This window comes from Astatotilapia calliptera, chromosome 7, assembly GCF_900246225.1.
Source record: "Astatotilapia calliptera chromosome 7, fAstCal1.2, whole genome shotgun sequence".
Classification (NCBI taxonomy): domain Eukaryota; kingdom Metazoa; phylum Chordata; class Actinopteri; order Cichliformes; family Cichlidae; genus Astatotilapia; species Astatotilapia calliptera.
Genome location: NC_039308.1, coordinates 56898115 through 57042293, shown reverse-complemented (window position 1 = coordinate 57042293; position 144179 = coordinate 56898115). Strand labels below are relative to the sequence as shown.

General features: G+C 39.2%; 1 long non-coding RNA gene across 1 annotated transcript; it reads left to right on the top strand.

Moving 5' to 3' along the window:
• The first annotated feature begins 58035 nt into the window (after positions 1 to 58035).
• On the top strand, positions 58036 to 122882 carry LOC113026831 (uncharacterized). The gene is made up of 4 exons (XR_003272958.1): positions 58036 to 58093; positions 59226 to 59306; positions 77636 to 77729; positions 122613 to 122882. It is a non-coding gene; the product is annotated as an uncharacterized LOC113026831 (long non-coding RNA).
• The last annotated feature ends 21297 nt before the right edge of the window (positions 122883 to 144179 follow it).

The window sequence follows — 144179 nt, the reverse complement described above, 5'->3', positions numbered from 1 at the left end:
GCGACTGTAGTAAAGTCCACATAGTGCACACAGGAATCTTCCTGCCGTCACATGCTTGCATTCCTATTGTTGTCTCCATAAGAATTCCCTTGTTCAATCCACTAACACTTATAAATTTTTCCATATAGATGGCTAATGATCTTCCTATTGACTCCATTGTGTTGGGCTCCAAAGATCACTACTTGAACAACACTTTATGAATAAGCAAGCGTGATTTCTGTGTTTCTCTGCTGCGGGTTGGTCTTCTGTTCTTCATACAAACATCTCATGTTGTTGAATATTTTGCAGTTATTATTCCAAAAAAGAAATGTTTTGCTAGTAAGGGACTAAAATGAGAAATTATTCAAGCAATGTCACCGGTGGATGATGAACACCATCAGCTAGCACTGACCGCCTGAAAGACTTCTACTTTAATTGGATTGCAAGGCTTCCCCAGGCTGATGGACATGTTTGTCTCTCAGGACCACTGAGCGTCTGCCTCCACTGGATGGGCCCCAGTAAATAATCTCTCTCCCCTAAATGCTTACCGTTAATTGTGTTTTTTTTCCCTCCTTCTTGTTGAGATGCGCTGGTGTGGGGGCGTGGGGTTGGGGAATAATTAAGACAATGCCTTTGCGCTTCACTTTGGAGGCAGGGATCCCACTAGAGCAGAGGCAGGTGCCTCTTACTGGAAGAGACTCGCTGACAAGACCTGCCAATCAAGCCTGTGGAGCTCTCAATTTCTTGAGCTCTTAGGTACTCTATTCCCTTTAGTCCGTTTATTCCAAACACCGTTTTAAAATGCTGGGGATTAAGCAGGTAGCAAACAGGCCCAGTCTGTCAGAGGGAATCAGTGTTCCCCAGCCCACGTGAACATTGTCTTCCTCAGCCCATCTACAGCTGCACTCACAAAGAAATGGTTTTTTGTCTTAGAGTTGATTAGACGTCTCATATTTTTAAGGGAAAACTGTTATAGCAGAATTCAAATCTTTGGCGAGAAAGTTTTGAGCCTTCATAAACCCAATTGGAAATAAACGATGTCTTTTGTTTTCAGAGGTTTTATCCATTAACAGAGAACGCCAAACTGAGTCAGTTCTTCGTAAATGCTCAACGATGCTTCTGAACTTTCTCTGCGCTTCTTGCAGCTGAGCATTTGCATGGAGAGTAGTACAAACAGTCTTGAGGAACACAGAAGGAGACTACTTTTTGTTATTCTTATACCTGACCCGGAGGGCATTGTCAAACTGTGCAGAACCGTGTGGACACAGCATATAGTATAATAACATAATCAAGGCAAAAATGTAATGGTACTGAAAAAATGGTGTATCTCTTTAAACTTGCTCCTCATCTAGTAGACAGGCTGGAGAGAGGTGCCAGCAGCTATTCATGATGAACGGGAAAGCAGGTCATGGAGTCACGGCCACTAAGAGCCGCTGTGCTATAGAGTGCCAGTGACAGGCTTGTACAAGGCCAGGGCCTCATCTGGCTGCAATTCCAAAATTTAGACAGTGAATATGGTTTTTTTGTGGATACAGCTTTACACACACACACGCACAAAAACAAAGAAAGAACCCTATCTCTGTCACATAACCACATGCAGTTGATTAGAAATAAAAGAAACAAAACCTCACCGAATTTAAAATCACTTTCTACAAACTGTATGTTTGTCTCATTCTCATTTAACTTTTTTTTTTTCCAGTTCATTTTTATTTTTGGAAAATGGGTAGCTGCGCACTTTGCTCAAAATGTGATCTGGAAGTTAAGCAAATGGGAGAATGGTTCTGAAATCCCTGGCAACGATAGCCACTCGTCACACAGGCAGGAAATGGACAGCCACTTTGGAGAAATTCAATTCGGTTGTCGGACACTGTGAAAAAAATTGAATCATGCAGACATTTGAGGTGATTTAATGGTGTTAACATGCGCACAGTGGAACTCCACTGCTTGCACTGCACAGGCTGTGGATTATTGAGTTCGGTGTAAAATCAGTCACTTCTCCAGAGTCCATTTGACTAGGAGAAATGGATGGACATTAGCAGGAATTCTGAAAGCGGCTCATTTTTTTGAATAAACTGGTGATGGATCTCTCTTCAGGCACAGTTTTAACAGCTGCTTGAGATTGACTGGATCACACTTCTGCGTTGTCTTCATTCAAATGTATTCAAGTTACATTCAGATTTTTTTTAAGTTACCACTTAATCTCTGATATTTCACAAAAATGGTCAAAAAAGATCCCAATATTCTGAAGATCTGCTGTGTTCTGTATTTAAATATTGTAGATATTTCTATAGTGCATACTACATATTTTCTACCTGCTATGCAGGAATATGGACCCAAAAACAATCCATGATGTCATCTGGGACTTTCATGTTGTTTATGTATGTAATGCATTTTCTGCTGCCATGCTCTGCATTAACAGTTGTTATGTATCCTTGCTAGAAAAATTATGGCCCAAGGCTTCTTGGCTTAAAATGCAGATGATAAATTTTCCTCTAATCAGTACAGCACTTCCCCTGCCACTCTGCTTACCTTGGGTTAAGCAGGACCAAAGCCCTGCTTTCCAGTGAATGGAAATATTTGTTGGCTGGTTTTAAAACACTATTGTCTCCTATAGTAATGCGTCAGGCAGATGGCCCGTAAGGGGCTGCTAGCAGGATTTTTTTCCTGCTGTGCTCTATCTTCATTGTCCAGCCAAAGTTTTGTCAAAACTAGAAAATTATGCAAGACAGTTCAATGAAATATGCTTATTTTCCTGTTGTATAGTAATGCATACAATATGGTTCAAGAATTAGAGCTGGTCTTCCACTAACCAGAAGATTCTGATTGGATCTTGAGCTCTTCCAGTCCACATGTATCCTCGGGGAACATACCAAACCCCTAAAACTGTCCTCATGTGTGTCACTGGTGTGTCTTTGATAGTGAAATTCCTCCAGGAATGTGCGGGTAAACATGACATATAGTGGTTGATAAGACTAGAAAAATGTTACATGTGGTTTAATTGTCATATATATTTCATATCCACTGTTTATATTTGAATAACACACTTGGTACACTGGTGGGAACTGTAAAGAAAATAGAGGTCTCTCTATAGATCCAGTTTAGAAATTAAAAGACTTCCCATCACTGGCAGCTGAGTGATACTTAATAAAGATATTTTAAATATAAATAGTTTCTATTTTTAATACTAAAATCTTCTTCTGCTTTTCGCAAGGAGAACTCGCAAACATAGTCCCTCTTTGATCTCATAATCCTGTTTGGGCAACATATTTCTCTTTCATTTTGAATGTCACTGGGACCTCCAGAGTCTCAACAGTGTGCAACCAGATAGTTTGACATGGCGTTTTACTTTGTGCACTTCAGTAAAGAAATATTATTAAACAACAAATGAATTAATTCTTTGCAGTCCCCGCTGGTTATTGTCAGGTTAAGTTTGTCAGGTGTTTGACATGAAGTGTTTTGTCCTCCTCACCAGAGGAGATACGAACAATGTCCATTTCTAAAGACTTCCTCATTAGCTGCGGAGAGCGTGGGAGTGCTGGTATCTGGAAACAAGCTTTAGCTGACTTTTTTCAGACTACAACAACATCCTTCTCCCTATGCTCCATGCACATGTCCTCTCACTCCGTGCATTATAACCCTGATGAGCTGACCACATCCTTGGAACACTTCACAAGATAAATAATTGAACTCTCAATAGCCCTTGATGGACAAAAATTGCTCCTCCAGCTGCCACTTCTTCTTTTGCTTTGTTCTCGAGAGCAACAACAACAAATGGGCCTCTGCAGAATCCCACACTAAGAAAACACATTTCACAATGATAACACATAAGAGCTGGGGTTGCATTACTCTCCTGCTCTGATGATTTGTGCCATTAGAGGTAGTCTATGTGTTGTACAAATAGTAATAAAGAAGCCTTCAAAAGAGATATGTGATCTTAAAAGAGTGTTTTATGCTGGCAGATGACTGATGTCACTATCATCAGTTATCTGTTACCACCTAACTTGTCTTTTCAGCAATCAAGAGAGGAGCCAGACAAAGGTTTCAGAGGCAGAGAGGAGTCCCTCGAACAATAGGTGGCAGTGTGCTACCACAGAAGGCAGCTACAGTATCCTCAAGTTGTTTGAATCCAGTCTTGGCAGAGGAAGGCTTGAGGCTGTTCTGTGGATTTAATTAGACAGAAACAGATACTCACATGTTCATTTCTCAGCTGCCTCCCATCCATTTCTTTACAGTCTGTTGGGGAAAAACGCTTTATGGTCCAATTGTAACTTTAACTGTGAGCACAGAAAGAACCACACATTCATAGTGAAAAGCCAAGTGTTAAGACCTTGTTTCACACTTCCTAGAGGCACCCATTACAGCAGGTAGAGCTGTCAGAATCACAGGCCAACTGTTAAAATACACAAAAGAGAGGGCAAAGACTTTGGACAAAGAAAGTACATTTTTTCCAAAAAGTCTTGAGGTATCCTCCTGAATGAAGATCACACCCATGCACCCCAAACAAAGACCTCTTAGGCAAGTTTGTAGCATGACTTTAAAACACAGATTTAAAAAAATTAAGTAATATTTGATCTTACCTGTATTATTTCAAATTATAGGATAATGTTGTGATTATTAAACACTTTGCTGAAATAAAAAACAACAACAAAAAAACCAATGTCTACATTTTAATTTGATCTGACAGTTGGCTATGCTAACATAATGCATGGTAACATATGTGACAAACGCAAGCAAAGGAACAAAGCATGCCAAGAAAAGATTAGAGTATAATTGAATGAGAAGGAAAATGTGGCTGTGTTAGCCACAGTGGGGGTACGAGGAGATGGAAGAACAACATTTAGGCTATTGGTAGTTGAGAAAGTGGCGTGGCCTACCACTAACCTTCACATCTATATTAAAAGCAAGGTGTCACTGCATGCAAATTAGACGTAGCCGGGTAAAGCACTGTTAATGAACCCAGCCATTGAACTCCATACAGCAGGCTTGTCGTTAGATAGGTGCACCATAAATAGTCCATTTGGCCGAGAGCCAGAGGGAGAAGCTAAGGCAGAGTTACTAGCAGTAGGATAGGGCCTTTATTGTGTTATGACAGACAGAGGGGACGATCAGACAGGATAGAGATATGGGCTTTCCTTTCCAGATTAATTAAAGAAAGGATCAATTAACAGTGATGAAAACCATGGCAGCATACTGACTAGCTGATAGGCCAATCAAGCCTTGAAATGCAGAGTAGTTGGCATGTTTTATCTCTCCAAACTTAATTGCAATTTTCCAGGGGGAATGACGTGATCAAAATGGAGGGGTGAAATTAGCTCCACATGAATAAAGTATTTATTTGATGCATTTGTTCTGTGATTTCAGGACTAAGTATGTATTGTGTTCGTATAGGGCACAGGAGTTTCTCTTTCCACAATTTATTCTTCCCCTGCCTGCTCACCTTTATCATGGTAATTGTGAACATGAGTCCAACCTTAACATTAGCTTTTGCTGAGTAGGAAAATGCCTTGGCTAAGGGCTATTTGTCCCACATTGCCCAATCATGCCAGATGCATGTGGTTATACAATATGGAGCATTCATGAATCCATTTGCATATCAGGAGATGAATTTCATGCACCCATCACTACTGCAGATTCGAGGCAATAATGACTTTACAGGAGATGAAAGGAACCAAAATTCGTTGGCTCACTGGTGGGAGCGAAATGATTGCACTATGTGCAAAGAGTTAAAGAGGATGCATACATGAAGATAAAGAGGACTTCTGCTAGGGGCAGTTTGACCACATAAAATGTAGTTTACAGCTAGTGTCATCGTCTATCCCAACAAGTCCAAGGTTTATCAAATTCACACTTAAAAAAGGAACTTAGACAGTTAAAATGCCTTAAAACCAAGCTCCACCGCACCGTTAAAAGCAGTATATTAACCCAACAAAATCAAATTCTACTGGTGGTCTTTAGAATGTTACCATTTGATTGTTTTTAATAATTTATCCAGTTATTATAACAATATTAGCTAAGATTAAACACATACACATTGCTCATTACCTTGGGAACACAGCCCACCAAAAGCTCATTTCCTGTTGAGGAAGACTGCCTAACCCCGATTGACCCTCAGATATTCCCATTACCATGGGCCAATGTTTAAGGGAATCTTATTGAGCTACCTCAGCTGGAATACCCACAACTGATTTATGAGCAGAAGACTACTCTGCTTTTAATGATTATCTGTTTATTCTGCCCTCCTCACAAATCAGAATCAGAAACAAGGAATTATTATTCAAATGTGCCTAAAAAAGGAGCATGGGAGAGAGAGAGGGGGAAATCAAAGCAATCACACCATTTGAATCTTCTTCTTGATGAGGAAAATTGGATTTAAAAATAAAGATGAGCAAAGATAATTTTTTGAAATTCTCCTAAGAATGGTGATTTTGCTAATGGGTTTATTTTCAAGTTAGTTTCTCAGCTGGTGACATTTCTAAAATCTGCTTATGTGCTAGCAGCAAGTGAAAAAAAAAGACAACATGCTTGACTCCTTATACAATCTGTAACTAATTAATCTGATCCCTGTCAGTCTTTAAACAACACCCCGATGGAATATATGCAGTCCACCTGTTCCTGTGATACTTTTTCTTATTAGCTCCAAGCTGTAGATTCAATAACCTCTCGCTTTTTTTTCCTGGAGGTTTATGACCATTATGCACAACAAGAATTCTGAGATCTGTGCCGGTAACAGTGCTAGATGGAGGAGATGCTTAAGTGAGTCTGTCATGGTAATTATGGTGGATAGTTGAGGACTATCAGGTCCTTAGCTCTCTCACTGCCAGTCTGATCTATCCTGAACATAAAGAGTCTCCAGTGTGCCTGGGGGGAAATTGAAAAGATGCACTTATCTACCTAATGGCAATAGCTGAGGCAAATCAAATGCATTGTATGGCAAGGAATAACTATGCGAGGCATGAGTGTATTAGCGTGTGCTCTGCGGCCGTGTTTCGCTTCATGTTTGATTATCCATCAGGCTGTGTCTAAATGTGAATACTATTGCAACCAGCTGACTGGGTATTGCCACAGAATTGTCATTCATTTTATAATTTTCTAACTGACAATCCAGGCAGTGTTTGACAGGAAGAGAGTCTGGAAGCAGCAGTCAACATCTCGCAGCACCCATATGAAACAGCAATGCCTGTTTTCTTCTTATTTCTGCATGTCGGGCGACAGCTTTCAGAGCAGCATGATGCCACTGAAACACTGAAAATTAACTTAGCTTGACTGTTGTGGGGAAGGGGGATTCTGGGATTTTGCATTCAAGCTTTAGATGATCAAAAAATGTTTACCTCCATGCTAGTACTGTATGTAGTTAAGAGATGGGTTTTTTTCACTCGTGGTAATGGTTTCGTAGCACATTATCTCAAGTATATAAGTTACTAAAATGAGACAGTGAGACTCTATGAAACCAGAGTAAGCCAGTAAATCTAATGTGTTTGTGCACGGACATCAATGGTGATGCAGAGCCGTTTTACAGTCATTTATCTGAAAATGGCAACATAATGTAATAACATTTGGGAAGCAACTGTTTTGATTGGGATGGGACACCATGCCGAGCTGCAGTTACATGCTGAAAACACAATATTAGTGTCCATCATTTGAGGTAACTAACAGGGTTTCAGTTTCAGGGTTTTTGGGAAATCAAATTAGTCTGCCAGACATCCAATTTGCGTTTTGGTTAAGTCAGATGTAGCCGCTGCTTAATATGCTGGAGGCCACAAGACAAGAGAAGAGTGGCTCATTTGCGTTACGCAACTCAAAAATGTGTAGCTCTTGCTGTGAAATGGAAACTTTTATTTTGCTAAGAAAAGAAATGACCTATGCTTGATGTACCAAAGACCTTGTAATCAAAAGGTTCAAACGCACACAGCAAGCGGCTCAGCTTCCTTTCTGTGAATAAATACATTTCCATTAAAAAGGCTCATTAAAATAATTGTTGGTCAATAAACGAGCAAGAGTAGATGTTAGCCTCCAAACATACAGCAGGATTGTCAAGCGTCTATGGTGAGCACACAGTTCTTCCACAGCTAAATCATATCAGATGGACTATTGACAGCATCCTGTCAATAGCTGAGCCCTTGGAGGGTTAGCTATTTGCACATTGACTGATTGACTGTTTCTTAATAGACACATAATTGGTGACAAAGACCTTCCAATGAAGTGTCATTTGCCAGAGCATTTGTGATAATTCACAGCCTGTCCCATTTTCTGTTGGACACAGTCCCAAAGTAGGGACTGTGATGAGTAACATGAACAACTAGACAGTGTCACACTGACAAGAGAAAATTATAATAAAATATCTGAAGCATGGAAATAGATGAGAAATATCTGAGCAGCAAACATGACAGACTTAAGACAAACAACCCGCTTGCTGGTATAGAATCCATAGATGGAAAGTGGAAAACGCAATATGGCATTTTGAAGCTTTGACCTGATATGGTATTATTCACTGACAGTAATATTACATGCTATTTCCTTTCATTCCAGTCTGTGGACAATGTTGATGGATAGTAATTTTCACATGGCACTTTTGTTTACCTTATTTATCTGCTCCCCTGTCAGCCACAGCCTTCATTGGGGAACCAGAGCACTTATAGATGGCTGTGGGGTTTGCACTGTAGTGCAGACATTTAAAAAAGAAGATTTAAATAAAAAAAAAATAAAAAAAAAGAACAGAAGAAGAAGAAATGCTTCTCCTGATCCTGCAGCATTTCATGAAGGCATTGCTTTTCAAACCAGCTGCTTGGAGGATTTTTAACATCTATTAATGCAGAATTACTCCAATTACAAGCCTTCTTTGCGCCAAGGCCCCCATCCACTGCTTGTGTTAGATAGTGCACACCTCTGGGAGCCAATCACAGCCTTCACAGCCACTGGCAGCAGATGTAAGCAATTTACTTCTGATTTCTTCATATTCAGTGTGAGACGAGCTCCTGGTGACCCACGACCCTGGAGCCTGCAGGATTCTAACCCTATCAAATTAAAGCTCTCTGCTCACTTATTCCCTAGCGCTCCTCTGGTGCTAAGCAGCCATCTCGCTGCATAGCAACGCCGGTCGGGCGTGCTCACTCATACGCCCTGCCTCATCAGCTGCTATTAGGGAAAATATACAGTGCTCTAATTGGATGAGATTCAGCTAAGGAAGTGCAGTTAAAGGTCATTTTCCACCGTGTGCCTCCTGCTCTTCAGAATAATTTCTGTGTCCTCCGTCTTTGTGAGCTGTTAAACAATAGGGCCAAAGTTACAATCCTTTCTCTCTTTTCCTGACAGAGTGCCACAGGCCGTGATGAGCAGCAAGTCCTATGAATCATGTAAACAACATGGCCAGACAGCGACTGACGGGAGCTATGTCAACTGCACATATCCTTTACTGCCTCCCTTCAAAGTGTCCTGGTGCCCATGTCGTAACCTCGTCGTTAGCCAATTGCAGAAATTTGCAAAGGTTGGCAAAGACTACCTATGATTATAATTAGCATACACCTTCTGTTATTTCTCTTCATCTTATCAGGTTCAAAAGCTACTTCGGTATGTTTGTGTTTAATATTTTATAAAAAAATGGCAAAAAGGTGAACAAACATTTGCAGTGTTGTTGCTCAGCTAATACGATTCTTTGAAATGTGAAAGAAATAGGTCTGCATAGTCATACGTGATGTGTTTCCTGTAGACAGAAGCACAGTCGCCAACACAGGCTAAAAAAAGTCACTCGACATTAACAGCGGTTAAACTGCCAAATAATATTTGAGGCAATTTCTAGTTTATGTACAGAAAATAGTTGTTATCTGGACCCTGTAATTACTGTACTTGCATCAGAACTGGTAATGAACAATATCTCAGCATTAGCACATCGAAAGGAATTTCTTCTTAACAATCAGTTTAAAATCATCTTCAAGTTTGGATTTTATGCTTAAAGTTAGTGTTACTTACTAGTAGACAGAGCCTAGAAGGATTTCTGAAGCCACTATAACCAGCTCTGTAATGGTGACCTCTGCTACTTTGTTTAAATGCACATCAACATTTGATGCTATGCACTATAAATCCCTCATAAGATCCACAAGCCTCTTAAGTCACGGGCCACTTCATAAATAAATGATATTCTCTACTGAGGGGCTTGTGGCTCCCGTCTTGTTCAGTTCACCGGCTTGTGATGCAATAATGATGAACACAGACCTCCAGCTCTTTCACTTAGCGCTCTAATTTATAGGGGGACAAACATGAGGATCAGCATGCAGAATCAATGTTTGAGCATTAAAGTGAGCATAAGCCATTAAAGAGAGCATAAACACAATTGCTTAAAAATATAAAAAAAGTGTGATTTTCAGTGCCATTTAGAAGCATGTACTACTATTTCTTTTAGATTAACAGTCGATAGTGCTTGATATGTAGATATTTATATATAAAATATTGAGTTGTTTTCTCCCACATGGTCATAAGATTGATGTAAACTAAGAACTCTTTCAGTAATATAACAATGTGGGTGTAATATGTTATATTTAATCGAAAACATTTATTTTGTTGCACAACTGATAACCCATACCTTAATGTGTACGCTTTTCTTTTACCACTGCTCTACATAAAATGTGCAAAAATGTGTTGTTTTTAGTCTCTCCCCAGTGTCTGATTTGGCCTGTGCTGCAGCCTGGTTAGCTCCTTCCAAGTAAATGCTGTAGTTTTGTGTGAACTCACAGTAGTAGGTGATTTTAGAGGCTCCCTGTCTGCCAATTTTACAGCTGGAAGGGCAAAGGCCTTTTGAGCGCCACTGGAAAACTGAGAGACATTCACCGAATGAGAGGGCTGGGCCCTGAGTCCCACAGCTTCTTCCACCTTTTGTCCTGCCTGAAAGGCCTCACTGCCTGAAACGCATCACTTGACGCCCAGTGTTTGCTGTTGGGAAACCTGATTAAAGGGGGGTGAGACATACACACACACAGCCTAAGCCTATCAATGACTCTCACAGCCCCCCAAGTTACTGTATTTGTCCTTGCAGCTTGGGTGCTCAGAGTGAATGCTGCTGTCCATTGATCTTTGTCTGATAAAGCCGCTGGCGTGGTGTGCATGGTGCCTTAAGGGTTTCATTCCACTCAGGCGAGTCCATTTCAGCGAGCTGTGGTTGAGCTAATGTGGGACATGCTGCGCCAGTCACGGCCTTTGGGATTTGGCCTAAGTGCTGTACGTTGTGATGCTTTGCTCTGAAATTCTTAAGCATAGGCAGCCTTGAAAGTATTTTACACTTCTTTAACAATCCCATGGAATTTCTCTCAGTCTTCTAGGTGAGTGAAAAAGGAGCTAAAAATCGATATGAGATTGATTAGAAGATTCTGTTTTATTATTTAAAAAAAAAATAGCCTTACAAAAAGGAAAATAATTTTTTTTAGACACTCCAACGTATTATGTAGCATTAAAGAGTATATTCCATCCACAGAGTGTCTCTTTAAAAGAAAGCTGTATATCTGCTGAGCAAACACTTCTGTCCAGGACATCTGACAGATGCTCTTTGAGTTCTATTGGCTTAGATCCTGGTGCCTGTCACCTTTCACATCTCAATGGGCCCAGAGGTGACCTCTCTGTTCCCTTGGAGCTCCATACGTTATTGGTCCTAACACAATCAAATGCACGTTCAGCATTTGGGGGTCGAAGTGATGGCAGCCACTAAGGTGCCCTTATGCACAGAGAGGGCCAACTCATATGACCTCTAGCACCTGAACCATGACCCTCATTTATAAGCAGGTGGCCTCTGCAACAACTACATTTACACGGGGTCAGCTAAGATCCATGTACAGCAAACAGCTCTAAAAAGAGGACAGATCTTAATCGTATAGTGTTTCCTGAGAGCGCAGACGTGGCTATACATCTGCGGCGTAAGAGAAGAGGGTCACAACTGGGCCTGCAAGTGAAGAGGAATCAACAGCTACATCCTTAAGACAGGACACAAAACATTTTACACCATGCATGTGGACACATACCTGAAGTCAGTTATGAAGAGAGTATAGTTTAAAGCTTGGGTTATAAAACGCCACAGTTAATAAAAGCTAAGCACTAATTGTTGTAATGTCAGCAGCATTTAGACGAACGAACTGAAGGGGAACCAACCACACACCAGCGCAGTTTTATATCACCTAACACGGTTTCTCAATGCAGATTCAACCTTGATAAAAGCACCCGCATGCTGTGTGATGAAATCGTATTTTAATAATGCTGTACGTGCAAAAAAATATGTAAACATGCTTTGTCGTTAATAAGCGTTAACCATGTTTCAGCCATGAACCATAACCTCCTTTCTTTTACATACAGCAATGCCTGAAATGTGATGGCACAGAGACGCTCATTGTTTCTCACTGACCAGCCTTGGCATACAGCTGTGGTGAAACAGTACCCTTATTGCTGAGACATCTCAACAAAAGTAAAAAGAAAAAAGAAAAAAAAAAAAAGGGGGGGGGGGGGGGGTCCTTTTGCTTTGACCTTCTGGCAGCTCTAATAGGCATAAATAGAAATGTCATAATGCACCGTTTTATGGTTAATCAAATTCCAAAAGAACAGAGAATCAGGGAGCAGCTTTAGAGTTGACAGATGTAACTGGACATTGTTCATTCACCTAACACTGAGTGATTAGCAGTGAAGCTTTTTTTTTAAATGTATTTTTGTCACATTTATTAAAATCTCCAGCTGGCATTTATTAAGACTAGTCTGAAGTATTAAAGCCACACCTCGTGGTTTCTTAAGTAAGATTTTATTTCTGCTTTGGTAAAATAAATGTCTGAATAGAGAAGGAATTTCATTTGATTCACATTCTGCTTAATACTTCACACCCAGAAAGATTCACCTGTCATCTGCTACTCTGCTCATAACACATTTATATAGAGACGGACAAAAGGGAGGAAAAGAAAAGAGGAGGATATGGAGCGAGAGAGAGGGGAAATAAATTGAGAGAGCGACGGAGAGAGGGAGAGAAAGGGAGGTCATAGTGACCGTGTGATGGTCGCTGACACGGGAGTTCAGACTGCGGTCAAGGGAAGCAGTTGAAGATGTAGCAGACACACAGGCAAGGCTCTGTGTGCAGGTGCCCCCTCGCTGCCCCGTTCGCTTTCATCCCCCATCCACTCCCACATTGCCCCGCCAGCCCCGCCTGCTATCCACCAATCAGGGCACAGGGGGGCGGCGGCACAGTGGGGACACATCAAAGCGTTCTCTCGGTGAGAGGCTCAGGGCTGATGCTGGCACAACACAGAGGAGCACAGAAGAAAGCAGGGACGGCCAGTTAGAAAAAAGGAGTCCAAATGGAATGGAAAAAAGGAGTCCAACCAGAACAAAACATTTCATTCTCTTCACAAACCAGCATTATGCCAGCCATGCATCCAAAAACCCAGACACATTTTTCTCACTGCCTTGAGCCAATGGCCCCCTTGAGTATGTGAACAAGGGGGATAATTTAATTAAGAAAATCCAATCTTCCAGTTTGAGGGAACAAAGTTAGATTTGAATGAAAGCAATATGTTCCCTCCTTTCTTTTTTCAAATTAAAATTTCATAGCTGAAATCAAAGCGTTGCTGAGGTGCCCCCCATCTCTATTGAGTGTATGTTTTTAGAACAGATGTGATGATGAGAAAAACTGCTAGTTTTTCTGTGTCCTCAAATCTAATTAAAAAAAAAATATTTACAACATTTTGCTTCTCCGAAATAGAATGCAATGGTCTGTAGGTGAATAAAATACCAAAAAAAGAATTTTCAGCCCTAGAAAGAAAGAATGCAAGGTCATCCCTTGGATAAAATGGATAAACAGCAGCTATGAATAAAAATTAATAGATATATCCAGTCTCCGATCTTGTCATTAAACTGTGAATTTTATAGGATGCTCAAACTCATACCAAGATATAATAATGTCCTCTCTCTGATGTATGACCCTTCATGTTCGCTCAAAACTTATAATGACTTTCTTTGTGAAAGCCCTCAGAAAGAGGAGAGCTTTCTAAATGAGAAGCACCCCCTACAATAATGCTGAGCAGCCCGCACAAACTATGAGCCTCATAATACGAGTGTGTCAAGTCCCCAAGTGAGTATGATGCACAATCCAGCAAGCTTTTGCATATGTTAAGAAGGATAATAGGCTCCTATGGGAGAAGAGGCTGAGGCCCAAAAGTGAGTATGACTATAAAAGTGCTGTGAAGAGGATGCACACTACATGGTAAAGTGTAGAAGGAGCCACGATGAACAAACACCACTTTGAATTATGAACTACATTCAGGATTTAAAGCGGCTCTTGTATACACGATAATAACAGTTTAAAGGTTCGGCGTTACCTTCCCTAAGGCGGTGTCAATAATTTGAACAAAATGACACTCAAAATACAAAGAAAGGGAAAACGAGAAAAAAGGATTCTGATACCCTTGCTCAAAAGGAGATCTTTTGATTTACTAAATGCACTCTTTACTCATCTTTTCCCCAATGGAAGCCGAACATGAAGCGCAACATTAAGATCAATACTTAACAAAAACAACAACAACAAAACAACACCCTTGTGACTTTGTTGGATCAAGCTGCAAGGAAGCACGGCTGCTGTTACCATCCCCACATCACTCACGTTTTTAGGCCTGTCAATAAGACGAGCGATGCCTCAAATTCCAAATGTTTGAATTCAACCTTTCTCAGGGGGAAAAAAACCCAAACAAAAAACCCCCAACACATTTAAAACATTAGGTCATTGGATGTGTTACAGCACCTTGATGACTGGAGGCGCTGGATGAAGACAGTGCTTTCATCATCTCTTGCCCTGGGAAGAAACTATAATGCTCTATTGACTGATGGCAACCCCTTGTTGATCATTACAGAAGAGAGGACATACAGGTGTGGAAACATGAAGTCTTATTGATGGAAATATCAAAGCCATAGACAGGCGTCGTTGACCCTTTCATGATGTCAACACTCAGCTCTTGCTGCTGGGCACTGTTTAAGTCATAATATAGACATGCATCTCAACATAATGAAAACTTATTGATGCCCTGTGCTGCTGCAGCGATGTAACTGACTGACTGCACAGAGCTATTATTTGTACTATTCAGGTCGTTTGACATGTGTCAATGCATCAGAATGAAAGGAAGGTTTTATCTGACTGGTGTCAATCACTTTAAAGCACACTGCACACAGTTTGAAGACAGCAGTGGTGCCGAAGCCCGAACAATGAAAAATGTGGCAGTTGTGACAAATCTCAGGATTTATCACTGAACAATAAAACAGAGCTGCTCAGCAGGAAATGGGACACATTGAACACATGTTCCATGGTGTGTGCAATCTCATGTAAAGACCCAGCTGACATTCTGGCAGCATCCTCCTTTCTGTTTTCACTTGCCGTTCTCTGCTCCTGTGCCAGCTTATCCTGTGTGTGGTCTTTGCTGTGACTTGGCACTGTACCGTCGCGGCTCAGATTACCACATTCACATTCATTTCATTCAACGCTGTAGCTTTTTTGTGTGTGTATGTGTGTGTGTGTATGTGTGTGTGGAGAGAGGGCAAATGCAGAGCCACGGACACACAGGCAAGGTCAGATCTGAAAATGCAGTTTAGTAAAGTGAGAGGTATCACTGTGGTGCGGTGGCCACATGGCTCACCGGCATGTATTTGGGATGACCTTCCCATTGTTCATGAGCGGGACTGCCCTGCCCCTGGTCCGGGTTGGGTCTGTGCCCGCAGCCAACCTCATCATACACTCAGCTTCTACCTATCCATCTTCCCTCATTGTGCACAGAGGTGACAGCTGGCATTCAGCTGTTTATAAAAGGCCTTTAAAAAACATGCAGGGACTCCGTACTCGGCTACATTAAAGTAATTAGCTGCCAAGCTAGTAGAAAGCACCCCCCACCAAGTGCCAGCAAGACTGCGGATTGAAGTCGGCATCCTGTTTGACACATCTGGGCAAGGGAGAGTAATGAAAACAGCTGCTTCTGCCCATATGGCATCCAAAGGCTGGCAGCGTGGCGGTGTGCTATGCCAACCTTAGGCAAATTATCCATCATTAATCCCGAGATCTGACCAGCATACGAGTTGCTGCTAATCAAAACATCTGGGGATGGTGGCAGAAGAAGGGGGGGAGGCTTCACTTGAAAGGGGTATATTTTTGTGTGTGGAGTCATTGTAACAAGAGACTATCCATCCATCTATCTACGAAAGCCTGTTGTTTTATAAAATCCTTGCTCTACAAACATTCACCTAGAGAAATCAATTCCCGGCTACTCTTTGATTAGCTGCAAATTGCCCTCACATTTGTTTCTGCGTTTGTCTATTGTGTGTCCTTTCCGTTCATAGGCTGGCCTGTTCAAAACCAGGCTTCAAATTCCCTCAGAAAGTCAGTGACATTAAAATGTCCTTTGATGTGCCTTCCCCAAGCAGGGAGCACTAACAGTAATAGTGATTCTGTCACTTAATGCTTTTCCGGGGATCAATAGCTCTTAAATGCTAAAGTGGGACAATTAAAAATAAATAGGAGGTTGCTCTAGTCTAAATCAGATTATACATTGCTGCCCCTAGCAGGTCCTCAAAAGCACAGTATGCCTCCTCAGCGAGTCATCTGCACAGCACCCTGGTTTGTGACTGATGCATATGTAAGTGAGGATGAATTGGAAAGACACAGCTCATTTTTGTTTTCTTATCCTAACAGACACCCTCTCAGTCAATTAACAAAAGGAATTAGAGAAGAAAATGACTCATAAAAATGCAATACTATGCACATACCTTAGGCTGAATGAACACTACAGAAAAAAAAACATGAACAAAAAGCAATTAATTGGCAAATGACAAAGAATAACATGGCTGAGATTATATTGGCTTTTGAGGATCCGTCAGCCCGAGCCATTGCAGTGAGGTTGCAGGTTGGCTTCATCTCCCTTGTGGTTGCTTCCGTAATGTCAACTCTGGCAGTAATACAGCTGTAACTGGAAGCAGAATGTGATGAGAACCCGCTCTTGACAGACATGACCAAACCCAACACAATTAGCTAGCGACAGCAGGTGCTGCCTAACTCCGTTGAGTTAACATGTCTCAGGTTTCCTTGTAATGGCCACAAAGTGATCCTAACTTTCAATTAACACATCCCCAGCCTCCACCGCCATGGCCAGCCAGTCATTTCCACATCCCCGCCATTAGCTGCGTGGGAAGCACTGCTTTGGCACAGGCGAGCTCTGTGCATACTGACTGTGAACAGTTTTCACAAAGACGCTCATGTGCACACACCCCCACCACACACACACATGCCACTCCACTCTTTAGAGTTTTAAACAAACACCATTCTTCAGAGTTTTGCACCACAGATTTGGAGCAGAAGCTAAAGCTTTAGGAGGCTGAGTATCAGTCTCTGTCCAACACAAAGGGGAAGTACTGATGTTACCACTCCAGACTAAATCAGGATAAATGGCCGGGTCCTCCAAGGAGAAGACAAGGCAGGGGCGGCACTGCTGAGTGCACAAACACACATAGTGCAGACACCTTCCCCTGCACGGGAAGAGGTTGATCTTCACTCAATAGTGCACCATCCATCACTTCACGTGACTCCACAACAAAGGCTTAAAAACCACATAGCTGTCATGGAAGCACCTCTGTGACACAGTGCCAGGGGAATTAAATGGCACAAATGATTACTCGGGTAAGGACCGGGTTGCTGTCGAACAACAGTATTGTCTTTAACTTGCTCTTTGCTCTCCATCAGTGCAGAAAGAATAAGCGTTCAGCTCTGTCATTTCAGTCTATTGACCTCTAACAGGCTGTACCTGAAACAACAGACTAGAGGTGAGGGGTTTAAGCATAACCTCCAAACCAGCATGTACATGCAGCCTGATGAGTGACATCGCTCTATAAAGTGTCATTTGCCATGTCACTCAAAAGATACACCATCCATATGGATGGGTAAACATCTTTTCTAGGTCACACATGCTCCATCTATGGTTTGGGACAAGAGTTTACTTTTCAAGATGGAAATCTTTTTTGCATAGAAATGATGTTTTACTGCAATTAAATATATGAAGCATTTAAGTTATCAGTATAAGACCTGAAACGTACATCCTTTTTCGGAGGAAATTAATGAAGTTTTATTAAATTACTATGCATAAAAGCATTTCATCACCAAGTAAAGCATTTGCTATACAACAGTTGATTTCTTGTACGTGGTGCCGTGAGCCTCTTCTGATCTCAGAGGTACAGTACCCAGTAGCACTTCAGTCATACTGGCTCTATCACAGTTTTGACCTTGTTTGAGGGGCAATGAGCGTCATCAGGAGCTCCCTTACCTTCCCAGGGACACAGTAAAAATGGCAGGTCCCCGCAGAGTCTGAATAAACATGTGCTTTAGTGAAAGTTATGTGCAATTTGCACTTTGCCATCTTAACTGTAGTTATTACTATTTTAAATGGATACATCTGTCTATGTGAAGTCTTTCATTACCTCCACTCATTACCAGTACATCGCAGTGCTCCCCAAGGACACGCCTTTTACGTGCTCATTCGCTGAAATCTGCTTTAATGTTCTGAATTTGACGCTTGGCTCAAAACAAATTTGTCTGAAGCAATTAAAAAGTATCACCTCACAAACAGCCCCTCCTTAATGGTATGTTTTACATTAGCTTTTCTCTCACTGTCTGGAAAACATGTACAGGACTACATGTTTGACCTCGCTTTAAACCGCATCTCTGGCACGAATAGATTAAAACGCTTACTTTTGATTTCAGGAAAGAAAACACATAAAGCTTGAAGCCATGTTTTGATTAGTACGCATCCATTATTTATGCCTTCTCTCATCATTTTCAGCTGTCATGATGTCATTGTGCTTTTCTGTTATAGAATGAAGCATATTTTAGAACTTAAGGCCAGAATTATTAAAGGGAGATACAATTGTTCCAACTTAGACACCTGTATTTTTCTTTTTTAATTATTCCGTTTTTTGCTCAAATGTAGAGGTAAGTTGTTATGGTATGCACCTAATTACACTGTAATTATATTTGCTTTTTGTTTCCAATTTAAATAAGTGGGTTAAAAAAGAGGACTGGGGAATACGGACCTGAGAGAATAAAGTCTATAAATGCAGATGGGTCATATTTATTGCTTACATTCAGATCCTCAAGTTGTCTTTTGTGGGGTTACCCATAGTTTTTGTAATCACAGCTGAAACCCAAATGCCGCACAGCACCATGACATCTGATGTCTTAACGTGCGTGTGCATCGCGTCACACTGCCATGCTCAATAAAATCCAGGTTAACATAACACTGGTTGAGACTAAAAGTAGAAAGAAAGGCATCGGTTTGTGCAAGGGGACAGAAATTTGAGCTTCCCAGGAATGCAAACGTTTTAGAAGTCATGAAGAAAATGCAGCTGTTGCTGATGAAATCAGTTGGTTCCAGGCCTCATTTAAAGGTCAGAGTTGACTGAAATGACAATTTACATAGCATAGGCTGGCGATTCAACATATGCCTGCACTTAACATGATTGCATTTCGAACGTGGCTTTTAGTTCATATTTACTTTTGGGAGAGTCACTCGAGTACAGTCCAAAGCACCAAATGGCTGTGTTTAAAATTACAAAAGCATGCTGGAAATCATTTGGGTCACAGGATGGGGCTTTAGTTGCAAGCAGTTTAGTCTTTGTGGCTTCATCCCCACCTTACCCTTGATTTTTGGGTGAATTACTGGCTTCCTTTAGAAAATACTTTCCCTGTTTGTTTAATATTGTTTGTACAGCTGTAATACTCAGCTGCACATATCTGATGGCAAACTGGTTTAGCATCTCCTCTAATCCAGTGCCTCATGGAAGTCACTGGCTGTGACACAACTTTGATCCAAAAACTAGACTAATTCCTGCATCACTCAGAGGGGGCTGAGAGGGATTTGAGGGCGGTTGTGTGTCGAGTATACAGTAGCCAAGTAAAGTGCAATTAGTGCAATTCAAAGGTTTGCATGTGAGTGAAGCTAAGCAGTCATATAAGGCGATGTTTTATGATTAGCATAATGCAGCTTCATAGCCAAATCCAACAGAAATGTGGTCAGTTGCTCAACAGGTAAATGCCTATTAAACTGAAAAAGTTATCATATTACTTATATATTATGTACAGTAGGTACTTTACATTTGTTGAGTCACAGAAGATGCAAAACTTATCATCCTCAATATTTATATGATTTAACATGTAGCCAGACTCTAGCTCAGTGGTCCCCAACCTTTTTTGCGCCACGGACCGGTTTATGCCCGACAATATTTTCATGGACCGGCCTTTAAGGTGTCGCGGATAAATACAACAAAATAAAACTAGTACCGGTACCGAAAAAAAGAAGATTTATTCATAACACACCTGAAAAGACCAAGGAAAACCGAGTAAACGATAAAAATGATAACAAAAATAACGCTGAAAACTGTTAAAAACCCTGAAAACTATACATTTCACACCTGAGCCTCAACTCTCATGGCCTGGTACCAAACGACTCACGGACCGGTACCGGTCCGAGGCCCAGGGGTTGGGGACCGCTGCTCTAGCTTAAACATCCATGTCAGATATGTCAAATATAACTGTGAGCACAATATTCATTTAGCACAAAGCCAACAACCTCCTGTCCCTGAACCAAGTTAACATGTAGCATATACTGGGGCATAACAAGACCAAATTAATATGAACCCTCATCAAACTGCATCTAAAAGAGCAATCAAGCACAAGTTATCCTAGAACTGTTTAAAAAAAAAAATAGTACAGCATTATTATAATTGACAACTTTTTGGTTGCAACTCCTTACAGTAGCATTACTGCAAAGCATCACCACAACAACTTATTTTAACCTGAAGTGAAAGTTTCCTATTAGCGCTCCTGTCGCTTTTATGCTTTTTTTTGTTGTTGTATTTTTGGATTATATGTTTCTTATAAAAACATATCTATACAGAATGGGTTTGCAGGGCCTTATGACACACCCACCAGTAACCTCATGCTGTCAGGCAATTGCACCTCATTGGAAAAAGCCTGATGAAATAAATGCTGGCTGCTGACTCCTCCAATTTCATGGCACTCCTCATTGTCACCCCGAGTGCCTTTCCCCAGATTGAGATATTTGCAAACTGTCATCTCCTATAAATAGCTGTCTGGTCTGATGCTGCCTGTGCCCCTCTAACTCTGATTCAGAGCTGCTTTGGTGTAACATTTCCTCATTCTCCTCAGTTTGTCAGTTAGAAGTCAGAATTGTTGCTAAAGAAGAAAAAAAAAAGGCAGAGTGACAGTGGCTGACGAGTGATGGAGCAAAAACCCTTTTAAACAACACACTGGTACTCGCATAGCTATGCTCAAACCTTTCCTCACTTCATATCCAGCGCTGTCACTCACTTCCCATGACTCCTTATCTGACATGCTGCAATCTTTGAACTCCATTAGTGGAAGCAAATCCCTCTCCCTGTCTTAGGGATAAAATGGGCTTTGGCATAGTTCCATGCTGAGATTAAAAGTTGTCATGTCTTGTGTGGCCACAGAGGTAGAGTAAGGCTTCATGGCTTAGGATGATATCTGGCAGGTTATTATTTCATGCACATTCTCTTCTATATCAGATGTAAAACAGATAAGAATGATCTAAATTTGTATTTTTTTCCACATTGTAATGTCAAATAAATTTAAATATAGTTTCTGTGACTAAAACAATCTTTCATTTCCCATTGTCCAATCACGTCAACATTTTTTGGGCATGCAAGGTATTTTTTTGATATAGACAAACTAGTGACTTAAATAACTTATAACACCACCATTTATTAGCAATTGTTCTACAAAGATATACAAAAAAAATACAAAACCAGCAGCAACTAGATTCAATTTGCTAAAGGGATTTCGTAAAATTGTATGTGGACATTTATTTCCTCCAATTATGGCACTGTGGTGGCTGAGCAGAAATGCATTCCTTTATCAAATATGGAATAAAAGTTTAAAAACAAGGTTCATGAGAACCCATGGAAAATTAAGTGCAGCTGCTTTGGTGACCACTAAAATGAATGCGCTTTTTCTACTTTTCCAGCCAATATCTCACTGTTGTAACAGGAAATGCAGACACGCCGTTAGGCAGCAACGCAGGCCTTTATGAGCTTCGTTATTACCACTGCTGGCCCACTTTTAATAGCCATATGATCCACCCAGCACACAATGGGCTGTGCCTGATAATATCATAACCAAGTATTTACCATGGAGCCGTTTAAGATTTCCTAGATAAAACTGAAACACTAGAGCTGCAAATTTGTTAATATCATTAAAAGATGTTACCAGTAACTGAAGCTGAGAGAATATGATCCCTCAAGGCCCAGGTCTGTGGAAATAATTTATAATGTAACAGCTATAAAACATGTACAAGTTATCAGGTTCAAGACCTGTCCCAGTATCTGAAGGCTCCTGTTACACATGGCACTGCCTTTTATACGAGTGGTAAAACAATTAAGGGAAATGGATTTTCCACTGTCTGCATGTCAGAAATCAGCCTCCCAAGTCTGTCATAAAAGCTCCAATCAAAGTAAGTACATTTAGAGTGAGTGACACAACAACTCATAAAAACTTATTTCTTTTTGAGCACAAGCCTTTCTCGCTGTACCTTGGCGATGGTAGCGAAGAACTCGTGTTTTCATATAGATTTGCCACATGCGCCATCTGTTTGTGTCCCTCAACACTTAACGGTACAAACTCACATCTATAATAAGTTGTGAAAAGCTTCATATTTAATTACTTATTAAATCTGTCCTAGACTAAGACATCAAGGTTGCTGTGACAATACAAATGGTTTAAAGTGCACATCTACCAGTGTGCAGTCTGCAAAAAATGTAGAAACACAAAATAAGGCATATTGGCGGAGCAGAAAAATTAAGAAAGAGATGGTCACTGAAGCTGCCATAGTCTTTAGTATCTCCTTTATTGTATTCATGGTGGTAATATGATATGTCACACTGTTGCTAATACACTTCTGTACGCTGTCATCTGGCTGTAATGCTTATCAGGTCTGTGTTGATGATTTGCCCTCTTGTCAGGGCCAATTATGCGTGAATGTGTCATGGTGGCAGGCTGTTCCACTGCTATTACTGGTGCAGAAGGATGACGTGAGGCAGTTGCAAGCTGGCTGGCCTCTCTACCCCACCCCAGGTCTGCAGGTGCTGCATTCAATTTTCCCTACCGTAGGTCGGTGTAGGCCGAGAACCCATTTTCAGGTTAACGTTAACATGGGATGTTCTTGCAACGGTAGTGAATTATTGAGAAATATAATAATTGATATTTGATCTATTTGCTGTTCATGGTCATGCCTGTAAAATCAATGAAAGACTGCAAAACGATAGAAAAATCTGAATATTTATTTATTTGAACTATTTAATAATAATGTCCATATTCCAGTTGAGTGCAACCCAAAAAATTATTTTCATAATAAATTCATATGTAAGTTTCAAATATTTCTTGTTTTAATTTTTATGCATATGGCTTACAGCTCAAGAAAAACAGAAATGAGGTATCTCAGAATATTATAATATTTTCTAGGATTAATCACAAAAAGTCTTTATAACACTGAAATGTTCAAAATCTGAAAAGTGGTAGGATTGTGGCACTGCTGAGGTGTTATTATGTAGAATGTAGCTTTGACTGTTTCCTTCGGCTCATCTGTATTTTTGGGTTAGGTGTCAGGAAGTCAGGAAACTCTCATCTGCCTCTCCACAATATCCCTCAGGCCAGGTGAGTTAGCCAGCCAGTGAACCACAGTAATGTTGTCAGTAAATCATTTGGTAGTAGTTCTTGCACCGCTGGTAGGTGAATTCTAAAATCTAGTGGTAGACAGCTGTGTTGACTCTGGACTTAGTAGGCTAACCACCATGAATGCCAACAGATGACAGTCTGACAGGCTTCACAGACTCAAGAAACTTCACACTGGACTTCAAACACCTTGGACTTTGGACCACTGAGCAACAGTCCAGTTCCTTTCCTCATTTGCCCAGGTAAGAGACTCCTGACTTTATCTCAGATTCAGGAGGGACTTGGCATTAGGAATGTGCCAGTTGTAGCCCATTTCCTGAAGATGTCAATGTGTGGTGGCTTCTACTGCCCTGACACCGGCATCAGTCCACTGATTGTGAAATTCTCTCAAGTTCTTGAATTGACTTTCCTTGGCAAGTGTCTCAAAACTTCAGTCTTCCCTGTATCTTGCCCACCTCTTCCTACCATACTTCATATGTTTCAACAGAGCACTTTGCAACAAACCAGCCTTTTTAGCACTGATGTTCTGAGGCTCACTCTCGTTGTGGAGGTGTCAATGAAAGTCATGTGGACAACTGTCATGGCAGCAGCCTTCACTGTGATTGTGTTTGTGTATACTGAGCTAAACAGAGAGACAAGGAGTATTTATAATGTTTTAATAGTAATTTACCCAAACATAAAATGAGTCTAATAGATAGATCCAGATTTTCTGATTTTTAGGAGGTACGAGCCTAAAGGCTTACCCTTTAGAATAAAATTATGAAATAAGTGAATGATTTTTTTAGTGATTGGAGAGACACCAGCATAGAAACATTCCTTATGGACGAGTACACATAACACTAAATAGTGATATGTATATGGCGTGACTTAGTTTTTTGTTTTCTTTTAATGTCATGTTTGATGGGAGTGCTAACAATATGCAACATTTTTCCCTAATTAGTCATTCCGTTAAGAATATAGCCAGTAAAAATGCATCCATTATAATGTATGTATATGCAACGCTTTGTATGAAAATGGTATATCTAAATGATATTGCCAGCTATAATAATACTTGCCATTGGGGGCAAGGATATGGGACATAAGCTGTCAGTTCTACCTTAGAACTTTGCAGGTGTTGAATTGCTTTTAGACCACGATAGTCAATTTCTGGACTAAGACTTTGTAGTGTTTCCCTTTAAGCTTTGTTTGGTTCAGAAACAAGACAGTTTCCCAAAATAAAACTCCTCTCAGTGACCTTCCCTTTCCACCGAGTAGAGCAAATCCCCATTCTCTCTGCCAACAAGGACTCATTACTCCCTGTTTTAAAGAGAGCTTTCTGGTCCAGGAGGCCTCATTACAGCTGAAAAAGACACCCATGGGACATGCAAGGAAAACAGTGAAGACCCCCCCTTGAGTAATAAGCCTGCAAACTTCTACACAAGACTCAGTGAAGAACTTACAAACTGTAAAGCGAGCAGCCCCCTGCTGTTCCATAGGAAAGGTGTCTTTGAGGTGTGCAGATTGTATGGCTCAGTAGTCAGGAGAAGTTCCAAATGCTCACAAACTGATTAGCGCTGCACATCGGTTCAAGACAGCAAAGCAGATACTCTGACACTACTGATGCCTTCACTGTCAGACATTGCAAAGAAGAGTGTACTTTGAAGCATTCCTTTTGGGCAAATGCCACTACTAAAATGCCGTTTCTGTCCTATCCACTAGTCAGAATAAATCAAGAACTCAGCACTCAGAACTCCGCAAACCAGCTTCAGCAGTTAAACATTCATCTTGGTGAAAACAAAGACTGGTATTATTGATAATAAATAAGTACATATGGAATGAGAACATTCGAGGCATTTGAAACTACAACAATTACTGCATCAAGAAATTTTAGAAGGAATTATTTTTAGTCCATGTCTATTGAGTGACCTTGTGGGCAGGACTGAAAACACAGCTGCTCCTTTCTTTGGACAAAAATGTTATCTGAACTAATAAACTTTGGGCAGCAGTTTACTTTAAGAGAAACATTAAGGGACCAAAAAACTCACAATTGAATTTTCCCACAAAGTCTTGCAGACGTTTTTTGTTTCAATATTGCTGCAAGCTGTGATTCCCACGTGAAAGGCAACAACACGCTGCCTCTTCCTGTCACTCACTGCTTAAGAGAGGGAGCCTGGTACGTTTATGTCATGACCCTATGCTCCAGGCAAGTGTATCCACCCACATCCAACTCCATAGTGTCTGTTATACTGTCTGGACTTGTTCACTCCAACACTTCTACTTTGGGCCACTCAGCAAAGTAAACATAGTTCCTCAGATTGCGTAGCTAGCTAAGTCAACAGTTCTTCAAATATTTCTTCCAAATAACTTTGGCTTTTCATTACAAATATTCAAATGAGCGGCGCTGTGTGTGTGCGTGTTTTTCTGGCTTTTTTTATATTAACAGACAAGAAAAACAAGATTTCTTATTTTTAAGTTTAAGGTCTGGCCGCTTTTCCAGATGTGATGAGTTTTGGATGACTTCAGTGTCTGCGGAGGTCAACATTCCCAACAGTTAACACAGCAGCAGATGGCAACTGCATAAGATTTAGTAACACATGTCAACCGAGGCTCCCTTAAGGGAGTTACCCGGCCCATTTATAGCATCAACTTCAATCTCATCTGCAACAACAGAGAGGTGACTACAGCTTGCGCGCCTCATGCAAATACAACATTTCTTTTTTTCCCCCTCAACTCTAATGCAGTGTTATTTATAGACTTTTCAGATTTTCAGCTATTTGTTTAGTGTTTGTTTTCTTGGGTTTCTAACCATAGAATATATACATGGAAATATGCTCTAAATCACCATGGTATCATTATAATAATACATATACATTTGATTCTTTGTCCTTTATAAAAGAGGTTACATCAGTATAGAAAAATAGCATGATATTACTTTTTGGAAAGTGTTCGTGTGATGTGTAACTTTTACATGGTTGGACATGGTTGAAGCTTTACAGTGAATGTACAAAGAAGACAGGTAAGGTGAATAATATAGGTGGCTACAGATCAATTAGATACATTACAGTGCTCTGCTGGGAAGTCTTGGGTCCTGAGGTTAATTAAAAAAAAAACATTTTCACTTTTTACTTTATTTGTTGTATTTATCACTGGTAAAACTACACATTCTACCAAAAAAACAACAACAACAACAACAAAAAAAGCTTAAAAAAAAAAAACACTTACATAATTTCTGCAAAGATGACATGATTTAATCACTCATTTATAATTCTTTCACAACTCTACAAACTATAATAACATGATGTTTTTACATCATAAACACTGCAAAATGGGATTACAAAGTGTTTGCTATGGCACCTAATAATTAGTTCTGTTTATGGCACATGAGCCAAATCCACATCTTCCACAGGTAGTGTTGTGTCACATGGGACTGTTTATTGACGGGCCTTTAAATGTTCAAGTTGTTTCAATTGATCAGCCCTGTAGCTTGCGAGCTGTGACTCAGAGGGTGCAGAAGAGCTGCAGGGCAGGGGAACTTAAGAGCCATTAGGCACAAGTGAGTGCACAATCGTTGATGTGAACTGATTATTGTGGCTGGTCAAGCCTTAAAAAACACTGATCGCGGTGATTATCTTTTCACTGGGAGCACTCAGAGTGCACTGACACTGGCAAAACATTTAAGAAATGTTCAGGATGAAGTGCAGCTGGAGAGTGTTCCTCTCACCAGCTTGGATCAATGTGCCATGGTCTACTAGGGTAAGTGCCTTGCTGTTGACATGAGGTCATCCTCATTTTCCTAAACATATTAACCCATGAGTTGTGATGCCTACTATGGGCTGAGCTCTAAATTTTAAAGTAATCAGTCCTTTTGCAGAGACTATAGTAGTTCAGTCCCTACAGCACATAAAATGTACAATTCCCCACCACCTTCCTGTGTGGTGTTGCTAAGATGTTGAACTCCTATCGCCTAACTTATTGCGAGGCAGGAGATAAAAATATTGAATCAGGAAGGATTTCCACAACTGTCATCCTCACAGTAAGATCCCTTTTAAAGCCTATTTCACCCCAGCCAGAGGCACAATATTGCAAGATGGATCTAAAATGCTATATGTTAAAGCATATAGAGTGTTACTTTTACTACACTTTACCACACTTATCAGTTTATAGGTCTAATGGAAGCCACTGTGAGTTATTTCTGTAATAAAAAAGCCGGTTTTTGTTTGCTGTGCTGTCAGACTTTTTGTTTATCAATACACATAGCAAATTCTGTTTGAGTGACAGTGCATTGCAAAATGCCAAAGTTGGAGAGAGCTTTCAAGTGGAGGGAAATTGAGTATGCAAGACTGACACTGACTGATTTAGCAAATGTCAAGCAGTTATCTTGAGCAACAAGAGCCACAATCATAATCGGAGAGGCTCACTTTCAAGTAGCTGTTGAAAGAGAAGATATTTTAAAAAAAAAAAAGAAAAAAAAAGAGAAGATGTTTCATCTACTTTCCTGTTCTGCTCAAGTCCATAATTCTGAAGATTTCTGCACTTCTGTTTTCATAATGATAGATATAACCTTGATATTCCAGATTCCTTGAATCACATGACTGAGAAAAATATCTGCACAAACTTTGGATGCCACCTAGAAAAATGTGCACAACAACATTCAGTATATTTGAGCTGTCACCGAGTTGTCAGCGTACAGTGATGCTGACAATTGATTCATGTGCAAATGTCTCTGCTCCCCCGATGGCAGTCAGAGTATATAAAACTCACTTTTCTCTCTGTGAGAATGACAGGATGCAGTGAGTCAAGACAACAAAGCTGTCACAAACAGCTGTCTGCACTGACAATTATCAGATTTATTTATTGACAATGATCGGGCAGAACCACTTCATAAAAAGCATCGTCTGAAGACAGGGACATCCTCTCCTGTTAGACAGGATGGACAACTATGATAATACACCACACACTTACACTGATAGGATGTTGTCAATCACCTCCGCTTTGAAAGGCTATAGACTGATGGCTGAAAAATTCTTTGAGGCACTCGTTCATTACCTTTCACCATCCTCTAAGAGGAAAGAGCTCCCCAGTCAAGTCAGTGTGAAGCAGCAGATATTGAACTGGGTCACGGAAAAATAATGTTCAGCTAAGTGAATTCAGCGAAAAATAGGCTCAATAATGAAGATCTACTGTGTTAAGCCCATAATGATCAAAAGGCTAACACATTACCGACCCACACTCACCTCAGTGTCATACCTGCTCTCTGAGGACAGCTATACATGCATCTCAAAAAGCACAGAGTGTAGGCCACCACCCTTGAGTGGCTTATGTACTTCTGGTCACAAATGCAGTGCCCTGCGGTTAATTTAATGATCTCTCTATCCAAAACCCCCTCTGAAAGGTGAGAGTAATAACACTTGTAACCCTGCTTGTTTGGTGGAGAGCAGCGAATGCATGTGACTTGGCTGTGGGGGACATGTGTTAATCCGAACAGCCCGACAGCACTCACCTCTATTCAGAGGCAATGGCCCTTCATGTCTCATCATTTCTTTGCTGTGCCCCACTGCTACCCATTACATAAAGAGGCTGCAGTGTTTGTTCACTGCCGTAAGTGTTGGACCTATCTGAGAAAGTTCATTTGTATTAGTGGATGCACACAGCATGCTCTGGCACTCACTCCTTATGGGATGGATGTATACTGAGGGCCACCAGCTGATTTGGGTAACAAGGTTTTTCAAAGAGCAAATATTTGGCTTGAGGTAGCTTCCAAGTGATGCTGAATAAGAAGTATGTGATGAGTTATCCGGTATTAGATTTTGGCTTTGTGTCATCACAGATCCTACAGTACTTGTGCAGATAATGTTAAACACAGCAATATTTCTAGCAATGCCCACAACATTTCATTTCCAGACATTTATAAACCATTTCAAAATGTATGGGAAATATTACTATACTATACTATACTATACAAACTATGCCATATAATATTTTGTCATTCAAGGTACAACTCCCTGGAAAATTTACTCTCATTTGCCATCTGTTCCTTTGAAATGCAGTACAAATACTCCTAAAATTAGAGGTTAAATCATTCAAATTATTACCACTGCTTTCTGTCCTATACTAATTCTATTCAAATAATATGGAACAAAGGCAGAGATGTGAGATTTAATTTCATTATTCAAATCAGAAAGCTGCGGTACAGTTGACAAAGCTGTTCTTTCCCATCTTGTGTCACAAGGAGTGATCACTATTAAGAATACCAGGGACACATGCATGTGTAGTATAAATACACAGCCGTCGCTCTTTAAAAGTGAATGCTCATTCAGACAGTCCATCGTGTGTTGCCCAGCTCTATTTGTAGTGAGAAGACTGAGTTTCTTGAGCAAATGGCAGGAGTGCACTATTCAATAATCAAAAGCATCAGCCACAGATGTAACGCCAGTGCCACAGAAGTCAATTAGCCCTCAGGTGCATCTACAGTATCTACAGTACTCTGTTTTCACTTGTGTCTTAAGGGGAGCACCAGCTATCAACACAGAGCTGATAAAGAATGCCACAAAAGTTTTGAATGTAGCTGCATTTCCTACTCAGCAGGAGTGCACGGGCGAGGTCTACACAGCCTGTGAGTATACGGTAATGCTTTGAAGCCCACGTATGAGCAGAAATTATGCCTGTGGTCTGTATATGGGCCATTTTGTGCGTGAATAATCTCGGGTGCTTGGAATGCAAATTTCGCAGTGTTGAAAGTCTAACTGACATTTTTAATGCGTATTCCTAGATCACAAGCAGTTGATCCATCCTTACTGTCAACCGCATATTCATCGTGACACTACTGTTTTAAATTTTTCTGTTCCAGCATTCACAGCCCGAGAGGAAGAGAGCTTTTCTTAAAACTGTTAGCTACCATCTCACAAATGCATTCTGTCAAGGCGGAATTTGTAATTATCATAATCATAACATACGCTATTTTTCTCTGAAAGCCACAACTTTAAAAGAGTCACTGTCAACTAACATACTCACTTCATGGATCGTTTGAGAGTAAGCCTCACAGCAGTGAGTGGGCCCTTTAAATCCCATCAAACTTTATTTAAACTTTTGGGATTCTTGTCTGACATCTGCACTGAAGAGTAAAGAATTGAAGAGTAAATGAGGCAATCCTGTCCATCTAATGCGCTACAGCATGCTACATCTAGTATTAATGGTTTTAACGGTTTTCACTGAAGCTCTAATAATACATAAATGCACTGTACATCCATAGAAAACATTTGTTGCCTCAGGCTTTAGTGTATTTCATTTGTCATCTTAACTAATAGTGACACTAAAAAGGATGAATGTGAACACATTTATAGGCTTGCATCACAGGGGTATGTGATAGTGAACTATTGTGCACATAACCAGGACCCTGAAACTGAAGCAGTTAGATGAAATTAGGTCACCATATAGCCTAATTATCATGGACACCTGGGCTCTTCGTCCTATTGTAATGTGCTCAAATGTCTTCTGCAAAAAAGTTCTGCACTTCCTCTTATGCAGCATTCTTTCCCTTTTGACATCATAGAACTTTTTTTTGCAAAAACATTGCATTTTCAGGGTAGCTTAGTCAGGATGAAGAGTAGCACCAGCAAGTCTGAGGCTATGATTGTCTCCCATAGGCTTTTACTAATAGGCTCTGAAAGTGGAATGCAACAAATAACTGCATATACATGCATATACATGTAAGACAATATTCGGGCATCTTTTTTTTTTTTAGCTGATTTTACCTTTATTAACAGTGTCACAACAGTCCATCCACTGCTTAAGAAAGTTTGTAGTGGCAGAGAAAGAACTTAGTACATCTAACACACTGCACTTCAGTGACTTTCTTCTACAGCTATATGGATTGGTAAACAAATCATTCTCAAATTATGCCGGGATGGCTCATTTTCTTATTGAGTCCCAGGTGCCGTTATTTTAATCATTACCTAATTGTCTGGCTGCTCTATCGACAGCATAGAGGCCTCCCACTCTGATTCTGCTGACACTGGCAGGGCCTCCAAGATCTGGGTTAACCTTTCGATGTCCATTGACGCTACACAGGCTGATGATGATTGATCGAGGTGGCCCTTGCTGTTAGATAATACCTAATCAGCGTTCAGAGTAATTTGTGTAAATGAGACCTCATTATTGATGGTAGGCAACTTTAGGAGCTTTCATGCACGCTGAATCTAAACAGGGATTGGATCAGCAATAAAACTTTGCTCTGTGCCTTCTGCATCTCCTGCTTGAGATTGAGGGCAGGCGGGCTGGTTGAACTGTTGAATGGCAAATAAGTGGGAGAAGATGAGTTGACAGAGTGCACACAGAGAATGACAATAAACTGCATACAGTACTGAAGGCTTACTACAGTGCTTTGATGTATTGAATGGGCTGACTATTCGCACTGTTGCAAACAATAATAGCAATATGGTTATTAGACAAATAATGCCTGTGCTGCCTGCAGTTTTTCTTCACCATTTACATATTCCTCCGACTTAGATTTGTTCCTTCTTATCTTAATTGAGCTATCTGTGGTGAACCAGGGGAAAACTATTTTCCTTTCCATAAGATGACTTACTCTCAGAAACCATTCTGTCAGCACCTTGGCAGAATAAGTCCATGCAGGGTATTAAAATGATAATGGAGCGTGTGGGTGCTTGACAAGCCAGCTATCAGAGCGATTATGAAAAGTAACTATTATATTCAGTTCTCCACAAATTTCATATCTGGTGGAAATGACCGCCAAAAGACAGACAAAAGTCAGCATCTGGCCAGCAGTCTCCATGGATAACGAGCGTACACCAATATAATCGTATACTGTACCAGCAATTAACTCCTGATAAAAACATCTGTCTTATCATCTGGTTGATGTAGCTCTGATTTTATTATTCAGCGATGGTCACGGCAGTATTTGAAAATCAAAGTTAATACTTCTGGTGCTGCTGCTTCTGAGATGTTGATGTTGGAGGATGAATGGTTGCCCCAAGGACATGGCCCCGTCCTGGCCTCTGTAGAGTACGCTGCACCGCGGCAAGGCCCAAGCTCTGACATGACGACACTGGGCCTTGATGATGATTGATCGTGTTGTTTTCTTCATTACTTTAAATCCAATCAGTGCTTGCTGTAATTTGAGTAATGATAGCTCATTATTGGCAATTGCAGAGTTTAAGGGCTTCTTTATTTTGCCCCACCCAGTGGACCCTTTGGGATGGCATTAAAGGATCGATGATTTTCCTCTTTTTGCATACGTTCTGTTTCAACTGTGAAGTTCAAATGAACAGCCTGCGCAACGTACAATGAATGCTTCTTCAACACATTTCAAAAGGAAAAAAAAAAGGAGCCGATGTTAGTTAAGCAGAGGCTGAAAATATGTGTGACATAAAACTAAATTGTTTGCTGCTAGGAAATGAGAGACAAGTGGGGCATCACACTTTAATTTGGTCAATACATTTTTATGAGAGGGAATAGTTTGAACCTATCAGTAGATAACAATGCATATTTTAAATCTCATTTCGGTGTTATTAAGGTAAATGTAAGCTAACTAAATATGAAAATACAAAATTCTAAAGACTTTATTTCACAAACTCTAATAAGCAACTCATTAAGCATACAACAATTCAATTACGCTGATTACTACAGCAGATGTACTTATTTTTAATAATTTCATTAATTTTAAACTTCAAAATCCTGTAAAGGAGTGGTTTAGACTTATATTCCATCATTGTGCTCAAACCCAAAGCCACTGGCTTACCTTTTTTTCCTGCATTTGAACACGACTGTTTCATTTTTACATTTTTAAATCTTGTTCTTGTTAACTACTGCCAAACAAATGCTGTGATTTAGATAGATATCTGATCAAAAACAACAGTCTGAAAGTCTGACCGTAGAAAAGAGAACATAAATTGCTCACAGAGCTTCATGTGTTTTGAAGTCCGGCTTAATGCTTATAAGCTTTGACACACATTTTATATTGCTGATGATCTGCTGCTGAGTCTAACCACAGCGATACAAATTTGACTATAAAAGACAAATAATCAGATAATGGCATTGTTGAAAAGGATATGCAAAATACAAAATATGACAGATTAATTAGATTAGATTAGATTAGATTAGATTAATTAGAATTAGTGTACTGAATTACAAAGTGATGTGACATTAAGCTATGATAGAGACAGACATCTGAATACCAGCCTTCACTGAAACAAAAAGATACATTTTTAAAGCTGAGTGCTGAAATTTTTGACATAGTCAATAAAACATATGATAGTAGGTGGTGACAAATTAACATAGATCTCTTGGAACAACTATGTATTTTACTTTTATATACTTTCATGTTTTTCATTTTATTTCATATGATCTTTTTTTGTTTTATTTATTTGGCAGTGATCCTTACATTTAAGGGGAAAAGTGCATCCAAACCATGGCAGCAAAATGCCCCCATAAAATAACAGAGCTACCAGATCCCCCCTGTAGGGGGTCAAAGGCTCATGTTTTCCTTTAATTTGTTGCTTGCCTGTATGTCTAAATAAAACTGTTTCTGTGGTAGATTGGTCTCATATATTCTTGGATGAGGAAACCAAGGTGATGTGACCTTTATAATAAGTGCTGTGCGGGTGTTTAACAAAACAATCACAGCACAGAACATTTCCAATTTCACTGTATACCAACAATCAATCATAGGTCCAAAGATGGGACATAGCAATAAAGGCACCTGCGAAACCCTTAATGAGCCTTTTTAGTGCTGGGAGACACAGATGCTGAGAGAGACCCAAGCAAGGGAATTGTAAAGAAAGGTCATGCCACAACTTTACACAGTCCGATCAGAATCAATACAAAATTTGGAGATAGAATATCAGCAATCCTCCAGGAATCAGTGGCAGATAGGGTCATAAATCATGCTAACCCTTTATTATTACTCATGTTCCTCTTAAGGCCGCAGCATGTGCGCATGACAATTTCTCAGCATGTCGCAAAACACATATTAGAATATCAGTGTAAAGTGTGTGTACTAAACTATTGCTGGATCCTTTTTTCCTGTGTTGTTCTTTGCTTTGATGCCACCACAATGACCCTACTATCACACACTGTTATGAAATTTGCTGCATAAAAGAATGCTGTGAGACACATAAAAGAAACTACAGCAGTGAAGTCTGTAACAATTCTTGTTTGTAGCTTTGACAATGTTGATCCTGTGAGGCACTAATGCCCTGAATTAGAGCAGATGAATGGGCCACTCTGCTGGTCTTGACAGGGTTTCACTAGCCATCTAGTCTTTCCCTTTTCATCTTACTCCCTTTGGTGGATCTCTGGTCCAAATGTTGTCCCCTTTCTTCTAGTCTCAATTTCTGTTCATCAAAAGAAAGGTGAACATATGTCCAAATCTTGTGGCCTTAGCCACAACATACTGTGTCATTAGAGCTAAAATGGGAGGGTTTTGCTACCAGACACACACACTCACTCACACACACACACACAGATACTCACATGTGCACACACGTGTACACACAGACTCAAGTGTACCATAATTGTGGATAAAAACACAGAAATGTACAGCACATATAGAGTTACAAGCCTTCTCACACACCTGCACGGACAAGAACACATGTCTGGCAGACGCCACACAAACACACGCACGCACGCGCACGCACACACACACACACACACACACGTACACACACACATACAGAGTTATTTGATGTTCCCTCTGTTTGAAGCCAAATTCTTGTTATCAGTGCTAGCTATATACTGTGCTCCATTTCCAAGGTTTCTGAGGAGAGTCCAGGGCTTTCATCTGAGAGTCATCCTCTATACAGAAGCCAACAGTCTTAGAACCAGTGACACACTGACTGATGGTTAACATTTCAAAACCCTCGCCTTATATTAATACATGACAGATACAACTGAAATACCAGGTGAGCCTTTACCACACACACAGGCACTCGGAAGCAGACAAAGACATAAGAATGTACATGCTCACTCTCACAGAAACAAGAAGACTAATGCAAATCGGACTCCCCCTGCCCTTGATCTTTAGATATATTTAGCTTTTAGATGTCATTTATCAACGCTTTATTAAGTGTTTCTGCCCCCTACAGCGCACCTCAACTAATAGCACCCCTCTTTTCCCTACGTTAACACCCACTCCTTGTAGCTGTGTGGAGAACCACTTACAGACAGAGTAGGTAGACATTAGCCATTAAGCTTGGTTGCTGCCATTTCCTGTCTCCTATCAGCAGAAGCTTGGACTTTGAGCACCAAAAGACTTGGTGATAAAACATCTGGGGTGTGGAAGCGAGTATGATTTTTCTTGTAGTTAGGATGACTTTTCAGTTTCCTTCATTTATATAAAGTATAGAAGGACTAACATACTGGCCAACATTACGCGCTACATAGTTTTTGTTTTTTAATAAAAAGACAATTAAGAAATAACAAATACTCCAAATATCTCTTAAATAACTGAAGTAATAAAATATTTTTATATAAACTCACCAGCCACTTCATCACTTTCGCATTGAAGCAACTCAGTGCATTCATGTAAACAGTTTTCAGTTTTTTTGCTGCCCTACTGGGATTTTCCTACATAAGTGTCTCCGGGGGTTACAGTCAGCTGTAATTCTCTGTTTAAAAATGTCATATTGACATCAGAAGCCAATAGGAGGCAACAGTAATCCAAATAACCACTCATTAAAATTTATTTTTAAAGTTATACAGAAGTGCATCTTTTAGTACACATGCCAAACCTTGAAGCAGATCGGGTACAGCTGAAGAAGAACACAAAACTGAGGCCGCAGTTCACACTGGTAATAAAATTGGACATTGCCTGAGCTGATGGGTCTTGATTGTTGTTAGTGGAATATTTTAGCACAACAGCAATGTGTCAATGCTGTCCTGTCAGTATTGCAATTCTCAAGGTAAAAAGTGGATCCAACCAGGTACTAGCAAGGTGTACATAATAAAGTAGTCAATGAGTGTATATCCAACTGCATAACATATATTAAATTATCCAACATATTTTCCTGTGATTACTTCTGAATTTATAGGACACGTAGAACAACATAATTGTTTTTTTAATTAAAAAGCAATTTATCCTTCATTACATTTAAATATGCCAAATATACTGGATTCAAGTAAATTCCAGTAAATTAAATCTTTGTGATTTTATAGAGAATGTGAAAGAAAAATAATCTGTATGTATGTAGAACAATAATCTGTTCAGTTAAACTCAGTGGTTGGTAATTTGTTGCTAACCTTAAATCCAGATGAGTTAAGTCAAAAGAGGTATTCTGCATCAGCAACTCAAAACCACACAACATTTCTTTTATGATGGAGATTCCTAGACAGAGGCTCAAATAGGATTGAATATTTAATGCAATAGTTTCATGTCAGAAAACTGTGAAACTATTCAGTCATGCAGAAGTCAAAACTGAACTTGATTTCACTTCAGTTTTGCATAAAGTGTATTTCCATCTCATTAATAGCTTTCATAAAGTGTTGTGACCAGACTGCAGCCTTAAATTCACACCACTATCTCTAAGTTATCATAACTTCAGCTTATAGATATCGTCTGACAGTTTTTTGGATCGTGAAGACGCCGGGGCCTTTGAGTCAGATGTACTAAATTAAAAGTATATTAGTGTTATGAAATGTGGGCCACATCTCTACTGCCTCTGAAATAATTAAGTTTATATCATTCAGCTGACAGAAGGATTAGGATCATATTTTACCCCCCCCCAACAAGGAAGAATTTGAGTCAGGTTAAAGAAATGGCAAACAAGCCATTTCAAACCTTGTGCCTGACCTCTGAACTTATGTGTAGGAATGCATAAATCAAAGGCTGTAGTAGCACAAACCTCAGCTCTTTTGCCTCCTCTTTGCATTGGGCTGCGCTCGGCAACAACAGTTATTATTATTATCTAGACTTCAACACAAATTCTTTCAATATGTGCATGAAAATGGTGAGTGAAAGACAGAGAGATAAAGAGGAAGAGAGGGAGGACAGAAGTGGGGGTTGAGGGTGTACTTAACTCTACTGTTCTAAAAATGTTCACTTCCTTTTTGAACACATATTTGATTTACTATTTGGCATGATTTCAATGCACTTTTACCCTCCATTTTCAACAGAGGAGGAGTTAGCTGACACTCTCAATTCAGAACTCCACCAAAAGCCGAGGGGATCCCTGGAGAATCACTCATTCATTCAGCATTCCCATCAGCCCATTAGACTGGCCATCAGCCAACATAACTGCTTCCTGTTTCTCTAAGACACCTTTTTTCATCCCTACTTTAATTCAGTTGTTTTTGAAAGTTCCAACAGGAAGACGTAATAGATTACTTTAGCCCGAGGATTCGTACATTTTACAAACTGAAAGTGAACAAAATACCAGAAGAGTGGTGCATTCATTCCCGCATCTCATTGCCTACTCAAAAGCACGGAGATTGGATTGCGATTTGAATCTATGGCACGAACTACACTGGAGTTCTTGCCGAAGTGCCTCAATACGCAGTGTAAGTGAAAAAGCCAAGGGTCAGGATTTGTAATTGCATTTCACAGATAAAACTATTCCTCTGGCTCTCTCTTTGAAAACCAGATCAGTGACTGAAAGTAAGTACCCTGTTGTATCCTACACAGAATTCTTATTTGAATATTAGTAAAATGCTGCACAATTGACAGAAAACAGGCTTAATCACAATCATTTACTCCGATTTGTAACCTCACTGTGAATAAGTTTCACATTAATTTTAGTTTACTGTACTGCTCTCCTTTACAATATTACTCCTGTATTTCCTATATGTGGAAATCAATGGAAGATTGCCATTCCACATGTACATGTAAAAGTGAAGTGTAGAAGGTAAAAATGTAGACACAGGATAGTGTTTTTATACATGTAGGGCATAAATTATGTCCGATCGTGCAAGCTTGATGCCACCGTTGAACAGCTAGTCAATGGAGAGGGCAGGGAGAAGCAATGGAGCGATGTAATGTGTAATCTTACTACTCAATGGGCTGTGCCCAGCAATGGGCCTCTGAATGCTGGAAGTGTCAGAGAGATAAATAGCAGAGTGTCCCCCTCGAAAAACATGATTAATACCCCGCCTGGTGACGCTGCTGAAGATGAAGTGGGAGCAGCTGGCTCAGGCAGCGTAGGCACGCAGGGAAAGGTGGGAGGGGGGACGGGAGCGAACGCAGCGGAGCAGAGAGGGCAAAGAGTAGGACACACTGGCAACCAGGGGAAAGGAAGGCAAGGCAAGGGCAATCTAGGCCACCATAGGCACTGGGACCTCTTCCTCTCCTTATTTCAAAATGTACACGGCTTTAGTCTTCTTTTTTCACGATGTTTTATCGCTTAACATAAAGCAAAACAAAAAACTTTCTGTTCTTGCTCGTTCATCGTTTCCATGTTGCCCCCCAAAAACTGAAGCCTGTGTCGTTTAAATATAAAAATCTTACAGGAAATCTGGGATATTAGGAAATTAATCTCAGTTCAGTTAAAAAGCCCAACACTTCATGACATATATAACAAAGTATCCCACTAACACATGACACTCAACTATTTCCATGAATGTTATTAGGAGTGTGCGCAGGGGTGTACAACTTTAATGCAAATTTCAACCTCCCTCCCCTAAAAAAAGGGGGAAAAAAAGCACATTTAGTATTGTTTAGCATCACACATGAGTTCTAAAACAACTCCTGTGCCAGCATACACCTCCTGATTGCTCCTAAACAAAGTTTTTTGTCAGGAAGTGAAGAGTCCAGTTACTGTTGAGTACAGTGTCCCCTGCTGAGTGGGACCTGCTTTAGTGGTAACAGTGGAAACTCTCAAAACACGGTACAGAACGCATGGAGTTGTTAGGTCCGTTCTGTTGTGTAAGTAAACATGTCGAGGGGTGGGCTACTTTTTCATGGTTCAGGGGCCCCAACCCTCCCCTCACACAATTAACATTTCCAGTGTAATGAGATGATTGATATGCTGGAAGTGTGTGCTTTAAGGAGATATTAATCATTCCCTCTGGTAATTTTAATCATGCGTTCCATCATCCCCAGCTGCTGAGGATCACCTTCCTAGCAAACAAAGGGCGGCCACGCCACTTGCATAGTCATTCTGTTCTAGTTTAACTTTATTTTATGCTGGTTCCTCCCATCTGTTCGCACAAGCCTCCACAGCCCACGTTGCACGTTGACAAGCTGGGGAAGCAGTGTGTGGGTGGGTGATTGTATGAGTGTGTGTGTGTGTGTGTGTGTGTGTGTGTGTGTGTGTGTGTGTGTGTGTGTGTGTGTGTGTGTGTGTGTGTGTGTGTGTGTGTATACATGTATGTGTGTAAACTTTAGAAACACAGGCATCTTTGAAATGGTAAATCTAATCCTCCAGGTCCGTGACTAGTTGGTACACCGCCACCAGCCACCTCCACTAACACATACAGTAATGCATACAAACAGCGGGCACACATACACACAGACTCTTACAGACACAATCCGTGTGACACACATACACACAGAAACATATACACAATCACATATACCACATGGTGTGGGCAATATGTCAGAGCAAAGCATAATTTGGCATTTGAACTAGTCACTATTATTGGAAGTCTGAAGAAATGCTGCAGGGAAGATTTATTTAGATGACAAACAACTTGGAAACTCTTTTTTTTTCTTCCCTCGACTGCATGAAAGTCAAAGAGACTTATATATTCCCTAAACACTGATTAGTTCATGTTGAGTGCCTCCATTGTGCTGTACTGTACATCTGAATTGTTGTTCCGTGTTTTTACCGAAGGCTATAAAAAATTTGGAAGGGTATTCTACAATCAAAGGCATTTCTCTGATGGTTTTTATTCAGGTGCTGTGCTGCCACAGTCAAGGCCACAGGAGAGCAAGTGGTCACCCTGCAATGCTTTATAAGACATACAGAACAAATGTAGTTATACAAAAGCAAAAAAAAGAAAGAAAGAAAATGTAAAAAATTACAGACTTAGTGGGAAAATGCAGAGCCGACGTATTTCTGTGAGGTGAAACATAAACTGTGAAGAGAGTGGGTAATAGTTAAAACTGTGATACTTAATTATAGCAAATCTTAAGGAATAAGAGAATTGCCACTGAAAATTTAATGCAGATTCACTCAGAGATATTTTAATATTTTTGACTTCATAATTACACTAACCAGTCTCTGTTTTGCTATCTGAAATGATGAAAACAGAGCTCTGGCTCTAAGAGACTGTAGGAAAAAAAATATGTGCGCTCAAACCTGCCACAGCTCAAAACAACCGCTTGACAAGTGTCCTAAATACACGCTTAATCATGTACAAAATTAATGACATCCAGCTGACAGATATTCCATCATTAATGCAGAAGTTTTTGAAAGTTATTGAAGGGAGCTGTGCACAGATTAGCATTGCTTGCATGCAGTCAGGGGCCAATGCAAAGTAGATAGGTTAATCCCCAGGACGAGTTGATAGGACACATCTCTAAACGCACTGAGCCTCGCTGCGTCTAAAGCCCATTAATTGCACCCAATACGAAACAAGTAATTTAATTTTACATCAAGTCCAGCCTCATCTGTTATCTGTGGCACACTTCTGTAGAGTACATAAAGGTAATAGGGGTTTTCAGGGGCTATTCCCCACTTATTATCTAATAATGATGAATGAATACGCCGGGAAGTGACAGCTGTTTGGATGTTTTGTTGGTGGAAAGGCATCTATTTGTAACTTTCCCGAAAATCTTTTCTGGTTCACTTTGAGGACGAGAAGCAACTTCAGAGCTCTGTCTGTTTTAAATGAAAACAGGTAAAAATTTGGGCGTTTAATGTAAGGCTAAAGAGCCAAATATGAAAAGAATGCTAAACAAAGGGATCCGTCTTTTATGACTCTGTCAGGTCTGGTATTGTGAAAATAATGTGACCGTTCTCGCAAAAGTTTTACCAAAGTCTTTCTTAAAAATATCTTTATCTACACTATTTAAATGCTGAAAGAAGTTTGAGCTTGGCACAGACTGTCTGTGTAACTTTTTTTTGGCAAAAAATGAAAATAAAAAAATAATGAAATGTGTTTATTTTTTTTTCCTGGTAAAATCTATAAACAAGCTAACAGAGAGTGAGTATGTCAAAGATCAATACTTGAGATTTCTAGGGCCAAAATGAATACGAAGCAGATTGTGTAAGAAACCTTTAACCTGGCAGGTGTGTTTTCATAGGCTACACAGCACCAGTATTATTACCAGGGCAATGCTTTATTTAAAACAAGTTTTTCAGCACAGAGGATAAGTAGAATAACTTCCATTCAAAAGCATTTCGTATTTTATTATGACTTCATGCTTATCACCAGTCTAAATGGTGTTGATAGAGTGAAGTACCTGAGAGGAACTGTTATGTGAAAGGTGCTTGTAAAGAAAACATGACGACTGCTGGCTGGCCCTCTTTATTTCCACCTTGCTTTTACCCTGGCATTCCTGCTCCACTGCATGACTAAGAGACAATTAATCCTAATAATCAGGGCCTTAGCCATCATTCCTCATTCTGGCAGGCCTCTTTTTCCATAGGGGCACAGAGGGAGTGCCTGAGCCACGGCTCTCTGCTGCACAGATGAACCTCGTGCAGATGTTGAATGAGCAGCGTGGTTAATAGCTTAGCCTTCTTATGGCCTTCACACATGTACAAAAATGGAAAACTGAAGGTGGCATTTTATCATGTCATGTCTACAACTCAATGAGCGACTGACTGGACTTGACGTATATTTTTGCTTTAGTATTCTAAGCAGTGTCATACTTACTGCAAAAGAAAAAACAACAACTTAGAAACAGGCAGACATGAATGTGGGCATCTGATAAAGCTTGTTGTAAACATGGCTTCACTGGCAATTTTAGCCTCAGTATTCAAAGGTTTAGTTATTCGTGGGAAAAATCTGCAAAAATGCATAAACAATAAGTTATTCTTCATATACACGTATAAATTGGTTTTATTCTATATTTTATCAACATCAACTTAAGTTTTATTGTGATTTGATATTTCCTTACTTTTTACTGAGCAACTGAATACTTTGAATACTTTGTGAGTCTAGCCCAAGGGTTCAATTGAAATGTTCAATCTGTCCACAGCCCATGTTTCCAAAACCACATTTTTCCAAATATTGCTGACTTGAGTCTGGCTGAAAATGAGGTTGAAGGTAATTTTTTCTTCTAATAACTCTTTAAGGCAAACCCTATTTGTGCACCATTGCTACACAGTGCTACAGTGTAATTGAGGAGATTGTTTTTTTCTGTCTGTTATGTGGATTTGCAGTTTTATGTAAAAGTTTTCTTCTCTTTCAGAACATGTCTTTACTTCCCCCTAGATACCCTTATTGGTAATGGAAACTACGAGTAGAAGAATCGGCTTTGTAAGAGCCATTCAGGTTAATTTACAGCTCCTCTGTCAGAGCCTGTGGTTGTGAAAGTTTGAAGTTTAATTTTTTATATTGTAATAATAATTTTTATCAGTACTGTATAAACTACTTTTCAATAAAATAAAAAATATTAATCTATATGCAACGTAAGCCAAGTGGTACACCAGCTTATATAGTACATACCTTTCCACTGAGGAAACTGTATGTGCACATGCCCAGGTGTTCGCGTACTTTTGTCAACAGTGGCAGAGCACAGCAAGAACTTTTGTGCTCCACAACAGAGAGGCAGTGATGCAATGTTTGACTTAACTGTACGGGGACCTAATCTTCTCAAATTACAGCCAAATTGACTGGTGAGTGCCAAAGTCCCAGTGTGCGGAAGCGAAGGGAGTGCCATGACCGCGGCAGACAGGAGGCCCAGGCAAACAGGCAGGTGCTAAGGGGCTGCTTCAGATGCAGAAGAAGAAGATCCCCTTCACAACACAGCAATTACGCTCGCCTCAAATTCACTAAGCTGGAGCACAGTGTGTTCTAACAGCATCTCAGCAGCACGCACAGCATCCCACACAACAAGCTCATTAGGCCAGCACATCCTCCCTCTGATTCAAGGTGGAGGAATTAATGCAAGAGCACCTGGACTCTGAGAGCCATCCATCCAGCTACATACAGCTGGCCACACTCAGGTTATGCATTATCTTCTTTAAAAATGTGCAATGTGGCCTCCACTTTTAGTTTTAAGCTACACCTCTCTTTTTCCAGAGTGCTATGTGAGAGGAAGGCATATTAATCACACTCAAAGCCACTAATGCTAACAATCAGTCAACACAGTTGGCCAGGCTCTCCATCTCTTGTGACAGGATGGTTTGTCCTGAGACCTGCTGATTTGTCCTGCTATGTCTGCCTCTAGGACAAAATCCACAAAACCTTTTCCTCCAGCAATACCCCTAGATCATATAATACTCTAAACCGGTTAAAAGCTTAAAATATTATAATATATTTAATGTACAAAGGAATTCTAACTGAAATAAAACACATCTAAGTAATAGAAATACCCTTTTAGTGGTTAAAAATAGTCATTAAAGTCCAAAAAAACAGCTTATTACAAGAGTAGATGCAATTTGGGGGAACTAATTTGTGTGTGGAGTGATTTTTGACAACATGGATACAACATATGTCAAATAGCCAAGTTTTGAGAAACAAACAGCTGTCTAGTTCAACTGAGAGGAAACTGCCTACTGAGCAAGATGATCTCTCCCTGAGTGTCATCCACCAGCAGCATGAGGCAGAACCAGCATGTTTGGATTCCTACTGTACAACAAGAATATGGCTCTCTTGTCAACTTCAAGCTGACAAGTGTAACACTGACACAAATTAATACAAAAACGAACTACACAAATAGCTCCAATTTACAGAAAAGAACAATTAAGTTAAGCAGGAGTTCCACTGAATGTGTTGAGCGTGCGTACCTGACGTGCACATGCGGTTGAATGTGTGTGTGTGCGTGCATAGTTGTTTATATAAATCTTGGAGTGTATGTTCTGTTTGTTTTGGGCTTTTTTTTCCTCAAAAAGCAATGCTAATTATTGGGCTTCAGGTAGCGTAAAATGTACAGCTGTGGTGACTGTCAGTGCTCGGTGGACTATTGAGCTGCTGTACGACATGACAGTAGGTGGTGTCTCTCGCTTTCATCCGAATTGCCCGGTGCTGTTGTTGTCTTTTGCCAATGTCAATCAGCAAGTTTCTCTTGAAGCACGAGGCAAAGAAGACTTTATCTGCACATACGCTTTATCTCTGTGATTATCTGGAAAACTTGTTGACCCCATTCTACCAATGTGTGTCCCAAAAATCAGAATATGCCTTTAATGTGTCAAATATGGTTTTGTAGTTTGCTGAGGTATGACTGAACCTTAATGTTTGCATTTTATATAACCTCATATTCACGGGTAATAGCCAGATGGTAGCAACAGTCCGTGCATAACACTTTTAAGTGGGGTCTGCCAGCAACAGCTGCATACTATGTTCCACTGCTCTAGATAACTACATATCATAATTTCTTAATAAAAATGTTTCATTACTCTCATACCAATGTTGAGCCAGATTGCTGGCACTTGCAAACAAACTTTAAGGACCAGCTTGATGTCAACTTTGATTACTTCTTTTCTGATGAAATACAGATGTTTGAGTCTCCACTCAAGCAGATTAAAATGTAACATTTGGAGTCATGTTCTGTCAAGGTAGAGTTAACATACACTGAGAGCTTTCATAAGAAAGATATTTGTAGGTCTATTTTGTATTAATAAATTGCTGCCTTAAAAATAAGCAAACACAAGTTTATCCAGAGCACAACAATTCTGACCCCCAGGGATGTAAATTATAACTTACTATACAAAACTTTTACAATATAGTTCATCATAACCGCAACATACAGTAGAATGTGGTGAGTATTGTTACTGAACGAATGTTAATTGCATTTGTACTCATTATTTCCATTCAGTACATATCTTTAAATAGTCCCACCACCAGTTGGGATAGATCTATTCAGCAAGTTGGATGAGTTGTACTGTCACGGACTGTAATGGCCAGCTTGATTTGATTTATGTTTATGTAACATAATCAGACCCACTAGTTGGTCTAGATAAGCTACAAAATAGTGGACCAGTATTTAGATTTGAGAGGTAGGTGCCAAAATGTGTGTGATTACCAGGAAATAGCTGGAGGCTTTGACAGTGATTGTAACACTCACTATATTTTGCAATGCACAATAAATAACTTAAAACATGGCATTAACTGCATGCTGAAATAAAACATTGCCATCAGTGGCATATGGTGTAAACCTTAAACCGCAGTAGAAATGAATGGTGATTCCAAACAACAAATAAAAACAAAAACTGCTACTACAAAGTGGGTATCAGTAGGATTTATGCAAAAAATAATAATGTGATAGCGTAAAGTATTTAGTCAAACCTTAGAGCAGTTGTTTCTTTGTGGCTGCACCCAATGGTATTAGTCAACAACAGTTTGTGATCTATGTTAGTCCTACCACAACGGATAACTTCTCCAACAGAACAGAAGGAATAGGTGGATTCCTTCTCAGGTAGATGGAAGGTCGGGTTCACCACCTCCTAGGCAAAGGAGGAAATCCGGGGCCCAACTCCAGGGAGATTCAAAAGGTATCCAAAGACAAAAATCCAGCCTGCATAACAATAACACCCTTATTGTATACAGTCATGGCATTACAATCTGTGACCATATTTCAATGAGAGCCACATTTTTGTTTGCCTCTAAATTTCCTTCACAAATTTCTTATATGGCTGTAAGTACACATAACTTGTCATACACACCGGAAAAAAAATGTATTTAACTGTAACATCGGCTGTCATGCCAACACTATAGTTAGCTACATTAGCTTAGCTAAACTCTAACTCGATAATCACTTACCAAAAAGTTCAACTTTATCAAGCGTGTTGGCTGTCGCCTCGGCCACTTCTGCTTTTATTTTTAAACACTTTCAGAGATACAACAGCTTTGTTTTCACTTTGTGAACTTGCTTCTTAGTTCTCTGGTGTTCCATGCCGTGTGTCCTCATGCTAGGAGAGGGCGGGTCAAGTTTCCTTCCCTCCAATCAGACCCCGGTAGGCCGTGTAAACCAAGAAATTGAAAACTTTTAAAATTGAACTTAAAGAATAAATAAATTTACCAAATAACTTATAATTTATATCCAAATGTGTAATACACACATTAATGAAAACAAAACACATAAAATATGATACTCTGTTTCTACAGGGCTACATTTAGGGGGAGGGGCCTATATGGATTATCACATGACTCTCCAAGCTGTATCCAAACTAGATTAACAGATCATCTAAGATCATCTCATTGTTAATTGCTTTAACTTTATGCTGTAAATGCCATGAAATATGGATGTAGCCTCAACGACATCACCCATCAGTTTACGGAACAAACCAACCTTAAATATTTTTGCAACACTCAACTCAATCAATTAACAATGTACACCCATAGAGTATTGACTAAGTCCCTTCTTTATTGCCTGTTTTACAGGATGTAAATGGACAGAGCTTTTGTATTCTGTCTGAGCACCTCTTTATACAACATCAGAGAACAATGTGGGGTTAGTGTCTCGCCCAAGGATATTTGTCATGCAGATTTAATCAGCTAGGAATTGAACTACAGTTTACTACCAGTCTTCCGATTAGTAGGGGACCTGCTCTACTGCCTGAGCTACAGCTACCTGAGCTAGCAGTCCAGGTTAACTTACAAAATTATTGAATAAGGCTAAAAATTGCCAGGACACAACTTCAATAAGAGTAGGGTAATTTTCCAAGGTATCTTCTGTATGCATTCTGTGGTTTAGCTATGGTGGAAGTCAAAGATATTTGTCTCTCTAACCAATTTCTGTTATTTGGACAAATGCCCATGGGAATAAAGATCTCCTGAGTCCTCCACTGTCTCCGTAAAGAATGAGGTCAACTGAGACATGCCTTCCCCCGGTGCTCTTTTTCATCCCTAGATGTTTTAAAATGCTCTACATGTGGGAAATCTTTGGCTGAATTACTGAGGTCTAAAGAGCCCTGTAACCAACTTAGCTGCACTGGGGGACAGTTACATAAAGGGAATTGCATGCCTGGTTTATAGGAATTATGAATAGACAAAAAGGCACTAGTCAGGTGTCAAAATAGACAAAATCTGCATTATAAAGACTTTTGTTTCTAACTAATAGTTGGCAAATTTTAAAGCGTGACCACAATTGTAAACATTTAGTTGTTATTCAAACCATGATAATGAAGTCCCTCTAACTTTAACAAATTAAACCCAAATCACAACCTGGATTTTGTCCATCCATCTATTCCCCTCTCCTTATCCAATTCAGGGTTGCAGGGAGCTGTCCTAGGTGGGGTACACCCAGGACAGGTCGCTAGTCTGTTGCAGGGCTAACACACTGAGACAGACAACCATTTGCACTCACATTCACACCTATGGGCATCATCAATTAACCTCACCCCACTAACTGTATGTCTTTGGACTATAGGAGGAAGCCAGAGTACCTGGAGAGAACCCATGCAAGCACAGCGAGAACATGCAAACTCCACACAGAAATACTGGTGATGGAATTGAACTCAGGACCTTCTTGCTATTTGTGACTACTTTGAAAAGCTCAGACAGATCATGTGTCCTGCCAACAAGTCTGTGAAAATACTTCCTGTGTGGTGTCCAGGAGGGCAATTTCTGTGTATTTCGTCATTTAATTTGGATGCTTTGCATGAGATATTAGCAGCAAGGACGGGGTGTGATGGGGCTTTGGCGTCCAAAACACTATTTGTTACTGTTTTAAATGAGCCAGCCCTCAGTCAGGCGTTTTGCGGAGAGTAACCTTTGTAACTTTCTAACTCAGCAATCACAGCCCTCTAATGAGCCACCACTCCACCCATTGCTGAATACATAGTGGATAAAAAGTCGAACAGGGTTGAAAAGGTTCATCTGACAGTGAGAGCCTGACAATTTTAATATGGTGTGATGCAAAGAGGAGTAAGTCTGTAGAGCCCCATTAGTGGTTTCAGCCAATTAGCGGTTTCAGCCAATAATCATAAAACTATAGTTAATAATGGATCAATGGATGCTGGTTGATGTTATTTTGGAGCACTGCAACACACTCATCCATTACATAATGTCTGTGAGCACGGAGCTATACTGTACAGTGAAGGTTTTCTTTCTTTGGTGTTGGGGTTTAAAGATCATTTAAGGATTTTTTTTTCTACTGTAAGTCAGGTCTCATTAATTAATGGATGATGCAAGTATGTCCAACACAATTATTATTTTCTGCAAAATCCACAGTTCATTCTAAGTCACACTCACAGAGTCAAAGTGCATAACGGGGCGAAATTAATAAAAAATAAGCTTAAAAAGAGAGTAGATGTAAAACATAGCATATGTAGCCAAGCAGGGCTGAAACTCACTTGGATGACTTTGTTGCCCCAGGGAGAGCAAACACTAAAATGCTCTTTGACCATGAAATGGCCCTGCCCGGTAATGGTGGTTAATGGCTGTACGGTGCAGATACGCTGGGTCTAGGCAGGAGGGAGACCTAACGGGGGCATCCTGACTGCTCCAGTAGGCCCTGGTAAAGGAAAAGGGTTTTGCTTAAAATTACAAAAATTCACTGTGATGAATTCTGGTCTCTATATGCAGCTGGTAATTTAGCTGGGGTTGCATTATTATTTTAGTTTTTCAAAAAGGAGAAGAAGAAGCCATAAATTTGGTCCAAATGTGAGAAACACTTCTTGATACATAATGCAGTTTTTCATATCAAGCCTGTATTACTCAATATTTTTCAGATATTAAATAATTACAAAGTAAAACACAACATTATTTTCTAAACAACATTTAAGGAGTAAAATTTAAGGTTTTAAAGACTTTAAACAACTAAATACTGCCTCATATTGCTTATTTCAACTTCCCTGGAGTTGAAGTAAAAATGACAGTTGTACATATGGACTTTCTGTGTATCAGATTAAGCTTGATTGACTTGACCTTTTCAGATTATACCCTGTTTTTTACCTTTTGTCCTTTGACTCTATGACTGTTGAACTGCAGTTAATGTAAGTCATTCCTTGTGTTCAGCAACGCAATGACTTAAAATGCTTCTGACTGATATATTGCCCTCATCACCACAAGGTTTCACCAATGTGCCCTCCAGCTGAAATTCTGAAAGAGCACACTCCAAGGCAAGACTTCTGAAAAGCAGTGGCCAGATGAAGTTACTCTTATAAAACCATATGGCTTTATGGCATTTGACAGTAAAAAAGGTAACACGCGTATTGTAGCCTAAAAGTGTGTCACTCTATAGGTCATTACAAAACAAAAGACATTATACCACCAGCTTTAAGTTTGGTAGTTTCAAATACAGATGTTTTCAAATACATCAGTTTGAAACACTTAGTATGTGCTCTTTCAGTACTGAAATGGACCCTGATATATCACAAGTGTTATTGATTTGGTAAGCTTGTTTTATTAACAGCTTCTGTTTGCAACATTACTTTTCATTTTCTAGCTGTTTGTCTAACCACAAATTAGACTGTCCTTTTTATTTTGTGCCTGGAGTCCACTATCCTGTGGAAAATATGTATTTAGCAATTAGGTGGTAAAAGGCTTCAGTATGTTCAACATCTGAAGGGTGTACTAGATAGCTGGGTTTTCTGTGTCTTAGCTGTTTTGACAAAACCTAAAACCCAGAAATTTAAAGTCAGAGATAGTGGGCATCAAAACAGTGATTATCAACTTTCTACTGTTAACCTATGGCTTCTTCCTCAAACTCTGTGTATACTCCTATTAAACCATTCATTTGACTCATCTTCCACACAACATGGACTGAATGGGTGCTGCTTTCTTCAGTCAAACTCAGTGAAATGCTTAAACTTGTGAACTTTAAACTCGTGGCGTTTAAATGTGATATTTAAGAAGAACATTCGAACCTGATATGGTCCTGTAATGAAAAAGTTGTGGAAATCACACCGGCTTTTATCTAAATCAAAGTAAAATGAACTCTACTTATTAAATAATCTCTATCAAATATGCTACAACAGGCTACTTAGTTTTTTGTGTTATACAGTGCCAGTAGTGTACATTCTCTACCACTTCATCTACCAATTGGAAGGTTGGTGGTCAAATCCCTGGCTGTTCCAACCTGTATGCAAAAGTATCCTTGGGCAAGATACTGAACCTGGATGTGTTTATCAGAGTTTGAAAATTAGATAGAAAACTTAGAAGCAGCCAAAAAAAGTGCTTGTATGAATGAGACATGTTGTATGGAGTGCTTTGAGCCCTCAAGTAGAGTAGAATACCAGACCATTTACCATAAACAGATTTGACAGTAAAGTATTTTATCAAGCTTTGTGGATGTTCTGTAGATTCTGTACATTCATCACCAGATGAATGTATGCAAATTTGTACCAACAAATGGTATGTCTGGTGGAGACACCAGACATACCATTTGTTGGTAACTTAACTGCTAGTGTATCAGTGTACACAGGTTTGCAATTAAAAAACATACTCCCTCAGTTAAGATTATATTTTGCCATTCGATCAAACTGTCAGTATAAAAGAATTTGTGAAAATATTCCATTTGCTACGTTCTCTTAACACAACCTGCTCCAGAGCAAAGGCTTTTACCTTGAAGTGTGATTGATGGTTTAGTAAGGTATTGGTTAGCTTAAAACCAGAACTGTTTAGTGTCTCAGTATAACAAAGTGGCTTTCTTTAAACCTTGATCACTACAATTATAAGAAAAGATAAGACAAGACTTTATTGATCCCACGGCGGGGAAATTTGTGCGATAGACAAGAGCAATACACATTCTCAGGGAATACAGTTTATATATACAACCTGCTGAGCTATACATTTGTAATAACACGTAATGAAGCAATGCGGGATAGTTATAGTAGCACCGACTTTGCCAGAGATTAGAAAATTCATTAGCTTATTGCATTTAGCAGTCAGATTGATAATATTGTACACTAATTGTGCGGTGATATGTTCATGTCAAGTTGAAAGCACACCCCTTTGTTTATGATTTAGGCTACCATATTGTTTCAGGCATATAAAAGGAAACAGTGGCTCAACAACACCCCACTAGCCTATTGCGTCTTTATAGCTCAACCCTCATGACACAAAATGAACTTAGCTGCCCTACAAAGAGAGTCTGGCACTCTGTGCTGAGTCGTGCTGTACCAAATAATGCAAAGACTCCTATACACTGAGTACGCATTATTCTGTCCAAATGGATTGGCTGTTAAAACAAAACAATGACTGTTAAGACTCAGTTGAGTATTGGGGAAAAGTAGCACTAGATGATAACATAGACTGGTTTAGAACTGTGAATGGCCTAAACAAATGGTGTAACATTGTTGATAATTTACTGGTTAGACATGCTGTGAGGACCCAATAAAACTATGAATTTATAAATGTCATGATTAACCAAACAGTTAAACAATCTTATACTTGGATAATCTTATGGAAAGTAATGATACTTATTGCCATCAAGTAAAGAATAGATTCACAATTCTTCAAAATTACTCATAATCCTCTTTGCTATTATGTAATAAAAAAAGATATTTAAACAACAGACAAAGGTTTGGTTAGATTAATGAACCTTTTACCAGCTCTAATTGCTTGTCTTGATTTTCAGTATTTGCTTCATTACTGTGTTAAAAACTGCGGGATTATATTGTCTATAATATCGGATTTGTGAAATCAGTGCCTTTGTTTTCAACACACAGACGTACACTTACATACGTCTTAAATCCCTGAGTTTTGCAGCACTGTAAAGGAAATCCAGTTTTAATCAGATTTGACAGTGAGTCACGATAAGTAACAGAGTCATCAGCTGAGGCGAGTGAGGGAAAACGAAGACAACTGAGGGTTAAGCTGCAAGCCTCTTCATACAAACCTTGTCCGAGAAATCTTTAGTGGACACAGTGACAAGTGAAATATGGGGTCAACTATCAGTCATTCATCAATGAACCCATCCTGTCATGATTTGAATTTTGAGTACTAGCCAGTATTAACCTTCATAACCCCAAGTCGCATTGGACAGCTTGGCAATGCCTCTGACTGACAGGCACAGTATCAAAGTAACTGTTTGGTGTCAGTATAATAAATGCTTTCAGTCACATAAAGCTATGGATGAAATGGTACCAGCATGATGATATTAGCTCGAAGAGCACTTCATAAAAGTCTTTTCCTTATTACTGGGGCTTTGGCTACTGTAGCTTTACAACACCAACATAAAAAAATAACTTTTATTAAGGATATTCAATCCATACATGCATACAATTTCCTTAGCGTTAGGTATATAGGGGTGTGGTGGACCCTGGACAGGTTGCCAGGAAGGATATTCTGAAAAAGTTAAAAAATGTTACAAAGTTTTGCCTCATAGGCTGTATTTCCTTTGTGTTCTCACAGATAAGTCAAGCTGCTGAAAGCTATGCTGAAGCTCAAGACTATTTAATGTAATCCATTTGGACAGAATCATGTGTACTCAGTGTATAGGGGTTTCCTCTGTGACCTCTGCTGACCTGTGAGTTCACTGACCTTAAGTAAGTCTGAGATAAAGTTACATCTAGTGGGAGCTGGGTATCCTCTTACTGCCATCGCCTTGTGGGAAATGACTGTGGTTGACACAAGGAACCATGACATCTAACACTATATACTGCGAGATACATGATCATCAGGCTCCAAATGTAAATGATAGTTTTATCGTGTTTTTCATCTTTGTACAATAATAACTTCAGATAAGTTTTTCCCTGCTGAAGTTGAAAATGGCTGATCTCCTTTCCTGCATTTAGCTGGACATTATTCTCTGTTGGTAAATTACTCCCTTTGGAGAGCGAAATTAACCTAGATTTCCATATCAAAGAATTATGAATTATGCCATTTTCCCTGCCCTCCCATTTTGCTGAAAAGAGAAAGTGGAGGGAGTATGCAGAAGTGGCCTGCAGTGATATGCGGGCCATACAGAGTTCCTTTCTTACAGGAGCAACACTGTAACAGAGAGAATCAGCAGCTTTCAACTGAAGCGAAGAATGAGATCACTGGGCTTTTTGTGCAAGGTCAACTTCGAAGCAAGACACATCGTGTTTAAAATTCAGTCGTATCCTCACCAAGCACTTGAAACACACTGTGCCGGCCAGGGAACCTGCTTGCCATTATGCAAAGAGGCGGCAGGCTTAAAGTAAATACGTAATCTTAATGAATGCTGAGATCTGTGGAGGTGGGAGTGAGGGGAGCCCAAGTCAAGTAGAGAAGGGTCAGAAACACAGGGTGAATAATCCTGTGTCAACAAGACACAACTAGCTCTCTCCATCCCAATGTGTAGCCATGTTTACAGTGAGCAGAATTCAAACGTTTTCTGACATCTGACATTGTTGTTCAACAATAAACCAAGTGAGTGACTGCAGGACAAAATCTCAGAATTTACTTTTTCATCCCAAAAAGATGTTGCTGAACACCAGGCATTATTTGGAGTGTAAAAAGGGGAAAAACATAATTTGAATTACTGATTGAGATAAGACATGTCTATGAAAAATCAACAGATGCTAATGGATACTAATAAGGGGAAGTAATATTTTTTCTATCTGTTAACAATGTGGTATTTTACTGTTAATATTTGACTATAAAATGTTAACAATATGTTTATTTGGGTCATTAAAGAGCCTTCTTACATTTGCTTATTTGTCTTGTACATCGTGACCTTTGTCACTGGCCCCAACTTATCTCAGATGCATGGATTTAAAAGAGGAAGACAGCCATTAGATGACATGTCACACAATATAGGGGTCTTCTTCTGGCCCCGTGCCTGCTGGCTGTGTCCTTTGCTTTGCCCACTTTGCTCTGCGAGACTGCCAGGACATTGAGCCTGACACATCAGAACTGCTGCTCTCTTGGTGCCCTCTTTCATTCGCACTATCACAGAGTCAAAGCCTGCAGAGACGAAGCTGTCCAGAGACTGAGCCCTGCTGGGTTTGACTGGGCCAAGATCCGATCAAGCCTCGAGGAGAGGGTCATCCTCTTCCCTGACTTCTACTTGCTATGATCTCTGAACCAATTCTAAAAAGGCCTCTGACTTGATTTGAGCAGACAGTCCCCCTTGAAAGCTGCCTTTGGTTTGGCTTCTGTAGCCTGGAACGGGAAGAGCAGGGTCAGGCTACACACAGGCAGGAGAAGGCTCAAGCAAAAGCAGTGTGAGGGGGAAAAAAAAAGAGCTGATAGCCATGCTCCAGGTGCAGATGGCACACTGTTTTATGTGTGGCCCCAGCGGATTATGTCAGCGAAGCTACTGGAGGCATATAACATGCAGAGATCACACAAAAACATTGTCAACCAAAATTCAAAGATTCATTAACAAAGGTCATTTCCATGACAGCAAATACCTAATAGACAGCCAAGACTTTTGAAGCCACAATGAGGATATTATAAACAGGCTGAATGAAAAAAACCTTGAAGCGAGGATCGAAATTATAATTTTGCAGTCCTACTGGGTTGAAAAAATCATTATACCGCTGTTCAGAAATTTGTTAACAGCAGTTGCAATGGTAACATAACATCCTTTATAACATCACACCAACATATTGAATTTATGATACATTTAAACAAAAAGAAATAATTAAAATGGCAGTGAGACTATTTTACATAAAGTACAAATTATTAGCTAGTAGTGGTACTATTTCTACATATTGGGTTGATATGATAGAGGCCGACACTGCCCCTAAGGAGCTGGGGTTGCAGCAACCCTTAAAACCAATAACGGTCAGAGGTCAGGATAGGGGAAGCAAAGATCCAAGTCCCATCCTATTGTGTGACATGTTTCCTTCGCCTGCTCGCCCCAAAGGCGTAGTGTCAGGGTTAACACTTCAAACACTCAATATCTTCCCAAAACACAAAGGACACAACTGCTTGCCATTCACATCATTTCTTCCAGGAACAGAGATATGGATCCTTCCCAAAGGTCACTGGCAGCTGAAGTTTTAATGATTAAGCAAAGCTTTGTTGTCTGACTTTTTTCCTGTAGCAAATCTACTTTTAGGTGCAAATTGAGTAGTTTGTTCACTATTATGGTATAAAATTGAAGCACATTTTATATGTCAACTTTAAATTTGAATAGATGTCATTTGTGGCCGACCACAATTTTATAATTTGAAGGTAGATGATAAAATCAAATGTCAAAGGGGAATATATGTGTATGTATTTATATATGTTACCAGATAAAAGAACACATCTCCACAGAAACAGCTTTTTTTTTGTTACCATAATGCCCTAATGCATATCTACATACATAGTATTATTGGTGCTTGCCAAGTAGAATAATCCAGGAATGACTCAAACAGTAATAATGTATAAATGTGCAGAGGGCAAATTGAGTGGGTGACTATAACACACCTACATATGTTCTTGAGTTCTTTTTTACTAGTAAGTGTTACAGCTTTCTCGGGAACTTTCCTCATTCTGCCACTCCTAACTCATGAATATTCTGCCGGCAAACATTTCAGAGCGCTATGCCGCTATCTAACTCTCGTGAATCAGTCAAAGAGAGAGACAACTGTCCACAGAAGAGTCTGTTACACATTCATGAAATCATGCACCAGAACACAGATTAATCTCACAAGAACGAGATAGGATTTAAAGAAGGCAGAGGGGATTCAGGTATCAATCTGGTTAGCTTATATTTATTTATTTATTTATTTTAGCCTGCTGCAGTTTACTCTGGATGCAACTCAAAGGAAGCTCCTCTTTCCCTAGAATGTGTTTCTGCTCCTGAGGTGGTGATAAAACACCTTATTCTAAGGGTTGGTGAATACTCACTGTCCCTGGTGAAGGTGCTGATACCGATAGCTGCAAGCCCAAAACTAAAGGAAACTCCATATATACAGTTTACTTGCATCCCCCCCCTCCCACCTAATTTTCGGTACAACCAAGTGGATAGGAAAAATAAAGAAATTTAAAAAAATCTCACAAGTGTGGTGGATAAATATATAATTGTTTGTTCAAGTGTGTTTTGCACAGTATGAGACCTTCCGATTGCTGCACCAAGTAGAATGCACTGCAGGCAGTCTCTTGAGGGAAGGTCTCATTTTCTGCCTCCTGCCGTGAAATATTCAGTCCGGCCTGAAATAATATGGGACTCGTTTCAAGGCTTAGCACTTTTCAAATATGCTGGCAATAATGGACAGGGCATCAAATGAAGCACAGCCTCTCACAGAAAGGGGAAAGAAGGTTTTGAATCCACAGCCAGGGTTTCACATAACACCATAGACAGCTGAAGTGCTCTCTACATATACAGTGTAGTGATTAATTTTTTTTTTTTTGGGGGGGGGGGGGGGGTGAGCCTATAATTTCTAGTCAAACAGGAAATTCGGTCATTTTGTAGCAGTATTATTTGGTTTTCGAATATAAACACTGTAAATGTATATTGCAGTTTTATTTTTAAATGCCAGCCCAGCTTCAAATTATATTTCCATATTTCTCTTCTGCTTTTTGCATATCATCAAGGAATCTGAATTTCATTCGGCCTTAAAAAGAAAAGGGAACAAAATCAAGGGTGCGCCATAAATGCACAGAAATGGAGCGCGGAAGAATGTTATAGGAGGGGGCTCTTTAGTGAAAGGATTCAAGAATTTAACAATCCCACATCCTCTCAGCTTGTCCTTCATCTCTAATAATCAAGCTTGGCCACAGAATATCCCTCTGGATGGGAAAAAAACATGTTCCCTGTCCGCCTCTCACTCATCTTTAGACTGCCAGTCTTGGGTCTTTTCTCTTGAAGTCTTCTGTCACATTTATGACTTCAAACACTAAGCACAGCCTTTTTTTAAACTCACTGCCATGTCTTTAAAGCTGGATATCTTTTTTGCACTACATTAGCATGAGATGAAGGGGACTGTGTCTGATGCAAAGGGAGCCCTGAGAAGGCTAGACCACAGACACTGTGAACTGTTATTTGTTACCATACATCACACACCAAAGGCCACCTAAACAAGCTATACCTAGTTTCAGCTCAGGTGAAGGCTAAAGTGTAGGTCCATAGTATTCCCAATACTCTTGTGCAATGTAAGACAGAAAGCAACGCTTGCATTTGTTATGCATATCTTATGTGGCTGTATGTAGGTCCAGCTATTACTTATCATTACTTGTCTTCAATAGAAGTATTAAAGAAGGTTTTGCTATCTATCTATCTATGTATGGTTTAAAAACTCGAGAAACACTTTGTATCGTTCACGCACAGCAGACTGCAGTGACTGAGACCCCACGGTGAAGCAGGAGCTCTTGAAACCGGAGCGTCCACTGAGTGGCGCCGCAGCCCGCAACTTGCACAGCACAGGCAGGCAGCCTGCTCTTCCCCCCCGCTACACGCTGCGGGCTAATCCGCTCACTCACTCCGTGTTGGGTTACAGTGACAAGGGCCCTGTCTGAACCACGACTTTTAGAAAGATAATATTACAGGTAGGTGCAAGCCGCGGACCGTGTCACTATCGATAGACAAATTAAGCATTGAAAAACAAGACCATGACCCAGAAATTCTCGCTTTAATCGGGTCACCGTGCTCGTTTTCATCACTGAGTGATAATGGCACCTCTCACTGTCCTTACCATTTGAAGTCCCCTAACCGCAACCTGTAGCTTTTGGGGCAGAGAAAATTGTCCAGCTGGACGCCTTGTATTGGTGCCTTTGTGTGTGTTTTGAGCCATTCCTGCCTGCTGATAGCTTTATTTTTTTTAATTTTTTTTTTCTCATCAAGTTGAAGGTCGGTCCCTCCTATCTAATAAGCTGCAGTAAGGAGAACAGCTATAATCAAGGATGTAGCCTCTAATGTAACTTGAATGAAAATAGATGCGTTTAAAGAAATTCGAATAAACTCGTTGTCGGCTAATGTAACCAGCTTGTTTGCAGGCAGTTTTCCTCTCACTATATAAACCCATAGTTACTGCTGTTGAGGTGCAGGGATATTCGACTTATTTGAGTTAAATTTAAAGTTGCGCTGAAACAAATGGTTAAATTTTTCCGCTTTCGTCTTTATGTTTTTTTTGTTGTTGTTGTTTTTTTTGTTGTTGTTTTTTTTTTTACATTGGAAAGCACTTGGAAAAAGTCAGGTGCTGAAATCCTGGGATGCAAGCTGAAATCTTCCTCTGAAATAGGCCGAACAGAAAGTCTAGCTCCTACAGGGTTTTGTTCAGGGTTTCACGGAGAAAGCCCAATGCAAAGTGGGCCTACAGCCAACTGGGATGAATTCTAGGGTGGAACCTAAACAGATGGGAAATGGTATAAAGGTGAATACCAGGTCAATCTGAGCTTCACTGATAATGCTGTGGGCACTGCTCGTAGCAGTGTTTTAAAAGTTGACTTAAGAAAACAGATTGTATGGTCAGAATAAACTCTTAAGACCATATTGGAGCATTTTTTTTCCAGGCTTCTTTTGTCTAGATTGCCACAGGCGGAAGCAGCAGACACCAAATGGTCAAAAAATTGTTATCATTATGTTTGTCTGGAAAATCAGCAGAATGGGGGTGTTGATTTCCAGCGGGTGGGTTTTCCTTTGTCCCTTTTTTGTTCTAACCCAGATTTTCATATTTAACAGGCACACAGCTGATCCATCCTTCAGCACAAAACAGAGACAGTGAAGGTTAAAGCACTCTGCATGCATGGGACCATACTGCAGGTAATTAATATGTCAGCTCATTGAGGAGCTTCATCAATACATCTATCACTATATGAACTTCTGACTGGAGTAGCTCATATGGCATGCCGCATAGAGCACAGACTGGGAGTACATTTGTCCATTAGTAAACACTTCATAGAGTGTGTTGTGACTGGGGAGGCAGCGCGGCTCCTCTCTGTCCAGTTGCAGTCATTTTCGCCTGTCACCTCCTCATCGCTGTAAAAACACTTGCTGTGGCTTGGTAGATTAACAGAGAGCCCCCTAATGGAGTAATTACACTGAGCCAAACATCTATTTTTCACCTGTGCTCTGCCATTATTCTCTGTCCCCTATCCACTCCATTGGAAGTCACTTACTCTCCTTACAATGAGTTATCATTGACTGCCATTTAGACGTTCTGGAGCAATTTGTCTTACTGAGGCCACGCGCTAGCCTCATTGCAAAGAACAATCATTCTCCCTCCAATATATAAAACATTCATGGGAAAAAAGGAAGAGAAAATGCCCCACAAACAGATAGTAGAGAGTGGCTAATAGATACTATAAAGGTGACAGACAAGGAAAATAATGTAGGCGATTACTGGAGCAGCACCACCAGTACAAAAGCTTCAGGGACTCTACCACTGGAAAAAAAATCCTTTACGAGACAAATGTGTTAAATCGGTAGTATGCCAGATATTGGTGGTAATTGTTCTGGTGCGAACAAGTATAAGTCCTAAACTAAATTCAATGTCTGAACATTTACCATTATAATGTTATCTTTCACTTACTGCCATATTTAGTTTGTGTTCTGCAATGGGGTTATGAATGTAATATTTACTGTAACATTATGAAATTTCCTTTTTTGTTTGTGTATCTTTGACTGACTGGCTGTTATTAACTTTAAGGAAGTAGATGTTGTCCCATTAGCTTTTCTTTTTTCTTATGCAGTATTATAAAAACAAACCTTTTTTCCTCTGTAGGTCACTGTCTCCTACACAATAAAAGTGTGATTACAGTCCAAAAATAGTGAATAATGTAGAAAATGTTAAGCTCAGTATGGAAGCCAGAGTAACTATAGTTGCTATAGCATAAACTGCTCATGGATAATGCACCTCTGAGTCAGATTGACACAGCTCTTACAAAGACAAGCATTTATTTTAGACACTGGGCTTCACTGTTGGGCACAATCCAACTCACATCCCACTCAGCTTCACTAGAAAGGGTTAATGGTGTTCTTAACTCGGTGTTTTGTTAGATTAGTCTCTCCCACTGCTTAACACAATGACAAATAACCATTATTCTTTTTCTTGCACTGATAATCAGGACAACTTAAACATTTCTTACTAGCAGAAGTGAAACCATTAATCCTCGGTGATACTGCTGATAAGTGGTGACTTTGGAGTAATGGCCCTGTCACCTTAAAAAAAGAGAGAAAATTTGAACAATTAAAACAAGATGCCTATTACATTTTGTGCATCCCATCTATTTGTGTCATCAGGAGGCATCAACCAGTTCTAATAGATTAAATAATAAAATGAAATTTTGTTCATTGTTATAAAGGAAGATATCTTTCATGCTGAAAAATAATGTTTTAATGCAGTAATTGGCTTTTTCAGGGTGGAATAAATAGAAAATATAGCAGTAAGTTTGTCTTTTTCTATTGGCTATATTGGCTATATTGTTTGTGTCAGCTTAAAAAATAAAGCAATGAAGATTCCTGTTGAGAAAGTGTTAACCTTTCCTGACTTAAATCTGGGGTGTAAAGTTATATGATATTCATCATAATCTTCAAAACTATTTACCTTTGTTTGAGTTTCATGCATATTATTAATAAATAAAATGTGTGTTTTCTTTATATCATGGCCATTAATAGTCAATTAATCACTAAATGTTATTTTCAAGTTATAATGCCCAAAACTGATTAGTTTAGCTTCACTATTAAGATAGTTATACTGTTTTTTTTGTCTTATACTAAATTAAACCTTTGGTTTGCATTGTGTGCTAGGAAAAAACAAAATTTGTTGCTTAATTTTGTGCTCTACAACGTTTTAGACCCAAGCATTTGATGAAATCGTTTGATAGCGACATAATCAAAGAAGCAAATTATTTGAGGTAAGTTGGAAAATTAATGAAAACCAAATTTATAGCGTTGTTATATGGCGTTACATACCAAACAGTGATTTAATCCACAGCTAGGGTAGACAACAATGAGGGAAAGATTCATTTGTAGACTCTAATCTTTTTTTTAATCTTTGCCTGCAGTACTCTGGGTGTAACAAGCCATAACTGCCCCTCTCTCAGATGTGCAACATATGTTGTGGTTTATATTGCAGTTGTATGTTCCTAAGTTGGAGTAGTATAAGGTCTATCTGAAAGTACTAGACACTACATCATTCACTATGGACCTTTTGAAAACATTCTTAATGGACTGTGAAACACAGCGATAACTGTTTAAATATGAGCTAACCACCAGTGCCATAAGGAAATATTCAAAGACCTACATAGGCTAATTGAAATTCTCACAATGCAATTATCTTCTCCATCATATATTCCATTTGCCAATATGGTTTTCTCCCAGACTAATCTGTTGTTGTTGTTGATACCCAGAGGTGTTGTACTGAAGGATGCTAATAATCACATAAAATTAAGTTTTCTTTTTTTATTAAGTGCAGTTTGACATTATACGCATTTCTTTTTTCATTTAACAACTTTAGATATCTTACATATAATAAATATTCCCTTCATGACATTCTTTTCCTTAAATTAAGAAAAAAGACATCAATTTCACTGTACATTTGTTGATACTATATTGTTAGCCTCATTGACAGTTTCGTGATAACCGACACAGTCACATTCTCTTGGGTGTAATTGATTTAATATTAGAATAATATGAAAACATACCTGCTTAATTGCTCAGGGCTGTTCAAGATGGGAAAATCTGTTCAAGTTTGAGTTTCAGTCATTTTTATTCTTGTTTATTTCATTAAGTACACTGGCATTCACTGAGAGTCAAAGTAGAACTAATTAGCCAGTTGAATATTTGTGAGTTAGCCCATACCACCCTTAAAACAGATGGGGAAGAAAAATCTGCTTACCACCTGATTAATCTTTATGTGTAATTAGTTTTATATATAAATTTGAAAGAAATCTTGTCTAAAATCATATCTAAAAGTGATGATTGATAATAAAAGTGAAATATAAAACATCTAAACAAATATACTAGGTTCAACAGCATCCCTTGCATCTATCCTGTTTGAAAATATAGCAGCTTTGGAAGCCATTATATAACATAATTTGAGAATCTACCTACCATTACATACAAAAATTGTATTTTCATAGTTCTTAAAGTCTTTTTATTATATAATAATATTCGTGACATATCCAGCATACTTTGTACCTTCTTATTCAACAAGCCAAACTCATGATTCTTTGCTACCAGCACAGTTCCATGCACTCGATACTTAGTATTTCTATAGCGGTAGCTATGTTTTGATCAAAGGGGTTCAGGGGCCTGAGTTTGAAATCCCCCAAAGCCCATTTTGGCTACTCTTTGTTTAGCCCATTGGCACTCTGACCCCATGCTTCTCAGACTTTGAACTCAAAGCTTGGAAAAGCCGTATCGCTTCTTTAAACACATTATCAGTGGGCTAGGTTTTAAGAATATCACTAATCTAAGAGAAAAAAAAAAAAAAAAGAATATCACTAATCATCTTAAGGTTTTAGTGCAGTGTAGCAGTATAGTTAAGAGATGGGATCCATTTACTGGCATGGGCACTGTAAGGAATTTTCAATAAATCTAAATAAATCTATGATAACCTAATGGCAGCAAGTGGTTTGTAAGTTTATGTATTCAGATTAAAGTAGCAGTGTGGGTGCAATTTTGTGGAAAATACAGCATATGAATATCATGGGGCATGACTGTATCTGCTTAGCATCTTCCAAGTAGCATCTTAACACATGGTGCCCAGCATTTTTTTCTTCTTAATTTCACTTACTTTCCTCTGAAATGGATCCAGTAGCCTTCAAAGTACAACACTAGAACTTTGCCCTTATCCAAATCACATAAAATGTTTTTTCGTGCATATTTCCCATTTCATCTTCCGTCTCCAAAACTAAAAAATTCAGTGCACTGAAACCAGATTCACTAATGCAAAAACAGTCATTAAGACAAAATGTAACATTTAGCATACTTTGTGTATCAGGTTAATACCTCTTCCTACACATTAGAGAATCTGGCTTGGATTTTAATGCCAGGCCAAGTTTAAAGTTTAATATATTTTGTATAACTGTCAAGAATTTGACATGGACTTTTTGAAAGGGTATCCTTCACATATTTAGATAATATACTGCAAGCTAATTGACTTATTTTTTTAATCTAATATGTGAATTTAGAGTTTTCTTTTTGCCTCTGGATGTAGAGTATAACATTTTCCTCTCAGTAGTCTAATTTTTTTTGGACTAAAAATGTATTTTTCTACTTCTATTAACTGTTCAATAACTTTTAAAAAAATGACAATGGGGAGATTTGCTTTGCTTTTTAAAACAATTTACAAATCAACTTTAATTTTAGCATTTCTCTGGTCATTTTTCCAGTGTGTCATCTACTCATAATAACAGTTTCTAGTTTCTATATTCAAATTTTTTTTAATTTCCTTTTGACCTAAAGTAGGACCATACTGTGCTTTTTCAAAAGTGCTAGTGACATGTTACAATTCTAGTTAGCAACTGAGTGTTTCTTCTATTACCAGTTGTCCTAGGTTAATGCAAAGCCTTGTTTTGACCCTATCCTGTTTGCCATGTTAATTATTTCTTTCTGCAGTTGTGGGTATTCTCTGAGTCTTGATTAAAAAGTCAGCAGCTTGACTATCTCGGCATGGATTTAACAATTAGGAGAGCATCATTCTGAAGACAACTGTGTATGCTAACACAGGCTTGTCACTAAACAGTATATATGGAAAGTATGTAAAGTGCAAATAGCCCCCTAAGATGGTGTCTTCAAACTGGATGTTATTGTCATAGCCAGCAGGCATGAGTTGCTGCATAAAGTCAAACAGCCATACTTTGTTCGTGTTAAGAAGTCAGTGAAGTCGTAATAAGAAGACACAAGAAAACAGTGAGAAAATGAAAATAAACATCACTTCATTCGTTACCTCAGTAAACAGTTTTCGGAGGTGTTTTCAATATATGTGAATATTTGAATTATGCTTCCATTCCCACTCGTCATACCTGGCCAAAGGACCAACCAAAATGACCTGAAGTTTTAGGTTTTTTTTTTGCAATTTGTATCATCAGACAAGCAACCCACTGCACTCATGGTGTCACAGCGTCACTAATCTAACACAAATGTAAATAATGAACAGCACACAAAACTGAACTGTACAGATGGTGGAAAAAACATGAAGAATTTAGCATGACAGACTAGACATAACAGTGTATAAACCTAGCTCAATCCCGAAATGTCCCTGACAAGCCCACATGGGAAACAACAATATAAACTCTACACTTCCTGCAACCCTTCCTAGTAATTAAAAGCCTATTTGAGTTAAAATGTTTTGTCTTAATTCACAGTTATAATGAAGCAAAGTAAAAACAGAATTATTGTTTGCTGTGTAGTTGTATCTAACACGACTGGTTAGGGGTATGTGACTATATCATGTTAAAGAAATGTCATGTGGTTTGAAAAAAGGCAGATTAAAACAAAACTAGATATACTAATTGTGAGATACTCTCTTAAGCTTTTAAATTTCATATCACAGGCTTGATTATCCTACATTTATATCCACTCACATTATTTTTTCACTGAAACAGATAATGGTCTTTGTGACCTTAAAAAAATGTGTACATGAACGTACGATTACATGCACGTCTCTCTTGGCCCTTTCACTCGACTCACACCTCTTGAGTCTCAACAGTTCCTATGATTAAGATTTGGCACCTTGAATTACATTGTCTTCATCTAGAAATATTTCAACTGGATTTCTGCCGCTCTAAAGGGAGCTGAAGATAAAGGAGAAGAAGGTAAAAACACATCCTGTTGTGTGAATCCTAGAGAAGGCCTTGAACCCTGCCATTCATCCCTTTCACTTCATCAGCTGAGTCTAATTGCCAGAGAGGACAGGATACCCAGGACCCAATTGTTCTTTATCCTCTTTGGAGCCTCTGAGGCATGAAAAGCGAAAGGCCTGCTTTTGATCTTTTTTTTTGTTAGTTTTTTTCTGTCATCCCCTACTATCCTTTCCCTTAGAATGAGACACTCCTTTCACACTGTGCCCCCTTCTTCATCCACGCAAAATAATTATCAAGCTCTGCTTCATCAAATAATGGTGGATATTGGAGGTCATGATTGGGAGGGCCAGAGGTCTGCAGGGTGGCCCTAGGATGTGGTGAAGCGTCCATCTAATCTTAGAGGCAGGATCCTTAACTGTGGCTACCTTTATATACCTTGACCCTCGGTTTTCGTTTGTCTGTCCTAATGAGACCCTCTCATGCAGCCAGTGCTATAGAGGTCTTGCAATGGCAGGGTTGGGAGGCCAAAGTACAATGAGACGTAGGGCTGGGCTGAGACAAGGGCACATCTGTGCTATCTTATTAAGCCTTGGAAAAGAGCTCATGCGTTTCAACGGCCCATGCGCTCTGAGAGCAGATCTATTGACACCTACTTGTCCTTTGCGGTTAACACACCCAAGGCACACCCAAGTTTTTGTTAGAAGCAGTTGCTGGCGTAGCATTTAGTATGGCAAATTATTTAACATGCTTTGGACGACCATATGTAGAGATGAAAGATGAAAAAAGCAATTTAGCAATAATAAGACAACCCCTTGATCTAGAGAAATGACAAGGATGTAAGAGCCAAATTTTGCAAAAAGAAATAGTTTTCATAGCTGAAAATTGTGGATGCCAAAATATGTCTGAATACACAATTTTGCTTGTTTGTTTGTTAATTCAGAAGCATATTTGAAATATTTGTATTTGTTACTTAAGGACTAGTTGCTATCCATGTCTTAAGCATTTGTAGAAATTTTGCAGAAATTTGACAGAATAAAATGCTTACTAAAAGTCTAGCTGAAAAAAAAAATCATATCTTGACGTACTTTGTGAAAAAAACAATAACAAAAAAAAAAACAACGGGACATAGGATAACAACCCTAACGATCTGTCTACATTGTAAAAGGGACAGCATGATATACTATAAGTAGACAAATGACAAACAAAAACACAAGTAGGCAAACAAAAACCTTTAAGCAATCATGTTAAGCATGCCTAACATCTGAGCACTGTGTGAGAACAAAGCAGGGCTCCTGTCAGTGCATCGATCCACTCCTGAAGGCACACATCCATAGCTCTCTGATTGCTCCCTGCCTCTTGCGTCTATCTCTCTCCCCCGCGCCTCTAACTCTCTGCTCTGGCTCCTTTCTGAGAGTGGGCTTATTGATCTAGCCTACTTCGTTGGAGTTAACTCACTGATAAAGCCTGACCAAGGGCTTCCAATGGCCTAAAAGAGTTTGGAGAGCTAGCGAGAAAGGTCATCGGAAAGAAAAGTCTTTATATTAACAAAAATATTTTGTCCTCATGTTCATTCAAGTTGGTTTATTAACTGTACAGACTCAGGTTTTTCCAGTTGTACTGAATTATTGTCTTCCTATGTTGACGAGGCTTTTAATTGTTGGCAGCTGAAAGAGTATAGTTATTCATCCTAAGCCATTAACCCTTATCAGATTTGATTAACCTTTCATATTATAGTCCTTATGGAAGAGTTAGGGTTACTAATTTGAAAAGTGTTATAATGCCAAGTAGACTGGTTAGAATCTTAAAATTTTGCATGATTTTGGGATGTTGAACTTGATAAAGTCATTTATTTTTTAAACATGTTTTAGTTGAGTAGGTAGTAGGAAATCAAATCAATATACAGTATGTATATAAACCATAATTATTTGGTTCACCTGCTTACTATTTACATTCTATCCATGACTGTACTGATGAGATTGCATTATGTATGCATCTAATCAAGTGGTTAAATCTACCTTCTGAATGCACTGTACTGACTCTTGCAATGGTTTTGGCATCGTTGTGCAAGGCATTTGTCATTCTCTCGTTCCTGATAACTCACACACATCATACAACAGGACTTTTGCAGTGAATATATTGAGCAGAATTCACACTGTAGTAAATCAGTAGCTTCAGTGATTCATTCATTCATTTGTAAGTGCAGCTGAAGTAGTCTGGCACAATGCACTGAGTTACACTCCTTATTTAAAAAAAGAACTTGGATCTGTAAAGGACTGTGTTTGCTATAATAAAGTAGAGGAATGCTATTGTAATTCAGCTTTGGTCAGTGACCTGACCAGGCTGGTAAAGATAGCATTTGCAGATGAGTTATTAAAGCTTTTCATTTTAATCGGTGGTTTATTCTACTATGAGCCACCTCTGGTATGATTCACTAGACATGAGGAAATAATTCATGATAAAATAAAGATTTAGAAATATTCTTACAACTATTTTTAAGTGTATTGCAGTCCTCAAAATAATAAAAAATGTCTACAATTTTCTCCAGAAAGCTTACACAATGATCTCAAAAATCAGTGTTTCTTAAAAAATGTGACTCATGTTTTGTGTGTCAGTATGTGTAATCGTGTCTCCAGAGTGTGATTACATTGTATGTCAGTTTGTGTATATTTTTGCAAGTGTGTTGTGCTGTCATGTTTGTGGCATTCCATGTGGGAGGGTCTGTTGATAAGTAAGCCATCTGTAGTGTTCTGCCGAACGACATGTTGTAAAGCGCGATTTGAGAGTGTGGAGAGACTTGACTTGACAAATCTTGGCACATAATGAGACAGAAGGGAGTAAAGGCAGAAGTCTGTCCAGAGATAAACAATTAGATTTGTCCCTGAGGTAAAGGCCATGCAATGCAAGGACTCTCAGACTAACAAAATCAATATGGCTTCCAGTAAGAACACTCAGGGGGTAGAGTGATGAAGAGGTTATCATTCATTTCTCAGATTAGGACACACATACAGAATGAAGAACAGTCTCGCTTTAAAAATCAATATGATCACTGGCATGAAAGCTGCTTGTCAGTGATGGATAGATTTGAAAGTATGCATCTGCTATTCAACTGTCTGTCAGATATAGTCGGTGTAATGAGATGTGATAACATAGATCAACAGGGATACTGAACTGAGCTAGTCAAGCCAGTTTTCGTCAGCAGCCAATTGTGAGAGGCTCTTAAAGGAGACAGCACTGGGGAATGATATTTTCACACCCCCATATAAAACCACAATGGAGCATGAGCCATAGACGGAATGGGCAGTCCCTTCACATTGCATTCCCTCTTAGGCCCTGCCCAGACTTGCAGGTCTAATCTAACATCTCACCACTGTTCCCAGCAGGGCTCACAAGGGTAGCACTGCCAGGGCAAGAAGGGTTGGACTGTTAGAGGAAGGGTGTCCCATGTTGCGCATGGACTGGCTTTAAAAACGACAACAAAAAGAGACAATGAATGGTTTTGGGGTGGGAGTGGGGGCAACCGCAACTTGTGTGCAACTGCTGTTAGACAGCGAAGTCTCCTCAGAGACGCTGAGTCGCTGACCATAAAGGTGTGAGTCTGCGCCGCGGCCAGCCTGTCACCTCATCTCCATGGAAACAGTGACGTGGTACCCCAGTGGGCTTGTTTCTGCTGTGGCCTGGAGGAGCAAGATCACTTGGGGATGTAGTCTGGCCATCACCTGGGCTTCGGGGGGGCGGGAGGCATAGCTTTGATGACCTTCAACAACCTGCCAGTCTGTCATCGCGGTCTGGGGAATAACATGAAAAAAAAAAATCAGCTAGGGATTTGTGTAAAGACATTGTTCACTGGGCCATTTTAGCTTTGGATGAGGTTCTTTGTTCCAATGGGAATCAAAGCTAGTGAAGTATACTTTTCAAACCATTTCTTTCCCCTGTATTACCTTTACCTTAAGATTTTATATAAGATTTTTATATGTGAAAATTTAATAAACTTAAATTTGGCGATTTATGATTAAACATTTTGATTGAAAATTCAATTTGTTATATTTAAACTGCAATATTAAACAAATTCCAATAGAATGCACGTCTGGACACAGTACAACCCAACAGTTTAGTCTGGAACATTTTTATTATACGGAATCTACACCATATCATCATCAAAATACTAGGGCACTCTCAAAATGTAATAAATAAATCAGTTTTTCTTAGTGGAGATGGAGCTTTAACTTCATTATTGATTAAACATGCCGATCTTATTATTGATGAATTAACTCTTTAAAAAGTGAATTCTAGAATCTGTTGAAATTGTTGATTATTGATTTTCTTAGACCAGAAAACTCAATAATATACTAATTTCAATGAAAATTTATAACAAAAGAAACCCCACACACATTGTCCACATTCACAATTGAAAAGCTGGATTTTGTAACTTTAGGCATTATTTATTTAAAAATGAATGATATGATAAACCAGTTTTTATATGTGTTGCACAATTTATATATAATTGTCTTTTAAATTGATCATTGCTTTTTAACTTTTGCCACTCTATTTAAGAAAGATATTTTGGTTCCTTTTTGTGGTTTATAGAATAAAACATCACAAAAGAGGAATGCATAATAGAGAAACTTGCTATCTTCTTCGGTTTCAGGGATGTGCACACTAGAGTAGTAAAAATTCAGCATGATTAGATACATAATCAGGAACATCAGAGTAATTTCAGTGTAGTGTTATAGACTATTGTTGGTATCACTGTGATAAATTATTGCCAAATGGAATCTCAAATCTTCTTCATTTGAGTGTAAAGCAGCGCCATCCAAACCATTCCCTGGAGACACTTGTGTTGTATTATCTGACAAACCAGTACAGGAGATTCTGTGGAAAAATCTGTGCTTTCTTCCTTTCAGCCAAAAAGAAAGAGGGTTTTGAATGGAGTGGTGATTCTTTATGCAGAGCTGAGACGCGACACCTACCAGACGGTGAGAGATGGCAAGCCCTAATAATACAGAGCTGTACAATGGTTCTGACAGGCGAGCAATAAAGCAATCAGGGTCCCAGGCATTCCAAATCTCTTTACCGCCCACCCTCTAACAGACTGAGAGATGGGCGGATGACCTGTGAGCTGTCAATCATGGGGGATACCTGCTGGAGCCTGATCAGGGAGAACTGAGGGCACCAGTCCATCAGATCTGTTTTCACACTCCAGACACTAACATTGCAAGCATAACCACAGACACAAAAAAGCTGCACCGCCTCGCTCTTAATTAGGAGATGTGTGTGTGTGCGTGTGTTGTTTGGGGGTGGACTTGTTTGGTTTAAATGGGTATGGGAGTGTCTTAGATATAGGGGGGATAGTAAGTGGAATCCCAGTGAGACAGAAAATAACCTTTTCCCTTGATTTAGGAATCAGGCATTGATCTGTCATGCTGTTTTGTACAAGTAAGAGCTCTCTCAGCATTGCTTCTCTGTGTGTATATGCAGTGTGTGTATGCGTGTGTGTGTGATCGGGGGGTGGGGGGGCTTGTTCATTAGCTATCTGTAGCCCATTCCAGCAAATAGATCACCATAATTCTGTGGTTAGTTAATGGCTTTCTGGTGTTTCCTCTAGAGTCTTCCTGTCTGAGGGCTGACTGCTAAAACTCCTCCACTGTTTTTTTTCTCTTTTTTCCAAGTGGGGAGTCTTGTGTTCTGCTGCCTAACTCAGAAAATTGGCTTCAGCCAGTGGCCAAGTCTGCGAGCAGTCTGGCCACATGGATTCACATTAGAGAAGTAAAAGCAACATCACAAAAAACATGCTGATCTGACATACTGTCTCACTGACTGGAATCATATTGGATCTCCACATTGAAAACCTGTCAGTAAAAGGATATTTTCTCACAATAAGTAGCTATATTTCATTGTTCTCTTTCTCCCTGGAAGACTTTGAATTTTAAATTTAACAAATTTAACAAGTTCAACATTAAATACATAAAAGTGAGACGTTATATGAATTTTGTTTTTATTCATAGTTTTTTTTATTGTCTTTCCTTGGATGGAACTAAGTGCAATACTTTTTTCAGATTCACTGAAACTCCATCAGGCATTAGTATAAAATGGTCTGTAAGTACTTTTTCAAACTTTTTGGAACAATGTTTAATCATAAAATGGGTCGATGACAGCATTAACATGAAATGTTATTTATTTGGAGGAGAAACCAGAGCTCCCAAAGAAAACCCACAAAAACTTTCCAAATCCACACATCTCAGCATCTGGGCTGACATCAAGTATTAATAAATCTGTAAATTCTTTGACAGGTCACAATTGCATCTTGATTGATTTGTTTTTTTGTAAACTTTTTCCCTAGAAGAGCATTTTTGGACTTTTGTGTCCTGCACTTGTGTAGTGTGGGTTTGACTTTGAAGAGCAATGCCAAATTCTATATTTCAAGCAATGGCTTGCCTTTTTCTTTTGATGTTTGCCAAAAAAACTTAAATCAAATGAAATTGATTTAATTTGAATGTAAGTCACAGAAAATCATCATCTAATTTAATGGCTCACTTTGTTATTAGTTTGTTTTAGGTAGGTTTGTTATAGCTGCCCATATAGACTGATAGCATATTGATCCCAGTGTCTTCATTGATTTTGGTTATAGGTCCAATTCTTTATTGATTTTCTTATTTATTCTTGGTCAGTTTTCTGTTTGGAAAATACAAACCTACACATGTTTTCATTGTCAGCATGACTATTGTATTACCTGAAGTCTGATTACTGAGAAGAAACAGAAAAACAAAACAAAACATATAATTCATTTAGATTTCCAAACGTTTCAGTGCTGTTTGACCTGCTGGTATTTATTAAAAAATGTTGCTTTTTAGCTAAAACTGGATCTTGAGTCCCATCTATTCTTATCCCCACCAAGGACAGGTGATTGCTAAGAAAGGCATTATATTTTTGGGCTCTGTCCATCCCGTTTGTGTGAATGCAATATCCCAGGAATGCTTGGGATAATAAAATGAGGAAATCTCTTTAAATTTGGCCACAAGTGTCCAAGGGCTCAAGGATGAACTGATTAGAATTTAATCATAAATTGTCTACTAGAAAAAAAAGAGTGATGAATGGAAATAATGAGACATTCTATCCAAAAGACCAGAGGCCATCCAAAAAAGAGACCACTCACAGTAAGTCTGTAACTTCTTTCACATTTGGGTGGTTATTTAATTTATAACAATAGTACTAGGTGTCTACCTTGAAGCTTTATTGATTGTGGATATCTTGTAAATTATAAAACGTATGTATGTATTTTATGGCAGCACGGTGGTTAGCACTGTTGCCGCACAGCAAGAAGGTCCTGAGTTCAATTCCACCATCAGGCCGGGGTCTTTCTGTGTGGAGTTTGCATGTTCTCCCCGTGTTTGCGTGGGTTCTCTCCGGGTACTCCGGCTTCCTCCCACCGTCCAAAGACATGCAGCTTGTGGGGATAGGTTAATTGGATAATCCAAATTGCCACTAGGTGTGAATGGTTGTCTGTCCCTATGTGTTAGCCCTGCGACAGACTGGCGACCTGTCCAGGTTGTACCCCGCCTTTCGCCCTATGACAGCTGGGATAGGCTCCAGTGCCCCCCGCGACCCAGAAAAGGATAAGCGGATGGATGGATGGATGTTGTATTTTAGAATTTTGTGTTTCTTTATAAAGAACAACAACTTCATGTGCAGCTTTGTTGGCCAGGCAAACACATAAATGGAAGGTTTTTTGTTTTACTTAACAAATAGACACACTGCTATATACAGACACACATATACATTACATATGCATATGCAGTATGTATACAGAAACATAATATAGAAGCATACAACTCCAAGCAAATAATTGTTTGCTCTGCACATACTTAATTGTTTCCTCTTTTGACTCTCCTTTACTTCATATGAACTATACTCGGCTGTTTCTGCCAGCAAGTCTACATAAAGCAACTGTGCATTACACGTTCAAAGAAAAATATCATAAATCACATTTTTAATTGTCCATGTTAAAGTAAATGGGCCTAGGTCTAGTATTTAGAAGGCTATAATAAAATACTGCATAGAGTAAGTGTTGTGTTATACGTTGCCAAATAAGGAGTGCAATGTCAGTCTTGTTTTAATTCTACAAACTCAATAATTACTACTGATTTAATTTCACATCAAATCATTTTCTGACTGAAGATTTCAAGGTTGCTGATGTCAGCATCACCACATCCAGCATCACCACAGCTGGCTGTGACAGCTGTGATGCCACTGAGATAACCCTATATTATACGTTTACATCACTGCCACACAAAAATCCACTGAGGTCAGAAAAGCCAAATTTGTATAAGTAAGGAGTTGCTGGTTAAGTTCATCAGACGTTCTGCTGTTGAGCACCAAGATGGCTGTAATAGCAATTGTCGTCTGATTTTTGCTTGTTGACAGATTGCCTTTTGATTGGTCTTTAGCTAACTTTGGGTATGAAGTTGCTTTGAGATACAAAGCTGATTTCCTAGTTATGAGTGCAATATATGTGGTTAAGCTGAGATCCTGTGGGACTTTCAGATACAGTCGGACGAAATGGTAGTGGCTAACCAACTGGACATAGTGGTGGTAGACAAATAGAAGAAGACGGCCGTAGTGATAGATGTAGCAATTCTGTATGACAGCAACATCAGGAAGAAGGAAGACGAGATGCTTGAGAAGTACCAAGGGCTCAAAGAAGCGCTCAAAAATATGTGGAGGGTGAATGTAACAGTGGTCCAAGTGATAATCAGAGTGGATCCCAGGAACAACATTGGAGATCTCAGTCCAGAAGAGTGCAGTCCTAGGAACAGCCAAAATACTTTGTAGAACCCTGAAGCTCCCAGGCCTCTGGTAGAGGACCTGAGCTTGGAGGATAGACGGCCTGCAGGGGCGAGAGTGTATATATATATATATATATATATATATATATATATATATATATATATATGTATATATATTTACTGGTGTCTCTATATTTCTGTTACAATACATGCAGGCAGTTTGTGCTATGGTAACTTTACTTCAAGACTTGCTTTCAGTGTTATTCATATGTCCAGTAGGTTGTGTAAGCTGTTGTGTAACCCTTGGTACCTTGAGAGCCTGGACCTTCCTTGGAGCATGTCATTGGGAAAAAAATGAGTGAAAAAATGTTGATTCTAGTCACTTACTGTACCTTTGTCCAGGGCAAAGGTAAAGCATGGTGCAAAAGACTCAAGACACCTCTCATTTCTTTAAGTGGTCTTAAACAATGTGTCTCCTGGCTTTCTGGGGCTTTCTTTCAAAGTTTTCGTTTGTACATTGGCTGCTTTTTCTCTATTTTTTATGCTAGGTATGTAGTGTAACAATTTTCGGGATGAATGTTTTTCAGTCACTTAACACTGGCCTATGACTCACCGAACCATGAAAAAGCACCTCACTCAAAGAATGAATATGTTTGGTGTCTGCACACAACAGGCAACTTAGCAAAGAGCCAGTTTCAAACTACTACTTCTGTATCTTTAGTTACTTTGACTACTTAAAAAGATTTGTTCAATCTATGAAAAATGCCAATGGTAACACATTTTGACAGGCATAAAATATTTTTGCCCAACAAGTGGTTCCTCCAAAATTGGCAGATACTCCACTGTGTTCAGTGTGTAAATAGAAAACTGGCAAAAACTAGAAACTCTGGACAAAAGAAGAGGTGGCAGGACTAAAGACTGCCTATAGCAGGTAACTGAAAGTGATATATGGAAAAAGTACAATCACTTTTTCTTCCCAACTTTGTCATACAGTTACAACTTTTATATGTATAAATAAGAAAAAAAAACCCTGACATATGACCTGAGAGATACGTCTTGGCCATTACCTAATCCATGTACAGTTTGCCGAAGCCTTGTCAGACAGGGTCTTAGTGAAACGATGACTGTCAAGAAGATATTTTTAAGTAAGTAAAACAGGGAGAAGTGTGCCAGATAACACAAGACATAGACAGAAAATGGGTAGCAAGAGGTCTCGGAGAGTGATGAAACTAAATTTCTCTTGGCCTCCTTTGTAAAACTTTTTTATGAAAACACAGTTGTGGCACTGTTATGGTTTGGGGCTGTATTTCAGCCAATGGTGTTGTGGATCTTGTCAAAACTGATTGATTAATGAACACAGAAAGGTATCGTGTGATTTTGATCCCCCATATAACACCATCTGGAAAGGGTTGATTTGCAGCAACTTTATTTTTCAGCTTAACAATGATCTCAAACATTCTGCCAGTGCAGTAAAAACATATCTGGATAGGAAAAAGAAACACAAAGAAACAATATCAGTTATGGATTGGCCGCCTTTAAGACTACTGAAAGGAATGACAAGAAAGCTTACCTAAAGAGGCAACACTGAAAACTCTGTCAGGCTCTACTTAACTTCTTAACTCATTAATCTTGCTTACACACTTCTGTTCCTCTGCAGAGAGCTGTTGTTTAATACAAACAGTGCAGTAGCTGACGTTAGCAAAACGCTAACGTCAGCTACTGCACTGAAAAGATGATAGATATCCATTTTTGGGAAACTTAGGGTAACAAACATATGCTGAAGCAATGAAAGCATTGAGGAAGACAAATGCATTACATGTTTATCACTTTTTGTGCATGTCACATTGTTGCTATGAAATGCATTGGTGCATATTAATACCAGATCATATTAACATTATATCCTATGTGAACAGTTGACCTAAAAACTTCTGCCTGCATTGTATCTCAGTCGTTTTTGACAGTGGATGATTAGTTGCAGAAGTCTGTACTTAAAATGTCCCAAAGGTTTGCTTTCAGTTCTCCTTCACCTCCTTCTGTCTGGGAAACTACATGACTTCTAAAGTCTGATGTACAAGTTTACCATGCAAAGAAAGGCTGGTCTTTTTCCTTCCAGTTTTCTGATGTCATCCTGTTCTGAGAACCTGTATTTGATCTTCTGCAGCTGGCAGACCAGCTGATATGCATTTTATATGCCAGTGAAAAGAGACTTTACTGGACCATTTACCATCTGACATCACTCTGAAGTCTGGTTGAGGTACATCTGTCCATTGAAAGCAATGTTTAAAAGCACAGCAAGTTTTTCACATTTTTAAGTCATGCTATATAACTAAACATATATATCTGCATATAATGATTTTACCTGATCTCCAGACTTTCTTTAGTTTACTGCCAATTTATATGGTTATTTTTAAAAACACAGTGATTACTACTTTATTGCTAAGTGATTCTGCATATTTTTCTAGGGTTTCACAAAATGTTCTTTGTTAAATTTTGGAATGCATTCCAATATGCAGAGGGGTTTAACAATTAATGATAACTTTGTAATGAATTATAATTGTACCCAAGTCAACTACTCTGATTAAAGGCTCTAGTGAGCCAACATGGACAAAACAGAGAAAAAAAGAAACAAAACCAAACCAGTAAATATCTGGGAATGAGTAAAAGAAAGTAGTTTATGAACTGGTCCTGGCTGTTCTCTTGATATAGGCTGTTGTCATCATTTTTCCATTTCTCAAGTTCAGCGTGAACACACAGCAAAACAAATAAACTTGAATGCCTTTCCCAACAACATCTTCTCTTTATTGGCAGCTGATACATGAACAAGAGGTTGTCTTGGCTGGAAAAAAAAAGGAAGTGCTGAGGCGTTGCTGGACCTCCAGACCTTTTTGACCAGTGGTGTGTCATCCCTCACTTTGTCATGTTTAAGTAAAACCAATGCCCATTTAAAGCAGCATCCATCAGTGTTAGTTGAGAACAATGACATATTGCCTTTCTGCTACAATCAAAGCATCTGGATCTTTTCTCTACTCCCCCTCTTTTATTTATGGTAAACAGCCTGAATAACAGCTGGGCAATGGGATTTTACAAGTTAATCAATTGTTTGTTTGGAGCCACTGCGATGCCCCATATCCAACCATCTGCGAGTTAATGTTAATTTACCATGCTAATTTTTCCAGAGGCAACTGCATATCTATTGATTACTTCTTAAAAGATTTGTCTACACTTAGCATTATGAAATAGTTAATTTAGAAAATTGCACTTTTTAAGTATCTATATTGCAAGTGTGAGTATGTTTAATTTTGTTTCTAAGATATTGATTTTTAAGCCATAAGCGCAACTAAAAACACAGGAAAAAGAATCCATCTGGTGCTGATAAACTTATACAAATGGTCCAGAACAACCACAGAAGTACAAAAGCATCCCATCCACATTTTAAACAGCGCTGGGATGTCCTGAGGGTCATGTTAAGTTTCACTCACTGGTGGTGCATGCAGGTATGCACTGTTTATCCTGGACACTGTGAATCCTGTTGAAGTGAAGCTGTCTTTGTCTCTCCTCCCAGGTATTTATGCCTTTGGCAGGGTCTTGGTCTTTTGTTTCGCCCTGCTCCTCCTCAGCTCCACAAGGCGGCCCATGTGAACACAGGCCCCTCAAAGGTCAGTCATGAGTATCCCCTAACATGTAGCTAGCAATTCACATAATTGGTCTTGTACAAAGTAGGCATATTAACACAATTAATAAAAAATAAGTTTATTTGCTTTATAATAATTTATTTAAGTTTTTCAATATTGTATTTTTAAAAATATTTTGAAATACAAAAATGAAAAAGCACAGATAGCGTGAACATGTTTAGGAACCTGTTTATTTAGTGTAAAGCATTTGGTGCTACAGAAATAAAATTTGCTTACTTATTTAGCTTTTTACTCAGCAGAACAACATCAGCGCAACAGAAGAAGAATGTAGAAACACAAGCATCCAGTTCCTTCCATGTGCAACCATTGCTAAGAAATATTGTTTAGGATAGCAGACAATAATGATCGCAAACACAGTCATACTGTAGAAAACTCATACATAAACAATTGAAAAGCAAAACCTTAACTTAAATTTAACAGTATTATTTTATTTGACCATGTTGTCTTGGCAGCCTTGAGCCAATGTTCGGATAGGGCACCATTTACAACTGTGCTGTGAGCACTTGTATTCACCTTTCCTGTTTTCCGGCTGCAGCACAGAATCCACACGCTACTTTATTTATAATCCAGCCAACCTCAATGTGTAACTCTTGCCCCATACTCTTGCTCGCATCACACAGTGAGGTCACTTCCCTCTGCACCTCCAACACTGCTCTTGCATTCCAACATGGCTCTAGGACAGCAGCCCAGCAAAGCTCTATACTCCTCAAATCACAAAGAGGCCCAGATCAGAGCAATGCTGGATGTGAGCCAGAATCCAGGCCCTCACAGCCCAGGCAGCTGGGGGCAGCCTATAATAAGTGGGAGACAATGAGAACTAGCACACCTCCCACGCTTTGCATGTGCATGTCGACTCGGAATTGAAATTAAATGGTTTCATAGGTTTTCCATAGGCCACCCTAATTCCGAAAAGATATAAAAACCCCTAGTGGGTTTAGCAGATGTATAGTTTAACACTATTATTATAAGCATTATTTATAGCACAATTTAAGAAAATATGCGCTATTCATTTCTCTATACTGAGTTTTAAAAGGGCAAAATTAAGGGCATTGATTAAAAACAATACACATAAAGACAAAAAAAGTTTATTTTTTTTAAACTCTGATTTTTTCAAATTCCAAGGGCATTTTAGTATTTTACAAACCCTTTCAAAAAAACCCCATTCAAATGCATCAGACTTGCTTTACTGTAAAACCTGGCAGCTGAATATTTTCTATTCTCCAGCATTTATATGTGTGTGTGTGTTTTTTTTTCCACATGGGAAACTAGACATATTAAAGGTATTCTGTTTTAATGAATAATAATGAACAGTTCACTGTGATGTAGATGCTGGTGGTGCTTTAATGGTCCCTTGTAGCCTCTTAAGCCTTTGGTGATAAATCTTACGCAGGCTCACTCGTATAACTAAAACCCAAACCTCATTCAACTTCACATCCATCAGTGTTTGGCTCAAAGCGATGACAAAGCACTTTCAATTACACCAGTAACTGACTCTGGAAACAGTTCATAGCAGGGTCCAACCTCGAAGACTAGGGGGAAAACACAAGGGGGAGGGCAGAATGGCTGGTAGGGCATCCGTTTGACTCGCTCCCAAATAATAAAAAGGGTTGTGTGACTTGGGGACACAAGGGATGCCGCCAGCATTGGGAACCCAAGGACAATTCACCTATTTTGTGTGCTGTCACCCCTGTAGTCTGATTTATGGTTGGGACATCCTTCCTATGACCCATTCTTCCATCAGCTTGGTGCTATAAGGATACTCTGGTGATTAAAGGCTGAAGTATCAAAGCGTCCTCAGTCAGGGCTCTTGTCTAGTACCAGAGGGGCCTTGCGCTGCTGAATGGGGAGCGTGGCGATTGGGAGGGAGAGCGTTGCAGCAGCAGAGGAGTGCCATTCTTAACCCAGAGCACCAGAGGATAGAAGAGCCTTTTGAGAATCCATCAACTGTAAATGCTTCATTCCATAATGTTGGTGTTTTCTTTTCCATTTTTCCATCCCAATTTGTAATTATATTATGTCGAGTGTGTGCTCTCTAAAAGTTAACATGGCACTGTTTAATTGGAGTGATTTTACTCATAATTGCATGATCCTCTCTACCACTTTTGGCTTCCACTTTGTTTGAATAAGCAGGCTAATTTCAGAATCCATCCTCAAAATTAATCAGTATAGCATACTTAATATTGAAGTTCACAAATGAAATAATTGAGAAAATGTAAATCTGCTTTGAATAATGGGAGCCTTAATCATCAACAAAAACAGTATCCTAAACAATGACAGCATCACCCTGGGATAAGGCATCAACAGATAAGTGATGCTAATTTCTCTCTTTCTCTCTTTAAAATGCCTTTATTACATAAATAAAAACAGAGTCTGATTCTCCAGAGTGCCTGATCTTTTTAAAGCACCTCTGACTCCAACCCCCCTGATGAAAGGCCCACACTAACATCAGGAGTCCAGAGCCTTTACTCTCTAACTTCAGGCAATTATGACACAGAGGAGATCTTTGCCTTCTGCACTCCAAAAGAAGAAGAAAAAAGGCATCCCTTTTTTCTAAGCTTAGTTGTAAAAATAAGCTTGCTCTCCTCAATTGCAGTCACCCCGTGCCCTTTGCAATAGCAGCAAGGATGTATCGGAACAAGCCATGGGGCAAAACAAATCACTTGTGATTTACAGAATTATAAAGATTTTAATAGCTGCAATGTTTCTCTCTCAGATTGGTCTTTATTTCCAGGAGTCAAAGTTTCCTGGGTGCCGCAGGCTTTTGAAAAGCAGTAATTGGCCAACAGAGAGACTTAGGATCTCCCTGAGTGATTGAGGGTATTTGTTGCTATGAACTTGAGGCTATCACTCTAAAGATCACAGGTTCAGGTTCTTAGAGACTGCAGCTTGTCAAGCGCAATTCATTTTGCAGCTGTGGAAGTCAGGATACTTTTCCACGCAGTTTTGTTTAAAGTTTTAACCTTTCTCTGGAACTTGATGGTGGTTCTTTTGCTGATTAGTAATGTTTGCAAATAATTCAGAATAAAAATATGGTCCTCGGGTTTGTGACCTAAAGACTTTTTTGAATTAAAGCAGAGTAGCTATTATAAGGAGAAAAATGAGTATAATCCTGTTGTGTACGAAAAGAGCATCCTGAAGGAACAAAAGACAGATTTTTGAAGTATAATTAAAAATCATTTTTAATTTTATTTTTTATTATGCTGTAAATGAAGCAGCCCACCAGTTTTACCATAATTACACACTACATACAGTTGAATTTAAAAGCCATGCATATCTGCATACATAACTAAACAAGTAAACTAATGCTGTCACATAAAATAAATACAGAATCAGGCAAAATTGACAACTATTAAAAATTCAACAATATAGAAAGTATATCACAATATATAAAAAAAAATACTGTTTTCATCATATAGAGATTACGTAGAAATTTACACACTTTTTAAATCAGTTAATCTAATTCATTGGAGAAATGTATTTGTTACTCTTTTTAGATAAACCGATAAATGATACCTCGCACATCTGCAGAACAATCCCTTAATGTTGTGCTGTTAGGAAAACAAGTCTGGCAGTAGCTTAGCTATATTAAGGAAAACCACCAGGGAGGCATAATCGAGTTTGACTCTCTACCGGTGGTCTCCTTGTTAGTGTTGCGAGTGTCAGAACTGACAGTGCAGGTAGCTCAAATGCCACTTAAGGTTTTAGCTTCAGTGGCTTTTGGAAAGAAATGACCGTGACCTGTGTAGCTTGAGCCCACATCCCACACCCTTTCTGCCTGACAGCCGCTCAATGGCAAGTGTCTGCCAGCATGCCGAGGGGAACGCTGCCAAGCAGCCGGAGATAGAGATGATTACCACATCCCTCTCTCCCTCTCAGCCTGTTCACTGAAAACTGATACCTACTAACAAACTGCTGTCAACATGTTAGCGAGGCAGAGAGAGTGAGAGCAGTAGTATGTGAAGACAGAGAAAAAAAAAGGGGAGAAAAAGAGATGTGTGGGAGAGTCAATGTGAGGAGTCCAAACAAGTTAGGATTAATGACATTGAAACAAGTTTTTTTTTTTTCACTCTTTCAGAGCTAACACTGTTGTGGCAGACTTGAAGAATGCAATCAACACCATAAAGAAAAGTTGGGTTCGGTAGGCATTTACCTACAGGGTGATGATCAAATGATGAATGTCAGACAGTGTAGTTGTAAGGTCACAATTTGTCAGGCTGCTGTGCTCGTCATACAAATGCAGTTATAAATTCAAAGTTAGGAGAAATTATTTCTCATGTAAAACTTTTACCCTTTTTTTTGCTACTCTAAAAATTATAATTTCTACACAATGAATACTACATTGTCATCGAGTTTCTGTGGTGTTGTGCAGATATGCAAAACGCTTCAGACCTTTAGTCCAGTCACTTAAAACTTCGTCTTTCCCGCTGAGTGGAGAATAAATGCAGTTCTTCCAAGGAGGAGTTGAAAATGTCATTGTTTTTGAATAAATCCCCCACTGCGCCACTTTGGAGTCTCACATTTAAGTGAAATAAAGGAAAAATCACAGCTGACATATATTTTTCTAATTGTTGCAGAAGGGTTGGGGGGCAGAAGCAGCATGGAGTAGCTTGAATCATTGGTAATTATAATATTGCTTGCTAATTACAAAAGATTTTGATTGTCTGATTTTGAGCAGAAGGCCTATTTTAGCCACTGTCTTAATACACATTTGTTTTTGAAGATTGGAAATGACAATTATGATAATGTGCGTCGCAGCATGAAATACTTTTGTCAAAGACTGGAAAGCAGGACATGTTAAGTCCACATATTTCTTACAGAGATTCTGTGAAAATGCTATATAAAGACATTTCAGCAGTCTATTCTTTTGATATCATTTAAAAATCAAGGTATTTTATTCTAGGCATGTTTTTAGGACACTATAGATTTGTTGGAGACTAGTGTGACAGGTTCCTTAAAAAAACAAAAGGCACTTTTTGATATGGCATCCAAAGTGTTTCAAGTTTTCTGCTCTTAAAAAACATGTAGATTGCATCGGAAAGCCATGATCGTGCAGTTCAACTTTATTTTCCAGTTTGGCCCTGCAGAAATGTCTGATATTCGTATTTTTCAAATTCAGTTATTATGTTTGATGAGAAAAATAGAGGACAAGAAAGAAAAAAAAACTGTCTGCATTAATTCACTCTGGAACTTTGTTGAGCAACAAGATAAGTATTTCTCTAAAAATCAATTTTCGAGAAGAGACGATGGAAACAAACCTAAGTGCTAGTTTGAACCAACCCCATAAGGCTTCCAGGGAAACCACCAAGCCTAAGAAGCACTTTATTAGCCAGCGGGGGGTGGGGTTGGGGGGGTCAGGAGGACCAGCCCTATCATTGATTGAGGTTGGAGGATGCATCCACAGCTGCACTTTCTCTAAATTTCTAAGAGTAAATATGCACCTTTTGAAGTGGGGGGTGCCTAGGAGCACTCCTCTGCACAGATTGTGTGGGTTTCTGTGGGGAGCTGTAGTTACGGGAAAGATCAATGGACAGGGCATTAGGGGGAAGAGTACACTACACTGTCCAACCCTCAAGCCTGCAGAACAACTCAGCAGCGCCTACATGGTCAGAATTATTGAGCTCAAGGCAGTTTAATTCTGTACAGTGTTTTGTGAGGCTGAACGTTTTCATATTGTTTGTATTGTTTTGCTTCCACTTTTTTTTTTGTGTGGTTGCAATGTTGAGAAAATCCTTCGAGTCTGGAGAACGAAATGGTCTTTGAATACTTTCACAGTGGCCCTGCATGCTCATGCTTGTAAGGTCGTTTGCATTCATGCTGTATGCGTGGTTGTACATTTTTTTTTCAGTGTTAGTTTTACAGACATTGTAATTTCTTCGTTTTGTGTAAGTAGACATACTCCTCATCAATTCTACAACTTTTACAGCAAAAATTGCACAATATTTCTGACTGGAATAGTATTGTGTGTGTATAATTACTAACTGGAAAATGCCTTGGCCCATTTTGTGAAAGCATGGAAAAACCCATATCCTGCGCATTGTGTGGGTGAATATGTGTACTTGTGGCAGGCTTTAAGTGCATTAGACTTGTGCTGATTACACAGCTTCCATATTGTGGTTTGTAAAGACTTTGGAAAAGCCTTTTGGGGTAACCACACTTCCAGATGAGGCTAATCTGTTTGTGGTTGGTACAGAGTGATAAGTGAGCAAAGTTTGTTTTTAAGCCTTTTTCTCCCCCACTTATAACTCAGAATAAGCCTCAAACTCAAAATTAAAATATTAAAGCCGAACTAAGTAAACATTCACATTTAAGTCCGTGCAATTAAAACATCTTTTCAATTGTTATTTCATTCTCATTTAATTTTAATGCTCTTCCCTAGGTGAGAATGAGAGTACCAACATATAATTTCCTCATAGTGTCAAAAGTGTTTGCGCTCCCAGATGTCGCCAAGATTTGGCTCCACCAGGCTCGGAGATGTAGCCAGAGAGAGTTCGCTTTTACAACCCCTGTCACAGTCCACAAAACACTGTGTCACTCAAGCACAGCCTGTGTGGCAACTCTGGCATTAATGGAGACGTTGACATCTTCCGACAGAGTGTTTATCTAATACTAATGCTAAGCAACCAGAGCCAGTCACCCCCACACGGAGCCATCCAACCCTGCTGCAGTTCTCAGCGTCTGGCAATCACACTAGTTTTCCCATTCATCCCTCAAGACTCTTTGAATTCATAACAATGATGTTGCTGCTCCTCTGTGTCATGTTTTCTTTTTCTTTTTTTTCTTTTTTATCTTTAGCCAGATATCTTACCATCACCCACTAGGCAGCCTGACTGCATCACGGGTGCTTAAAGCAAATATCTGATATTACAGAAAACATTACCTGTGAATGCTGGCTTGAATCTCCAGCTCAGGGCCTCCAACTAAAGTTGTTTACATATTTCTGCTGCGGTGTTATTCTCGGCCGTTTTTCTCTTCACCAGCCCCCTCACACATGCAGACTCTCACAAAGGCAGATTCAAAGTCGTGTTAGCAATAAACATAAAATCTGCAAATTGTATCGACACTTCACGAAGGCATATTTAAGGAATATAGTTTTACTTGGAATTCATTCATACACTTCATTATATACTGTAGTGCATGCTGCATATCGTAAGTTCTGTTAAAAACAAGGAAAACTAAAGTTCTTAAGAAAATGTGAGCTGAAATAGTACATAACAGCAAGCAGTAGGTGTTTTGAGACACACGTACTGTGCAGTATACACTGCACAAAAGGCCACACAAATTCCTATATGTTACTATATGTATCAGAGTCTGATGATGGGTTCATGAAGTGTATGGAGCTATCTTTAGAGGATTGATTTCCCATACTGCCACGCAGTTGGCTGCATTTATATTCCATGCCTGTGGCTCCGTGACCCCTGGTTCTCCTTTGATGTGGCAGGGAGAAGCATAAACCTGGATGAGGCAGAGAGAAAGAAGGCTCAGGGATAGCAATAGGTGAAGCAGTGTACAATAGGAGGGAGGGATAGAGATTTTTCTTGAGGTGCAGGTTTCTTGGAGGGCTGGGAGGAAGGAAGGAGGGAGTGTAAAAAGACCGGTATGAGTTTGCAGAGAGCCATGCGAACCAATGAAGCCATCATCTGACAGATCTGTGAGAGTTTGCACTAAGGGCAGGTTGGTGGTGGGTGGGCAGAAAGGAAGCTGGGCTGAGGGAATGGGATCGGTGAATGGTAGGGGGTTGGGAGAGGGCATGACAGTGGCGTGAGCTGATAGAGACGTCAGCGCTGCTTCAGTAATCTCAAGACGGCTGGCCGCAGCGAGGGGCCATCGAGGGGCCCACGAGAGCAGAGTCATGATAGAGTAGACCACCCCGACAACACTAGCAGGGGGCCCGGCAGTATGGACAAATCAAAGCAGGAAGAAGTAATTTTTGAGAAATTACAGAAATCTCCATGGAAATTAGCATGAAACACTTTCTAATCTCTTGCTTTTCACCATGGACGATAGGGGTCAGTGCCTCAAGTTCTCCAGCCCTTGCTTTCTCTTTTTCCCTCGCCCCATCCCTAATTTCATTATTCCCTCTTGATTTTTTTCTCTCTCTCTCCTGCTTTTTATGTATACTCATTTTACAGCCTGACACTCAGAAATAGCCCCTCCCTCCGCTCATATTCTTCAACCATTCATTTGCTTGAACCCTTTTCATTGACCACAATTAAACGTTTAGATTTCAAAAGCAAATCAAGGGAGAGCCAAGCCATGCCCTCAGAGTGACACAGGATCAAGCTGTTGGGCGCTTTGGAGTCTCAGATGGGGTGAATCCCCCAAGATGTGTCCTCTGCACCCTTCCTTTCGTTCTTGTGGTGTCTGTCAGAGCTCAGAACACTGTTCAAATGAATGGGCGGAGTGAGGCACCCTTGGTTGTGACCATGTGGTTATTGGTAATCAACAGCATTTACAGCAATACAATGAGTCCCTAAGCCATAATTCTTCTCATCACAATTGCGCTCGATTTCAATAATACAAGACAAAACGCACGTTAAGAAAATGGCTGCGGAGCCGTATTGTAGACGTGCATACCCGATTTTCAAATTGTTCTGCAGTTTGTTTGGGTCCTTTCATACTTTTGCTGGCGTTAAATTAGTTTTGGTTTGATTTGCATTGAGCCTTTGCATTACAAATTGGTGCGTGTGAGTTTTCACAAGAGCATAGCAACACCTTATTTTCATGTTTGAATACAATGCAAAGACGACCGCAGTGTAACTGACTTAGGAGAATATATTAATTATTATATTGTAATTATTATTGTTTAGGAACATGTATTATTATGCTTATTTCTATTTTCTTGTTAAATATTGGAGCGCAGAGTGTCATGACTATGGTCACGTCCATGATTTATTCTTTGTTGTTGTGCTTTGTAAATTGTTCTGTGTTCATTTCAAGGACAGAATATAACATTTACTTAGGGAACATAAAATGGGAAAATCCTATTTTGATAGGACAAAAAAATATTAAGAAGGCAATATAGCCACATCTATGTCATTTGAAAGGTAAAAGAGTTTTTCGATTAATTGCTGGATGATAAATTTGAAAGATTTTGCTTTTTGGCAAAAATAATTAGTTTGTTTAAGAGCAATTCAAGGCATATCTAAAAGAGATAAAAGAGACTAGTGCAGATAAGGGAAAAAGTGCCATCTTCCTTTACTGTTATATGAAAATATAGAAGCAATTATGCAAATAATTGCATTCACTTACCATAATTACTATTTTTTAATTCAATTAAGTAATTTTATGCACTTTTCTTGGGAATTCTTGTTTTTATGAAAAATAAATTCTTTTGGTTCATAGTCATGTTTAATAATTCCATCTTGTCACGGTCATCCTGACATGTTGGTAAACGATTTCCCCAATCTCACAATATGAAATTACTTCCACACATCTCCCCTTTATTAAATAAAGATGCATGCAAATTGACAAATAAGTACATCAGGCAAAATAGAAATAATGAGCATTAGGGCTCAAAGTAAAATAAGGGCATTTGATTTGCATTACACTGTACGCTGATTCATGAGGAGTAGCTGCAGTGTAACTTTGGTGAAGACTTAATTAGAGTGCTTGCTGAGTTGGACATTGCAATGACAAGTGGTAGAAATGTGTGTAAGATATAGAAACCTTTCTAACCTCTAGTTAAACCTTCGCTACTGCTCTAACAGTTTGCCCTCTAATTAAGTTCCAAGTTGGACTGCCTAGTTATTTCTTTAGAACTAGTCACAATTTTGCTAATTGCAATTGTAGAAAATGACAGTATTCTCCAAAATCATAATGTATGCTATTGTCCAACATATGTCACAAAGTAGCTGCAAAAATGATCCGCTATGGAAAAGGAGAAAAAAACCTTTTATAAAAGTTTCTAAAATTAGTTTTAATAACAGACTCAGCTGTAGATAAAATGTAGATCAGTTCTGAATCATATTTGTTTGCACAATCAGATGTTAAAATGTTTTGAGCCTTATATGTAATAGTATAAACTTATTTAATAATTAAATGTTGTAGTTGAAATTTTATGTGAAATTACTGCTATTTTTTTCCTGAGTTTTGATAAAAAGAAAAAGAAGATATAAAGCATTTAACCCGGAAAGTACAAACATTTGGCAGGGCCTGAGACACCTGCTCTTAGTTGCGGTTCTAGCGTTAATAGATAGATGGCACTGCATGCAAGGTAGAGCAAAGGGCCAGAGACTTCTCTCAACCACCTTTCAGGGTCTCATTATCCGTCCGAAAATTAACCTGTCAATTTATCAATCAACGCCATCTTGAGTTTTCTGCCTCCTGTTTGGCGACTAGCATTACAACGACGCTGACACACTGATAACCAGGAGCTATGCGTTTGTTAGTGTAGTGAATGAGTGCATTATCACTTAAATGACTGCTATGAATCACAATTGCTGCCTGGCTGTTGATAAGAGGTAAATACACAAGCAATTTGATTTTAAACTATATATCTGTTTATGTATTCTTTTATGTGTCAAGAAAATAATGTCAGGGCCAGATGGACAGTATGTCTGCTTTGTTGCACACTGCTATCTCTAAAAGTCTCACACAATCAATCTAAGGCGAGGTTGTACTGTTGACACTGAATTTTCCAGTTTACAACCGTTGCCACCACGCTGAAAAGGCAGATGTTTACACTAAATGACAAGCTTAAATTTAATTTGCAGGAATTGCAGAAAGGAATACCAAATTAAATTTTAAATTTAGAGAATCCTAATTGATCTGTGATATCAATATAATAATAATAATATTAATAATAATAATAATAATAACAGTTAAAAAAAATTCAATAATCCTAAAAGATCTTAGAATTTATTAGTCATCTTGGACACTTCTATTTTATTTAATATTAGGAGTAAAACACTGTTAGATATTGTATTTGTATTTACATATATTTTAAACAGTACTGCAAGCTATTATTTACATCGTTATTATGCATCAAAATTGTAATTTAACAATATTTCAAGGGCATTGTACACATAGCCTAATTCTTCTCTATTGACTTTGGAGTTAATGTTACATCTGCTCTTAGAAATATCTAAAAGGAAAGCGGATTGAAATATGTGTTTGCACGCTCAGCATGCTACACAGTTATAATAAGAACTGGGACATGTCTTTATCTCTGAATGGGTTTTAATGTGATAAGCTAAACTAGACCCTCAAAAATCCCTACCACGTGCAACTGCGGGTGGGGGACCTCAGTTGCTTCGCTTCATTCTTCTTCTTCGCTGCTCTCAGGTCATTAGCCGCTACATGACTGGATCGCCCGAAAATGGAAGGACATGAACAGAACCAGACAGGGGTTGTGAATAGCGGGAGGGACGTTTCTTTTTCCAATTGTTGTTATTTGCAAATGGCCTTATTGTGCAGAGGTGTTAGAGAGGTGGGGGCGCTAGTGAGGAAAAACAGAGGAGAGTATTTTAAAATGCTGACAAAAAGACGACAGAAAAAAGAACACAACATCTGGTAATTTGTTTCAGCAAGCTTAGCCTAATGATGTAAGCAGATTACTTTCCAAGAGAGTGGAAAACGGGGCATAGAGGGGTTTTTTTTCCGGTTCCCTTTTTTTCTCGTGCCCCTTTATAGGTCTGCCCCATTAAAGGCTGAGGCAGAAGCCACCCCTGTACCATCCAGATTGTTCACATTGGTGACTCTATATATGCTATTTGCTGCCATTTGATAATTCACATACGCAAGAAGTGGATTTTGACCAGATCAGAAAATTGCTTGGCACCCAGTAGGAGCGAGGGTTTGTTTTGAAGTCTTTTTTTTATTGCCTTGAAAGGGGAAACTCCCTGACTATTGGAGGTGGGATGTAAGCCACGCGATGCTGTGGGTGCTCTGGGCCTGATTTGCTCCTTCTCCACAGAGAGCAGAGATCAGTGGTATGCCCAGATTGAAAGGGAGGGCAGGAACCTGGCGTGATGAAGGACACTGGCTTCCAGTCAATGTGTGGAGGAGACTGGAGGATGAAACACACCATTAAGACCAATTTAGAGTGTTGCTCTAAATTTCAGCAGGACTGATCGATCCTGACAGGAGGGCATCGTACTGCCTGCCAGATCACTTAAACCACTGCCCCTTGTCTCACGTTGCTTAATGTCATGTCATTGGCTATCATTCCCAGTCGAACACTGAGCTTCTGGATTTCGTTTCAATTACTACTTGTAGGATTACCTTTTATTTTTACACATCAGTAATCAATGAGGATTTTGATAATGTCATAATGCAATTTCAGCATTGCATTCTGCTCTCTTTTTTTCCTCTATTCTTAATCCAAAGTGAATTCCTCTGAGGCTAGCTGTCCTGTTGGTTTATTGATTTTCCTACCTTGCTCTGTGAGCATTGGACAGATACTCGAGAGCCGTGTAAGAAAAGAGACTATACCTTACTTAAGGGTTTAGCCATCACGCAACGCAGGCAGTTTGCATGATAATAACAATAGCTGAAAATGAAGCAGAGTACTTTTTTCAATGCAGATCAGAGTGCTTCAGAGAATCAAATAAGACATATAACCTAAAATGACACACACACACAAAAAACACACACACACAGAAATTCTACATTTTAGTAGCAAGAGAAGAATAAAAGCTTGAAATGTTAACTACAAATGACATGACGTAAATATAATGAAATATAAATTAAGAAAGAAAAAGCAGCACAATAAATAAATGGCATTTATTAAGCCTTCATTAATAACGCTAGTGCTTTTTGCAGTGTATAAAGAAATATTTTCTCCTCTATAGGAGCTCTGTATTGTTGTTATTATTGCAGTGCAACTATCTGTCAGTGCTGTGCTGACATTTTATATGCCATCTATTTATTAGTCGGGCTGTTCATTGAGGCAGCTCAGGTTAAGTATCTTGCTCAGTGTCTGACTGGAGATATTGAACCTGTAGCCCTCTTGTCCCAAGTTCAGTTCCCTAACCACAACCAGTTTGCCCCTTTGAAGGATGAGGTCTCAGGAAGAGTGGTGCTATGTATACCACACAGACAGTGATCTATTCTGTGTCTGATATCATGTTGCTCCATGTCACTGACTGATGTTACCTCCATCCCCCCACCCCACCCCACCCTTGATGATTAGATCCATGACTGTGCCTACTGTCCTCTTATAAAATCAGCCTGTTTCTTTTAACCCACAAGATGCCAAATCCTTTGTCAGAGGGAAAAGGGTGAGCAAGTGAATGAGCGAGGAGAAAGGGGGAAACGTGAAGTTATTTTAAAGGATGTTATTGCTTCAGTCTTTCCGTCCTTGACAAATGTTCTTCATCTGAGCTGGTGACATGTCCCACTGTATAAGTGGGTTATGAGCTAGAATGTAAGTTATGTAAGTCACAATGCTTTGAGACATCTGCTAAGCACATTCATATGTAATGAAACATAATGTAATAAAAATAATGGCAGGAGCATAGAAGATTTATTTCCCATTATAGGCATCCTTGCTATGCTTTATTGCAAGCTTCCAAGAGACAACACAGGGATTTCTTTTATGGAAAGCTGGTCTGCACACACTCACTGTAAAACTTCAAAAAAAACCCCCACCATCATGTCTTTTTTTGACATGGCCTAAAGTTTGCATCTGCACATGCAATACAGTGATAATGTCCACATGGCAACATAGAGCATCACAAATGTTGGATATTGAACCTTATAACAGCTATAAGAAGTAAGTAACACAAGTCAAATATCATTTTAACAAAACTGCACAAATATTCAGATACTGAGCCTGAATTTCAGTTTGGTCCATGATGAGGGAGGTGAACTAGTAGCTCAGTGTACCTTTAATGATTTGCCTGGTGCGGATCTTCGGGGGCTGTCTATGCCACCAGCTGAGGCGTTAATACAAATATAGCAGATAATTTGTGAGCTAACCTGTTTTTAAGTGGCTTTCTCCAAAAGTGTGACTGGCAGGTGGGGAAACATGGAAGAAGTAATTAGATATTTGCTGGTGCTGAACCATCCTGAGAATTCAGAATTTTCAGATGATACAACTTTCATGTCAAAAGATTTTGACAGTGGAGTAGTTTTATTGTCGTTCATTCATTTATTGAGCATCTTTTCATCGATCGGTCTGTTACAGTTGTTATTTTTGAAATAAAATACAAGTCATTCTACACAAAGAAGATCTTGTTAAATAATCTCATTAACTTTAGCTGTTTTCTTCTAAAAAAGAAATAGTAGGGCAATTGATAAAGTCTTAGCTCCACCTTCGCCGCCTCTCCATTTTGTAATCACAGGCAGTTTGGCAGCACAACGTAATTAGTTTGCACGCCAGATTTCCCATGAGCCCGAACCCAGCTAAAAGCCAATCCCTTCCTCATCAGCAGCCCAGAGACTAAACACCTACTTTATCTGGTTCCCCCAAGGCTGTCCATCCATGGGGAGTCAGGGTGCCCTCAAAAACATTTCCACTGAGGGCTCCAATGCCTCAGGCTGATATGGGTGAAACTTCAGATGGCAGATGGCACAGGGAAGGAAGAAGACTATATTTTTAAGTTAGAACTGCCAAACAAAAGTGGAACATCATATATCCTAGAGCTTTGTGTCCCAGGGCTGGGATTAAAGCATGAAATATATGTTTAGAGAAGCCACAAATGTCTTCGTTTCAACTGGAACTTTAAATGATCAAAGTGCCTGATGTGTAGAGGCATGCTGCAGGGTGTTTTATTTATTTATTTATTTTACATTTTCACCAGTTGACAGTAAGAGAACGTTTCACAGTTGGGTCAAATGTCATTATTGATTAACGGGTGAGCTAAAGTTGGAGCTATTGGTTGTATGTGCAGTGCTTTATATTATATGTACGTCAGTATCACAGCATAATGTCTGCATAGTCTAACAGTCTTTTTAACTGAGTTTGGAAGGACGGACTCATGAAGGCCAGTCTTTTTTCTTTTTCTTCTAGTTTACTCTTTTCATTGTAAGTATTTGTAGATATGCATACATCTGAATTACCTCTGCCAGTCAACAAGAAGTGATCGGGTAGTTTTTAATACCACTAGGCCCATCTGGGAGAAGGACCCTTTTCATTCGACATACTTGGCTGCCTGTCGCCTCACCATAATGGGCACACTGAACGAGCTCTGAAGCAATAGCCAATTAAATGCCTTGAAGGGGATGCCTCGAGGCCCTGCATGAAAGGCTTCAGGTGTGAAATGCTTGTTTTTCAAGAGTGCTGCAAATGTTGGCTGCTTTCAAGTTTGCTATTGCCCTGCTGGCTTCCCCTTCCAGCCCACCCCAGCAGCCCTTCTCATGTGGAGGAGGGTAGAGGGTAGAGGTGATGGGCAAGAGAAGACCACTTAAGTACAATTTTCTATTCAGCGTTCCAAACCTGTGCACTCTCATGTTTTTCACCGCTGCCTCGTAACAGCGAACAGAGTTTCAGGTGATGCAGACAATAGCTTTTTAGCGCACAATGGAGAGAAGAGGAGAAGCTGAAGGGCAGACGGGGGGGAGATATGGAAGAGACAGAAAGTCTGCGCATGAATCCAAACTAAAGGCGACAGTGGTTGGGTGATGGCGGGGTTGGATGGGAGGGGGCTTAAAAGGAGATGGATTGTTTGCTAATTGTGGTCATTTCTGACCAGAACACGATGGTTCAATGACTACTTTAATGCGTTATTGAATACAACAGAAACTTGAAATGTAATTGCGAGAGAAGCTTCTGTTTTAGAAATTTGTTTTCAGCTCTTCCACTGGAGGGAAGAATGTTCATTCACAGCTCAAGTGTAAGAATAGACTGCCTTGTCTCCGTGCAATAAACTGTTGTTAGCGCCATCATTTACATCTGAAGTGTTACAATCAGCATGAATTGAAGTATTTACCCAAACAGTTATATTTCTAGTGTCAGTTCTCCCAACACAGAAACCCCCCCCATCTTAGATCATTTAGGAGGCACATTAAAGGATGCCCAAAGGCACTAAGAGGGAATAAATCCAGGGGATATTAATCTTATTAGGATCATACATCACCATGGTGTCAGGTGAGGAGACAAATGAATGGGCGCCTGTTTATCTAAGCTAAGCTATGTGGTTTACCTAGCCATTGCTCAGGACACATATTGCCACTAATAAATTGGTTACGTCTGAACAGAATGATTGTAAGGAAGTTAAGGGACTGGCTTGTCTGAGCTCTTGCCACTATAGGCAGCCATTCTCACATCCCCCTTTTTATCTGTCCAGATTGGGAGTGCCCTTTCGATAAGATGAAGAGAGGAGAAATCAGAATAAATGGAGTCCATTAAAAACCTAATGCATCAACTGCTTGATGAAGTGATTAATACACAGGCTGGGATTGTGATTGATTAAAGCATTTAATCAAACAGTTAAAAAAGCACAATTGGCAGTAGTGCATAAATGTTTTGGATTGCTTGAATGTATAAAGCACTGCATAACATTTTTTTTCCTCTCGAAAATTGCAAAGATCTGTAACATTTAAATGAGTTATTTTGGAGGGTAAAAAGAAGCATTTCTACATAAATCACAAATCAGAGCACGAGCATGCTCGGATTTGTGAGAAATGTGGCTTGCTCAAATTGTGACACAATTATCCCCCATTAAAAAAAGAGCAGTGATTGACTTAAGTGGTAACACGAACTCATTAAAGATCTTTTAAATATCCCCAAGTACACTTGCAGGAGGCTTCCACTTAGTAATCGATGACTAAAATCACTTGCAAATTCTAAGCTGGTGGATGAGTGGGCAGTGACAGGCTGGTAGCAACATTCGTGAGACTTAAATGTCATTCAAATTCACTAATGCAAAGGGAAATACATAGAGCAGATTGACACATCAAGCTCTGTAAAGTTCAAGCTTGATGTATAGCACATCGAGACAGGAAATTACAGATGTTGTAATTATCAGCAATGAGTGACCTCATGTGCTAAATGGTGTTGGGTTAAAGTACTTCTTCTGTGCTTTTAAGATGTGTACCACAAGGAAAGATTGGCATGTATCTGCAAATGGCATGCTTTTATTAAAATTAAATGGCGAAAATTGTGAGAAAGTAATGTTAAGAATAATTTCCAGTCAGAATAAATGTAGCTTTTCATTCACCTTCATGAGAAAGAGAGTTGAGAAGAGGGCACGTTTATTCTGCTAATTGTTTTCTTGCTTGGAAATAATCAGTCACGTTTATTGTGTATAAAAAAAATGCACTGTTGCTGACCAAAGGTAGCACTGCTCCAAATTCAAACGGAGATAAATGCAACTGTTGTATAACACTTTGCTTATTTATAGACCTCAAACCTGCGTGTACTAAGCTTCATGTGGCTTGCTGATGTTCATGGAGCTTTTTCTGTAATGGCCTACAGCAATGTGAAAGAGGTAAACCACCAGAGTTGACTATAAGATGTATGGCGAGGCTATATTATAGAGATATCCTTGAATCAAATAGCGCTTCTAAATTATGCAGCCAGTTTTCTGGATTTGAACCTAACTGACAGTGTTTTATAAAAACATAGGAATAAAAAAATGAGTCATGGAAAGGTACTGAAAGGAACTAAATACTGTACTTTTTTACTACACTAGATTTATGTTATAACTGTAGGTCCAGGGTACTTTCTGGATTTTCTAAATCCAAAATGTCAGATCCATACTGTGCTGTATAAAGTAGTTAACCCTTTCATGCATGAATTATGACAACCTCAATCCAGATTTTTTTCTAAAGTATTTTTATTCATCTTTAGGCATGAAAAAAAAATTTGAACTTCATTTTTTAAACTTTACTCTACTTTTCAAAGAGTTTTTTACATGTCCCTGCCGGCAGGGTATGGAGTGACACTTCAGTGCCCAATGTAGTGGTTTATGTGCAAGTATACCATCAACACTGAGACAAATACATGAGAACAACCTTTGAATAGCTATCCACTGTAGTGACCACTACGTGTGAAAGGGTTAAAATATCTTCATGTCAACCATCCCATCAGAAATATTAAGCAGATATGATCTTTCATTAAACAAAACCCCAAAACAAAAAAACAAACAATGTTTCTATAGTGTGCACCTGTTCCTAACTTTCAAGTACCCATTTGAGTGCAATATCTTTTAGTTTTGTCATATTGCTGTTAACAATGTGGACCTGAATATTTCAAGGTTTTTTAGCTCTTTTCTGTTTAACCAGACATTTCTGTGTGACAGTGCCCCTTCTGCCAGTGGGCATTTTGAAATCCGTGGACTTCTAAAGGACCACCATCTTTGATCCTGCGTTCCCTTGTCCCTATAAAGACATTTCCAAAGACACACATCCCAGAAACAGAAATGCAAATAACAAACATACATTACAATGTTCTGTGCTGTTTTTTTCTACGTATGTCTTTATCATTTATCCTGAAGTGGATGGACACATCATTGATAGAGTTGTTTAACTAATAAAGACTAATTTGTATTTCTAGAGTAATAATCGTGTGACACTCAGTCGAAATTACCAGATTCAGTGCATGCTATTTAATCTGAAGTCTCCTAGAAATGAATAGAAGTCATATGAATGACACATGAATGACTTGTTAATTATGCAAATAGAGTGCTGCAGGAACCTGGTAAGTTGCAGGAACTCTGTCATCTAAAAGGGTATGGTGAGCGTGATAATGTAGCGGCTTGGCACGGCTCTCTTGATGTAATGACAGGTCAATTTGACTGGCTTTATGCTTTGCTCCCTGCCTCTTTTCTGTAGACGTGGTTAGGTTTCCCTGCCACTTCCCCCACCCCCTTTTCTCGTGTCCCTTGGACTTTGATTTCTCCTTTGTTCCGCTGGCTCCTCTACTGACACTTCCCAAGAATAAGAGATGCCACACAACCATGACCCTTTCACACCGCACCGATGACCTCTGTCTCTTCCATGCATGACCCCTCACCTAGAAGCTGACAACTTGATTAATTGAAGAATGTTATGATTTATGAGTATCTTCACAGCATGATTAACAAGACAACAGGTGGCAAAACTAAACAGCTAGCAAGAACATTTCTTAAAGGCGAGAAAACAATGGAGGATTATATTTAGAAACTATGTTTTGTCCAACAGTGACTGTCAATTTGGTGAAGCCATATATCATTTTGACTTTTTTGTCTACCACTGCAGTTAGGATATTTTCACAGAAAGGTTTCTTTTGTGTCCGTCTTGTCAGCCCAGTCAGACGCGTGAAGATATGTCATATCCTCACAATGTGGTAAATTAAAGTGCTTATTCAGTGCTCTGACTATCAGCCTAGCACATGTTTGATCCAAAGGAAAGTCAAAAACAGAAACCTGAAAATTCACAATCGAATACATACTAGGTTGTTATGTTGTCTTTAAAACAATGACCTCATGGACATACATAGATATCAGTATTGCATCTCTTAATGGCTCCTACACCACAAGATTACAGATGACATTGTGCTAATGCTTGACTCTGCACAGCAAAAAGTGTCATTTACAGAGCAGCATGTAAGCGAGAACAGTGTCATTCGTGACACAGGGCCAAGTCCAATTGTCTACCCAAAGCTTTGCGAGTTAACTCAGCTGACAGCTTCCTAGATAAATCTGTCTTGTAGTCGAGACACTTAACTGCGTAATGGAAGTTGGTGGTCCAACTCAGGTGACAAAAGGGATAGGGGTGTTGAAGAGGTCATATGAGACCTTCTCATTGACTAAGTCAGTCACAGAGAAGGACTATAGAGTAGGATAGCAGTCTCTTGACATAGTGTCACCAGCAGACTGTCCAGCTGAGCAAAAGCTCATGGTAAGATATGGCCTTTTGTGTTGACATGGATTTCTTCTGACCTTAGCTTCAGGCTGTGACAACTGATGGATGATTGATGGTACTGTTTCAGCTGTGTTGGGAGAAAAGCAAGGAACCTCTTAGAAAGCATTACTTTGACCCAGTGTGACCTGGCTTTAACTTAACTTGGACAACAAAAGACAGTCAGCGGCATCTTTTACACTTTTGTCCCCAATGAAATTTCTGCTCCTGATAATTGTTAAGAAACTTCTTTGTTCCCATTAGGATCAAAGACAACTGTGAAAAAAAGTGTGGCTTTTACACTTCTATGTGCGGTTTTCTCATTTTAGTCTTCTAATATATTCTGTCAAAACCATCACAAGCTGTGAAAGCATATAGTAAGGCTCGGATAAATTTTCGCACTATAATGGCAGAACGACTGAGCAACAGCCTGCGCAACTCTGTGTAAAAAAAATGTTGGGGTGTTGTGTTTACAAAGAGTTGCCGTCACTGAAAAATTAATTATCTGAGAGTCAGCAAAGGTTAATTTTGGTCAGACACCTTTCGATCCAGAGGAGCTGATCCCAGCAGTGCTGGTCATTGCACTCGTGCCTAGCCGAGGTGACACATGCACTGACCTGTGACATGGGCAGTGACAGCAGAGTAAAGTGCGCTGCGCTCCCCTGCCTCACTGTACTTGGAGAGCTTAGAGGGCTCCCAGCTGAGAGGAGCAGGTTAAAGCACAGTGCTACCCTCGTGTCATCAGCCCAGCCGTGATCAGTAGTTTCGTCCTCGACTCTCCGGTCCAGCCACCCACCTCTGTTGTCTCCTAGAGATAGTACTGCCCACCGCTGGTTGCCCCATATGTTTGGGCTGCACACAAGGTGGTTTCTCGGATACTGTGGTTGCTAATTATAAATTTAATTTGCATTTTAATTAGAATGGTGGAAAATTAAAGCCTGCCAGCTGGAGAATTACAAAATGCTTTTCCCTCCCTCCTTTTTTTCTCTCCCAGTTTAGACTGAGCATGACTCTGTCCTGTACTCATTTGTATGAGCACAGCAGTGGCACCAGTTCCTTCCTAGTGTGGGACATGCAAGTGATTTTGTATACTAACTTTCTATATGTGTGGTGAAAACAGGCATATTGTTTACGAAATAATTCATGTCTTCTTTGACACCTCACATAATAAAGTTAGGCATAATAAAATCACAGATTTATTTATCATTCTAAGAACTTATTGAATATCTTCTTCTCTGGCAGTTTGATTGATAAAAGAAATGCTTCTCATGGTGCTCAGTTGATACACTTTCCACTTGTTGGAGAAGTAAGTGATCTGCATGTGTGGGCTGGTAATATCATTCAGTTTCGGTCATTATTTTCCAATCTCCATAATTCGTCCCTTTCCCCGTGTTGTTCCCCCATGGTCATACTCATTCCCTCTCCCTCCTCCCACGGGCGTCCTTGCTCAATAATTGTCATTAATTGATTGACAGCTCTGATAGACCCAACTAACCCCAGTTCTGCTCTCATGTCTATGTTTTAAATGAGAGCTTGTACATCCAGTGACCTTGTCTGCCCATCAGCTCTCAGCAAATGTGAAGCCAATCCAGAGGGTGTCTCACCTTAGCAAACTAGACCATCCTGAATGATTGTAATTGGTTTCTCAATCCATCTTTGATTCTTCTGCATTGTGCATTGGTAAAAGTTTTATTGAAACTCTCATCATATTGCCAGCTATACTGCCCCCTCCTTTAATTTATGACAGATTTGACCATTTTGTAAATTCTCTTGTGGAAAGGCTTTTTACATATTTCCGTTTGTTATTTATTGTGATATTTAGCTTTGCAAAACAAAGGCTAGCATTTTCGATGAACATTAACAGTTTTCCTAGAGAGAGCTCCACCTTTTTTATGACAGCTGAGCCTCTGTTAATATAGGCTTTATAATTTCGTTCTCTACAATAATCCATGCATGTACTATATCCTAGGCACATGTAATGTCTGACATTCTTCCAGGTTGTTTTGGTTTGGGAGGCTGCCAGCTCCAGTTTTGCACCTCTTTGCAGGCCCAGTTTGATGTGGTGTGAATAACATTCAGACATACACACACGCCCTCATTAGCATTCATTCGGGGAAGCAATGCAGGACACCCTCTCTGCTCTGAGGGTGGCATTTGGCAAGGGCCAAATACACCTGGCAAAAAGTCTCCATCTTTTCCTAGCCCATCATGCTCATTACATTTATTTTTTCCATCACGCACACAAAAACAGTCTTTGTTTTACCCAAAACACATTTTCCAAAAATTGCACACTTGTAATAATCACAAATTATTTTTTGTACCAAAATAAGAAATCATTGCAAGTCAGTACTGTCAAATTACATTTAAATGCAGTAGACAATACGTTCTAAAATATATTTATAATGTGAAATAATGCGTTGTAAAGCTGCCTTAGACTAATGATTACAATTTTAAAAAGAAAGCAGTCCAGTTCACATCCATGCCCTAGAGGGAGCTTCAGTAGCCATGTGAAAAAGGCCTGGCAAGACGATCCACCACATTCTCCAGATCTAAATGTGTACTACTCTGTTTAACAATCCCACCATCTCTTTATGTAAGACACATCCCGTGTGCTCCTTGATCTTTAATATTATTGTTCTAGATGCCATTGATGGCAAAGCTCCATCCAAGCTTCAATCTTGGCATCACTGTATAAGGTGATAGAAACTATTTCTTTGTTTTGCCCTGGTTAGCCCACAGAAATAAAGTTTGTGGAAAGTCAGTCAACATTTGAAAGACTGCATGACAATCTTTTTTTTTTTTCCTATTCCCAACTCATCTGTTCAATAATATTCCTTTAGCTGAAAAATATCTTGGCAACTGGCTTTTGAAGACTCCTTTTAGGTTTATCTTTGTGAATTGTCAAATATTTGAGTGTATGAAGTGGTGTGATGAGGTGCAGAGACAGATATTTGAAGGGATTTTAACTCATTTGAGCAATTACATGCTTAACTGGCCCAAGATAATCTGTCATCCAAAGCTTCTGTCTCGGGCTCTCCCTCTCTTTTCCGATCCTCCACTCTCTCATACCCTCCTACGTGGCACAAGAGAAGCTCAGAATAGTAGGATTTAGAGCACAAAAGCTTACCCTGAATGGAATGAAGGCCTTGGAGAAATTAATTGCTTCTAACAAACAGCATGACTGCTAGCATGTTTTGTGTCCCATTCTTATCAGCCTCAGAGGTAGAGGGGTGGGCGATAGGTCTGGAAAGGATGAACCTAAAAATGAGGGAGGAAGCTTACAGGAGTATGCGCTTAGTGTTTGCTTACTTTACTTACTTTTATTTAATGCTGTCCATGAGCTAAGGGAACAAGCATTGGTGTGGTTTATTTAGACTTTATAATGGTCTCAACTGCTGCATCTGAATATAGCCCTTAATTTTTTAATGAAGGAAAAAATAGAAATTTTGACATTTGGAACTTTAGGAAAGCATCTTAATAAATCTACAGCAAATTCAGCTGTCAGTATAGGGACATGAAATGGAAAGAAAAAAATGCTAAGGTGGTGTTTATATGTTATTTTGGCCAGAGAGAGCAATTTTCCCAAAGGGTTTCAATTCATTATACAAGAGACAAATGTTTGGCTTAATGATGTGTGCATAATCCCATAAGGACGTTTATTTCACTTTTAAATCTTAAAATAAAGTTTATATCAATATTACTGTATTTCAAAAAACACACATAACCTGCCTGTAAACCGTGTTCCCCCCCCCCCCCCCCCCCCATTAATAGAAAAATAGCTGAAACAGTTAATTTACTGTATGAACCTGGAGAACATTCAAGGAAGCATTAGAAAGGGCGGGTGTGGGATTTACTCATGTGAGGGTGTGTGGCATATTTGCCCCAGTTCTGTTCTGTGCTTGCTCCCACTCCCACATGTCACCATTCTGTCTACCACCACCAGTGTGGCATCCATCATCCACCACAGACGCCGCAGCACCCCACAAAAGGAAGCTGTAGCATGCACAAAGACATTAGCATTTTTGCATCTCATTACGGTTATAATTGCATGCCAGTGTAAGCAGCTCGCTCTCCATTATCTTGCGTAATTTTATCAGTGACGTTTGAAATGTGTGTTTAAATGTCAATTATTGACTACAAAAAAGGAGTGACCTTTGTGGAGTCATTGCTTTTTCTCTCTCCTCTATCGCCTGTTAAGCCTTCTCTCTCTCTCTCTCTCTCTCTCTTGCTCCCCCTGCTCTCCGTGGTGTCACCTATTTCTTACATCTTACTCCTGTCCTTGTTTTGCAGGTGACATGTTAACTTTTGCCAACAGTAGGTTGTCACATTGGGCAACAACAGTTGGTTGACATGCGTGATGTTAATATACTCCCTGTCAGGAACTTTTCTGATGATCTCATTAAAACCGCTGTATAATAAAGAAGGCATTTACAACACTGACAAAACACATAATGAGAAAACAGTTATGAACTCATAACACCAATTTTACTTAGCATACTGTATATATGATGGTATCTCAGTAACACAGTGGATCCACACACAATGACATTCTATTATCCAGTCACTGATAATTAAAGTAACCAGCTAAAATAATGGATCTTTAATAACAATTATATAGTTGTCTAATAGTTTGGCATTATGTTTATTATCAATAAAATGTACTTACTTTTTCTCTGTTACAATATCAGAATACAGAATATAATATTGAATCTAAAAGCAGCTAACCCACAAGAGATACTATAGGATATATTAAACAGATATACATATAATATTATTTTAAAATGTAGTGCTACTCTTGAAAAGAAAAAATTAATAGCACTTGAAAGAAGAGATAATGTGTAAAAAACCTTTTAGTGTTTAAAAACCTGTTAAATTATGGTCATATAGAGAATCCCTTCCCCGTAAAAGCTCGTGAAACTAATACCTTTATTATTTATTGGATGGCCTGTCCTGTCATATGTAGCCTTCAGCCTTCAGTTTATTTTCTCAAATTATTATACTTTATAAAATACTTGCTAAAAATCGCCACACTTGATGTTTTGATGACATACTATCAACTTAGGTTCCACTTTTCAGTTCCTCTGTCTCTTAATTTCTTGTCCAACAACATCATCAAGAAAATAATTATTTATATATTTCTGAATAATAAAGGCCTTGATTGTTTAAAGTATTGTTTTCTTTGCATAGCTAATGATGCAAAAATACAGTGCTTCTCTTTCATCTGAAATGTCTTGTATTTCTCCAAAAGACTTTGAGTGTCACTGGTGTTTCGTTTCCTCCTGTTTAGAACCCTCTTTAATCTCTTCATTATATGAAAGGTCAGGCCTTGTTTTTCACCTTAAAACTGAATAATAAATGAATAGAAGATCCAGCACTCTTCATTATCTAAGACTTCTTATTTGAATTATTTCTGATAAATTAGGATTGATTTTCTTTAGCTGTACAATAACTGCGCCGCACAGTATTGTTATTGCATTGTAGTATAACATATGGAAAAGAAATATGAACTGCATAGTGTTTCAGCAGAATGAGCAGGCATGTAATTAGCTGACAACCAGAGGAACCACAATCTTTAAGAGTTTATCAAACTACTTGCACTTCTAATTAAAGAAAGCACAACCCACCAGGATACAGTTTCATTTGATCTGATCTGGAGCAGAAAATCTTCCTATTAGCATCCTCCTCCCCATGAATATGACAGTAATTGCAGTCTCACTCTGTTCCTGTTGTCCTTCTCTAGTTGAACACATTTAGCAAATTTACCTCGTACTGTAGGTTATTATTGTGCCATACAGTCTGGGGAATCAAATAAATCACTTAGGTTATCTTATTAATTAAGTCAAAATAAATGTGCTAGAGCTAATTTATTCCATCCAAATACCATGGGATCTCCCACTGCAACTAATGGCATACTCTGACATTTCATAGTCTTAACAAATAACCTGGAGTAATTCATTTAGATTTTTCCAATTAGAGATTATTTCGTTGTGGTTGTAAGACAGTATACATACGTATAAATTTGCATTGTAAGTTATGCACTTAGTTTTGTTGCATTTTCTTTTGAAGTCCTGCTAGTGCTGTATTAATTAGGAACTGTCTTACCTTAAACTTACTATAAAATAGTTTTTCCTGAAAATTGCATCAAAACATCAGGCACAAGCGTAGTCTAACAGTCTAACAGTTATCTCATAACCTTATATCGCTCATTTGCATTGCTCATGCAGAGACCTGTCATTTTCTCCAGTTAGTAATTTATCAAGCACTTCCCAAAAATAATACAAAGCAAGCAAAGAGACAGTGTAACTGTATGAACCTTGCACATTTCTCCTGCCCTCACCCGCCTCCCCGGCCCTCAGTGGAATAACACTTGATCCATAGCTCTTGAGTCTTTGTCCACGCCTCCCTTTTATGGCCTGTGGGCTTGTGAAGACCCCAAGTCAGCCATGCTTATCTGACCCTAACCTTGGCGTATGGTGACCTTGACCTGCACCTCACCCCTTCCTCGTCCTCAGGGCTACATCTGTTCCTTTCCCTAGGACACCCAAGTAGTTAGTGATATTGAAACATCACCTTGGGGCTCCATTTGTTTTCTCTGGAGAGGTCAGTGAAAGGTTGTCATTAGGACTGAACTTGATCCTCTGCTTCCCCTTAAATTGGTCCATCCATGCGAGAAGTGAGCACACTGTAAATAATGAGCATATAACGCAGAACATGAAATGGAATCGCAAAACTGACACCCTATACTTTTCCTTTTTATATTACAGAGATCCACTTGGGCACAGTGATATGTGCCATAGTCACAAAGTACTTCTATAAACCCAGAGACACATCTAGCACAAACATTTAGCATGTAAGGCAGACAGTGTTTCATAGTGGAACAAGTGATCTCACCCAACATTTTTTTATACCCATAGCTAAAAGAATGCACAGCAGTTATTCTTCTTGTCTCTTTTTCTCAGCAAGCACTTGCAGGAGCCACAACTGTCAGCCTTACGTTTGTCTTGGCTGTAATCATTTCAACTCACTGGCTTGTCCCAGAATGATATGTTGATTGGGATGCCCTTTATTATTTTGCTTAGTGTTTCAGCATTTCTGTGAATTGGCTGACCTTTGTGGGAATCTTCCTGTTATTCTCTCCAGACGAAACAGTCATCCCTGCCACGCTATACCATGGGATACAAAGTTCATATTAATATTAATGAAGACACACCTGACAGTGTCAGGTTTTAATGGATACTTTACTTTAAAGGCGCCTAACATCACTCAATGCGTGATTTTATTTTTTCGAGGAATCATTTTTGATAAATCACAAGAGAGACTGAAAGGGTTTATTCTTTCCTGTTATCCAGACCAAATTCACACAAGACAAGATAAAGGGAAGATGTGTTTGGGAAATTAGGGGGGGAAAAGAAGCCCTCACAATGGTATCATGTTCGCTAAGTACGTGAAAATGTATTTTCTACCTCTATCAGTCTCATGGTATCATATCACACAGAAGTCAAGGGGGAGGCTAAAGGTTACCTCTCTGAAACATGGCATTGATCCTAACACCTGACAGCATCTCTCTTTGTTTCTCGTTCTGTTTTGTTCTTTGTAATTATAACAGTGCCATTTACTGCTTTCAGTGCTCTTATTTTCAGTGTGATACAAAGAAAAATCACAAGAAAAGCAAGAGGCAAGAAATGCTACATTATTGTTAGATGTACTGTATACCCAACGTGTTATCAAAGACAGTAGTTTAGGACAAATTATTCAATTTTCTTATTCTCTCTATTACATCGACCCAGACGTAAGGCTGAAACCAAAGGTGTTGTAGAGCTCTGCATATCATAAATCAGACCTAACTGACATTTTTTTAAAGAGAATGAATATCCACCCACTCTCTGTGGAAGGGCCATGGTATTTGTATGGCCAATGTGACCTTTCTCTATACCCTCTCAGATTAGGTGTACGACAGAAAATTGCGCTCTTGCTGCAGTCCATAAATCATACCAGGCTATTTTTTTCTTTAAAGAGGTATGTAAATACCAGTGTACTAGCTAGGTAAACAACACTAACCCTGATACAAATGGCTTGAAAATTGAAGAAAAGCACCTTATTTTTCAGCTGAAATTGCTTTTGAAACCCAGTTCTGGCACATGGGATGAAGGAGCCATGAAATGATTTGTGCTGGGGGAATAGAAATGGGCTGATGATAACCACACTCGACACAGTTCCTGTGTTGGGGAGTTCTAGCAATGATCAAAGATATCATTGTTGCACATTATTTCCCCCCATGCAGACCCCAAATGCATCTGTATCTGAAGTGACATCCACCCACATGCACTCAGAGTGTATTTAGTTTTAGGGGACAAAGGCCCTCCGCTACAGTACAGCAAGGGTCGAGCTTAACCAGTCGGTCCTGCTGCTGGTCTGACGAGCCTCAAGAGAACTTTTATTAAAAAGTGGTGAGTGTGGTAATATTAATGTCATGCATTTGTAGCATTTTAACAGTGAGACATGAAATTCTGTTACAAATTCACTTACTAATCAAAAGAGTTTATTTCAGTCCACAATCACAATAGTGAAAGCATAAGGTGTACAACAGAAGCATTATGTCCTGGGGTTTATTTACAACCTCTTTGTCAGATAGCAATGTAAGTGGGAACTAATTTAGTGTTTATGTACAGCAAATCTAGCTTTGCAGCATTTGCAGCAGCTATGGATACTCATTATAACACCTTTGAGTTTGTTTCAATGAGTAGCAGGACTTAGCATCAAATGTAGACAAAACAATTTTTATTTTGTCACTTAGCATAAATCTGTGTCTTTGCCGTAAAAGCCCAAAAAACATGGTCACTACAGGATGCTGGCAGACTTGTCTCACTATAGTTACCCTTTCTTTTAAACCTAAGTATCTTTTCATGCCTCTTTTGGCAGCTCATCAACACCCGGAGTCCTGTGAGTCTCAAGGAGAGCTGCAGGGCACAACCCATAACAGCAACGGTGACAGCCAATTCCCAACATCTGGTACAAGGTGGTGTTATCCATAGCATCGCCGTGATCGTGGTTTCGCTGTGGTGAACGCTGCTTGGCAGCTTGTGGCATCAGACTGCTGAAGAATTACCCCCATCGTGTTCTAAGCAGGAACGGGTGAACGGGCACACTGTTTCATTTCAGCACAGTGGACCATTGATGCCTGCAGTAGATCCCCTGTTATCTAATCAAACAGCACTGGTCAGTTATGATGCCAACTCCTAAATCCACAGCCGTCTGTAAAGCCGTGGGGGAAGATTAACCGCTACAGCGCCAATGTCCTACATTCAAAGACTTCCTCTTAAGATCTTTTTTTCCTAGAAAGTACAGTTACCCATACAAGAAAACACAGACAGAGACACACAGATATACAGCCTAAAGTAAGAGTCCTTCATGGTGTAATGGGGCTATCACAAAGACCACACAGCTTGCATTTTGGAAGAAGACTTGATGCTTTCAAATGCTCTTTGTGACCACTGAAATATCTCAAAGAGGCTTGAGCCTGTACCATTTTAGAGGATTGCAGGATGTGCTATTTTACCATGTAGGTGTTTCATTGTGTGAGTAAAAGGTAAAGAAAAACAAAGAAATACAGTCTAAGACATTATACTCTCTGTCTTGTGGTCTACAGAAACCCTAATAAGAACATGCGTTCTACGGTTACCCTGCTGCATGGCTGCACGTCATTATAACCCAAAAAGCAGAAGCGCTCGCATAGCAAGCAAAGAGCTCTGGGCACTTTTTTAATATTTATATCACAGTCTGGTGTGGCAGTAATGATATTAGGGAGCTGACGGAATTCTCCACCCAGCTGGACATGTTAATTGAGAAGCCAGGATTTAAAGGCAAAGTTCACATTTGTGCAGATGGTGGGACAATGCAAGATGGCAGACCCAGGTCAGAGTCATTTCCAAGCTATACCTTAATGGCAGCATTTTTTTCTTTCTTTTTCCCCCTCATATTTGACACATTCTGGTCCCACAGGTCCATAGCAGTCTTTGGGGCTGGTCCCTGTACTACGGTGCCCTTGACGGAGAACTATATTTTATAGTTGATTTATTCACAAAATATTCTGTCAGCGTTAGTGTGTGCGCATGTGTAGTATGAATGTCTAATTGTGTTAGTTTGCTGAGCATAAAAAATATAGATTTGTAATGAAATTGAATATTAATACTGTTAATGAAAATCTTTAGAAAATCTTTAATGTTTTAATACTTGTTTATGTACAAATTATACATATAGCTTCCCTTGATAAAGTATATTATAAAAGAAAATAAGTGTTTAAAATGAAACAAAAATAGGGAGAAAAGTGCCTGAAAGTTGTAAATCTGTATATATCACATGAACATGATGTCATTTACTGGTGCTGCTCCAAGTTTATGTCCTTATAAATTATATGCAATATCGTTTGGTGATAATCTGGCCTTAAATCAATAGTGTTTTCATGAGTTTGAACAAAGCAGATTATCAAGGCTAATTAATATTTTAAGTGATATTAACCAGTATAAACAGTAAACTGATTACACTGCGTACAGGCATCGGTGGAAGCTACACTGCAGGGAAGTCTAACAGATGGGATTATCTTTAGTGAGATTTATACTGTTGCAACACGCATCTACATCAAATTAGAGTGCCCAGAATGAGTTCTTCCCCCACTCTGACCATACACCGGAAAGCAGGTGTCTGCTTAATAATTTGGTCAAAGATCAGTGAGTTAAAGGTTGAGGCCAGGGGCAGAGAGGACCAGGGTCATCCTGGTGGTAGGGTGGTGGTGAGACATGATCTCCTCAAGTCTGGAACAGCCAAACCCCAAGGTCATCCATTAGTGCTCTAGCCCATTGGTACTGGTAGACCCACAATAAATTTACTGTGCACCCTTAACCCTTTTAATACTCACCGCGACCCAGATGAGGAGATCAGCTCCCTTAGGGAGGGGCGCATTACATTATTAGCACTGTGTATCCATCGACAGCTATTATATTCTAACAGTGTATTATGGGTGACTTCATACTGTAAATACTTCAACACAAAAATACCAGGCAATAATGTGCACCAGCGTCATTCCTTTAACAATTTTGTTTAGTTGTACTTTAGTGTATTTCAATCAGTTAGTTTGCCTGAAGTCTCCTTATGAGTTGCATTAATATTACGGTGGGTGAGATTGCATCTTTAATTTAAATTACTGCAAGTTATTTTAATATCTAAAATCCCTCCGCTGGCCATCTGTGATCATTTCTAACATGCAGATGATAGTGCCGGTGTCTGGCCAAATTTTCAAAGAACATCTGAGTTATGACTGATCATTATCTGGGCTTTCAAACAATGAACAACTTATCTACCTTTCACGCGATGCGTTTTTCTATTCTTACACAAAAAAGGTGAGGCTGCAAGGAAGAACAAGAATGAAATGTCAACAATGTCAACCACTCCCTTTAAATAGGAGTCTCCTATGATCCCTTACTACCATGCTCGGTCAAACCTTTCCAGGTGTCAAGACTGGGCGTCAGAAAAAGAAATTAAAGTGACACAGTGTTGACAGGAAGAAAAGACATTCCAGTTTTCACCCCTCTCAGGACAATGAGGGAGCCATCACCTCAACTCAGACACAGGCACTAATGAATCAAGCAACACCTTAACTTCTCCAGTGTAGGAGACTTTTGGCTGGGGGCAACCATATAGTGTCATTGATAATGGGATCCTGTATTGGACTGCTGTTGATTTGATGTCTACAGCAACCTCTTCCATGGCCTGCCATTTTCCCACGGTTTAATTTTGCCCCTTGCTCATAAAGACATCCTGTTGGAAGGTGTTGCACAAGTGTTAGGTCTTTATCTTTCATGGTTATGTCTCTTCTCTCCGAGCATTAAGACCTAGCAGGGTTTTATTTAAGCCAAGACAGCTAAACCAAATTTATTTTACCCACGTGGAATGTTTTAATGTAGGAATGGGGGTAGTGGGAGAACTTCTTTGATTACTCCAAACAGCAGGACTGTAACAGTATGCAAAAGAGCTCTGGGCATTTCACTGTATGTTGTACTAGCTATAACTACATGTGACAAATAAATAAAGAATGAGAAAATCACATATTATATATAAATTATTCAGGACATTGGAGAAAACAAAAGATACAGTTTTTCCAGTACACAGTCATTTAAACTGAGCTGCTGTTCATTCCTGCTAATATTGTTTTAAATTTACTGGAAAGTTTGAATGCCTTTGAAGAGGAATTTTAATTATATCAGAGACTTTTGTGCTCTGGCTTCATCCTAGGTACATACTGCAAGCTGCAATTAATATCTTATTATTGTCCTGCTGCAGTTTTAATATGTGCAAAATGCAGTTTGCCGTCTTACTGCTAAGATAAACGAGGTCTTATCTGAAAAAAGACTTAAATGTCACATATGTTCCTCAAACAATATGTCTAAATATCATTTAGCAATAATGTTGCCTTTACATATATCTTTTTACTTTACCTTAGACCATCTAAAATGATCTTGGGCCCACAGAAGACAACACTGGTTATGGATTACATTCTTTAACGGCTTTTTTTCTTCTTCTTACCTTGTGGATGCAATGACTGGCAGTGACTTTTGGAAATGTTTCCACACAGAGCTTTCCAATAATAAATCGTATGTGTTTTTAATGCAATACCAACCGAGGCCCTCAGGATCACTGCCATTTAATATTGGCTTTCAGTCTTGTCCCTTGTGTGCAGAGATTTCTCTGCATTTTGTGCATTGAGTGTCTTGTCTTCACAAAATGGTAAACCTCTTTCTCACGTTTACTTCTGAAAGACCCAGTCTTCTCTTGTATTCTCCTTTTAGATACAAATCTGGTACTGACCTGTTGCCACTTAACCTAATCAGCTATAAGATATTCTACAAGGTGTGTTATTTTAATTTCTATTTACTTTTCTTTTGTCTTTTGATGCCGCTGTACCATTTTCATTTAAATGTGCTGTTGGCATCAAATTTAAGCGTATATTTTTCCAACCAGTAATTTTTTCTGCTTCACCGTTTCACAGCAAACTTTGCCTTTCTTCTTTTTCAGTTAAATATCAGCTTTATGGTTTATAAATCATAGCACTTAACTTTCCTTTAGAAACAGGTATTTTATGATGTTACATAAAGAAATATTTTGTGCACTTCAGGCACAATCTCCCAGGTAGATTTATCATGCCTGAGCAACATTACAGTATGATGGAAGTGCCTTTGATAAACTACTCAAATAAATTAAAAAGAAATCTTAATGAGTTTCTCACTCTGAGTAGATTTTCTGTACGCCCTCCCCCTCTTATATGTCTTTACTTTTCTGTCGTAAGCTGTCTTCCATTTTCCTCCCCCAGCAGTCGCACACCATACACCCCCAGCTACCCCCCACGTACAAGGTTGGTGGCTGCTTTGTGTGACCTCTGCTCACACTGTTCCATCTCCACATCACGCAGCCAGCCTTTCACAGCGACAATTCAGCAGCAACAATCGCACACTCATCCCTCAAAAAAAAAAAAGACCTCTTGCTCCCTTTGCCAACCAATTAAGAGCCATCTGGGCTCACATGCTGCAAGAAAGCTATTACAATATCATAACTGTTTTTATTTGCCAAGTTATGTTTTTGATGTGGAGATTCCACAATATTTAAAAACAAAGTCACTCCTTTGACAATAGCTTTGTCTTCTCGAAAATGAAGAATTGTTAAACAAAGAAAATGCACTTATCAGTATTTTTGTTTCGTGAATTTGCACAGAGCCAGTGGAGGGCACAACACAGTTTAAAAAACATGACAGAGCCAGCAGTGCTTTTGATGCTGCCACGCAAGTGTGTGATTCCTGATGAACTTGAGGTCGGAGATTCCCAGTGGCTGCGTAAGGCAGGGAATGGAGAGCAGCAGGGTTCAAGCCTTGGGTCACTGGAGCTTCAGAAGTGGCCAGCTAGCTTTGTCCCAGGAGAGATGATGGTGACGGATTCAGTGGTGTTTTCTCAAGGTCCACTGAACCCTATAGCAAGGACTCTAACTTAGAGCCTGCAGGAAGAGGGAGCACTCCTCTCATCTCCAGTTCACAGAACTCCAAAAGAGGGCCAGTCTGGATGGGCTCCAGGTTGCCTCGAGATACACAAAATCCAGCCATAACCTCACGGTGGCACTGCCAAACCTCATTTCATTCTTTTCCTAATAATAAGGCAGAGTACACATAAGGCCCCTGACATGCACCGCAATGGTTCATTTCACCAGGGAAGTGTTGAACCACTGTGTTGTCAACTAGGCTTTATAAGGAAAGGGGATATGAATAGAGACTCCACCCTGTCTTTTTTCTTTTTTTCCCTTTCAATCTAACCACGTTAAAAGGCTTATTTACCCCTAATCAAAATGGCAGGCCCACGGGCATGGTATGTCCCAGCTGTGGCCCTGGCGCAGTATTTCTCTTCTCCCCGTACAATGTTTTGGGCAGCACATCCAAGCGCTCTTGCTGTGCTTGTACTTAACTGAGGTCAAAGTTGCCATTATCTGAGTCTTGTTGTCACTAAGGCCTCCACTGATGATAGGACTCAATTTCAAACCTGAAGCTTTTAGCACACCCGAAGAGTTAACCTCTGTGAAGACCAGGCAATCGACCACCTACAAATCTAGCCCAGGGCTGGGACTGCTTAAAGGAGCATGCTTTATGACATTCTGCCACATGTGCGCTGTTTGTCCCAACCTGGCCCTCTGACTTTTGCCTTTTTTTTTTTTTCCTTTGGGAGGTGATTATTAAAGTCTGCACGTACATACCTTGTTGCCTCATTCAAACTCAGTAGTGAGAACACTTTGCACACTATGTGTGTGTTTTTGTTTTTGTCTGTAGTATTTTCCGTCATATCACGATAGCTTGCACAACGTTCAGCCATATTGGAAAATTGACACTGACAGAGGTTTTTCTTTTCTTTTTCCACAGATTGAGATAAAAACACAACAGGGGATGAGTGTTTGTGGAGGTTTAGGTTTTATTTCTAAAGCTAAGCCTCGTCATCTCCATTTTAGCAACACTTCCTCATTCATGTCAACCCCATGGTGTTGCTCAGTCAGGAATTATTTTTCAGGATATACTAAATTTTGAAAAGCCATCTCTTCCCCCTGTGCCTCTCCTGTTCACTCATTCTTTTGCGCTCCCTCTCTGTTTTTCTCTGTGTCTTGAAAACACAGACAGACACACTCACACAGAGGCACACACATTGTAACATGCATACAACCAGACATGCACAACCACTCTTAAAACTGGTTCTCCCCCCATAGCAATTTTGTCAGAAGTTGACAATGTCTTGATTTAGTTGTCTGGCTGTTCCGGCCAGTTTTCCCTGCTGCGCTAATGTGAACAGGACATCCCGCTGGGCACCAAAGAATACCACTTCACGGCAGCCGCATAGCTGGCAGCTTTTATTTATGGCGCTACCGAAATGAATGGGTATTAGTGTCCAAACATTTCACCATGCTCCTGCAGCCACACACAAAAGCCACTGATTTCCAGCAAATCTGCACTTATTTTATTCAAGAAAACCAAAGCTAGGGAGAGGGAGACAGACAGATAGAAATGGAGGGAGAGAGAAAACATTTATAATGACTCAAAAGACCTCAAAAGAAGAATGGGAATTGCGTTTGAAAAGGATTTACGAGACAGAAATCGAAAAGAAAAAAAAATGGCCACCCTATTTCGCTGCATTTTTGTCAAGAGTCGAAAATGGAAAATATCTATATCCATAAAATGGCTCAACTTTAAGTGCTTATATTCACAAAAAAAAACTGCACTTCCTCCACAATCACTCACTTTTCAGTTGCTGTGTTTTGCCTGGTATTACAAAGCATTGTGTTTTATAGGACTGCACTAAGAATGAAAAAGTAATTTTATCATTGCTAAAATTGTCAATTTAAAGTGTTTCCACAAATCGCTCCTGCTGCCATTTTTGCAATCCAGGGTGCCTACTGTCTTGTTAACCTGTGAATTTTAAGTGGATGGTTCCCATTAGATACCAGTAGCACTGCTGACTCCTCTTGGCTTTTCTGTAGGGAGCAGGCTGAGGCAGAATGCTCTGTTGGCCTGGTGATGCACTTTGCCTGGTCTCTGTGTCCAGGACCTCATCAGCACAGAGTCTGCCTGTCCTTGTGTCCCTGCCACTCACCTCCCTGCTCTTCATCTGTCATTCCTGCCCTTCTGCAAACACACTGCACTGACATTTTGAAAAACTCTGGCATTCACCCTCAATATGGATTCTTGTTGATTATAGCTTTCTGCCTGTGAAGATTGCACGTATTATTGACTTTGCAATCCCCATGACTATTTGCACAGCTTTTTCTTCCCCTCTGCATCTCAGAGAAGTCCGGCAATAATATTCCCTCCATTTTTCATAACCTCTTTTCATTATCCTTTCTTTTTACTTTATTTTTTTCCAGTTTTTCCATATATTTTACTAATCCCCTCTGGCCATGACCCTTTCTTTATGCCACCAGAGATCAGAGTTTCTGCAAAGCTTCGGTCACTGATGTCATTAAGATTGGGATCTGATACACTAGATGTCCATTGGTTAAATGCCCCTGGCCTGAACTCCCCATTGTCCCTTAATTCCAAGCGGCAGCTCTATTTCACTTGCCACATAATAGCCCATAGGTTAAAGTTCTACTGCTTTTGCTTTGAATTTACATCTTTCACAGGCTCCACTCTCCTGTTCCGAGCTGGCATTTTCTTTTCCTTCTTTCATTTCTAGTGAGCCGCACTGCCTGCAGGCAGCATGGCTGTTTGTACTGTAGCTTTACTGACAATCTCCCACATCCAGGCATCTTTTGGTAGGTCAGAGGAGAACAACTTGACTTAACAGGTCAACGTAAGTGGGCTCCACCCTTCTTCAGAGGGGAAGCCATGGAGCCCTCCATTAGGAGCTGACCTCCACGTTGCACTGGTCTGGCCCCAGCCAGGGTATCACATGGCTCCGCCTGAGACAGGCTGCTCATTAAAGCCTGCTGCCCAGAGTAGGATTAGGCCTTTTCATGGTTTATCCTCTTCTCTGACAACTGACAATAGGCAAGGCTAGCTGCTTCAAATGGATTGCGCATATGAATCATGGAATTATAATTGCTCTTTCATGATGAGAATATTGGGAAAATCTAGCCACATGCACGTTGCAAAGAATTAATTGGGGACTGTTTTCAAGGGCACATAGCTACACTATATGAGCCTAAGAAAATGGGATGGGTAGTAATGAGGCATTTTCAATACAGCACAGCATCTTTTGCTGTGTCTCTGCACGCAGACTGCTGTTTGCACAAACATATCGTCTGTCTGTAACCTTTACCCATCATGATTCTTTTAGTCAAACTTTCACTGCACTTAATACACAATGGAGTGCCCTGTTTACTTGTGTTGTGATGTTTTCAAAGAGCAACCCTATTAACAGTGGTGGCCTGTTCCTCATGACCTAGTGTTAGCTTCCTAGCGGTGTGCAGGTTATGAAGGGCTGCAGTTTGGACACTGAGAAGGAAACTAAGATGACTCTACCTCTTGAGCTGTGTGGGAGGGAAAAGGATGCTGCTAGCAAAGGCACAGAGCTGCTATTTGCAACACAGTTATTCTTCCTATTAACAACACAACTCTGTTTTCATTATTCATATTTCATGCGGTATCATGGCATGAAAGAGAGTTATTTCCTTCATGGTGCACTGCAGGTTATGGCTTGCTCTCAGGTTGGATGGCTCATAACAAGTTGGGTCAGGGATGGTTTTTCTGGATTTATACATCAAAACAGCCAGCAATGATAGAAAAGCAATATTTCCCCTGAGATATAATGCCCGGTCCCCAGGAGTCGTCCAGAACATGTAGGTTAACATCAATCCGAGTGGTGAAAACCTCAATATGAAAAATATAAAGGTAAAAATGTCAGTTTTTAAACATTACCTTTAGTTGTGTAATGGTAAAAACAAATTTCCTAATTAAAAGTGTGAACAACAGCAATGTCATTTACATATGTAGTGGAGCTTTTTCACACTCATGTGTAATAAACACAATGTGATAAGGACCAGGTATATTTAAAAGGTGTTAATGAACTGCTGCTTTAATACTCGCTTTTCTGTTTGATATTATTACCCAATCAATAACCACCTGTCATCTTAAAATAAATAATAAGCAGTGCAATGCATCTTTAAATTTGTGTTACTTTCAAATGAATTGGCATTTGAGTCACTTTTTATTCAATTTTGCTTTTACCTTTGAGGAGATGTAAAAATATATTGTTTACAAATTATGATTTTTTTAAAAAGTTGGAATAAATTTGATAATGAGTGTTTTTTCTATTTTTAGAATCTTCTTTTAGATGATTATAGTCTTTTAAATGATCATTTGAGTAGTTATTGAAATTTAATTTAATTTATCTATTTATATAATTTGTTTGGTTTTTTGTTGTCAACAGCTACAAATGTGTACGATATTAATTTTGTTTTGTGAGCAACACAGAAATTCTTTTGGGGAGCTGTCCAAAACAAAAAGAGGGCAGAGAAAGGAAGAACTGAAACTCTGTGAGCAACACAATTAAACTCTGGTAATGAGGTCAGACATCAGATCCAGTGCAAGTGATATCATTACACAGGCTGAACGGATGGGCTGTTACAGCTGCCATGCTCTTGCTGTGGGATTAGACTCACTGTCCTGAGGGCGGCACTTTTACTGGGCTGACCCCTGCCTGCCACTGGGGCACCAGCCACCCCTTGGGTTCCTGGGGGGCCTCAGCCCCCAGACCTGGTGCCAGTAGGACCAACAGTACTGCAGAGAAGTGAACTGTGCTGCCACGTGGGATGACAGGACTTGTACTCTAATAGCAAGCACAGAGACAAGTAGGCACCACCACACAATCCATTCCAAGTTGCCAACTACAAATTACAGAGTTCCTCTATTTCTGTCAGCTCATTTGTAAAAAAACAGCTAACAATGACAAGGTGATAAAAGGACATTGTATCAGTGGTCAGGGTGCTGCATTGGAACCTGTTGATAGTTAAGATATGGCCCACAAATAAGGCACGACTGAGTGTAGTGTGCCTGGGAAAAAGAAATCCATTCTGGTGAATTTAAATCATGGTTCATAGTTGCAAACAAGATTGAAATAATGAAACATACAGATTGGTAGCAGTCTAATTTTCTTTCTCCATTGTCTAAGGCCTCGTTTGCAAAGTCCCTAGCAGGAGTCGGCTTAATTTGTCTTTTCATATTTGGTCTGCTTGTGTTTTTTGTGCTGTTCTCTTTTTGTCTCACATGATTACTTTGAGGATATCGTTATGACATTCACCAGCAACAATAATTCTTCTGTTCTAATTCATATCAATTAGTAGGGAATGGTAATTCAAACTGACGGCACAGTATATCTTGAAAGGCATGCGAGGATGTTGTGGCGGCAGCATCACTGTGCAGCCAAAAGCCACCCTCCTTTCCCCTTTTTTCCCCTTTCTGTCTTTCAGTCCACAACAAGAGGCTCCAAGCAAAGAGGACAATACGAGTCGGAGCCAGTACTTTGATAATTAGTTATTGATTGAGAACAATGGCACGGCGTACACTGCCGTATTAGCTAGACGCCAGTAGGTCGCGACACCAAGAGCAGCCATCAAGAAGCGAGGGCCAAAACATGCCTGACTTCCCTAATAAGATATTCCCTCATGTTTTTCTCTTTCATTTCCTTCCTCTTTTTCCTTCCTCAGGCATGTTAGTGTTCAGGCTACATGGGGTCAAAAGTATTAATGCTTGTGCACAAACGAGCGCCTGATGAAGGAGAATTTAATTAGAGAATACCCACTCAAGCTTTTCATACCACATTGCTCTGTGTGTGTTTTTTTTTGTTTACTTATTATTTATTTGTGTGGGGGAATATTTTATTGAATGGAAGGAACAAATATTTTAAAATATAGTGAGTTCTTTTGGCTCTAACATGGTTTTCTTTACTTACAAAAATAGTGGTTGCCAAATGAAACATGCCTACCAACATTGTGAAGCAGTGTTACATATCAAAGACCACCTATTCGTGAAGCATATGTTTGCGTGAATTACACCTCTTGGCAGTTTTCTATAGGCCCGATCTATGCCAGGGGATAAATCTGAAAAGATGAAATAATAATATTAAACAGCATCTGATATTATTTTATGCATGTGATTGACCCGAGCTCTCTGTATCACACTCTGTTTAACAATGCTGTAGTGTAGAGTGACAACAGATGCGCTTCACCACACATATTGACGGCAGTATTGTTACAGTGGGCGACACATATAAGAGATTGTGTCTTTTCGTGAAAGTTTGGCGTTTAACCAAACTGCGCTAACAAGTAAAAACGAATGTCCTCAAATAACTGGTGGGTCGCCATGCTAAAGAGGGATGTGTCAGGCTTGGCGTCAGAGTGAAAGAAGCTCCCCAACTCACTTCACCTGATCTGTGGCCTGTAAAGATGCACCTGGCATTAAACAGACAGGGCAGCGGCGTCAACTGAACAATGGAGGACTGTCAGGACCGACAGCGGGGCACGGCTCTACCATCACTGCTCTGACAGGGAGGGCCTCAGAGGGTAAACTGCTTTGCTGGAACTAATTAAACAGATGAAGTTATGACATGAATATGCAGATGTTGTTTACATATTACCATATGGTATTATTTCAGGTAATAATGCACAGGAGAGACTTCCCACTCATTAATGTGAAGGGATGGAGTGAAAACACTGTCTATCAAGAGACACTCGGAGCGTGTTTGAGAAATGTGATCAGACTGACACTCGGATGTTGAAATCTATTTCAAGCCACTCAATTAACATTCATGTTGATAGCTATTAGAGTTTGATTAAAATTGTTAACGTACTTGATATCGGACAGGCGATTCCTCGTTGAAAGTGGAAATGATCAGTTTCATTCAAATTCATATGAATGCTGTTCTCGTTTAAAATGCAAAATAAATATCACAACACCGCCAGTGTTTTTTTTTTTTTAATCTACATACGCTAACGACACAATATCATATTGGCGCTTGATTTCAGTCCAGTCACTCATGCAGTTAAATTATTCTTCAGAGCTGCAGTGTGTAGATTCAGACACTCAGATGTCAGTTTCCGCACACTTGCCGTAAACCGCGTTTAATTCTCAATGCACATGCAGTTAACTCAACTTCTCCACGCTTTTTTTGTTTTGTTAAAAGTAGTAGAACTGTCTTGAGTTTTTCCCAGTTCTGTGTGCAGCCTTACCATTCCCCTGGAGCGGGTGCTGAGAGGTTAAGAGGGAAAGGGCCAATGGAGTCGCGTTTAGTAAGAAGTGTGGGATCACGGGGGCCAGCTGGTGGGGTGATGGGGAACGTAATTGTGCCCGCTGTGTGGCTAGGGTGGGGGGTGAAAGGATGGGGTGAGAAACCCTGGAAAAAAAGGGAGGGGAGGGGACACCTCAATTACCTGTGCTCCCTCTGACCCCTCTCTCCCTCTGTCTCTCTACGGACAGACCCACTGTCTGAGAGGCGGTGCGCATTTCCACAGGCAGATGCACATCCCCCTCCTTTGTTCAACATAGCAATTGCTCCTTTTTGTGAAATGCAGAAACTTAATTGCAACATTTTTTTCCCTCTAATGCATTTCTCCCGTTTTATGTCACTGTCAAAAAAAATCCCTTTTAAAAGAAAATCAAAGCTTTTTTTCCTGTTGTGTGTGTTTATGTTTGATCACAGAACTTGGCCAGGAGATATCAGATTAAAGATGTACAACAAAATAAAGCGCAATTTTCCCTGAACTGAGCAGTTCTCGCAAACATATTCAGCAGGTTACATGCAGCTGTCATAGTTTATTTTGGAGCTCCTGCATTGTCTAATACAGTAAGTGACAGAGACCGGTGTAAAATCAATACTTCACAGGAGTGTGATGTCTTAATAAACTCTCTGTGTTGTTCAGACAGGAAAGCTAGACATGTACGAGAAGGACTACAGCGCAGGCCATTGTGGAGCTGTCAAGTCTAACCCTCAAAAGCAGATGAAGCTGTCAGATTATTAATATATTTATACTGACAGGCCCCAAGTCCACCCCTAAAACCCTCCCCTCTTTCAGTGTCTCTCAAAAAATATGCTCAGCTTCAAAGACACAGGCCACAGGGTTGGATGCAAGGTCAAAGGCCAAATACATTTTGAAAGCAAATTCTCTTCCTTTTGCAACCTGTTTTTATTGCTGTCGCTCCCCTTCTCTGTAGCGACCATTCAGCTGAAACTTAGGCTGAATTGGCAGCAGCTTTCAAAGCGCTTGGCAGCCTGGTGATCCTCAGGAGCTCTCAGCTGACATCTCTCTGGGCTAGTCTATGCTCTGGGGTCAGTGTGAGCCCTGACTCCCAGGACCCACTCACTCAGGCGCTACCATGAGTCAGTCCCGCAGACTGAAATTAAAATGTGAAAAGCTGTGCGACTGAAGGCATTCCTCACCCCCCATGGCATTTTCCTTTCTCTGTGACAGCTCCTCTGAGACTGCTTTTTCTTTCATGTTTCTTTTTTCCCTTTAGATTATTTAACAACATGCGAACAGAGCTGTCAACGAAAGACATGCTTGATCGACAGAGCAAGGGAGCGTCTTAGTCAACATGGGGTTAAATTCGATTTTCTGCATGTTCAGTACGCCAGACTCAAGCCAGTTATTGCTTTGGCTTGATGTTTTTTGATGGATCAATTATCCGTTATAACATGTTGCGATGCCAAACACAACGGCAACTATGACACCTGTCACAATCTTCTATTAGAGTAAGGAAATTGAAATAATTTAATGACAGCTAATTTAGTCTTTGTTTTGAATCTCATTATGGCCGCAGTAATTGTGTTCAAAAAAAATAATGAATGTGAAATATCGCCACATGCTGAAAGCACCTAGACTGCAGCTATTAATTTGATATCTCTCAGTGAAAACTGAAGTGAATAAATTGTGCTTTATCTGATTGAGACAAACATAAGCTTGAGAAGAATAGGAGATCCTGGAGATTTTTATTTCTTCTTTAATATTAGATTCAAATATAGGAAGAAAGCAAGAAAAACATTTTAAATGATTCCTAAATAGAGTATAATTATTTGTAATTTGTATATATATATTTATACATATATATGTGTGTCTGTGCATGAACAAAAAACACCTAAAAACTACTATTGTATGCCAAAAATATTTTCCTTTGCAGTCTGAATTCTTGAAATCCTAATGATAATTTACAACATTTTATATTTTAGCTGCGCGCTGCCAAATAAATCCAAGACACTGCTTCACTTTGGGACAAAGCACCAAACAGCAGAGTAGAATTGACGAATGCTTTTCAATACCACGTGTGTGAGAAAGCTGTGTGGGAGCGTCTTATCGGTACATGTGTGCATATACTTGAATTTGCAAGTAAAGAGCCTTATTGGGATTACCCACGGTACATTCTATTTGGTATCATAAAGAGAAAGAGGGAGTAGATGTGTGTCTCCTTTTTTTCAGGGATTCGGTAAGCTCTCTGTCAATGGTTTGGAGTTGAATTGCCTTGGATAGCTCCCCTCATTCCATGGAATGATCTCAGACCTAATTTACAGGGCAGCTCAGGATCCAAAGTATACAAGGCTCTCTTCTGCATAGAATGTGTGAAATAGATAGAGCAGCCATCCCTCAGATGTGCTGAAGTAATCTTCAGCCAGAGCTAGTCCAGCAGGCCTCACCCCTAAAGGGATTGATGCAGTGTCAAAACCTTTGGCTCTGGGGTCATCCTCTCTTCTTGCCTCCTCCATCTGACAAAAGCTGAATTTCTATCCCTCACTATTCGTTTCTCTTTTTTCTCCTATTGAATTCATCAGCAAGGGAGGCATGAGATGTGAGATGTGAATGAAACATTTTCATTAGAAGGGAGGAGAATCCTCGGTCAGAGACAAGGCCGGAGCTGATCTAAGCCAATGACATCCCTACCAATTCTTTTTTTTTTTTTTTTGTCCTTCTTACTTTCCCTAGCTGTCACTCTCTGCGGTATGTGGCAAGCTGATTGAAATCAGCACTGTGTCAGGGCCGTCATATCGCAGAAAGACATAAAACATGCAGAAACATCAATAAGCAACAGGCCGCTGACAGCTCTCAGGCACCGGTGCCGGCGAGGAGAGATGAGGGGAAGGTTAAGACTCTGGGGGGATGCTGCGCAGTTGAAGTGTCTTCTTCAGGCTTCAGTGAAATCCAGGAAAGACAAGATAAAGTCTATCAGGTTATCGCCTAGTTCAAGTTGCTTCTCGGACAGCAAGGCCACTGGGACACTGGATGTCAGAAGATCTGTGTGTGTGCGTGTGTGCGTCTTCTTTGTGCGTACTGTAAGCATGTGTTTCTGTGGGTCCGTGTATGTGCTCACGCAGGTGTACAGAGCTGGAGGAAAGACGCTGCACTTGTTAGTAGCTTGACTTGAATTTCCACGATCAAAGCTGAGAGAAAGCAATTTTCCACTGCAAGGAAAAGCATTGTGCCATAAATTCAGTGTGAATTATGTGATGTGTTCAAGCTGTCAAATGACTACTTTGAATTATGTTTCCTGCATTTATTACATCTGAAAAATACTTTCCTTTTTAATTTATCAAATAAGAATAAACAAGAAGAAAAAAAATAGGTTGGATAATGTGCTAGTTATAAGCACTAGTGATGGGCAAGAGTTACTTTGGGATTTTCATTGTGTATTTAATTGACTAATGCAAGGTAAAGGTGATAGTATTTTAGATTGCAGCCTGACACTGTCTCTTACCACTTCTAATTAGGCAAGTTTTTTAGCCCAGCATAACTGCTGAATCTCATTTCTCTCCCCCGTTATTGGCCATCATGCTGCCCTAACCCTACATGGCCAGAATTATTATATGGGACCAATAATCACCCTATCAGGATTCTGACTTTGAAGGGGTAAATTTGCCGGTAATTACTATGACACCCAACCTATGGAGGGAGCAGAGTTTTGGATGAAGTTGAAGTTTCCCCCAAAGTTGAAGCTTTTTATTTTCCCATTGATGGGTTAATGTTGTGGACAGGCGCCCATCTGCATATCAAATGTGACTCCTATTATTTTATGTTCCTCTCTGCTAACAGCGCCTCCCAGCACTCCTCCATGTTCTCCTCCATCTGCCTCCTGTCCATTGATCAGCCTTCCAGGGCATCAGTCTGCTTAACATCTGCTACAAGTTCCAGCAGCTCAGGTAACTATCTAGCTGCTCTCCACCGCCTATTGATCTTCACGTCCACCTGCAGGAACATCTGTTTCGGCATGTCGCTTGTCAACACAAGCGGCTACTTTGTTTCACTTCACATCTTGTCCACTTTCACTCACTCTCACGAAGCAGTACTACTCCTAAATGCTTGCTAAATTGCTGTTTACATTGTTGTAATAATAACAGCAACTGAGACACTCTTCGTAGCTTGGCAGTTAAACAAGTGTCTATATTTAATTCCAAATTAGTTTGCAATTTTATTTTGCTTTAATGACAAATTTACACTAAAGCATTCTTGATTTTTCCTCTATTTTGAAACCTTCTTTTGGAAGAGCTAATAATTTTGGCAGATGTTTTAATCAAACAGACATTCAGAAATAAAACTAAAAAAACCCACCATATTTTATTTTAATTACATCCTAATTCTTTACACTCAAGAAAATTATCTATAAAATGTTTTAGGAATTGTACTTTCAAAATGTGCCAGTGTTCGCAACTTAAAAAAAAACAAACAAGAGGAAAACACGTTTCTTTTGTTGCTGTTGTTTTCAATACGATGCTGGACGTGAGACACAAGACAAAGTCAAGGGCTGAGAAGAGCTTGGATCTTTGAATTTGTCCCCTTCACAGGCTTCTAGTGCTCGGAAGAACCACCGTGGCACAGTTTAATTTGCTCTTTTGTAATGATGGGGCGTAGGTTAGTTCATTTCAATTTTTGATTTCGAAGGCTATCAAATACAGCTCAGATGAGAAATCAATTTTCCCAGCTGCCTTGGCTTTGTGGTAAATAGAACCGCCGCTATTGGTGAACACCCAGTCACATGACTGAGTCAGGGATTAGTTCAGTAGGCCTGTGTTGCCACCACCTCAATTACGGGCTGCCTTTTGTCATTTACCTCTATAACATCTCATTCTCAGGCACAACTCATATTTAATTCATGAAAGCCTCCACAAGAGCAGTTGTACTCGGGTAGTTTGTTGCAGAAAATTTGACCACAACTTTGCATGATAGCAGGAGTGATTGTAACGTGGGATAAACAATGACAGTAAACAGTAAAAGCCTCATTCAGGCCTACAAAAAAAAAAACTTACTATCAAAAGTATAGATTTAAAAAATACATGCAACTTCATCAAACAGCATTATGAGTGTGCTTTAAAAAACGATTTATTGTGAGAAAAGGCAATGATAATTTTAACTGGAAAGATAGCGACCTATTTCATATCATAGACAATGACAATAATCAGTGCCATTATTAGTCATGTCATGTTAGCAACTGTATGAAAAGTGACTCTGGGCGGTTCCACTGACAGTAAGTACTTGCCTGAATAAATCCTGTTCAGTTTTGCTTGAGTGTGGACTGTCTGTAATCCTGATTGATCTACAATAAATACAAGTCTCATACACACACACACACACACACACACACACACACACACACACACACACACACACACACATATATATATGTATACACACACACACACACACACACACACATATATATATATATACATATATATACATATATATATATATACATATATATACATATATATATATATATATATATATATATATATATATATATATATATATATATATATATATATATATATATATATATATAGTCTGTCTGTTACATATGTTAAGTCAAGGCCTGTTTGTTCAAGGCTCTCAATTCACAGTTTAAACCGATTTACATTCTGACTAAAAATAAATGTCAGGAATTATTATTTTTTTATACATCTGGCTAATTATTGAAAGCCTCAAAGCTTTTCCGACTCTGTGTGAGTATATTTTACATCTTTATGAAGCGTCAGTTTGGAAATTGAACCCAATCCAGCATTTTCTTTTTCTCAAATGAGCCCTCTTTTCATTTTTGCGCAACACAAATTGACAATTTGTTCAGTAATCAAAGAATCTCCTTTTCATATGGAGCGATTCATGAACACAAAGTAGAGAGGAGGCAATTTCTGGACATATCATGAGATTATATCCATTTGACAGTTATTCTATGTAGTTTCCATGACAACTGTTTGGGTGAGGCCCCCAATAAAACCAACCTCAGCTGTCATCTCTTCACCTAAAAGCTTTGTAATTGCTCTCATTTGCATACTACAATTAAGTGTGTTAGCTCACAGCAAGAACAATCAACCTCCACTAAGGACTGGGGATAGTATAATTATTATATCAGTGGATTTGTATAAAACATTACTGACGAGCCTTTGTTTGACGTCTACATCGTACTGTCAGGCTAGTTTCACCGCTTATTTTCATAAATATACATATTCCACAGATGGTGATGGCTAATGCATACAACTTTAAATGTAATCACTAGTGTCTGTATTTCCTTTTGATCAGATATAACCAGTCAAATGGTATTGTATATCTGAGTATAGTGATGATAACAATTATTCCGATGCAACCATATGAGTTATGTATCAGAATTGTGTTGTAGCTTCCTGCGTGTCGGGCAATACAATACAAAGATATTTTTATCCAGTTTTGATGGGAGGCTTTTTGACTCAGTGCTACACTTGACTCGGTAGAAACAGAATGATTTGCAGTTGCGGGACACAGTTTGAACTGCTGATTGAATGGAAAGGTTATGTGCAGTGGGCTCTGAGCATTGTTTCTCTTTCTCTCAGATGCGCAGAGACTGTAATGAAGAGCTCTTGAACTCACAGTCAGAGAAGCTGTGACAGGAGTTCAGGAGGATGCCACTTTGCTTTTGCTGGACATATTACACACATACACACCTGTACGCACACACATGCTCATCCGCGCGTGCACCCAGGGCAAACAGCTAACACGGAATTAAAAATGAAGCCATCACTCATTTATTTTTATTTTCATGTTTTAAGCATTAACATGAACAATGTCTGGTCTCTCTGTTTATATTGGGAAAATAAAAATCCACCATTAGTATGTCTTTACCTTCTTTTACGCTTTTTATTTATTTTAGAAATTAGAAACTTTATCTGTTTTACAACTCTTTGTAAAACTCAAGTTCGTGAGATGTAAACGCTGCCGTATTTCCAGCCTTCAGAGTTTTATTATCGCGTCTGTGATGCTGCAGCACATCTTTCGGGCAGGTACATTTTATTTTTTGCCTTCAGGCCCTGAATTGAAATGGAAGACCAAATGGCACAAATGGCAAGTGCACCATTCCTAGCTCTCTGCAGCCTCCCAACACAAACTGGTCAAGCAGAAATGAGACCTGCATCAATTTTAATTTGTATTTATCCTGCTGATGACCCGCTCCTTTCAGTCTGCCGTCAGAGGCACAAATTACACCCATCATAACTCTGATTTTTACCGGCCCACGGTGTGCTATCAGAAAATTAACATGGTTATATACCACTGGCGGGTTCAAGGTGTCACAACACAATTATACAATCATCCAACCTGACGAGCTCTGACTGGTCGCCGGTGTATGACAACTAAGCTGGAGGGCTACACTGTCTGTCACATCCAGGCGTGCAAGATAAGTTCACTGAAGAGTAGACTGTGCCTCAGTGTTTGCGCTTCTCTATCTAAATCAGTTAAATATCTCAAGGCTGCTGCAGCACAATTTCTTTCTCTTCTTTTTTTCTTTTTTTTTGGAGGGAGGGAGAGACTCACATCTGAACTGATCTTTGACTTGGCAGGCTTTTATTTGGCCTGGCAAGTTGAGCCTGTGGAATTTGTTGAAACATAAATGAAAGTGAAATGAAGTGGGATGCCTGTGTATTCTTAAAGAATGCAAATTATCAATGAGGCAAATTTCATGAAAAGCCTTGCAACAGTGCAGTCCTATGCAAGCAGCTCACTCTGACTTTCAATCAACCCTAATCCTTGTCTCTCATAAAACTTGGACCAAAAAAATGAGGGGAAGCTCCCCTGCCTGGATCCCCAGTGTGCTCCGTGTCAAGCCATTAGGCTGTGTGAAATGAGGTGCCACTCATGAGTTATAATGCTGCATATCTATAGATGCAATGGTTGAAATATAGCCCTTCAATGCTCAGCTCTCTGTAGGACTTGGGGGAATAATTCTGCTCTGATAGTGGTCGATCCAGCAATATCCCAATTCAAAGTCACAAAGATACGAAGAGGGATGTTGGATGAATTCAAAATAATCCACTTCAGAATAGCTGGGAGATTAATGGAAAAATGTGTGTGTTTCTCATGTGCGTGTCTGCGTGAGAGCAATGAGTGATGAATAAAATATATATTAAAAAAGGGCAGCAAAAAAAATTACTTTCATATAGTGTACAATGATGTTACTAATAAGATTATCAGCCTTGGCGGTGGAATGAAATGACATGCACAGGAATAATGAAAGTGACATCAATGTTTTCTCTCCCGTAAGAAAAGAAATGCCCAAACTATTCCTTAAGATCCAACAGAAGTGGATGTGTACTTTCAGAAAATCTATTTGTAGTCTAACGTCCATTGTTCATTGTGTCCATTGTGGAAACATCAATAGAAGACACACATTTCTACAACCAGCTGTTAAAGATCTGCTCCATGAAAGTTAGTGACTACTGCTATACTTAGAGGCACACAGCAGCACGTAACAAAAGCAAGCTAGCACCAGTCTGCTCTTCAGAAATATTTACCCAGAGGTACTGTAGATGTAACAATGATAAGGAAATAAAGCTAATAAGTGTCACTTTGATGTGACAACAAATTATACATGGCTCTATCAGATCTCATTTCCATTCCACAACACAGAAACAGAGAATACCCTGAAGCATGGCTGTTAATGGGAGGCTGTATCAGCCATCATGGAAAGCTTGCCTCATTACTCACTCCAGCACAACTGTGCCCAGGGTGGTCGATTTCCCCAACGGACACCGGTTCACAGACCAGAGAGGCACTGTGAGGCGTACGACTTGTTTTTCAATGCACAGGGCACAGATGCCGTCATGCTGCAAGTGTGTGAAATTGTAGTATCAGGGAAATTCATTTAAGCTAAACGTAAAACAGAGAATCAAAAAGAAAAGGAATTCAGAATGCGACTTAAAGCTTTAAGTTGTATCTCAAGACTCGTAATTATTTTTGATCAACTTCTAATTGATTCTCTTCAAGGCTTTGGAAAATTACTCTGTGTCGCCATAACCAGCAACCGCTCGTCTTCATTTTCATTATGCGTCTGATTCTGTACGACCTGATTGTTATTCAGAGAGAATTTTCCATTTGGGAGGGCGCCAAATACTCACATAACCTTCTGTCCCTTCCAACCTATGCAATGAATATTTTAAAACCTTAATGTATATTGGCAGTCTTAGTCTTTCCTTTGTCCATACATGATATCTTAAGGGCCCTTTTCCTGCTAAGGGAACACTGGCACTCCATTATTTTTTTCCCTCTTCACAGTCGCTACTGCTCACTGGTTTTACTCTCTCTACCCCCGTTTCTATCCTTCCTGACAAAGTCAATAGGGGGCATCCCTCATCTGTCAAAAACAAACATCAGAATATGTCTCCTGCTTTCCCCCCCCTTTTCTCATTTCCTCTTTTTGTGTAGTGTGGCTGCCTGTTAGACTTACTGTGGATTCTCAGTTTGTCAGTCTTTGCAGATTATAATGTCATTAGTGAGGCTGCTTGGTGACTCTAATCAACATATGCACGTAAGAGCAGTCAAAACATATAAGGGAGAAAGTCCTGGAGAAGTAGCTGACCCTCTGGTGACTCTCTCACCCAGAGGGGTGGCAGCAGCACTTGCTGTGTGTGTTTCAGTGCAATCTGTGGAGCAGATGGCTGGAGTCCTGGGCAGAGAGCAGCAGGTCTCAGTCTGCATGTCACCAGGATGACGGGAGCTGGCTCCCTCTGAGCTTTAGTTAATACCTTCCTGTATGACAGACTTGTTAAAGGTTTGGGTGAAACTCAACTGACTCTTTACAAAAGAACAATACTCTCTCTCTTTGTGTCGCTCTCTCTCGCTCTCTCTCTCTGTGTCACTGTGTTTTGCGCTCTCTCCCCGTGTTGCCTGTTCTGGGTGGTAGTAAATATTTACTGGTAAGTACTGCCCTCAGCCTCTCTCCCTCTCTTTGGCAGTGGGAGTGTATTATATTTAGTATATAGTTTATTAATCTTGCTGTGTATTTAGAAAACATTTCTTTTTTAGATAAATCATTAAATAACTTATAGACGCAGACATTTTTATCACATTACGAATAAATATTTATATAAAACATATCTCCCTATATATACATCGGATTATATATACCATTTGATTATTTCCCACAGACTTACTGTGAGATGTTTCTGCAGAGGCTTTTCGTGCTGAAATCATTAAAGCAAAATAGGCAGTGGGGTAAATAAACATTTGCTTATTTTTGTTCATTTCATTACTCTCTCTCTCTCTCTCTCTCTCGGGCACTTAGACTTTAATCTTGGCTGCTGGCAGGTAGAGCAGGCTAGGCCATGGCTTTTGAGGTGCAAGTGTTGTTGCCTCTCCTCCTCTCTTTCCTTCTCTCCCTCCTCATATTATATAAAGAGTGGCAGCAGGCAGAGTGACAGACTGCCCCAAGAGATGACACCTGTCACTGAGGGGAGTGCTGCTAATCTACAAGCCTCATTTTGTTTGAACTCTTTGTCACCTTGCCGTCAAATCCTCATCTTCTCAGTCACTGCCAGCTTCCCTCCCCTCTGTTTTTCTACTTGCTCTGCTTTGCCCAGTTTCTCCACAATATATAGTGCCTTCGCCATCACACAATACAAATCAATCTTCTCTGGTGAACCATCTCCCCGCTAACGTTTATTTACTAAATGAGTGTTATATATGTTTGCATTTCCGTATGTCATTTCTGCGTGTCGTTATTTCTATGTAAAGACAAAGCGAGTACTTTTCGAGAAAGTTGAACTTAGTGGGGGTTTCTTTACGGAGTGTTTAAAATTGCTTACATCCCGCCAGTGTATGAGAAGATGAGGCGTCCTTGTTCAAATGTTTTTATTTCCTGAACAAAGCCTCATTCATTGATATTGAGATTTGTCTAAGTTAAAGTGATCTGAATAGAAATGCAGTCTGGAGTGGCTCAGTCTCTGTGGAGCAGCACACTCCACCCCCTAGCCAAATATCTATATTGTCCACTTCTACAGACTGTGCTTTGTAATTATAATATAATTCATTATGTCTATGCAGCATGTGTCACAAAGGAGGAGTCCTCCCCAAAATCGTCCTGCGCTGTTCAAGCTGACCGAACACATTCTTGTTCCCATTTTAAAGCCTGCAGCATGGAAATATCCGTTCACACCCCCCTAAACAATAGACTTTCCTTTTTTTTTTTTTTGTCTTAATTGAGATATCACCAGGAAATCTGACAGTTAACACCAGCCCCTGTCGCAGAGTGGGAAAAATCTATATATTGACAGAGGATGGTAAATAAAGGACCCAATAAAGATAAATAAGTGACAAAGAATGTACTAATCCGTATCATATTTAATGAAATAATAATAAAAAATAGTTAATAATAACAAGGCAGAAATTGTGGTAAACATTTATGTTAATGTTGAGTTTTTGCCCTTAATATAATTTATGATGGCACAAAGAAAAGAAAAACACACACACAGACACACACACATACACAATGTAATCCAAGTTTCAGCAGATGCATCAGCCAACTTCTTTAAATGCTTCCATTAAGTGGAATTATCTTTTCCAGACACATTTTGTATGAATGCATCCAAAAATCCCTATTTCATTTGGATTGCATGGGTTTTAATTTAATCCTTTTCCTTATTAAAAAAATAAGATGCAGCATCTTGAACAATAGTAAGGCCTGTCTGCATCGAACACAATGGCTAAGGTTAAATTGAGGGTTGTGTATACCCTTTGCTGTATTAGAACCATTCATATTCAAATAAAAGCAGACTGAAGTCACTGATTCATACAGCATCGCAATGTGAAATCTCACAGTTGCACTCATAAACCAAAAATGCAATGCAGTTACAATTTCTGATGTTAAAAAACACATTGATAGCACATGTTTAATTTTTGCAACTGCTTAACTGTTTAAGCATGAACTGCAGCTTGTTTCTTTTTTTGTTTGTATATTTCTTAATCTACTAAAGTATATAATACTACACAGCTATCATAAATTAATTTTTTGCTTACAAAACTGTCATTTTTCTATGTATTTTGATTTTTGTGGATTTTGGGGAAGTTGTAAGTCAATGGAAAAAGTCGAGCCTCTTTTTAATTCAGTGTTTCATCATAAATAGATGTTTATTTCTGCAACCACTGTGAAATCCCCCTTCCGGGCTACAGATATCTTAAAAATTAATACGACTTTGTTTACCCATTGCAGACATGCTATAGTTAACAGAACCAGGTAATTTAAGCTCTTGAATTCCATTTTGCCAGTACTTATTTTAGTAATTTTTCATTTGTAATTCCATAGAAATTTAGGAACATTAATCATGATTAACAAATATACAATCCACAACTATTTACTGTGATAACTCGGACGTGTGCTCTGTGTTTAATTAAACCACTGTTCAGTAGCTCAGTAGCTCACACCTGACAGAATAGGTTGCATTATACTACAAAGGACTTTTCAACATGTGGTTGTCACATGCAGTTTATGACCCTATTGGACATCATATATTCACTAGCTGTAATTTCACAGACAACTTTGGCAGGCAAATTGGGAAGTTTATGAAATACTGTTATATCAGAAAATCTGAGAGAATCTAATGGTACGTGGTCTGAAGGATAAACCGATTGCCAAGTTGTGATATTAAATTGCTTTTGTAGTTCGGCGCAGCTTCCTGCTGTGTTCACCTAGAATATAGGATTTGATAAATGATGACAAGTTTCTTATTTCTTTACTTTAAATCAAGGCCAATAGACTAATCATTATAAAACAACATCAACCAGAGTGATCACAAACAGAAAGCGCCTTGATTAGACCAAAGGAATTTTTTTCCAGTATACATTCCTATCAATTACAAAGAGGTTTAGCACATATATGAAGAAAGTGAGAGTGATGTGAACCATTTTCTTTTAAAGATTTCTCTCAAGACATTCATGAGCTATACAAGAAAATAAAAGAAAAAGAAAAATATAACACAAATGTTTTGCTGAACCAATATTAGCTTAAGAAAAGAGCTAACTTTAATAAGTCTGCTAATTCGTTTAGGCTTAAACAATTTTTTATTTATTTGTTACTACGTTGTCAAATATAATACAGCCACCAACTTGCCATTAACAAGTTGCAAAATAGCCAGTCTTTTGTCTTCTACATAAATGATTGCAAAACAGCCTGTGGATACAATAATACTTTCAAATTGAATAAAGTTCTAGTTATGGACACCACAAATGCATTTATTGACCAACTAATCACAAATTAGTGCCTCAGAAACATTTCTGTATCCTTGCAGTATTGTGTTCGGCAGACAAATCTCACTTCCTGAGTACTTTTATAATTTACTTCTTATTTCTGTACAGAAATAATTGCACTCGCACACTCTTACCAAATAATATCAGTGCTCAGGTTCAACTGGGTGATGCATTGTCTTTCCCATCCCCCTGTCTTTGTCTGAGCAAAGTCACATGACAGTCGTGAAACAAATAATTTCATTGGCTATATTCAGAGCATGCCTACGAAGAGAACAACAGCTTGTCTTGGGAGTCAAGAACTAGGTACAATGTCTTCTGCGATGGGATGGCCAACACAAATGGGCTGGCGCACCTATCCAATTAACACTCTGCCTGCCAATCCCTGTCAGGTCACACGCTGACTCCCATGGCATGCTCTACCTGTCTCTGCTGCTCTCAACACATGCCCAGCTCCAATATAGAATTAACGCCACTTTTCACCTGGTCACGCTGACATGCCATAGATTAGACTGGTGCAGCATGGAGATATGCTAGGCGCTCCAAATGAGGGCACCTGGGGTTAAGATTTCAAATGCAGTGGGGCTATTGTTTTGCCACTTCTTTAATATTAATTAAACTCTGAGGTGAAAATGTTCTTTACCAAAGTACTGCTTAATTCCTCCACAAGTGAGCAACTGATAAGAGATTTTATTTAATGATCACCTGGATGTTACAACTAAGACCTTAACAAAACCAATAAGCAACTGGGACTAAATCCTTCTTTATTAATGGAACAAAATTCTGAAGCAATTATCTAATATTTAAGGCAAAGACGAATTTATTTTATATATTTATTTTGCTACTGCCATAATATCTAAAAACAAAAACTACTTTTACATGTACAGAATGTATAATCATTACATTGCAGTATATCTGCAGAGATATTTACAGCAAATCATAGCAAATGTCTTCGCACGTTTCCACATGTGTATTTATTTATATACTAAATGATATAAATTAAAAAATGAGTTCAGGAGAGTTAGTTTCTTGGACTTGTGCCGTAGTGCACTTTCACATTTCCAGATGAAACATTTTCACCATTTGAAGAAAATAGAAATTAAAATAGAAATTAAATATAGTTAGAAGCTAAATGATTCAGCCACATCTAATATTTCTAAGGGCAAAACAAAAGTACACAAAGAAGAGTGGACTTCACATAATAGTAAGGGCACTTACAGTCTACTTACTGTTTGTGTCCTGCCAGCTAGTTTTTAAGCTTCTTATCCTTATCTAAGTAGTAACTACACCACAAGATCTTATCATCGCTCTCCCAAAGTAGCCTCTCTTCAAGCAGCATTGCTACACCCTCTTGCTTTGTCTTGTTCATGTTACTCAGAGTGTCTCCTTATGTTGAGTTGTTGAGAGAGGTTCCTAAATATAGCAGGAAAAGGACTTAGCAGAAAAGATGAAGACTATCTTGTTGAAGAGGAAGTGGTGACATGCTGCTCGTTTGAGGCACCCCATCGTTTTAAAGAAATCAGTCCAACTTTTTTTGTTAGGCTTTTATTTAGTTAACTGTCTAACAAACCTCTTGCAATTTTGAATTTCTCCAAGTGTGCCCTGAGCCAGGATAGGCAACCTTAATCTGTTGTCTATTTGGTGGCCAGAGAAACAGGAGATCCCAGAAAAAACCTGTGCAAGCACAAGGAGCGGGACCCTCTTGCTGTGACTGACCCTCCATTTTGCCATATAATAACAGTTTTTCCACTAGGGAGCAAAATAATTCCAAAACAAGCTGACAGATACACTGACATGGCTGATATTATGACATACAGCTACCTGAAAAATGTGGAAATACCTGGATCTTGGATTGCAGAATGTTTGACTTTCTTCACCAAAATGCTGCTAACTTTGTGATGTAGGTTCAGTTTTTGTTATTTTTAAAAACTACCATTTCCTTCTAAATAGCAGTTAAGAAGCGCTGTGTTTGACACGTCCAAGCTGTGAAACACGAGTAATAAACTTAACTTACTTCCTTATGTACTTATTTAGACTTCAGTCTAAATCAAATGGCATTGCCTAATGCAGGTTTAAATAGATTATAATAGAAGTATTATGCATCCCAAAACTTAGAAACATCACTGCAGTATTCTCACAGTTAAAAATAAAATGGAATATTTTTTATATAATATTACTACAAAGATTTGAGTCCATATGTACCCTATCTTCTGCTTAATAGGTGAACCAATCTGAATGAAACTTTGCACAAACATCATCACACATACAGCAATTATTAATATCTCTATATTAAAAAACATTAATTAGCATTCAGGGTTCCTTTGATTTTTAAATATATTATGTTCTTTTCATCATCAAACCTGTTCCTGTAATGTTACATTCTCTATTGCTTTTCTTTTGGGAGTCATGTTCAACATACACCGTCCATACGTAACTCAACGGTCACCAAAAGCCTGGGAAAAACCACCCAGGCAGGTTCCTTTGTGCTTTCTTTGTGGGTACACAACATTTTTGACACGTTTACTTCTAAAACAAAAACGGAAATAGTTATATGCAAAAGATGTGGTTTGCTTTATGCAAGTGATAAGATTTTCTTATTTTAAATTAGACATTAAATAAGTAATGTTAAAAACACTTAATTAAAACTTTGTTTAGATGTTACTTTTTGCTTTGTGAAATGAATAAAAAAACGCAAATCTTAACTTTATTTTGATGTTAGTTACATAATGCATTCAAAAAAGATTATTTGGCCACTAACCCAACCGAAGTAGTAAACCTGTGCTTTAACCTCCTAGGACCTGGTGTCCACATATGTGGACATCACATTTTGGGTTGTCTAGACCAAAATACAAAATTTTGCTCTACAAGTGCCTGATATCCACTTATGAGGACATTATACTGCCACTGTTCTATTGCAATTTTAAACAAATATCCTCATATGTGGATATTATTTTCTCAAGAACAAAAATTAGGTAAAAAAACAACAACAAAAAACTGGTAATTCTTTGTTTTTACATTCATCAGGTGCCAATCAGCCCTAATGTCAAAGATAAATTAAAAATGCATGCCGTGGAAGAGTTCGTGTCTTAGGAGGTTAATATAGCATCCCCAGCACTTCTGCCAATATATTGACATTGCTCTGTCAAAAAGGACAACTCTTCAACTTAAATGTCATTCTAGGGAAGAGGGAAGAAGTTGCAGGGGGCAGCTTGGGGTTATAAACCCAAGTACATATTAAATGCTGAGATTTTTTTGCACTGTATTGCTGCATATTATTATTTTTTTCATAAAATGACACACTAGATGCTTGCAATGTCTGCATATGGTACATAAAATGTTCTGGATGTACGAACCCATGATATTCTTTTGCAGGGACTTCAGCAGGTATTTAAGGTGAGTGGGAAGTCACTTCCACTGGAGGTCATGTTCTCTAACACACACCTCGGGGGATGTTAAAGTAGACCTTGACAGACCAGGGGAAATATTTACAGTACAAAACCCAAATGAATGATAGCAAATGGGCTTTCTCCTTGCTGTCCTCCTGACCTGACATAACTCCTCAGTGTTGTAGACTGCTAGCACATCCACTGCAAAGGCTGGTGTTTAGGTTAGTAGCTGCCAATAAAGCAAATGCCTTGTTAGTCATCAGTCAGTGAAGAAATGGAAACTACACACACTATATTCTCTTCAAAATCAAGAGCAGAAAGTCCCTTAGCAGGCTTTACAAAATGTGAGATATACAAAAGTAGTGAATTACAGTAGCTTAGTGTAAGTTTGGATATGGAATAGTTTGAAATACAAACTTGTGAATAAATGTGCCAGCATTTTATAATATCTGTTTCCTTCAGGGGTTCTATTTACTTACTGAAAACCATTAAAGTATGTCATTTAACACCTCAAATATTCGTCAGTAACAGATTCTTTCAGAGACACAGCTGATTTTCGTGTTGTGAGTTGCCAGATGCTCTGTTTTTGATGTTGTCACCTTTCAGGGATAACTGAACTTTTGTCTGTTTTGTCTTTTCATTAATTATCTTCCAATATGTGTTGAGTGGATGTGGATTGCTTTTGCAAGTTAAAAGCATTTTAATATGTTCATAACTACAGTATGAGTAATTTCCACCAGTGACAAGTTAATTTGTCACCTCATGTTATGTTTGCTTCTTTAAAAATGGTACACGAAGCTTTCAACAGTGTACTGTATCATCAAGCATATTTGTGCTGTTTGTTGAATAAAATACTGTAGGACAACATTTATTTGCATAACCCTATAAACTCCGGCTAAATAATAACTAATTATATATGTAAATCATGCAATGGTCAATCATCATTGACCATTGCATGTTTGTCTTTGTGTTTTCTAAAGTCTTTTTGGTGAGCAGGCAAAAATGGCTGCAGATGATCACTGATGACTGTAGATATTTAATTAGCAAACCTTTGCTAGTCCACTGGCTCCATCTTTCTTTGGCGGTAAAGAAAAGAAAAATGTAAGCACACTCTTTCTGTCAAAGGCTAATAAAACAGGTCAAATGCAGCTTTATGGACACATGAGAGTCAGCCAAGTGGTGGGTTGGTCAGCCCAAAACTTGTATCTATGCGCAGTTATCTTAACAGTTGGTCGATATTTTGAAGCACATTCACGTTCTACTGGAGATTGATTATAATCACCTTCATCATGCTCATATTTTTCATCTAGTTTTCTTGTTTAAAGGAATAAATACATTGGTCAGAAGAATTAAGGGAGCACTTAAATCACACATCAGACCTTGCTAAAGGACCTTGTTAAATAGTGAAGTTCAAAACCTTACTGTCACATATTGTGTAATCTGTCACATGTACTAAGTGTGAACACTACTGAGGTCATTTTGTAGGGCTGGAGTGATGCCCTTCTACTGCGCCGTCCAGTTTCCCCAACTGATTTCTTCTCCATACTCCATATACTGTGATGGTCACGTGCTCTGATAATGTTCTTGAGGAGTATAAGAAGTATAAACCAATGTGTTGCTTTATTGGTTCCTGTATTTAGTACAGTATTAGTACAGCTGTGCCCAAGTTTAGCTCTAGTGCACATTTAGTCTTGTGTGATGGTAAGAGCCAGATTAACACAGTAAATAAATGTTATTTTTACTGACCTCAGTGGTCTCACATCTCACCATATATCAATGACACAGTTTACACTTGATGTGTTATGATACCGTGTTATAGACATTATATTATATGTATTTAATATATATATATGATCCTAATACAAAACTGTTCGTTTAAAGGTAGACTTGCCGCTGTCTAAAAACTATTTGCAACACTATTAAAGCAATATTTCTATATTACAATGGTTACCATAGTTAACATCCATCCATTCTCTTCCCCTTACCAGGGTCGTGTTTGGCCTGGAGCCTATTCCAGCTACCATAATACGAGATGCACGCCCAGGACAGGTCGCTAACCATAGTAACAGTGACCATTTTTTCAGTGTCCAGACACTAGGTTCCTTAAGGAGGAGTTCATTGTGCATATGCAGACATGCATTCGTGTTAACAGTGCTTTGCTAGTGTAGTGTTGTTAGTCAAGTAATGTTTTGTTTTTGTGTTTTTTTTGCCTATGACTGAAGTAATTTGATAAATGTATCTGATACATATGAATAAATCCCAGCTTCTGCATTATTAGTGCATTAGTCCATAAAGTCACATTAACTATAGCAAATAATTACCATGCAATTCTTAGGACTGGCTTCAGCTGGGTCACCAGTTTCCTGCATTTCTGTTTTGAGTGTCTGGCTAGCAGTTGATTAAATTTAGTCTCTCAGGATTTGCATCCACAGTTCTATACATGCATTACATGGCAAAAATTCCTCTGGTGGTCCATCCATCCATCCAGCCACAGTTTTCCTCTTTATTGAAAGTTTTGTTACAGTGTCAGCAGGCTAAGCAGGATATTCCAAATATTCAGGTATATATCCAGATATTCTCCTAATAAATACTTTCCACTTCCTCGTGGGGGATCCTGAGACTTTCCCAGGTTAGATGAGATACATAATCTCTCTAATGGGTTTTGGGTATAGCCCAGGATCTCCTCCCAGTTTGGCATGCCCAGAAAATCTCCATGGGTAGGCATCCAGGAGAGATGCTTACCAGATGCCCTAACCACCTCAGCTGCCACTCCTTTTGAAATGGCTTTGAGATTTCTCTGGATGTCTGAGTTCATCACCCTGTGTGTTGCTGAGCCCAGCCACCCTTCAGAAAAAACTCATTTCGGCGACTTGTATTCAGGGCCTTGATCTCAGGATCACAGGGTTCGAACGCAGATGGCTCAGTGCCTTTCTTCACTACAACAGTTTGAAACCATTCCTTCATTACTACTGATGCCTCACCAGTCTGCCAATTGAACTCACGCTCCACTTTCTCATTACTTGTGCATAAGATCCCAAGATGCTATGACTCCTTCAGTTAGGGCAACCTCTCTCTCAAACAGAGAACCATGGCTTCAGACTTGGATGTGCGATTTCCATCCTAGCTGTTTAACACTTGGCTGCAAACCACTTCATTGCATGCTGAAGTTCATAGCGTCATGAAGATAAGAGAACCACATCATCTGCAAAAAGAAAGGGTTCTATCCTGAGCTTGCCAAAATGGAAATCCTCCTCACCCTCATCACAATGGATTAGAAATAAGGGGCTACTCTAAAGTTCAACATTCACTACAACCTAATGGACTGTGATAATCGACCTGGAATTCCATACTACTAGAGCACACCTCACAGTTCAGACTACTTCAAACTAGTTCAAACTCAGTTTTACCTTCATCCTACTGACTGCAAACTCCAGAGGTACAAATGATTTTGTCCTGCTCTTTGCAGATGACGTGCTTCTTTTGGCTCCATGAGGCAGTGGCTCCTAGATTACACTGAGGTGGTTTGTAGCTGGGTGGAGAATAAGCACATCCAAATCTGAGGCCATGGTTCTCAGCTAGAAAAGGGTGGAGTACTGATGCCTGGTCATGGATAAATACGTTCCTGCCCAAAGTGGAGAAGTTCAAGTATCCCGAGGTCTTGTTCACAAGTGAGGGTAGAGTGCAACAAGAAATTGACAGGCACATTGGTTTGGATGGTGTAACAGTTTGCTGTGGTGAAGAAAGAGGTGGGCGTAAATTTAAAAGCTGTCAAGTTACAGTTTAATCTATGTGCCTACACTCACCTTTGGTGTGAATACTGACTGAAAGAAGCAACAGAAATTAGTTTTCTCCAAAGGGTCTCTGAGCTCAGCCTTAGAGTTAGTGTGGATCTTGGTCCCACAGGATGTGCTAAGACCACAGCCAGTACTGTTCTTCATCGAAAGGCGCCAGCTGAGGTGGTATGGATATCTGAACAGGACGCTTCTTCATTGCCTCCTAAGAGAGGGGTTTTAGTTTTTGATTAAAAAAAAGATCTTTTGATGATTTTACATAACTAATAAATGTATTATTGCTAATAATGCTATTACAACTATAAATGCTACTAATATCTTGCTCTTATAGATGCTTCTTTTAAAGTTTTCATACACTACAAGCATGAAAGCCATTCTGTATAATGTTTGCTTTCTAAATTGGTATTTCTTTCCAAATAAAGAAAATACTCTTTTCTTGATTCAATGAATATATCATTCTAAAGAAGCTGTGATAGAGGATTAAAAAAAGTTTGTCTAAGAAACTGACATTAAACACTATATTTTTCAATTTCTACTTTTTATGACAGGTGCCAAAACGCACTTTGAAACTCATTGAAGGAAAACTATAAATCTGTAGCCAGAAGAGGATCAAAAGTGGTTAAATGCAATGCCACACTAATACTACAAAAAGAAACACAGCGATTTCAGCAAAAGCATACATACAGGCTTACTGAGTATGTGAGTAGATTCTGTGATCATTACATTCGAAGCTGGATAAATGGGTTAAATTAGATTTTGCAACCACAGACAGCATTCAGTTGAATGGATATTAGTAACTGAATCAGGACACCCTGCAAATGATTCTTGTGCCAGATCCTACTGCCAGGACATTTACTGTGGGGAAACTCACAACATGTTGGTTGCAAAGATCATTTTTACACAACCCACTCACCAGACAGGCCGCTGATATTGGATGATTTCTCGGAAACCCAGATTACGCTCGTGACAACATTTTTGAGCATTTGCTGCCAACATTTTCCACTTGATTATTCCTACAACATCTGCTTATGACAAGTACAGTATGGTTAAGGTTTGGTTAGGTTTAGACAACCGAAGCTACTTGGTTTAGGTTATGGAGAGGAAGTGCTCAAAAAATAACTACATGGATAAGGTTAGTCAGCTGAAACATGCGGTAGTGGTTAACAAATAAAATCTTCAAACAACCCACTAAAATGTCTGCATATTTGATGGAACTAAATCAAATTTGCACTTGGCTATATCTGAAACACAATGTACCATTTTTGAGTAGATTATCCTCATATTACCAGTTGTCATCTTCCTCTTTAAATACTTACAGGTTACTGGTAGTATGCTTTGAGTAGCAGTTTGTCACAACATTGTATCTATTCAACAGCTGTTCCTTCTTTTAAAAAAAAGTCGCTATAGTAATAAGAAACAATGTTACTAATCACACTATGTTTAATGGCTGTACCAACCAGTTTTTCACAATTATTTAATATCACAAAGTTACAATTAACATATCATAAATGAAATAATTGTCATTAACACATAAATTAGCAAAGGAATATTATCTCATATATGGCTTTGACAAATGTTCAAGCTTTGTGTTTCTCTTTACTTGTCAACCAGTGTAAATGTTAACCAAGAAATAGGTATGGTGGGTTTTCTTGACCCCCAACACTCCACCCCCGAGCAGTAAGAAAACCCTCAGGTGTACTTTTGTGCAGTTAAGAGTCGAAACAATGTGATACATGACTCCCTGTATGCAGGTGTGAAAATTCAATAGTACTTTAACCATGGATTTTCTCTTTGTCAACTTGAGCAAGGGAAATATCATTAGGCCAGGTTTTCCAGAGATAAATTTAGCTATCATGGGATGTTATAAACCATTAACATCAAGCAAAGACGTATCACTTTCCAGGACTGAGTATTGTATGTGAAAGGCTACACTAACCCCAGTGGATCCCAGTGGATATTAAACTAACAGTTCTGGACTCCGGTGGGCATCTTAGCAAAGAGATCCTCTTTATTATACTGTAAGTCAGTGGCACAAATATGAGCTGAGTGATGTGAAGCTTTTTAGGGAACTCAACCCAGCAGCGTTGTAGGAAGGGGTACAGCTTGTCTACACTGCATGTAATTTGCAGATTCTTTACACTGTATTGTGTATGCTGACAGGTTTGTGATTTGTTTGCACTTCATGGGTGTCTAATTGATTAAGATTAAAGGAGAATGGTTTGTCTGGCTGTCGAAGAAAATTCCTGGCTGATTTGTATTTGCTGTGCCCCTCCTTTTTAAGTGCGAGTAAACCCTCCAACTACACACCTAACATGAGCCAACACAGGCCACATGCTGGTCTGCATGCTGGTTCACATGCACTGCATGACACAGCAGCTGAATAAAGCCATCACTTACTTACTAAACAACTGAGCTAGTGGCATTGCTCTCAGTTCCAGGCAGCTTCGCCAGTCATGCATATATTCACGAACTCGCATTTGCACATATTCTGCTCTTGTTGTTGTTAAGAAAATGCAATTTAATATTAAAAAAGACAGTCTTTACATATATATGTTACATTCATCATCCCTGTTTTCAAAAGGGAAATTAAGTGATAATCAGACTTAAATTATTCTTCAAATATGACATAAAATTCAAAAATGACATACTGCAGAGTTCAATAAAAATCAAAGTTATTGTATGTCTTGATATTTTTTTTCATATTTGCAGTGAGGGTTCTGTGATGAAATTATAATTGGAATGGACAAAATCCCTTAAAGTGTCTCTTGTTTTAATTAAATCATAAATTTAAAAGGTAGAATTAAAGTAGGTTCAATAACAAAGAGAAAATATTATGTCAAAGTCAGAGAAGTGGATTTATTTTCACTGCGAACTAGAGCTATACTACAAAGTACAAGAACTGAATCCTGTTCTACTCCACTTTCTTTGATAGTGGACCACCATGTTATAAATAATGTATTAAAGGATTTACAATGCAGAGAAAGAGAGCTGCTTTCAGAAGAATGAAAGTTCCTTTACTATAGCGCCTGAAAAAAGCGTGTTAACTCTTTGCAGCCCAGACCCAATCTGAGTTATAAAAGACTTCATATATTTTCTTTTGTATTGTCCAGGTTAAGAGAGTGTTTGGTTTCCTTTTTACAGTTTGTGGTAGCTTATTTTTTCTGCCAAAAGGTGTTTGAGGCCTACTGGGACCACTTAAAAGTTTATGCAGAGCACTAGCCAAGCTGGACAAAAAAGCCTTGAAGTATGCACACACTGGCCCCTTTCTCAGAACCTCTCAGCTCTGGCTTGGGGGAGTGTTGTTGGTTTATGAGAGGGAAAATAGCCCCAGCCTTCTGCAAAAGTGAAATGGGATTAAGGCCTTTGTCCGGCCCACAATGGTGAGGGGAATTAGCAATAGTTGTAGGCACTTAGAAGAGCTCTCACACAGAAGCTTATCCCAGATTTTGCACAATAATCATTTGAATATCAACAGTGTTTTGCAACTACAGCGCTAATGTATAAACCTCTCTCTTTTAGATATCGAAATCCCCAAAAGGATTTTTACCACTGGCTACATCACAAATATTCACGCTTTTTATTGAGAATCATATTTTTGAGTGCCACTGCGTTTTACGTCGTATTAAACCACAGATTGAAAGTGGTGCGAAAAGCCTAAAGTTTGTGGTATTTATTTATATTATCTTTATATTTGTTGACTTGTAAACAAGTGATGAAACAGCTGAAAAACTATGTCTAATATCAAACGGTGTAATGATAAATGCACGTCTATTTGGGCAGCCAAGCCACTTCTATTTGTAAAAAAAAAGTTCACTCAATGCTGTATTTTGTATAATAATGTTATACAAAGAACAGCATTATAAATAAAATGTTACGGTGAGGATTTTGTATTTAGATGTTTTGCTGAAATTCTGTCAAATTCTATATAAAAGAAAAAAGAAAATATTAGCTTTAAAATGAGAAACTTTCAGGAGAGAAGATTGTTTAAATTTGAATCTTTATGTTCAATCAGAAGTTATATGTAAATTGTGTGTTTTGGGGTTTGGTTTTTTTTACCACATTAGTATGGAAACCGAGAATCCCATGCTCTATCTGACCACAGCGTTAGACAGAGATAACTCTCACAGAGGAGGAAGAATTGAGACCTTCTGCCTCAGTTGAGTCTCACAAGACTGGCTTCAAGAAGTGTGATGGCCTCAGCATTTTTGCCCACACAGTGAAAAACGTATTGTCCAAATCACAAAACATTGAGTGAGATCAGCAGACTTGTCAAGAGGCCCTGGCTTGAATATGAATGATGAGAGAAAAGCAGGGTGGTCCTGGTGCTGTTTTGGTGTTAGGCAGGTGAACATAAGCTCAACTGTCCCTGCCAGCTGTCTGTCCAGAGTTTACCAATTTAAAAAAAGAGAGAAAAAAATAGCTGTTTAGCACTTTCATGTAAATTAGCACCAGTAACGGAGAGAAATCATCTGCAGACACTGGTGTAATTTCCAGAATTTATTTAAATTTCTTGGCATGATTGCATATTTTAAGTGCTAAAATGTCATCTTAACACGTCTTCCTAAAAATCTGATACCTCAGGTATGCTCCAAGCACTCACACTGAAATGAAACGGCTGAAGGTGGCTTTTCAAAGTGAACCCACGCATGAATTTTCTGTCAAAATGAAGAAATTAAGACATAACACCTCCCCTTCTTTCCTGTCCTTAACACATGCACGCTTGCTAGTTCAATTCACTCAAGTGTCTGCATAGTATCTGCATTCAACTGGATACAATGATGCACAAGATGAATAAAGTTATCTCTGCAGCTGAATGGGATGTTGCTTGTGGGAGGGAATGGGGAGGTTCCCTATATGCCTGAGCTGAAAAGAGCTCGGCTTTGAGGGCCAGTGCTGCAGAGGTCAGGGCCCAGCTGCTTTTAGGGTGAAAGGGACACCGGCAGGCT